Source organism: Ranitomeya variabilis, chromosome 6 (genome assembly GCF_051348905.1).
Source record: "Ranitomeya variabilis isolate aRanVar5 chromosome 6, aRanVar5.hap1, whole genome shotgun sequence".
NCBI lineage: Eukaryota > Metazoa > Chordata > Amphibia > Anura > Dendrobatidae > Ranitomeya > Ranitomeya variabilis.
The window spans coordinates 15399732-15533360 of NC_135237.1; the positions used below are offsets into that span (position 1 = coordinate 15399732).

Below are 133629 nucleotides of genomic sequence, written 5' to 3' on the forward strand. Positions count from 1 at the left end.
CCATGACGGAGGCTGCGGGGCTACAGTTGTACTGAGCATGCCCAGTGTGTCAGAAAGCTGATGTGCACATGCTCAGTACTCCAAGGCATGCTGGGTAATATATATGGACCATGGACGGTCTAATCTGCGATCTGCCTACTTGGTCACGCCGGGACGGTAGCCCTGATGTTTGGGATCACATGTTCCCTTTTTTTCCTCGCTGGATCCTTCACGTGATCATCTGTTACCGCTCAGCCAACAGATAACACAAGTTTCAGAGAAAGTTTTATGTAAGAAAATTACAGAAGATTGAAAAAAAAAAATCTAAATTAAAAATATTCCAAGAACCTAAGAGTCTGTACAGCGACCACTCAGCAGCTCCGACCTACAGCAAAATAAATTATAACCTTTACCAAAAATATTCTCCCCTCTCCCCGGCCGCCCGTCTCTCCCGACACTAAACAGTCGATGCCGCGGCCCCAGTCACATGAGCAGAGCGCGCCGGGGCGGACATAATGGCTCTGCTCACTGTCACTTTACTGGATCTGAGTTTTTCTCGGGCCCAGAAGGGTCATCGCCATTTCCCAGTAAGGGCCCATTGGAAAGCTGGCAGCATTTATTAATGACGCCCTCCCCCACTCCTGTCTGACACCTTCACACTGGGGGGGGGGGGGGGAATATAGACCTTGTGGATACTGCAGCCCCCACAATCATCACTGTGCATAGTCACATACGAAGCCCAATACCGCGGCAGTGCTGAGTGGACCAGACTCGTCCTCACTGCTGCAGACTGTCGCTCCCGCTGCAGACTGTCGCTCCCGCTGCTGAACATTCCCCCACGTGCAGAGTGCAGGGCAATCTTTGGTTAACCCTCTGCATATATGATGAGTAGTGAGATCACCGGCCCACAGCCGCTCTCTGCGCGACAGTAATGTGAACGGTTTATTTCCAACCTCGCAGGCGTCCATTTATCGACCAGTGGTGGTCCGAGCACTGGGACCCCTCCACTGATCCAGAGAACAGCGCTCGGAAATGCCACGTGGATGTGAACGGCTCTGCAGCCCCCACATTTCACAATCCCATTCTTCAGACTTGGAGCAGTCGGACCACCATTCATGAGCGTATAGTCATGGACAGTACAGCAAGCTGATAATGGGTTACCACCGGCATTGCCAAGCACCGACCATGAAAATCACCAGCATCGGGGCATAAATATGTGGAGGCAGAAGGGATGGAGAACGTCACCATCTGCAGAGCACAGTGGTCCTGCGCTCGCCCCTACCCCACAGAATCCGCAGGGCTCGGAGCAGGGGACATTTTGGTAGTCGGTGGCCCTGAAACCTGCCCTATCACCAGAGCTTATGAAGCAGCCGAGGAGGCCGGAAGGTAGGACGCTCCCCGGCTCTGGTCCTGCGGATCTTTCTGTGCACCTCATGATACCACCATCCCCCGTTACAAGGGGCTACTGGCCTTCGTCTATGGTCAGGACGCGGTTCTGTCCTCCATTGCACCGGCAGCAGCGACGTGCGGCTCCTCGATACTCCGTATCATGGAGAGTGCAGCGTGTTCAGATCAGACTATTTACTGCTCCCAAGTTCTCGTGACAGCGTTCACATCATCGCCTGCCTGATCTGTCCTTGAGGGTCCTGAGAGACCCTCATCCCACAAGTACGAGGGGCACAACACCACAGCGGTGCTGGCGTTACTCATCCGTCACGTACGATCGCCAAGTGCTGCCGATTCATTCCGAATCTTCCCGGGGTCCGGCGTTTTCTGGGGCAGGTGAAGGCCGAACCCTGGAAACTGGGGAGCTGTAAATTGTACCATTCCCTTGGAAGTATAGTTAGAGAGGCGAGGATACGGATTTTTGTCTCCGCTCGTCTTTAGTGACGGGACGAGCCCTTCAGTCGAGCTTCTCCAGGACAGACGGGACATAGACCAGGCTGAGCTCGCTGCCAAAGTCACAGACAATGGCTGCGTTGTCCAGGACCAGGATCTGCCGCGCCGGCTGTGCTTCCTCACACTTTCCCAGGTAGACAGTCTGTAGGAGGTCTCCGTACCCAATGTCCCAGAAAGACACGCAGCCCTGGCCGCCCGTCACCAGCAGGTTGTCCGAGATGAGACCCAAACTGGAGCCACAACCTAAGTCCTGAGGAGAGAGAACATGGCGCCGTCAGCTAGGACACATCGGGGGAGAGATCAGGGGACTAATGGGGGCAGTCTGTAAGACCGCCGCAGTGTGAGGGGGTACCGAGGAATAACCCTTTGTATTGCAGGAAAGCTGATGAGGTGGTGCAGCTTTTCGGCATCAGTCCTGTGTAAAGTGACCCTGTGCATGTCTTCACCAGCAGTGCACGCAGATCCATCACCCCCATCATCACTCACTTGCTGGATGGAGCCCCCCCATCATCACTCACTTGCTGGATGGAGCCCCCCCCCCCCCATCATCACTCACTTGCTGGATAGAGCCCCCCATCATCACCACTCACTTGCTGGATGGAGACCCCATCATCAGTCACTTGCTGGATGGAGCCCCCCATCATCACTCACTTGCTGGATGGAGCCCCCCCATCATCACTTGCTGGATGGAGCCCCCCATCATCACTCACTTGCTGGATGGAGCCCCCCCATCATCACTTGCTGGATGGAGACCCACATCATCACTCACTTGCTGTATGGAGCCCCCTATCATCACTCACTTGCTGGATGGAGCCCCCCCATCATCACTCACTTGCTGGATGAAGACCCCCCATCATCACCCACTTGCTGGATGGAGACCCCCATCATCACTCACTTGCTGGATGGAGACCCCCATCATCACTCACTTGCTGGATGGAGACCCCCATCATCACTCACTTGCTGGATGGAGCCCCCCATCATCACTCACTTGCTGGATGGAGTACAGCTTTATCCCAGAGCTCCGGTCCCATATACTGATCACATCGTCCAGGCCGCTGCTGATGACATAGGACGCCGTGCACAACAACGAGGTGATGTCTCCCCGATGCCCGTGCATGTGAGCGACCCGACTTCCAGTGAGAACATCCCATAAGCAGATGGCTCCATCTTGTCCCCCACTGGCTAGGACCATGGTCTGCAGATAACGATTAGCAAGGATGGAGGCAGATTAGTAGATCTCGACTTCAGCAAAGCATTTCATAAAGTATCTCATACTACACTGAAAAAATGGGCAAGTAAGGGAGTGACAAGGCTACGGCTAGGGGGATCCAAAACTGGCTCAGTGATCGTACTCAGCGTGGTGATAAATGGCTGCACATCCAGCTGGAAGAGTGTTACAAGTGGGGACCACAAGGCTCTGTCCTGGCCCCAGTGTTACAAGTGGGGACCACAAGGCTCTGTCCTGGCCCCAGTGTTACAAGTGGGGACCACAAGGCTCTGTCCTGGCCCCAGTGTTACAAGTGGGGACCACAAGGCTCTGTCCCGGCCCCAGTGTTACAAGTGGGGACCACAAGGCTCTGTCCCGGCCCCAGTGTTACAAGTGGGGACCACAAGGCTCTGTCCTGGCCCCAGTGTTACAAGTGGGGACCACAAGGCTCTGTCCTGGCCCCAGTGTTACAAGTGGGGACCACAAGGCTCTGTCCCGGCCCCAGTGTTACAAGTGGGGGCCACAAGGCTCTGTCCCGGCCCCAGTGTTACAAGTGGGGACCACAAGACTCTGTCCTGGCCCCAGTGTTACAAGTGGGGACCACAAGGCTCTGTCCTGGCCCCAGTGTTACAAGTGGGGACCACAAGGCTCTGTCCCGGCCCCAGTGTTACAAGTGGGGGCCACAAGGCTCTGTCCCGGCCCCAGTGTTACAAGTGGGGACCACAAGGCTCTGTCCCAGCCCCAGTGTTACAAGTGGGGACCACAAGGCTCTGTCCTGTCCCCAGTGTTACAAGTGGGGACCACAAGGCTCTGTCCTGTCCCCAGTGTTACAAGTGGGGACCACAAGGCTCTGTCCTGTCCCCAGTGTTACAAGTGTGGACCACAAGGCTCTGTCCTGGCCCCAGTGTTACAAGTGGGGGAAATAAGTATTTGATCCCTTGCTGATTTTGTACGTTTGCCCACTGACAAAGACATGTACAGTCTATAATTTTAAGGGTAGGTTAATTTTAACATTGAGAGATAGAATATCAAAAATAAAATCCAGAAAATCACATTGTATAAATTATATAAATGTATTTGCATTTTGCAGTGAGAAATAAGTATTTGATCCCCTACCAACCATTAAGAGTTCTGGCTCCAACAGACCAGTTAAACTCCTAATCATCTCACTACCTGCATTATAGACAGCTTTCTTACATAGTCACCTATATAAAAGACTCCTGTCTGCAGACTTAATTATCAGTCAGACTCTAACCTCTACAACACGAGCAAGATCAAAGAGCTTTATAAGGATGTCAGGGACGAGATCGTAGACCTGCACAAAGCTGGAATGGGCTACAAAACCATAAGTATGACGCTGGGTGAGAAGGAGACAACTGTTGGTGCAATAGTAAGAAAATGGAAGAAATACAAAATGACTGTCAATCGACATCGATCTGGGGCACCATGCAAAATCTCACCTCGTGGGGCATCCTTGATCATGCAGAAGGTGAGAGATCAGCCTAAAACTACACGGGGAGGGGGACTTGTTAATGATCTCAAGGCAGCTGGGACCACAGACACCAAGAAAACCATTGGTAACACATTACACTGTAAAGGTTTAACATCCTGCAGTGTCCGCAAGGTCTCCCTGCTGAAGAAGGCACATGTGCAGGCCAGTCTGAATAAATAATAATAATTTTATTTATATAGTGCCGACATATTCCGCAGCGCTTTACATTATAGAGGGGACTTGTACAGACAATAGACATTACAGCATAACAGAAATCACAGTTCAAAACAGATACCAGGAGGAATGAGGGCCCTGCTGCTCGCAAGCTACAATCTATAGGAAAAGGGGAGACACGAGAGGTGGATGGTAACAATTGTTTTCGTTGTTCGGACCAGCCATAGTGTAAGGCTCGGGTGTTCATGTAAAGCTGCATGAACCAGTTATCAGCCTAAGTATGTAGCAGTACAGACACAGAGGCTATTAACTGCATAAAGTGTATGAGAACATGATGAGAGGAACCGGATTATGGTAAAAAATTTTAATAGGCCACACAGGGATAGTTAGGTTAATGCGTTGAGGCAGTAGGCCAGTCTGAACAAATGAGTTTTTAGGGCACACTTAAAACTGTGGGGATTGGGGATTAATCGTATTAACCTAGGTAGTGCATTCCAAAGAATCGGCGCAGCACGTGTAAAGTCTTGGAGACGGGAGTGGGAGGTTCTGATTATTGAGGATGCTAACCGGAGGTCATTAGCGGAGCGGAGGGCACGGGTAGGGTGGTAAACTGAGACCAGAGAGGAGATGTAGGGTGGTGCTGAGCCATGGAGAGCTTTGTGGATGAGGGTAGTAGTTTTGTACTGGATTCTGGAGTGGATGGGTAACCAGTGTAATGAGTGGCAAAGGTAAAGGCATCGGTGTAAAGTCTGAAATTTGCCAATGAACCTGGATGATTCTGTGAGTGATTGGGAGAAGGTGCTGTGGTCAGAGGAGACAAAAATTGAGCTCTTTGGCATTAACTCAACTCGCCGTGTTTGGAGGAAGAGAAATGCTTACTATGACCCAAAGAACACCGTCCCCACTGTCAAGCATGGAGGTGGAAACATTATGTTTTGGGGGTGTTTCTCTGCTAAGGGCACAGGACTACTTCACCGCATCAATGGGAGAATGGATGGAGCCATGTACCATAAAATCCTGAGTCACAACCTCCTTTCCTCCACCAGGACATTAAAAATGGGTCATGGCTGGGTCTGCCAACAAGACAATGACTCAAAACATACAGCCAAGGCAACAAAGGAATGGCTCAAAAAGAAGCACATTAAGGTCATGGAGTGGCCTAGCCAGTCTCCAGACCTTCATCCCATAGAAAACTTATGGAGGGAGTTGAAGCTCCGAGTTGCCAAGTGACAGCAACAAAATCTTAATGATTTAGATGATCTGCAAAGAGGAGAGGAGCAAAACTCCTCCTGACATGTGCGCAAACCTCATCATCAACTACAAAAGACGTCTGACTGCTGGGCTTGCCAACAAGGGTTTTACCACCAAGTATTAAGTCTTTTTTGCCAGAGGGATCAAATACTTATTTCTCACTGCAAAATGCAAAAACATTTATATCATTTATACAATGTGATTTTATTTTTGATATTCTATCTCTCAATGTTAAAATTAACCTACCCTTAAAATGATAGACTGTTCGTGTGTTTGTCAATCGGCAAACTTACAAAATCAGCAAAGGATCAAACACTAATTTCCCCCACCGTACAAGTGGGGACCACAAGGCTCTGTCCCGGCCCCAGGGTTGCTCAACATTAAAATAAATTATCTAGATAAGGGAAGGGTAGGTAAACTAATCAAATTAGCTGACTATGCAAAGCTAGGAGGGATAGCCATCACTAGAGAAGACAGAGAAAGGATTCAGAAGAATCTAGAAAGTCACTGCCCATTGTTCAAGCTTAATAGAAAGGTATTTAACAGGGAGAAATGCAAGATTCTACATCTCAACAAGAAAAACAAAAATTACATCTTGAATATTCGAGTTGGAAGGGACCTCCGGGGACAAAGTTCTCACCACAGTGGCATCTCATTTTTTATTGCATCATGCAGGCAGACATGCAGGGACTAGGATAGTTGGTCTAGAGTATATCAGAGGTTCGGGCAGAGGAGAATCACTGGAACGCAAGCTTTTGCAAGCGGAAGCCCGTTGGATTTTTTTGTTACACTCTACAGCTCCTCTGGGCATCAATGAGGATCTTCTTTTTACGGGCTTTTTGGGATGAACCAATTTGTGATCGTATGTTTTATATGTCCATTTTAGGTTGTTCTCAGCATGGGTCCTGTTATCTATATGTCCTCATTGGCTTCTGGACGATATAAGGAATTTTTTTTCACATATGGATTAAAGCAGGATCAAGTCTTCATATGTGTCTGTTAACGCTTATCGATGCAAGTTTGAAGAGAGGACCATTCGAGAAGAATAAATAAGGAGAATGGAACAAAGATGTCATACGTTTATGTGGATAACGGGACTCTAGCCGGATGATATATATATGCTTCATGTGGACATAAATCAGTAATGAGATATATACTACTCCACCCGGTGAACTGTGGGTCCACACGTGCCACAAGGATTATATAATTCTTCCCATAAATATTACAAGCCTATTATTGTACAAAAACCCCAATGCCCAGAATATAATCCGGGAAAAGAAGGTGTGGACTACTCGTAAATTTTAAAATACATCTTTAATAAATATAATAAAAATACACAAACTACAAAACAAAACAGAGGTAAAATACAATACATATGGTAGGGGACAGCGAGTAGGCTATATCGGGTAGTTTCTAAAAGTTTAACTGATAATATCACAGTACCCAAGAATAAATATTTACCATATAAAATGCCTATTCAAATGTACATATTGCTGGGCCATTATATAGCACAAAAAGTGCATAGTGCCTATTAGAATGGGGTAAAAACACCCTCAGTGCAGTGCTGCAAAATGCCTGTAACCAGCTATACTACAAAATATAATGAAGAGCTTCAAATAAGTGCATCGTGCCTTTTAGAATGGGGTAAAACACCCTCAGTGCAATATTGCATATACGTATAACACGCTATCCTGCAAGATTTCATGAAGAACTTCATAAAAAAAAGGCATAATGGATAAATAAATGTGAACTTACATGACAAGCTGACCCGATAGCACTGTCCCCTCCACCCCTTGACAGCGCCGTTTCGCCCAAAATGGCTTCTTCAGATATGGGGCATATGCCCCATTCTAAAAGGCACGATGCACTTATTTGAAGCTCTTCATTATATTTTGTAGTATAGCTGGTTACAGGCATTTTGCAGCACTGCACTGAGGGTGTTTTTACCCCATTCTAATAGGCACTATGCACTTTTTGTGCTATATAATGGCCCAGCAATATGTACATTTGAATAGGCATTTTATATGGTAAATATAGGGATTTTTGTGTGTACTCACCGTAAAATCCTTTTCTCCGAGCCACTCATTGGGGGACACAGGACCATGGGTTATGCTGCTGTCACTAGGAGGCTGACACTAAGCTGAGACAAAAAAAGGTTAGCTCCTCCCCTGCAGTATACACCCTCGTACTGGCTTCCAGACACCCAGTTCAGTGCAAAAGCAGTAGGATAGAAACAATGTAACCAGTAACATTAGAATATAACATGTCAAACAAACAGTCAAGAACAAAAAAACAAGATCACGAGCCGAAAAAGGCTACCAGGGTGGGTGCTGTGTCCCCCAATGAGTGGCTCGGAGAAAAGAATTTTACGGTGAGTACACACAAAAATCCCTATTTCTCCTTCGCCTCATTGGGGGACACAGGACCATGGGACGTCCCAAAGCAGTCCCTGGGAGGGAAACAATACAACCAAATACCTCCATGTACCAACTGACTACAGGTGCGCAACGGCCGCTTGCAGGATACGCCTGCCAAGGGCCGCGTCCGCAGAGGAGTGGATGTGGACATTGCAATGCTTTGTGAAGGTATGCAGGCTAGACCACGTTGCGGCCTTGCAAACCTGCTCCGCTGTTGCCTGGTGCCGGATGGCCCAGGAAGCACCCATCGACCGAGTGGAATGAGCTCTAATCCCCGCCGGGATAGGACTGCCTCTGACTCGATAGGATTCCTGGATAGCAGATCGAATCCATCTGGCTATCGTGGATTTAGACGCAGCCAAACCCTTTCTGTGACCCTCCGGGAGCACGAAAAGGGCGTCCGATTTTCTGAAGTGAGCCGTTCTGGAGATGTACCTCCTGAGGGCCCTAACCACGTCCAGAGTATGGAGAGCCTTCTCGACTCTATGTTTGGGCTGTGGGCAAAAGGAGGGAAGAATGATGTCCTCATTGAGGTGGAAAGAAGAGACCACCTTTGGAAGAAACGCCGGAGAAGGACGAAGGACTACCTTGTCCTGATGAAAGGCAAGGAAAGGAGCCCGGCAGGATAAAGCGGCGAGCTCTGAAACCCTTCTGATGGACGTCACCGCTACCAGGAAGGCAACCTTCCAAGAGAGGACCGAGAGCGGAACGTCTTGCAGGGGTTCGAACGGAGGTTCCTGAAGGACCCCTAGGACCAAGTTGAGATCCCAGGTCTCCAGCGGCATCCTGTAGGGAGGAACCACATGGGAGACTCCCTGGATGAAAGTCTTGACCTGAAGGTTGGTGGCGATCCTACGCTGGAAAAGCACGGATAACGCTGAGATCTGACCTTTGAGGGAACTCAGGGCCAAACCGGAGTCCAGACCAGCCTGAAGGAAATTCAAGATGCAAGGGATAGAGAAAACGAGAGGAGGGAGACCCCGGAGCCTACACCATGAGAAGAAGGATTTCCAGACGCGGTGGTAGATGGAGGCGGAAGACGCCTTGCGAGCACTTAACATGGTGGGGATGACCTGCTGAGAGAAACCGGCACGAGTTAGAACCCAGGTTTCAACAGCCACGCCGTTAAACGTAGGGCCCCTGAGCTCTGATGGTAAATCGGTCCCTGGCGAAGCAGGTCTGGGCGGTCTGGCAACCGCAAGGGAACGTCGGCTACGAGCTGAACGAGCTCCGCGTACCAAGCGCGACGAGGCCAGTCTGGGGCGACCAGAATGACTGGAACTCCCTCCATCTTGATCTTTCGGATCACCTTCGGCAGTAAGGGAAGGGGAGGGAACACGTATGGGAGCTGAAAATGATGCCATGGAGAAATCAGCGCGTCCACTCCTATGGCCTGGGGATCCCGAGATCGAGCAATGAAGTTGTGGACCTTGGCGTTCAATCTGGACGCCATCAGATCCACGTCCGGGGTCCCCCAGCGAAGACAGATCTGGAGAAAAACCTCTGGGTGGAGTTCCCACTCCCCCGAGGCAAGGCCCTGGCGGCTCAGGAAGTCCGCCGCCCAATTCTCGACTCCCGGAATGTACACCGCGGAGATGATGGAATGGTTGGTTTCGGCCCAACGAAGGATGAGGGAGACTTCCTGCATCGCGGCCCTGCTGCGGGTACCCCCCTGGTGGTTGATGTAAGCCACCGCCGTGACGTTGTCGGATTGGACTCGTACAGGGTGACCCGCGAGCAGGGGGTGAAAGCGACTCAGAGCAAGTCTGATAGCACGAATCTCCAGGATGTTGATGGGAAGTTTGGATTCCCGAACTGTCCAGAGGCCCTGGGCAGAGTGGTGGAGGAACACCGCCCCCCAGCCAAGAAGACTGGCGTCGGTAGTCACCACTAACCAGCGGATCGGGAGGAAGGACTTCCCCCGGAGGAGAGATGGGCCCAGGGTCCACCATACGAGAGATTGTCTGACCCGCGGGGACAGGGGACAAGGGCGGTCGAGAGAAGAGATGCTCCTGTCCCAGTTGTCTAGCAAAGCCTGTTGCAAGGGACGGAGATGGAGTTGAGCAAAAGGAACTGCTTCGATTGCTGCAACCATCTTTCCCAGGATCTTCATGGCGAACCGAATGGTTCGCGGGCGAGGATGACAGAGCGTTTGGGCTCCTTGCTGAAGTGCTTGGGCCTTGGACCGAGGAAGCAAGACCAGCCCCCTCGAAGTGTCCAGGATCATTTCCAGAAAGGAGATCCGACGGGCAGGAACGGGAGAGGACTTGCCCCAGTTGATCAACCAACCTAGGCGCGAAAGAGAATCCAGGGTAATGTGGACGCTTGACTCGCAGGCCTGAAAAGACGGGCCCTTTATGAGGAGATCGTCTAAGTAAGGTAACACGACGACTCCTCGAGAATGAAGGATGGCCATGACAGCCGCCATGACCTTGGTAAATACCCTGGGCGCCGTGGCGAGACCGAAGGGTAAGGCCGTGAACTGGAAGTGATCCTCCAGAATGGCAAAGCGGAGGAACCTCTGATGAGACGGGAAAATCGGGATGTGAAGATAGGCATCCTTGATGTCTATCGAGGCCAGAAATTCCCCTCTTTCCATCGAAGAGATGACCGATCTGAGCGATTCCATCCTGAAGTGCCGGACTCTTACGCACTTGTTCAGGAGCTTCAGATCCAGAATGGGCCGCACTTTTCCGTCTTTCTTTGGCACAACGAAGAGGTTTGAGTAGAAACCTTTGAACCTCTCGTGTTCCGGGACCGGGACAATGACCCCGCTCTGGCGGAGGATGTGAATGGCGCAAAGAAGGGCGCGAGTCTGAGTTGCCGAACTGGGGAGACGAGAGGGGAAAAACCGAGTTGGAGGAGGAGAGGAGAACTCTATCTTGTAGCCGGACGATACCAGATCCCTGACCCATTCGTCGTGCACGACGGAGAGCCAGGCTTGCTGAAAAAAGAGTAGGCGTCCGCCTATTCTGATGGTATCGACTGGCACCGTTCCCGAGTCATTGAGACGGGAATCTGGGAGGTCTGGAACCTCGGGTTCTGGGCTGCCTTGGTTTCCCGCGCCAGGAAGGATTCGGCCTGAAGGAGGGACGAGAGTCTCTGTCATTGCGAGAGGAACGGTCTGATCTGGAAAGCCCGGAGGGATTGGACCAGGCTGGGCTGGTACGAAAAGGCCGAAAACGAAAGAAGGGCTGGCGCTGGAAAGCCGCCTTGGGCCTCTGTTGGGGAAGGAACTTGCTCTTTCCCCCTGTGGCGTCGGAAATAAGCTGGTCAAGCTTTTCGCCGAAAAGACGCCCGCTTTGAAAAGGGAGGGAGATCAGAGATTTCTTAGAGGAGGCGTCTGCGCGCCACTCCCTGAGCCAAAGAGCCCTTCTGATAGCAATGGCGTTGGAAGCCGCCGATGCTGCGCAATTCGCCGCGTCGAGGGAAGCGAACATCACGTAATCGCTAGCCATGGCTAACTGCTTGGCTAGGTCTGCCATCTCAGACGGGAGGTCCTGTTCATTAATGGATTTCGCTAGAGCATCCGCCCAGGAAACCATAGCCTTGGTCACCCAAGCCGCGGCGAAGGAGGGGGCCAGGGAAGAGCCAGAGGCCTCATACACTGAACGAGCTAGAGAGTCTAGCTGGCGTTCAGTGGGACTCTTAATTGAAGCGCCCTCCGGAACTGAAAGAAGCGTTTTAGAAGCTAGGCGTGAGACCGGCGGATCTACTAAAGGGGGATCCGTCCAGTCCTTCACGAGATCCGCTGAAAAGGGATACTTAGATGCCAGGTCCTTCTTACCCGTGAAACGCTTATCTGGATGCTCCCTGTGACGCCTGACTATATCCAGAAAAGCTGGATGAGAGGCAAAAGATTTATGGGAACGTTTGGATCTGGTAAAAGAGACCGCGTGTTCCGGAGCGGAATTAACGTCATCATCCACCTTAAGAGTGTGATTGACAGCTACAATGAGGGAGTCAACCGTAGCTCTGAACTCCGGAGCCTCCGGGTCCAATGATACCTCGGACTCATGTTCAGAGTCGTGAACGCTGTGAGCCCCCAAAGAGGGTGAGCGAGAGGTGGAGCTGGCAGAGTCTGAGCGGCGAGGAGAGCGCTCAGGAGAGGTAGTGCGGATCCGTTTTCTGGATGACCGAGCCTCTCTAAGTGGAGAGCGGCCCCTGCTGGCCGACGATTCCCCTGCTGTGAAGGGATCTCTTAACGCCTGAAGCGGATTACCCTGAACCCCGGGAGGATTTTGAATGGATTTGATGGCGTTGGCTAAAAAATCCACGGACTGTGTGAGTGAAGCGACCCACGGGGGGGGACTAGGTACGCCAGAGTCGGTGGCGGTGGAGGGCTCCTGGGCACATGGGGCATCGCAGGCAGAGCAGAGGGGAGAACTTTGAGGCTTAGGAAGTGGGGCCTGGCAGGTGGTACATGCAGAAAAAAAGGTCGTATGTACTTTAGGTAGTTTTTTAGACCTTGACTGCGACATGATTCTAATGCAGAAAGAGGCCACAGGGACTATAAACTGGACTGGGAAGCAGAGGGAGACGCTGCAGGGGAGAAGCTGACGATGTCTCCTTACCCCGGTCCTGTGTCCCGCTGTCCTGGGAAGCTGAGAAGCCTGAGAGGAGACTGGCTGCACGTGGGCGCAGTGACACCGAGGTGCTTCCGAGCAGGAGCTGCGGCATGTGGAGTGAAGATGGCCGCCGAGATCAGGAAGGAGATCTCGACGGCTGTGAGAAGCGCCAGGAACCAGGGGCGGCGCCGCCGATGACGCGCAGGAGTGGGCGGAGCCTAACAGCAGCGACCAGCGGCTAGGCCGAAGCCGGGGGCTAAATTTGCGGCCTGGGCCCGGCGCGCGGCCGCAAAGTGCCGACGTTACAGAGCTACAGCCCCTAATGTGCCCTGCTTAAGAAGGAGCCCTCCGGACCGCCGGCGACCCCCCCCATCCCCCACGAGACACTTACCCGAGGAGGTGAGAGGAGCCTAAGGATGGCTGGGACGGTGCAGGGGATGGGAAGCCTCCATCCACCAGCCCCAGAGGGGAGTGGAGAGGAACCGTCCACCACCTGAGTAACACAGAGCATTGGTGATGCAGTGTGATCTGCACGGACGCCACGGGAATAGGGGGCCACTGTACAGCCGAGGGTAAAACCTGGTGGACAGGGCAAATGTCCGGCAATAAAAAGGCCTGGCTGCAGAGGAGGATACTGGAGGAAAACACCAGTGCTCCTCTGTACAACATGGGGAGATCGGCGTCCCTTTTAGGGAAAAAACCGTCGCCCAAAAATGGTCAGCTCAGGCAGTGGCTCCCACGTCGCAGGAGAGGATACGGAGAGGTGAAACTCCCGTGCTCGCCTGTTGTTGGTTCGGGGGAGATCGGACCACTAAAGAATCCGTCGCCCCCTTCGTCCGGAATGGATTAAAAAGAAAAAATCCGTGAAAATAAAAATCAGTGTGCCTCCTACGGACACTAAGCTTGAACTGGGTGTCTGGAAGCCAGTACGAGGGTGTATACTGCAGGGGAGGAGCTAACCTTTTTTTGTCTCAGCTTAGTGTCAGCCTCCTAGTGACAGCAGCATAACCCATGGTCCTGTGTCCCCCAATGAGGCGAAGGAGAAATTTATTCTTGGGTATTGTGATATTATCAGTTAAACTTTTAGAAACTACCCGATATAGCCTACTCGCTGTCCCCTACCATATGTATTGTATTTTACCTCTGTTTTGTTTTGTAGTTTGTGTATTTTTATTATATTTATTAAAGATGTATTTTAAAATTTACGAGTAGTCCACACCTTCTTTTCCCGGATTATATTCTGGGCATTGGGGTTTTTGTAACATGATTTTGAGGTGTGTCAATTATTTTGGGACCATTGATCAATTTAAAGCCTATTATTGTTTTGGCTTGGTTTAACGAATGTAGCTGGCATCTTGTAACAGCTATATTGTAACAGGGCAACTTTTTATCGCCTTAGGTCCTCGGATAAGTATCATACTGTTTAGTTCATTCTTGGCATGGTTCATATCACCCTTATAAAACATCTTTTGTGGCATTGATTACCATCTATAGCCACATTAGATAGGGTGGTACCTGTATGTTTCAGCTTTTGAATAACGGCCTTATTTGACTTACGTTGAATTAAGTATTGGGACTTATATCCCCTCATTGTATATTCCGTTGTCATATTCCATATGTCTATGGTCCAGTACAGGCCTGGTCTGATTACTTTGGGTCTATCTTTGGTGCCGCGGGCCATTCTGTTGTGAGACTACCATATGCACTAGTCTATCTTGCAGTGTTGTAGGATATTTTTGTGGGGTCTTGGGCTTGTATACCCTGATATTTTTTTATCAGGTTTATACTTACCATTCTTTTGCTCAAGAATATGGTTTGGTTTTTTTTATCATTCTTACACCTGGATTCATATTATATGGGATTTCTCTTCTAGATCCCTATATAGTACTGGGCTTTTTTTTTTCAATAAATAAATACATCATGCATTTATATTAGTGTGTCTTATTTAATTAGATTGTTCAAATAGCTTTTTTATTTCCAGGATTTACTCTATGGAATTGTTCCCTCCAATTGTTGGTCTATCGTACTCCCACCTGTACCCTCATGTGTATGTATGTGAGTGATTGTTGCCTCTTTGTCCCATTTATCGCGTCCGTTTTATATTTTTTGTCTGTGGGTGAGTTTTTCTTGGATATTGTCATGGACTTTGTTTGCCCGGCATCTCATGCACAATGAGCTGCGCTGGAGGATTCGGGCGCTTGCGCATTGTGCAGTATTGGCAGAGACGTCTGCCTATGCACATTTTTCCGCCCTGTTAGTGCGTCACTTCCGGTTCCGGCTTCCAGCGTGTCTCGCTCATTTTCGGATCTGACCATAAGGTATTTAAACTCATATTGACTGCTTGTTCAGCACTCTTCCCCTGACGAAGCCGTCCTTGTAACGGCGATACGCGTGGGGTCTTTTCCCCATACTTATCCCTGCCTCTTGTTACTCTGTCCTTCTGGCAGTATTGTTCTATTTGCCTTGTACCATCTTTATGGCTGGACCTGGGACCTTCACACACACTATTGGTGTACGGTATGTAGGACACCAAGCACATCCGCATATATTCTATATGTATTTGGGCTTTATGACACTGTTCCACACAAGCGGTCAGCCAGTTTTGCTGGCATACAGGTACCGACTGTACTTTATCATACTGGTCACCCAGCCTTTTTGGACAGGGCTTTCTTCTTACCCTGACTTCTATGGGCAATATATTTTTTCTCCTTACCCTGGAGGTTAGTGGGTAGCTAAGAGGCTAAACTATATAGGGCAATTTTGCATTGTATCCTGTCTCCTTATTATGATATTGGCTCTTCATTTTATGTGATCTATTATTTGTGTATTGTAAGGACACGTGCCCCTATTTTGGCTACTGTTACCTTTAGGGATTATTATGGGGATCCTTGTATTTCACTGGTTTTAAATGTTTTTATTGGTACATCAATAAAAGTTTGCCTTTTTATATGTTCAATTACATATTGTGGTGTGCAGTTTTTCAGAGTGGTTCTTTTTTTCTTTTCTGTTTTGGGAACTCCAGGGTCTTCTCAATGCAGGAGTCACTAGACCATCTCAGACATATGTCTGTCCAGCCTCTGTGTGAAGACTTCCATTGAAGGAGAACTCACCACCTCTCGTGGCCGCCTGTTCCACTCTTTGATCACCCTAACTATCAAAATGTCTAATCTGTATCTTCTCCCTTTCAGTTTCATTCCATTACTTCTCGAGTTCAGAATAATGATGATCCCTCTACACTGTGACGACTCTTCAGATATTTGTAGACGGCTATTAAGTCTCCTCTTAGCCTTCTTTTTTTTTCAAGCTAAACATTCCCAGTTGCTTTAACCATTCCTCTTACGACATACTTTGCAGTCCACTCACCATTCCTGGTTGCTTTCCTCTGAACTTGCTCCAGTTTTTCACATTTTTTATAATGTGGTGCCCAGAACTGGACACAGTTATTCCAGACGAGGCCTGACCAAGGAGTAGAGGGGAGTAATTACTTTACGTGACTTAGACTCTATACTTCTCTTAATTCATTCTAGAACTCATGTGCGGTCTGTGATCTATTAGTATACACAAGGTTTTTTTCACACGTGCTGTTGCTTAGTTCTATTCCTCCCATTCTGTAGATGGGAGCTCTGTACTGGGCCCGGTGTTGTTCAACATCTTTATCAATGATTTAGATAAAGGAACGTGTGAAAAAAACTTGGATATACTAATAAATCACAGACGGCACTGGAGTCAACAGTGTGATGAAGCAGCAAAAAAGGCAAACACAGTTATAGGATGTATTAAGAGAAGCATAGAGTCTAGATCAATGCAATGATCCCCCTCTTCTCCTCCTTGGTCAGGCCTCATCTGGAATACTGTGTCCAGTTCTGGGCACATTTTAAAAAAAGACATTGAAAAAGAAGGCTAAGGAGACTTAACAGCTGTCTACAGGATGTCACAGTGTAGAGGGATCATCATTATTCTCATTTTCATATAGAAACACAAGAAGTAATGGGATGAAACTGAAATGGAGAAGCTACAGATGTAATATTTTGACAGTGAAGGTGATCAGTGAGTGGAACAGCGGCCACGAGAGGTGGTGAGTTCTCCTTCAATTGAAGCCTTCACACAGAGACTGGACAGACATCTTTCTGAGATGGATTAGTAACTCCTGCATTTAGCGGGGGGTTGGACCAGATGACCCTGGAGGTCCCTTCCAACTCTTAACATTCTAGATGTAATTTTCCTTTTTCTTGCCCAGATGTAGAATCTTGCGTTCTTGCATTCTATTAGTCGCTGCCCATTGCTCAAGCTTCTCTAGATCCTTCTGAATTCTTTCTCTGTCTTCTCTAGTGATAGCTGTCCCTCCTAGCTTGGTGTCGTTTACCTTCAGTTCCCTGGGGATCCCTTCCAACTCTAACATTCTAGGATTCTATGAGGTCCCAAAGGGGCCAAGTGCAGGCACTCACCTGATCTACATAAATGGCCGTTATTCCTCCTGAGTGACCCTGCAGTGTGAACAAGCAGCAAGCGTCCTCCAGACGGTACACCTACAGACAGACGAGACCCCGTTACATATCACCGCACACCACAGTCCCGGAGGATGCTAGCAGGACCTACACAGCCCTGGGCAGGATTATCACGATGTTCATGCAGCCATCAGAGATCCTACTTTATGTAGAGACTTTCATTTTCCCAGTCACTGACGACAGAGATCTTGAAAACCGTAAAGAACTGGACTAGAAATCATTCACGTCACAGAATATTGGTGGCTCTGACTCACTCTCAGAGTGTGGTCCTGGCTGCCGGTCACGAGCCGCCCGGCCGCGGCCTTCAACACTGTGATTGGCTTCTGGTGGGCACATGACACAGTGTGAGTCAGGTGACAGCGGATGATGTCGTCGTTGGAGTAGAGTGGAGAGCTGGGGACGGTGCTGCGGGCGGCCGCTCCTGAGGAACGAGAACCTCGTCAGTACAAGATGGAGCCCCAGAATATTTACTCCAGGAGTGAACGGAGAGGAAATAGACTGATGAGTAAAGGAAAGCACGGACAGAAGCGTCGGGCCAAGACCGCAGGGTCGGACAGGAGGCCACTCACCTCTGAACTGTAACGGGCTGGACGACTTCCGCAAATCCAGACAGAAAAAATCCAAGGAGCCATTGAGCCGAGCGGCAACGATCCTGCAAGATGGAAACGCCCGTCATTATTACCGTCCGGTAATCTGCACGCGTGGTGCCGGGAGCAAGGACATACCTGTGATTCAGGAAAACCAGTGCCGTGATCCCACTCTGACCATCGCCGTTACTGCAGCGGAGGACCCCCTCGGTGGCGTCCCAGACCTACAGGGCGAAGAAACAATGGAGCTGATGTAAAGCATCCAGCACATGAATAATGGACGGAGAGACTCCGACGAGGGGCTACACGGGGCCACGGCGTCGACCACATCACACCAGATTTTTCCTTAGAGGGGTTATCTGGTGAAAGCAAGTTATTACCCATCTATGGGACCGGTGGCAAGTTGTCTGCACTGGACGAACGCTAGAAGAAGTGGACGTAGGAAGACTTATAGGCCGGGGTCTTCAGAGGCAGAGAACGGGGTCTGCAGTGCCACCAATCCTAGAAGTCAATATTAACCCTTTAAAGCAAGGCTACGCAAGCTGCGAGACCAGTGAGGTGCCCCAGTTACTGGTGAGATGCAGTTGGGTCGGTTTTGATAAAAGTGATGATATTCTAGGCGATACTTTCCATGAACACGGCGAGATAATTCACCCATTTCACATTTATTGCTAGAAAAGCTTGGTGAAGCCCCCGCTCCCACCCGCTCATCGTCTGGCGATTTTCCATTTTTTCACTTTCTTTCTCTCCCTCCCTTTCTTCTAGGAGCCACAGCTATTTCACTTGCCCGTCCCCACCGCCATGTGCGGCTTGTTCTTTATGGCAGAGGTGTCAAACTGCATTCCTCGAGGGCCGCCAACAGGTCGTGTTTTCAAGATTTCCTTAGCATTCCACAAGGTGCTGGAATCATTCTGTGCAGGTGATTAAATTATCACCTGTGCAATACAAGGAAATCCTGAAAACATGACCTGTTGGCGGCCCTCGAGGAATGCAGTTTGACACCTCTGCTTTATGGGACCAGTTGTGGAATGACAATGTTCATCTAACCATATAATGTGTGATATAACAGGGAAAACAACGCAGTTCCCAGTGATGCCGTATACAGTGTGTGAAGCTGCAGCCATGGGCGCCTTCAGTCGTGGCCTTTAAATCCCGTGGTCTGGGATTGATAGTGGCACTTAAATGGTTAAACAGCAGCGATTGGAGCAAGCTACAGCCGCAACTGCTTGGTCTGGAGCAGAGCTGGGATGAAAATTACGTCACAGGTCATTAAAGAGTCTCCCCCAAACAACTAGTCTCCTCCTTTGCACTGATGAGGCGCAAGAACCCAAAACAGCGGTCAGCCAATGTCGGTCCTCTCCTTTCTGAGAAGATTCTGGATTGGCTTTATGGTGTGTCATGAATGTGTTAATATCTAGGATTGGCACCTCCAGTATGGGGCGCTATAAATACTGTTCTTTTCCTTTGTGACGAAGCTATTTGTGCACCACAATGTCGATGCATGTGGTCTGCTGCTATTTGGATTTTTTTTAGTACCTTGTGCTTCACGGTTGCAGCAACACGACGATATTCCCAGCTTAAACTATGGTGCAATGTCGCGTGTAACTCAGTCTCCATACAGCCACAAACCTTCCTGGGCGCAGAGAGGGGCCTGCCAACCTCCGCCAGGCACAACCAGGAGCCAGTGAACCTCCTCCTGGGGGCCGCCAACCTCCGCCAGGCACATCCAGGGGGCCGCCAACCTCCTCCAGGGGGCCGCCAACCTTTGCTGGGCACAACCAGGGGGCCGCCAACCTCCTCCAGGGGGCCGCCAATCTCTGCTGGGCACAACCTGGGGGCCGACAACCTCCTCCAGGGGGCCGCCAACCTCTGCTGGGCACGGCGAGGGGCTCACCAACCTCTGCCAGGCACAACCAGGGGGGCAAATAAACCTCTGCTGGGCACAGTGAGGGGCTCGCCAACCTCTGCCAGACACAACCAGGGGGCAGTCAACCTCCACTGGGTGCAGTCAATCACCATAAACTGAGCTATAAACCATTCATTTCTGTATACCTCGAGCTTTCCGTTACTCCTCCCAGCAACAATGAGGTTTCCTTGTAGTCCCAAACTCCACACCGAACTGTCGAAATCTTCACCCCATCCGGAAACAGGTGAGGATGTGCCGTTACAGAGCGCCAGCTCTTCTGCAGAGCTCTTTCTCCTCACAGAAGCACAGCCGCCATCGGACCGGCTCCCGGGTGATCGGTTGCGCCCGCCTGGTGTCAGCTGGCACTGTCCATAGGGGGCCGGGGAGAAGACAGGAGGAAAACTGCAGGAGGCTCCGTGCTCCTCGTAGACCCGCTGCACCAGACTGCTGAAGTCGTACCCGCTGGATTGCAGCTTCACCAGTCCCGGGCTGCTCTCGGCCTCCTCCGGCTTCACCAGTCCCGGGCCGCTCTCGGCCTCCTCCGGCTTCACCAGTCCCGGGCCGCTCTCGGCCTCCTCCGGCTTCACCTGCTCGCAGAAGTTCGTATCGATCAGACTGGAAAGATCGGGTTGGTCGTAGAAGAGCGGAGGCAGGGAGGGCGGCTGTCTCCTCTTCAAGTAACCATTTTCCAAGGAGTCCACAGGGTATTTATATTCGGGGAATTGCTCCCACGTGTCCTGATACTCGAAGAGCCCACTGCTCTCCCTGCGCAGCCTGGACGGGAGGAAAGGCAGACACGGTCAACGGCCACATAACACCCAGACGGAAATGTGCCAATGCGCTGCCATAATGGCCGCATTACTTCTACATATAATCTCTAAAAAGTATTTCTTCATTTCTTATAAACCCGCCACCCAGTGTTGAATCCTGACAGTGTGTTAGGACGATCCGGCTAAACAATGATTATATAAAACACACAGACCAATACAATAAAGGGTCCCTGGTCTAACCCAAGCTGACCACCGCCTGGCTGTGGAGGTTGGCACCCTAAAGAAAACGATCGTTTGGCGCCCTGTCTCAATGGGGGCGCGCCCTGTCTCAATGGGGGCTATCCCTGCTTTTCGTTAGTAGCGCCTCTGCTAGGCAGGTGGGAGAACATATAGGTCTCAAGATAAGAGATAAATTATAGATATTAGTGCAAAGTTAGGGTTAATTTTCTATATTAAGGAAAATAGTATAATCCAGGAGGTATATTGTTAATGATAAAAAAAAAATTGCTAAAATCACATAATTAATTGCCTGTCCCTATGACAACTCCTACGGGCACAATGTCCTTGTGGAGTAAAAACTCCTTCCACAGGTGAATGATCCATCTTATTACAATTGATATAGGAACCCAAAACAGAGGACGTGTACACCCATTATTACAGAGGAGTTCAAAAAATGCTTCATCAGAGCAGCTTATATCTCTGGCTTAGCGAGTGTCCACCGGGGAACGCGACTTTGTACTCGTAATAATATGGAGTTTGAGGATTAAGGCTCCTTTGATGATGGAAGCACCTAAGTGTACAGTGAAGGAAATAAGTATTTGATCCCTTGCTGATTTTGTACGATTGCCCACTGACCAAGACATGAACAATCTATAATTTTAAGGGTAGGTTAATTTTAACATTGAGAGATAGAATATCAAAAATACAATCCAGAAAATCACATTGTATAAATGTATAAATGTTTTTGCATTTTGCAGTGAGAAATAAGTATTTGATCCCCTACCAACCATTAAGAGTTCTGGCTCCTACAGACGAGTTAGACTCCTAATCACCTGGTTACCTGCATTATAGACAGATGTCTTACATAGTCACCTATATAAAAGACTCCTGTCCACAGACTCCATTATCAGTCAGACTCTAACCTCTACAGCATGGGCAAGACCAAAGAGCTTTATAAGGATGTCAGGGACATAGATCATAGACCTGCACAAAGCTGGAATGGGCTACAAAACCATAAGTAAGATGCTGGGTGAGAAGGAGACAACTGTTGGTGCAATAGTTAGAAAATGGAAGAAATACAAAATGACTGTCAATCGACATCGATCTGGGGCACCATGCAAAATCTCACCTCGTGGGGCATCCTTGATCATGAGGAAGGTGAGAGATCAGCCTAAAAATACACGGGGGGAACATGTTAATGATCTCAAGGCAACTGGGACCACAGACACCAAGAAACCATTGGTAACACATTGCGCCGTAAAGGTTTAACGTCCTGCAGTGCCCGCAAGGTCCCCCTGCTCAAGAAGGCACATGTACAGGCCTGTCTGAAGTTTGCCAATGACCACCTGGATGATTCTGTGAGTGATCGGGAGAAGGTGCTGTGGTCAGATGAGACAAAAATTGAGGTCTTTGGCATCAACTCAACTCACCATGTTTGGAGGAAGAGAAATGCTGCCTATGACCCAAAGAACACCGTTCCCACTGTCAAGCATGGAGGTGGAAACATTATGATTTGGGGGTGTTTCTCTGCTAAGGGCACAGGACTACTTCACCGCATCAATGGGAGAATGGATGGAGCCATGTACCGTAAAATCCTGAGTGACAACCACCTTCCCTTCACCAGAACATTAAAAATGGGTCGTGGCTGGGTCTTCCAGCAACAAAATGACCCAAAACATACAGCAAAGGCAACAAAGGAGTGGCTCAAAAAGAAGCACATTAAAGTCATGGAGTGGCCTAGCCAGTCTCCAGACCTTCATCCCATAGAAAACTTATGGAGGGAGTTGAAGCTCCGAGTTGCCGAGTGGCAGCCTCAAAATCTAATGATTTAGAGATGATCTGCAAAGAGGAGTGGAGCAAAATTCCTCCCGACATGTGCACAAACCTCATCATCAACTACAAAAATGTCTGACTGCTGTGCTAGCCAACAAGGGTTTTACCACCAAATATTAAATCTCTCAATGTTAAAATTAACCTACCCTTAAAATTATAGACTGTTCATGTCTTTGTCAGTGGGCAAACTTACAAAATCAGCAAGGGATCCAATATTTATTTCCTTCACTGTATAAGCGGCAGCAGGTCCCCATCACCCCAATATTCCTGTGCCCCATCGAGGGCTCCATGTTTGTGGCGCACCTTTTGCCTCTACTCATATCATTCGTACAGTGCGATTCTCCTCTTACCCTTGCTTGGGAATCACGGTAAGGCAGTCTCCCGTCTGAGCGTCCCACACTCGGATCTGACCGGCCAGGCAGCAGCTCACTAACAGCATCCCATCACTGGCGAGACACTCGATGTCCTGCGAGACAGCGCGAGAGGATGAGGATGATAGCACAGCGAATACAGATACCTGATGAAGTTGGGCCACGAACCATGAGATGACCTCTCAGGACAAGCGGCACAATCTCGGTTTCGGGGGGCGAATACCCGTAGTCGTCACAGGGCAGGTCCCCTTTCTTCCGGCGGCTGTGAGACAGACCGTTCTGCCCGTAGTTTTTAGGGCACAGCAGTCGGTAAAGACAGAAGAGGAGCAAAACCAACAGAATGCCAGACGCTAAACCCAAAGCTCCGACTCTGAGGAGAGAAAAGACGGATTTACATCTGGGACGACGGGAAGAGTCAAGGAGGCGAGAAAGCAGGGCATGGAAGATGGTGGCATGGGACGAGAGCCGACCATCGGGGTAGGTAAGGAGGAATTGGGAGCAGGCCGCCATCTTTCTAGTCTTACTTGTACAGGGTGACGTCCACAGATCCCTGGGTTTTTGGCCCAGAAGGAGCCGCTTTGATTTCCTCCGAACGTTCATCCCTCTGCTGCTGAAATATCTGCGAGTGCTGGACCTCCTGAGGATGCCGCGCCTCAGACACCTCCACCGGGGTGAGATACAGGGTGATGGGGATCATGGGCAATATGCTGATGTACCTACGGCCGACACATTGCGACAAGGTCAAGCAGTGCGCACAAATCAAATGATAGGCACCCCCATGAGTACAGTGAGGAAAGGGTTAACATACTACCTAGCTTCCTACCTCTTTGCCAGGGTGAGGTTATAGTAGCTGAAGAGCGTTGGCCAGTGTCGGAAGGAGAGTTTTCGCCATGTTTCTTCATCTTCAGGGCCCCAAGTGACCTCAGTGTGGGCTCGGTCCTCCTTAAGGTCTGGTCCAACTTTGCTTTGGTCCTTCCGCTGCCTCTCTGCCCAGCTGCCTCTGGAATTTCCCTCTAAGGCCCCTCTGAGGGTCTCCATCACTCCATTGTGGTCTCGTTGAGACTGATTCTCCAGGAGCTGAGAGGAGCCAGTGGGGAGGATAGAGAGGGAGCTCTGCGGGTCAGAAGCTGGCATAACGGGCACAGGAATGGGCGGCACCACAGCGCCCCCCAGAGGGCTCTGCTCCGTCACCTGTACGGTGGTCAGGTAGGTATGGAGGCCGGCAGGGTCGGTGTACAGCAGGATCCCGATCCACACCACAGTCCCTGCCTGTAGAGACGAGACGTGTTATACAACGGCCATTTCTACAGCCGGGCAGCGGTCGTCAGCCGGCACTTACCATGATGATCCTCTGGGCCAGTCGTGTCCTGGCAAAAAAGTAGATCAGCCGCAGTCTTTTGGGCAGGCGCAGGTTTCGCAGGGGCTGCAGGGTGATGGTGTGAGGGGTGTTGGGGCGCAGGGCTTGCTGACGCTCGTATTTCGGAGCACGTGACAAAGGCTTGGATGGCGGCATGCAGGCCTCGGCTGGCATCCTCTTGTTCAGGTCCGCGAGCTGCAGGTAAAGGAGCGATTGTGAGACATCTTCCATCAGGTGGGCACCAGATGAGAGAGCTGCTACAAGTAGCACCTGACCCCAGCGTGCCCATTAATCACATGAACAGTACATGGATGGCAGAGACAATGTGCAATACCTAACTCTTCATGTGGTGGCGCTGCAGGAGAACTCAATACTCGTTGCTGGACTGATGGATGGAGGCCCCAGAAGGCCTTATGGATTATGGGGGGTATATGAAGGGGCAGGCACCAACATTGGGACATAAAGCTGAATAGCTTTACACAGACCAAACCTGAGCAGAATTGTGGACATTTTACAGCTTTTTTCTGGCTGCATTGTGCTTAGGTGGACGGACAGGGGCCGCCACGTCCTGACGGGTTTACTACAACTGCTTACATTATAGCAGACATCTCTAGCTCATGGCGGTCTCGAGTTTCCGCTTGTGGTGCGGCGGCGGCTGCATACAATGCGTCATGTTTAATAAAAGGCACCTATCTCTTCATAAATGTGGCACATCTTACGCCTGCACGCTTCTTATCTCTGTCCCCATGGGCTCACACTAAATCCACACATCCTGAAGTGATCACGGCCCTGCTTGGTTTCATCTCCCGCAGCAAGAATACAAGCACACGTGCATCCACACGCCGGGGAGGATCCTCAAGGTCTCCGCCTTATCTGGTTTGCTCTGATTAGGTCTGTGATGGCCCTGATGATTTCTGCTTCCAAGAAAATGCATAAGACGATCCCCGGAATGTACCAGGCAAGAGGCTCACTAGACATTCCTTGGGATCTACATATACGTTTGGGGAGATCTTTACAGCTACTAGAATTCCCACCATTGCTGCACACATTCTCCCTCACTTCAGGGCACACTGACGCCATCCATGGCTTCCTATTATTGTGCATGCAAATATGTCAGCAGGTTAATAGCAGTGCAAACAGCTACAGAGCCGGACCACAGCCACGGAGGGTCGGACCACAGCCGAGGGGGATGTCAGACAACAACCGCGGGGGATGTCGGACCACAACCGCGGGGGGATGTCGGACCACAATCGCGGGGGGGATGTCGGACCACAGCCGCGGAGGGTTGGACCGCAGACGAGGAGGGTCGGACCACAGCCGAGGGGGATGTCAGACAACAACCGCGGGGGATGTCGGACCACAACCGCGGGGGGATGTCGGACCACAATCGCGGGGGGATGTCGGACCACAGCCGCGGAGGGTTGGACCGCAGACGAGGAGGGTCGGACCACAGCCGAGGGGGATGTCAGACAACAACCGCGGGGGATGTCGGACCACAACCGCGGGGGGATGTCGGACCACAGCCGCGGAGGGTTGGACCGCAGACGAGGAGGGTCGGACCACAGCCGAGGGGGATGTCAGACAACAACCGCGGGGGATGTCGGACCACAACCGCGGGGGGATGTCGGACCCCAATCGCGGGGGGATGTCGGACCACAATCATGGGGGGATGCCGGACCACAACCGCGGGGGGATGCCGGACCACAACCGCGGGGGGATGCCGGACCACAACCGCGGGGGGATGTCGGACCACAGCCGCGGAGGGTTGGACCGCAGACGAGGAGGGTCGGACCACAGCCGAGGGGGATGTCAGACAACAACCGCGGGGGATGTCGGACCACAACCGCGGGGGGATGTCGGACCACAACCGCGGGGGGATGTCGGACCCCAATCGCGGGGGGATGTCGGACCACAATCATGGGGGGATGCCGGACCACAACCGCGGGGGGATGCCGGACCACAACCGCGGGGGGATGTCGGACCACAATCGCGGGGGGATGTCGGACCACAGCCGCGGAGGGTTGGACCGCAGACGAGGAGGGTCGGACCACAGCCGAGGGGGATGTCAGACAACAACCGCGGGGGATGTCGGACCACAACCGCGGGGGGATGTCGGACCCCAATCGCGGGGGGATGTCGGACCACAATCATGGGGGGATGCCGGACCACAACCGCGGGGGGATGCCGGACCACAACCGTGGGGGGATGCCGGACCACAACCGCGGGGGGATGCCGGACCACAACCGCGGGGGGATGCCGGACCACAACCGCGGGGGGATGCCGGACCACAACCGCGGGGGGATGCCGGACCACAACCGCGGGGGGATGCCGGACCACAACCGCGGGGGGATGTCGGACCACAACCGCGGGGGGGATGTCGGACCACAACCGAGGGGGGGATGTCGGACCACAACCGCGGGGGGGATGTCGGACCACAACCGCGGGGGGGATGTCGGACCACAACCGCGGGGGGGATGTCAGACCACAACCACGAGAGGGATGTCGGACCACAACCGCGGGGGGGATGTCGGACCACAACCACGGGGGGGATGTCGGATCACAACCGCAGGGGAAATGTCGGATCACAGCCGCGGATGGTCGGACCACAATCGCGGAGGGATGTCGGATCACAGCCGAGGATGGTCGGACCACAGCGGCGGAGGCAGGGAGTGTAACACGTCTTACAGGGAGTCACTGTGCTCATCTTCTTTCCTAAACCCCTGATGTACCTCCATTCTGCGGATGTCGATGGATAACACGGTGGTGAAGAAGAACATCTGCAGGAAGAAGTCTGATACCAACCCAACCACAGCAAAGAGGCAAAACTCCTGGGAGAGAAGAAATGAGAAGAACATGAGAAGAGGAACACCCAGCCAGAGCCGAGGACGTGCCCCGAGTGTAAAGAGAACATCCCCGTCCTCCACCTCCTAATCCTTCACTATATACAGAAGACCCTCGCGTTCACAGATCGGTGTCAGGGGCACAAACCTAGTGTCACCACTCATCCTACAGACGACCCCTATTTCCCAATGACTAGAAAGTCACCATTGGCCAATTGTGTCAAAACTGAGAACGTTGACCACTTTACGTGCGTATAAATCTGCAGAGCCAGGTCCAGCGGCCAGGTCAGTAGCCCATGGGTCCCAGCCAGGAGCCCTGTAAACCTCCTCCCATCATCCGCTCTTCAGGTGCAATGTTATTGTAGCAGAGCGACACAAGATGTAGCGCCACATCGGGTGATCAAAAGAGGTGCAGCGGATGTCAACAGGTAGGAGGTGATTTGCAGGGCTCTTATCCAGGAGCCATGGACTACTGACCCGGCCACTGGACCAGGGTCCTGCAAACAGATTCGCTCATCTCTGACCACTAATTATGTCTCTGGGGGTCACGCGGCCCCAGAGATCGGCCCATTCTTCCCAGAGCCCGGCATTCACAGTTCTAGAAACCATTTCCGTTTTTGTTTCCTGTTCACACCTTTTATTAAACTATAGCAGGCTGTGTAGCCCCGGCGGGCGCCGCTCACTATGGGATGTCCTGGACACGCCTGAAGGTTCACTGAGTGCAGAGATGTCCTTCATGGGTAGATCTGATAACAGAGCGCACAGACACGAGGGAATCCCCCCCACCGATCACTGATCACACCTCACCTGAATGGCAGGAACCAGAGTGAAGTATCCGATCAGGATGATCCCCAGCTCTGTGGCCATGTTCTTCATGATGGACCAGCTCTCGTTACTTAACCCTGAACGTGCCAGAGAAGCCAGTACATAGATCAGAGGGGAATCCGTACATGTCCCAGAACCACCAGGAACCGCAGGTCACTCACCTTGTGCTATGCGGAGTTTCACCTCAAGGTCAACCGGAGTGGACACAACAGATTTCGTCAGCACCAAAACATTCTCTAATCCGATGACCACAACCAGATAAGGGAAGATCTCCCTGAGGGAAGAGACAAAGAGATGACTACAGCTGACGAGATGTGGGGGTCCAGGACCCTGAACTAATGAAAGAAGGGTCCATGGTCCAGGATCCGCACACCGTCCTCTCATACACAGCTACATACCCGCCATTGAGGGTCGGCGTCAGCCCAAAGAGGGTGCACAGTCCCACAGACATCAGCAGCGAGCTCAGCACGGTCACCACCGCGGCCAGGGCCAAGCCCCACTTCGACTTCACCAGGTCGATCTTCCCTTTAAAAAGTAAAAACAAGTAAATAACATCATGTACATAATGACGATCAGAAGACCCTCGCTGCATTTTACTAATATTCTTAAGGTGGAGCAAATCCTGTGGATTAAAGGGCGATCCCATCCGCGCTCTTCAGCAGCTCCTCAGCCTCGCGGATTCCTTCTTGCCGATGCAGCAGAGCGCTGCTGGAGAATGAGAGCTCAGAGCAACGTCATGCTCCCGCTCGCACGCTGCACGTAGAGGAGCCTATGTCTCTGCAGCATTGGAAGCGCGCAACGCACCGACACTGGGATCCAGGATAGAGCTTGTGAGTGCATGCAGGTCGCCTAGGAAACCGCCTACCTCTGAAAGACTGCAGAGGTGGCTGACAACCTAGGCAACATGCTTTACACAGATGTGGAATGAGGATTTTTAACAACGGGTAAATTACAAAGTTACTCATTTTTATCAGCACTTTGTAAGTTTACTTACTTATCAAGTCTTAACAACCCCTTTATAATAGTGCAGCTGTTTTGTGTATGCAGCTCCTATGCAGACCTATGGATGATTCTACTAGCAGTCAATGAGGCCCCCTAGCCCGTCTCTGTGAGCGTGCACGTACTGGTGGAGAAGTAGATGTATGCGAACAGGATGAAGTAAGTGGTGACCAGAGGAATGAGCTCCGCGATCCCGATCTCCTCCTTGAAGTGGACGTGGACGATGTTCTGCCCCAGGGTGGTGCAGTTGGTGCTGGGGTGCAACTGTCTCAGACGGGTTCTCAGGCTGCTCAGGAACCTGCCGATATAACAGAGATGTGATCGGAGACGTCCATACACAGGGGCAGGTTCGTTACTCTGTGACACACGCTTATACCTTGCGTCGTATCTGCGCAGCGCCAGCGTGATGGTGTAAGACACGATCCGCTTCCGATTGTACAGGCTGACGCCGCTCTGCTTCCCTGGGACCCCGAACAGCAGATCTGCAGGAGAGAGAAGAGGACGGGGATGACCCACACAAATCACCATGGTGGCTCCGAGGAGGCCGCTCCTGCCGCTGCTCAGGGGTCTCCTACCGCGGAGGGTGGCCGATGTCTGCAGAGTTTTGGGCTCATGTTGTTGGATGGTCCGGATGAGGTCGGGATCCTGGTTAAATCGATCTCGGTTGTTCTGCCAGAAGTTGCCCGGAGACAGGAGGAGGCAGCCATGTTCTGGAAGTTTCTCTCGGAGCTTCTTCAGTCCCGGCAGGAGGTCGGTCACCTGCAGACAGACGTCTTCCAGACTTGTCTCAATATTCCTGGGGGAAAGAAAAAAAAAAACGAATAGTCCAGTAATGTGAATAGAGGAATAAAACTCCCCATCGTCAAGATCACCGCTTCCTGTCAGTGAAAAGGTGTATTCATGGCTAAAACCCTCCTGACCAAAAGGAGCAGCAAAAATCCTCATTTCCTGGACCTGATCTGCACCGACACACTGTAACAAGCTGACAGCTGTGTGACAGGACAAGATGTTGTTTGTGAGGTAGGTAGAAATGCTGTCACCCAAGACAATCAGCAGAATCCTAACTGCAGCATCCCCCGACCAAAATCTGCCCCAACCCCAGATACAGCTCTCAGACTTACCTCTCCCTGAGCACATGATTCCTGATCTCCTCCACCAACCCGAACACCCGGGACAGAGGAGAGCGGAAGACGTCCACCGCCAGGAAGGTCTTGTCCCACGGCGAAACCACCGCCTTCACCAGAACCTGCTGGATGTATGCAACAGGCCGTCCGAGATACTGCAGAGACCAGAACATACGTGTCATCAGCCCAGAAGCTACACATGGGACGTACTAGGATGTTCCACCATGTCAACGATCCAAAACACAAGGCCAAGTCAACCTGCCATCGGCTATAGCAGAACAAAGTGAAAGTTCTGGAGTGGCCATCTCAGTCTCCTGACCTCAATATCATTGAGCCACTCTGGGGAGATCTCAAGCGCGCAGTTCATGCTACACAGCCCAGAAATTTACAGGAACTGGAGGCTTTTTGCCAAGAAGAGTGGGCAGCTTTACCATCTGAGAAAATAAAGAACCTGATCCACAACTACCACAAAAGACTTCAAGCTGTCACTGATGTTAGACGGGGCGATACACGGTATTAAGAAATGGGGTATGTGAACTTTTCATCAGGGTAATTTGGATGTTTTGGGTTGTCATTATGGTTTACAAAGAGAAAACACAGAAGTCTGACAATAAATGGCTTCACCCAACCACTAACCATGAGAGGAGGAAAAGTTTTGGTGTCATCATTCATATTCTCTGAAAAAAGGCCAAGAAAGCAAAAATTCGGGAATGTAAAGTTTTGAGCACAACTGTATGTAGACAGTGACTGCACCAGCAGAATAGTGAGTGCAGCTCTGGGGTATAATACAGGAGGTAACTCAGGATCAGTAATGTATTGTATGTACACAGTGACTGCACCAGCAGATTAGTGAGTGCAGCTCTGGAGTATAATACAGGAGGTAACTCAGGATCAGTAATGTATTGTATGTACACAGTGACTGCACCAGCAGATTAGTGAGTGCAGCTCTGGGGTATAATACAGGATGTAACTCAGGATCAGTAATGTAATGTATATACACAGTGACTGCACCAGCAGAATAGTGAGTGCAGCTCTGGGGTATAATACAGGTGGTAACTCAGGATCAGTAATGTAATGTATGTACACAGTGACTGTACCAGCAGAACAGTGAGTGCAGCTCTGGGGTATAATACAGGATGTAATTCAGGATCAGTAATGTACTGTTTGTACACAGTGACTGTACCAGCAGAACAGTGAGTGCAGCTCTGGGGTATAATACAGGATGTAACTCAGGATCAGTAATGTAATGTATGTACACAGTGACTGCACCAGCAGAATAGTGAATGCAGCTCTGGTGTATAATACAAGATGTAACTCAGGATCAGTAATGTAATGTATGTACACAGTGACTGCATCAGCAGAATAGTGAGTGCAGCTATGGAGAATAATACAGGAGGTAACTCAGGATCAGTAATGTAATGTATGTACACAGTGACTGCACCAGCAGAATAGTGAGTGCAGCTCTGGGGTATAATACAGGATGTAACTCAGGATCAGTAATGTAATGTATGTACACAGTGACTGTACCAGCAGAATAGTGAGTGCAGCTCTGGAGTATAATACAGGATATAACTCAGGATCAGTAATGTAATGTATGTACACAATGACTGCACCAGCAGAATAGTGAGTGCAGCTCTGGGGTATAATACAGGATGTAACTCAGGATCAGTAATGTAATGTATGTACACAGTGACTGCACCAGCAGAATAGTGAGTGCAGCTCTGGAGTATAATACAGGATGTAACTCAGGATCAGTAATGTAATGTATGTACACAGTGACTGCACCAGCAGAATAGTGAGTGCAGCTCTGGGGTATAATACAGATCAGTAATGTAATGTAATGTATGTACATCATGACGGCACTTCTCAGATACTACTCCAGCAGTGAGGTATATATACATACATTACACACATACTATATATTGTGCACGGCAGGTTTCCTAATGATTCGGTGCCACACTGCATTTTGGGGGATGTCGCAGGCTCATCCTTATCCTGGTACTAAGGTCAGAGATCAGATCCTTCTGGTGCAGATAACACCACACGTGGTCAGATAACAGGAAGGAGGACAAGGTCGCTCCCTGTTGTGATCTGCTCGGGCACAGGGTGGTAGATTTGACTTGGCCGCAGCCCTACTGCGACTCATTGGCACGTCTGGGGTTAATATAAGGGTCCTCATACTCTTCATTTCTTGCTCCTTGAAAGAAAACCAATATGGACCCGGCTCTGAACTTCGCCCAGATTTACTAGACGCTGAATGGCAAATTGATAATTGTACTGGTAGAAAGGTGAAGTCGCTGCTCACCCAGTCTGGGCGCTCGCTGCGGTCATCTGGGCTCTGTTCGGCTGGAGGTGGTGAGTACTCCTTCACGGGTGTGATGTACTCCACGGGGCCTGTGCCGGGTAATGGAAGCTTCAGGAGAGGAGAGCTGAGAGAAGGAAGAGTCAGTGACAGAGTTAATGAGATGAAGGCTCAGCATTCACTTCTGGTCACTGCGCCAAAGTTGAGCTGATGGGGCCCATACGGCGCAGCCCTCCCCTGCTGGACCCCGTGAACTACACTCATTAAATTCAAGAAGGGTCCAGTAACAAACATGAGTGATCACATCACAGTGGCCTATCGGAGGCTACATGGAGAGAAGTGAAGGAAGGAGGGAGAAAAGGTGTTTCATCTCACATCAGAGATATATTCACAGCTACACTGCTCAGTACTGCTGTGTAGTAGCCTCTGTATTGGAGTTTTCTAAGTGTTTGTTATCTCACCCCACTAGAGGATTCACAGCTACACTACTCATTACTGGCACATAATAGCATACATGTTATTGCTTAGAAGTGTTAAATCCCATCCAAAGCTGGATTCATAGCTACACTGCTCAGTACTGCTAGAATTTCATCTGTTTTACAGTTTTCTAGTGTCTGTATATACCGTGCATGGGAGGCATAATAGCAGCTACTCTTCTCCCACCAGCTCAGAGGCAACTGAAAATTATGGGAAAAGTCTGCACAGGGGAAAAGTGGTGAAAAAGCATATAATGGCCAAAATTAATGTTATCTCCAATTAAATCAGCTGCCCAGGCCTAGGACCAGGACTCTGCGTAATTTCAGTAGAAGAGAATGGTGCAGCAGTGACCACACAGGTCACATATACAGCAGCATCGCCCCACAGTGTTACAGAGGGTACCAGACAAAAATAATCAACACTAACCCTGTAAGAGAGCAAATAGGAGCCTGCGTCACACTGCTCCACAAAGCAATGCATCATCCCCTCCATAGTCCTGTCTGTACCTTAGAAACCGGCTCCCACAGAAGTGGTCCAGCCGGTAATGTCAGTAACTGAAGTAAAGGTGAAATCTCCACCTAAAGACGCCACCATAAACTATTGTGAGCCGAAACTGCGAGACAATATGTAATGGCACCATACGACCCATCACATGACAGAGGAGGAAGATAGCAAAAAACTAAATATATGCAGCATTACAGAAGAATGTACATAGGGGCAGTATTATAGAAGCATATATATACTCAGCACAGAGGACAATTCTATATAACTGACTTACATATTATAGTAGTTATATTCTTGTACATAGGGGGCAGTATTATTGTAGTTATATTCTTGTACATAGTGGCAGTATTATAGTAGTTATATTCTTGTACATAGGGGCAGTATTATAGTAGTTATATTCTTGTACATAGGAGCAGTATTATAGTAGTTATACTCTTGTACATAGGAGCAGTATTATGGTAGTTATATTCTTGTACATAGTGGGCAGTATTATAGTAGTTATATTCTTGTACATAGGGGGCAGTATTATAGTAGTTATATTCTTGTACATAGGAGCAGTATTATAGTAGTTATATTCTTGTACATAGGAGCAGTATTATAGTAGTTATATTCTTGTACATAGGAGCAGTATTATAGTAGTTATATTCTTGTACATAGGGGGCAGTATTATAGTAGTTATATTCTTGTACATAGGAGCAGTATTATAGTAGTTATATTCTTGTACATAGGAGCAGTATTATAGTAGTTATATTCTTGTACATAGGGGCAGTATTATAGTAGTTATATTCTTGTACATAGGAGCAGTATTATAGTAGTTATATTCTTATACATAGGGGCAGTATTATAGTAGTTATATACTTGTACATAGTGGCAGTATTATAGTAGTTATATTCTTGTACATAGGAGCAGTATTATAGTAGTTATATTCTTGTACATAGGAGCAGTATTATAGTAGTTATATTCTTGTACATAGGAGCAGTATTATAGTAGTTATATTCTTGTACATAGGAGCAGTATTATAGTAGTTATATTCTTGTACATAGGAGCAGTATTATAGTAGTTATATTCTTGTACATAGGAGCAGTATTATAGTAGTTATATACTTGTACATAGGGGCAGTATTATAGTAGTTATATTCTTGTACATAGGAGCAGTATTATAGTAGTTATATTCTTGTACATAGGGGCAGTATTATAGTAGTTATATACTTGTACATAGTGGGCAGTATTATAGTAGTTATATTCTTGTACATAGGAGCAGTATTATAGTAGTTATATTCTTGTACATAGGAGCAGTATTATAGTAGTTATATTCTTGTACATAGGAGCAGTATTATAGTAGTTATATTCTTATACATAGGGGCAGTATTATAGTAGTTATATACTTGTACATAGTGGCAGTATTATAGTAGTTATATTCTTGTACATAGGAGCAGTATTATAGTAGTTATATTCTTGTACATAGGAGCAGTATTATAGTAGTTATATTCTTGTACATAGGAGCAGTATTATAGTAGTTATATTCTTGTACATAGGAGCAGTATTATAGTAGTTATATTCTTGTACATAGGAGCAGTATTATAGTAGTTATATTCTTGTACATAGGAGCAGTATTATAGTAGTTATATACTTGTACATAGGGGCAGTATTATAGTAGTTATATTCTTGTACATAGGAGCAGTATTATAGTAGTTATATTCTTGTACATAGGGGCAGTATTATAGTAGTTATATACTTGTACATAGTGGGCAGTATTATAGTAGTTATATTCTTGTACATAGGAGCAGTATTATAGTAGTTATATTCTTGTACATAGGAGCAGTATTATAGTAGTTATATACTTGTACATAGGGGCAGTATTATAGTAGTTATATTCTTGTACATAGGAGCAGTATTATAGTAGTTATATTCTTGTACATAGGAGCAGTATTATAGTAGTTATATTCTTGTACATAGGGGCAGTATTATAGTAGTTATATTCTTGTACATAGGGGCAGTATTATAGTAGTTATATTCTTGTACATAGGAGCAGTATTATAGTAGTTATATTCTTGTACATAGGGGCCGTATTATAGTAGTTATATTCTTGTACATAGGGGCAGTATTATAGTAGTTATATTCTTGTACATAGGGGCCATATTATAGTAGTTATATTCTTGTACATAGGGGCAGTATTATAGTAGTTATATTCTTGTACATAGGAGCAGTATTATAGTAGTTATATTCTTGTACATAGGGGCAGTATTATAGTAGTTATATTCTTGTACATAGGGGGCAGTATTATAGTAGTTATATTCTTGTACATAGGAGCAGTATTATAGTAGTTATATTCTTGTACATAGGGGCCATATTATAGTAGTTATATTCTTGTACATAGGGGCAGTATTATAGTAGTTATATTCTTGTACATAGGGGCCGTATTATAGTAGTTATATTCTTGTACATAGGAGCAGTATTATAGTAGTTATATTCTTGTACATAGGAGCAGTATTATAGTAGTTATATTCTTCTACATAAGGGCAGTATTATAGTAGTTATATTCTTGTATATAGGGGCAGTATTATAGTAGTTATATTCTTGTATATAGGAGCAGTATTATAGTAGTTATATTCTTGTACATAGGAGGCAGTATTATAGTAGTTATATTCTTGTACATAGGGGCAGTATTATAGTAGTTATATTCTTGTACATAAGGGCAGTATTATAGTAGTTATATTCTTGTACATAGGAGCAGTATTATAGTAGTTATATTCTTCTACATAAGGGCAGTATTATAGTAGTTATATTCTTGTACATAGGAGCAGTATTATAGTAGTTATATTCTTGTACATAGGGGCAGTATTATAGTAGTTATATTCTTGTACATAGGAGCAGTATTATAGTAGTTATATTCTTGTACATAGGAGCAGTATTATAGTAGTTATATTCTTGTACATAGGGGCAGTATTATAGTAGTTATATTCTTGTACATAGGAGCAGTATTATAGTAGTTATATTCTTGTACATAGGAGCAGTATTATAGTAGTTATATTCTTGTACATAGGAGCAGTATTATAGTAGTTATATTCTTGTACATAGGAGCAGTATTATAGTAGTTATATTCTTGTACATAGGGGCCGTATTATAGTAGTTATATTCTTGTACATAGGGGCAGTATTATAGTAGTTATATTCTTGTACATAGGGGCCATATTATAGTAGTTATATTCTTGTACATAGGAGCAGTATTATAGTAGTTATATTCTTGTACATAGGGGCCGTATTATAGTAGTTATATTCTTGTACATAGGGGGCAGTATTATAGTAGTTATATTCTTGTACATAGGAGCAGTATTATAGTAGTTATATTCTTCTACATAAGGGCAGTATTATAGTAGTTATATTCTTGTATATAGGGGCAGTATTATAGTAGTTATATTCTTGTATATAGGAGCAGTATTATAGTAGTTATATTCTTGTACATAGGAGGCAGTATTATAGTAGTTATATTCTTGTACATAGGGGCAGTATTATAGTAGTTATATTCTTGTACATAAGGGCAGTATTATAGTAGTTATATTCTTGTACATAGGAGCAGTATTATAGTAGTTATATTCTTGTACATAAGGGCAGTATTATAGTAGTTATATTCTTGTACATAGGGGCAGTATTATAGTAGTTATATTCTTCTACATAAGGGCAGTATTATAGTAGTTATATTCTTGTATATAGGGGCAGTATTATAGTAGTTATATTCTTGTACATAGGGGCAGTATTATAGTAGTTATATTCTTGTACATAGGGGCCGTATTATAGTAGTTATATTCTTGTACATAGGAGCAGTATTATAGTAGTTATATTCTTGTACATAGGGGCAGTATTATAGTAGTTATATTCTTGTACATAGGAGCAGTATTATAGTAGTTATATTCTTGTACATAGGGGCAGTATTATAGTAGTTATATTCTTGTACATAGGAGCAGTATTATAGTAGTAATATTCTTGTACATAGGGGCAGTATTATAGTAGTTATATTCTTGTACATAGGGGCAGTATTATAGTAGTTATATTCTTGTACATAGGAGCAGTATTATAGTAGTTATATTCTTGTACATAGGAGCAGTATTATAGTAGTTATATTCTTGTACATAGGAGCAGTATTATAGTAGTAATATTCTTGTACATAGGGGCAGTATTATAGTAGTTATATTCTTGTACATAGGGGCCGTATTATAGTAGTTATATTCTTGTACATAGGAGCAGTATTATAGTAGTTATATTCTTGTACATAGGGGCAGTATTATAGTAGTTATATTCTTGTACATAGGAGCAGTATTATAGTAGTTATATTCTTGTACATGGGGCAGTATTATAGTAGTTATATTCTTGTACATAGGAGCAGTATTATAGTAGTAATATTCTTGTACATAGGGGCAGTATTATAGTAGTTATATTCTTGTACATAGGGGCAGTATTATAGTAGTTATATTCTTGTACATAGGAGCAGTATTATAGTAGTTATATTCTTGTACATAGAGGCAGTATTATAGTAGTTATATTCTTGTACATATGACGCCTTTTACAGTAATAGCAGCCGTTGTGTCTGGGGATCATTATTTTCGCACACTGGTGACGCGGTGGTGACAGCCATGTGCCCCTACAGACAGGTCACACATTATGGACCCCGCAGGCTGCTGCACTGTCTACACCTTGCGCCCTATAGTGGGGGCCGTGGCTTTCAGGAGCGTTCCTTAGGTTTGCCTTGATGTGGTGTAATACAGACGTAGCTCACAGTCCCATCCTCTATCTCTGAGCCGGGTCATTATATACTGACGGGAAGTCCTTCGATATTGCACCATACGCCTCTGTACACACAAAGCTGTAATAGAGATCAGCGGCGCCTCCAGTACATGGGGTCACCTGATCCTGGAAGACCACCACGTCCAGTGCGGAGGGGTGATGTGGCGGTACATGAGTGACATCACACGCGCCGCTGACCTCTATCATCATTATTTCCTATATAAATTCTTACGGATCGGATGTACGAGGCTCCTGCTTTGACGGCGTCTCGTCTTACAGTGTTGTTGCAGCCGCTCTGCAGCGTCATGCAGCAGCAGTATAAATTACAGCTCCCTGACAGCAGCGGCACGGGGGATCTGCCAGAAATGCAGGAGGTACACAAAGACCATGACAAGAAGTGTTGTCGTAGGGACACAATACATCCCTGTATATCCTGCACGTAACACCAGACTGGGGGTAACAGGACTCACCAACAGGCGACGATGCAGAGCGCAGTGAAGACGATGATGGGGATGGGGTAGGACGCGCACAGCAGACCGTGGCGGTAGAAGGCCTGTGATATCTTCTCACGCAGCTTGTCAGTGAAGGGCATCCTCAGATGCTGTCACCTGCGCCCCATCACGAAACGCTGCTGACAGGCAACTCCACAGGGGACGGGCGGCTTCCAAGAAACATGAGCGGCGACCTGGAGAGACGGGAGAGAAAACACAATCAGCAATGCACAGAAGTAGTACCAAAAGCATGCTCTGCAGGGCGCACTGACATCTGCTCCATTACCACTTCCAAAAAAACTATTGTGTTACGACTGGAAACAGTCAGCAAAGCAGGGTTATCAGCGAGCAGCAATGAGCCAGAGAAGGCCAACAAGCAGGACACCTAATGGAATAAAACTGCTGAAAAAAATAAGCCATCAGCTATCAGTAACAGACCTGCTTTCTGATGGTTTCCACGTATATATTTACACTGTGTTCCAAATTATTATGCAAATTGGATTCAAGTGTCATAAAGATTTAATTGTTTTGTTTTTCAGATAAACTCGTGGATGGATTTGTGTCTCAGGGCTCAATGCATCACTGAAATCAATCTTAAACACATGTGATAATTAGTTTTCCAGGTGATTCTAATTAAAGGAAAACTACTTAAAAATGATGTTCCACATTATTAAGCAGGTCACAGGTTTCAAGCAATATGGGAAATAAAAAGGATCTCTCTGCTGCTGAAAAGCATCAAAATAGTGCAATTCCTTGGTCAAGGGATGAAAACATTAGATATTTCCTGAAAACTTAAGGGTGATCATCATACTGTGAAGAGATTTGTGACTGAAACAGAGCACAGACAGAGTTCATGCAGATAAAGGCATAATGAGGAAGATTTCTGCCAGGCAAATTCATCGGATTAAGAGAGCAGCTGCCAAAATACCATTACAAAGCAGCAAACAGATATTTGAAGCTGCTGGTGCCTCTGGAGTCCTTCGATCCTCAAGGTGTAGGATCCTTCAAAGGCTTGCTGTGGTGCATAAACCTACTATTCGCCCACCCCTAAACAGTGTTCACAAGCAGAAACGGTTGCAGCGGGCCCAGACATACATGAAGACTAATTTCCAAACAGTCTTGTTTACTGATGAGTGTCGAGCAACCCTGGAAGGTCCAGATGGATGGAGTAGTGGATGGTTGGTGGATGGCCACCATGTCCCAACAAGGCTGTAACGTCAGCAAGGATGTGGAGGAGTCATGTTTTGGGCCGGAATCATGGGGAAACAGCTGGTAAGGCCCTTTAAGGTTCCTGAAGGTGTGAAAATGACCTCTGCAAAGTATATAGAGTTTCTGACTGACAACTTTCCTCCATGGTATAAAAAGCAGAAACGTGCCTTCAGGAGCAAAATCATCTTCATGCTGACAATGCCCCATCTCATGCTGCAAAGAAACCTCTGAGTCATTGGCTGCTATGGGCATAAAAGGAGATAAACTCATGGTGTGGCCACCATCTTCCCCTGACCTCAACCCTACAGAGAACCTTTGGAGGATCATCAAGCAAAAGATCTATGAGGGTGGGAGGCCGTTCACATCAAAACAGCAGCTCTGGGAGGGAAGAAATACAAGCAGAAACTCTCCAAAAACTCACAAGTTCAATGGATGCAAGAATTGTGAAGGTGACATCAAAGAAGGCTCCTATGTTACATGTAACTTGGCCTGTTAGGAGGTTCTGGCGTTAAATAGCTTTTTTGTTCAGTGAATGTGACCTCCTAATGCTGCAAATTCCACAAATGAGACTTTTCAGTTCTTTATATCAAATGTTTAGAAATTCTACTGTGCCTAATAATTTGGAGCAGTGCATTGTGGGGTTTTTATTCATTTTGGAGATTATACTGTTATCATTGGGAGGTTTCTTCAATAAAATTTGATGTATAATCTAACGGGTGATGACTTTTATTAGACTGACTGTCATTTGCACCGACCATTTAGGAAAAGCCGAGAAAAATGTCATTTGCATAATAATTTGGAACATGGTGTATTAGTGCAGTATAAAAAACAAAACAAGAGGTTATGAGGTCTCGTTTGGCGACTGCAGAGCAGTAATAATGCCGGCACTACTCACAGTATATATTCATGATTTGCTCCACGTTCTGCGGATACATAATCCAGAACTGAAAAATGTACAGAAAGTAAATGAGAGAGATGATATGTTGGATGGGCAGCCGACAGCTCCGGGGACGGGCAGCCGACAGCTCCGGGGACGGGCAGCCGACAGCTCCGGGGACGGGCAGCCGACAGCTCCGGGGACGGGCAGCCGACAGCTCCGGGGACGGGCAGCCGACAGCTCCGGGGACGGGCAGCCGACAGCTCCGGGGACGGGCAGCCGACAGCTCCGGGGACGGGCAGCCGACAGCTCCGGGGACGGGCAGCCGACAGCTCCGGGGACGGGCAGCCGACAGCTCCGGGGACGGGCAGCCGACAGCTCCGGGGACGGGCAGCCGACAGCTCCGGGGACGGGCAGCCGACAGCTCCGGGGACGGGCAGCCGACAGCTCCGGGGACGGGCAGCCGACAGCTCCGGGGACGGGCAGCCGACAGCTCCGGGGACGGGCAGCCGACAGCTCCGGGGACGGGCAGCCGACAGCTCCGGGGACGGGCAGCCGACAGCTCCGGGGACGGGCAGCCGACAGCTCCGGGGACGGGCAGCCGACAGCTCCGGGGACGGGCAGCCGACAGCTCCGGGGACGGGCAGCCGACAGCTCCGGGGACGGGCAGCCGACAGCTCCGGGGACGGGCAGCCGACAGCTCCGGGGACGGGCAGCCGACAGCTCCGGGGACGGGCAGCCGACAGCTCCGGGGACGGGCAGCCGACAGCTCCGGGGACGGGCAGCCGACAGCTCCGGGGACGGGCAGCCGACAGCTCCGGGGACGGGCAGCCGACAGCTCCGGGGACGGGCACCTATAGGCCCCTGCCTGTCCCTACCGTCCTCCGGGGCCATGTCCTCTGGGCCTGCAGTCACCCGGAAGGTGGTGATATAAATCACACGATATCCTAAGGCTATGACCCGCGATCAGGATATAGCAGCGGATTATCACTGCACCCAAAACACTGCGCTCCAATCACAAGGGAAATCCGAGTGTGTGCAGTGAAATGTTCGGATTTACAGCATCTAATGACATGATGACACGCTGCGGCTCGTAATCCCGCACCGCGGGGGAGTGTCTGCGTTACAAGGGGCAAAAGATGCACAGAAATCCACTGCGCTCATAACCTGGAACGCAGCATTCTGGACACCGCGCAGGTGAGCTGCACCCAAAACACTGCTACTCCGGATCATGGGTACGTACCCTAATGGTGGCACACCGAGGGTGCAGATACAGCAAGCAGGCTGACACACTGTAACACACCATCAGCGCTGCAACATGTAGTAACTCAGGATCAGTAATGTAATGTATGCACAGTGACTGCACCAGCAGAATAGTGAGTGCAGCTCTGGGGTATAATACAGGATGTAACTCAGGATCAGTAATGTAATGTATGTACACAGTGACTGCACCAGCAGAATAGTGAGTGCAGCTCTGGGGTATAATACAGGATGTAACTCAGGATCAGTAATGTAATGTATGTACACAGTGACTGCACCAGCAGAATAGTGAGTGCAGCTCTGGGGTATAATACAGGAGGTAACTCAGGATCAGTAATGTAATGTATGTACACAGTGACTGCACCAGCAGAATAGTGAGTGCAGCTCTGGGGTATAATACAAGATGTAACTCAGGATCAGTAATGTATGTACACAGTGACTGCACTAGCAGAATAGTGAGTGCAGCTCTGGAGTATAATACAGGATGTAACTCAGGATCAGTAATGTAATGTATGTACACAGTGACTGCACCAGCAGAATAGTGAGTGCAGCTCTGGAGTATAATACAGGATGTTAACTCAGGATCAGTAATGTAATGTATGTATACAGTGACTGCACCAGCAGAATAGTGAGTGCAGCGCTGGGGTATAATACAGGATGTAACTCAGGATCAGTAATGTGATGTATGTATACAGTGACTGCACCGGCAGAATAGTGAGTGCAGCTCTGGGGTATAATACAGGATGTAACTCAGGATCAGTAATGTAATGTATGTATACAGTGACTGCACCGGCAGAATAGTGAGTGCAGCTCTGGAGTATAATACAGGATGTAACTCAGGATCAGTAATGTAATGTATGTACACAGTGACTGCACCAGCAGAATAGTGAGTGCAGCTCTGGAGTATAATACAGGATGTAACTCAGGATCAGTAGTGTAATGTATGTACACAGTGACTGCACCAGCAGAATAGTGAGTGCAGCTCTGGAGTATAATACAGGATGTAACTCAGGATCAGTGATGTAATGTATGTACACAGTGACTGCACCGGCAGAATAGTGAGTGCAGCTCTGGGGTATAATACAGGATGTAACTCAGGATCAGTAATGTAATGTATGTATACAGTGACTGCACCGGCAGAATAGTGAGTGCAGCTCTGGAGTATAATACAGGATGTAACTCAGGATCAGTAATGTAATGTATGTACACAGTGACTGCACCAGCAGAATAGTGAGTGCAGCTCTGGAGTATAATACAGGATGTAACTCAGGATCAGTAGTGTAATGTATGTACACAGTGACTGCACCAGCAGAATAGTGAGTGCAGCTCTGGAGTATAATACAGGATGTAACTCAGGATCAGTGATGTAATGTATGTACACAGTGACTGCACCGGCAGAATAGTGAGTGCAGCTCTGGGGTATAATACAGGATGTAACTCAGGATCAGTAATGTAATGTATGTATACAGTGACTGCACCGGCAGAATAGTGAGTGCAGCTCTGGAGTATAATACAGGATGTAACTCAGGATCAGTAATGTAATGTATGTACACAGTGACTGCACCAGCAGAATAGTGAGTGCAGCTCTGGAGTATAATACAGGATGTAACTCAGGATCAGTAGTGTAATGTATGTACACAGTGACTGCACCAGCAGAATAGTGAGTGCAGCTCTGGAGTATAATACAGGATGTAACTCAGGATCAGTGATGTAATGTATGTACACAGTGACTGCACCAGCAGAATAGTGAGTGCAGCTCTGGGGTATAATACAGGATGTAACTCAGTATGTACACAGTGACTGCACCAGCAGAACAGTGAGCGCAGCTCTGGGGTATAATACAGGATCAGTAATGTAATGTATGTACACAGTGACTGCACAAGCAGAATAGTGAGCGCAGCTCTGGGGTATAATACAGGGTGTAACTCAGGATCAGTAATGTAATGAATGTACACAGTGACTGCACCAGCAGAATAGTGAGTGCAGCTCGGGAGTATAATACAGGATGTAACTCAGGATCAGTAATGTATGTACACAGTGACTGCACCAGCAGAATAGTGAGTGCAGCTCTGGAGTATAATACAGGATGTAACGCAGGATCAGTAATGTAATGTATGTACACAGTGACTGCACCAGTAGAATAGTGAGTGCAGCTCTTGGGTATAATACAGGATGTAACTCAGAATCAGTAATGTAATGTATGTACACAGTGACTGCACCAGCAGAATAGTGAGTGCAGCTCTGGAGTATAATACAGGCTGTAACTCAGGATCAGTAATGTAATGTATGTACATAGTGACTGCACCAGCAGAATAGTGAGTGCAGCTCTGGAGTATAATACAGGATGTAACTCAGGATCAGTAATGTAATGTATGTACACAGTGACTGCACCAGCAGAATAGTGAGTGCAGCTCTGGAGTATAATACAGGATGTAACTCAAGATCAGTAATGTAATGTATGTACACAGTGACTGCACCAGCAGAATAGTGAGTGCAGCTCTGGAGTATAATACAGGATGTAACTCAGGATCAGTAATGTAATTTATGTACACAGTGACTGCACCAGCAGAATAGTGAGTGCAGCTCTGGAGTATAATACAGGCTGTAACTCAGGATCAGTAATGTAATGTATGTACATAGTGACTGCACAAGCAGAATAGTGAGTGCAGCTCTGGGGTATAATACAGGATGTAACTCAGGATCAGTAATGTAATGTATGTATACAGTGACTGCACCGGCAGAATAGTGAGTGCAGCTCTGGAGTATAATACAGGATGTAACTCAGGATCAGTAATGTAATGTATGTACACAGTGACTGCACCAGCAGAATAGTGAGTGCAGCTCTGGAGTATAATACAGGATGTAACTCAGGATCAGTGATGTAATGTATGTACACAGTGACTGCACCAGCAGAATAGTGAGTGCAGCTCTGGGGTATAATACAGGATGTAACTCAGTATGTACACAGTGACTGCACCAGCAGAACAGTGAGCGCAGCTCTGGGGTATAATACAGGATCAGTAATGTAATGTATGTACACAGTGACTGCACAAGCAGAATAGTGAGCGCAGCTCTGGGGTATAATACAGGGTGTAACTCAGGATCAGTAATGTAATGAATGTACACAGTGACTGCACCAGCAGAATAGTGAGTGCAGCTCGGGAGTATAATACAGGATGTAACGCAGGATCAGTAATGTAATGTATGTACACAGTGACTGCACCAGTAGAATAGTGAGTGCAGCTCTTGGGTATAATACAGGATGTAACTCAGAATCAGTAATGTAATGTATGTACACAGTGACTGCACCAGCAGAATAGTGAGTGCAGCTCTGGAGTATAATACAGGCTGTAACTCAGGATCAGTAATGTAATGTATGTACATAGTGACTGCACCAGCAGAATAGTGAGTGCAGCTCTGGAGTATAATACAGGATGTAACTCAGGATCAGTAATGTAATGTATGTACACAGTGACTGCACCAGCAGAATAGTGAGTGCAGCTCTGGAGTATAATACAGGATGTAACTCAAGATCAGTAATGTAATGTATGTACACAGTGACTGCACCAGCAGAATAGTGAGTGCAGCTCTGGAGTATAATACAGGATGTAACTCAGGATCAGTAATGTAATTTATGTACACAGTGACTGCACCAGCAGAATAGTGAGTGCAGCTCTGGAGTATAATACAGGATGTAACTCAGGATCAGTAATGTAATGTATGTACACAGTGACTGCACCAGCAGAATAGTGAGTGCAGCTCTGGAGTATAATACAGGCTGTAACTCAGGATCAGTAATGTAATGTATGTACATAGTGACTGCACCAGCAGAATAGTGAGTTCAGCTCTGGAGTATAATACAGGATGTAACTCAGGATCAGTAATGTAATGTATGTACACAGTGACTGCATCAGCAGAACAGTGAGTGCAGCTCTGGGGTATAATACAGGATGTAACTTAGGATCAGTAATGTAATGTATGTACACAGTGACTGCACCAGCAGAATAGTGAGTGCAGCTCTGGGGTATAATACAGGAGGTAACTCAGGATCAGTAATGTAATGTATGTACACAGTGACTGCACCAGCAGAATAGTGAGTGCAGCTCTGGGGTATAATACAGGAGGTAACTCAGGATCAGTAATGTAATGTATGTACACAGTGACTGCACCAGCAGAATAGTGAGTGCAGCTCTGGGGTATAATACATGAGGGTAACTCAGGATCAGTAATGTATGTACACAGTGACTGCACCAGCAGAATAGTGAGTGCAGCTCTGGGGTATAATACAGGATGTAACTCAGGATCAGTAATGTAATGTATGTACACAGTGACTGCACCAGCAGACTAGTGAGTGCAGCTCTGGGGTATAATACAGGATGTAACTCAGGATCAGTAATGTAATGTATGTACACAGTGACTGCACCAGCAGACTAGTGAGTGCAGCTCTGGAGTATAATACAGGATGTAACTCAGGATCAGTAATGCAATGTATGTACACAGTGACTGCACCAGCAGACTAGTGAGTGCAGCTCTGGAGTATAATACAGGATGTAACTCAGGATCAGTAATGTAATGTATGTACACAGTGAGTACAGTTTCAAATATTAGATATTTTCCTCCACATCACAGAAGGGACATTTCAGCGTTGACCACATTCTAAGAATAGCAGAAATGAGAGTGCAGACAGTCGCTCTCTCCCTCCATGCGCTGGAGAAAAACCACAGGACGACTCATTCATGGCAATGATTAGTTTCCGGCATGGGATCTCGCTGCTCCTCTTTTACACCTTCCTGTGAATTTCTTGTCCTGTAACTCAGCACAGGGACGGTTTATAGAAAATGACATGATGGCAAGTAATCAGTGTCCAGCCCAGTGTGATTCGTTCCAAAAAGATAACGTTGATTCCACCATTAGATTACAACATTTAGATCTGCATCAATATAGTTTATAGAGAATGAGTCGTGTTGAGCTCTGCTACATACAATACACAGCAGCACATCGTTAGCAACATCGACCCATCAGTAAAATCCAGAACCTTCTACTGTTAATTAAGAAGCCCGGACAACACTATGATGAATGGTCTTGGTCCGTGTGCAGCATTACGGGCTATGTCTGCCCAGCAACCAGTAAATGGATCTGCACTTACCGCATAAATCGCTACAACTGCACTTTGCATGGGACTGCAGCATAACATGTAACAGGCAGTACGCCATCTAAAGAGTAGTACATAATCTGCGCTGCTCTCGTGCTCCGGTCCACACTACACCTCACTGTGAATCCACCAGAGAGGTGAGATTAAACACTTACTAGAAAGTATCAGCAGCATGGAGGACATTGCAGCACTGACCAGTTTGACTGTGAATGCATCATGGGATGATAAAACACTTCTTAAAAAGTGGCTGAGCAGTGTACCAGTGACTCCAGCACTGAGGCGAGATAAAACATTTACTAAGAGTAGCAGCACTGGAGGACATTATACAACAGGGCTGCGCTGTGCACTGCAGCTGTAAATTCACCAGTTGGATAGGAAACAAATAAAAGAAAGCATCAGCATGGAGGACATCATATAGTTTTAAGGTTGAAAGAGACAAGGGAAGGGGCTTCCCCGGCCACGCGAGGGAAGGGGCTTCCCCGGCCACGCGAGGGAAGGGGCTTCCCCGGCCACGCGAGGGAAGGGGCTGCGACGGCCACGCGAGGGAAGGGGCTGCGACGGCCACGCCAGGGAAGGGGCTGCGACGGCCACGCCAGGGAAGGGGCTGCGACGGCCACGCCAGGGAAGGGGCTGCGACGGCCACGCCAGGGAAGGGGCTGCGACGGCCACGCCAGGGAAGGGGCTGCGACGGCCACGCCAGGGAAGGGGCTGCGACGGCCACGCCAGGGAAGGGGCTGCGACGGCCACACGAGGGAAAGGGCTGCGACGGCCACGCCAGGGAAGGGGCTGCGACGGCCACGCCAGGGAAGGGGCTGCGACGGCCACACGAGGGAAAGGGCTGCGACGGCCACGCCAGGGAAGGGGCTGCGACGGCCACACGAGGGAAAGGGCTGCGACGGCCACGCCAGGGAAGGGGCTGCGACGGCCACACGAGGGAAAGGGCTGCGACGGCCACGCCAGGGAAGGGGCTGCGACGGCCACACGAGGGAAAGGGCTGCGACGGCCACGCCAGGGAAGGGGCTGCGACGGCCACGCGAGGGAAGGGGCTGCGACGGCCACGCGAGGGAAGGGGCTGCGACGGCCACGCGAGGGAAGGGGCTGCGACGGCCACCCAGGAGAAGGGACTGCGCCGGCCACCCAGGGGAAGGGACTGCGCCGGCCACCCAGGGGAAGGGGCTGCGCGGACCAGCCGCTTCACTATCACCATTTACTTAATGTCATTTACACCATTTTCCTAGTTATTCAGAAGACTTTAGAAAATGATTTACTGACCCCGGAACCACACAAATATGAAGAGCCGTGACCTGTAACACTCAGACATGATGACAAGCAGCGTTCCATGGTGATGGGATTGCGAGCGCTCCGGTGGAGCACAGGGGGTATTTTCTGTACATGAGCCCCCCGCACGCACCCCGCTCTCCATGTGTGGGACATACTGACACTCTGTGTTCTGTCTATTACAGGCCGGGATAGAAACACATGCTGCCTGTCCTAGGAAAATTGTGTGGAAAATCTCCAGTCACATGACCTGCAGGGATGGGGGAGGGGAACGTCTGGGACTAAGTGGCAGGGCTGCCTGTATCCCAGGACATGATGGCACCGCAGCTCCTGTGCCGAGAGATCAGCCGCGCTGCACTGCGGATCCTGCTCCAGAACACCACCCTCTGTATGACCGGGGGGTATGGAGACCCCCGTATACACTTCTCCCCGCCGAATACACCGAGCACCGCTTCTCCCCTCTGAATCCAGCACTTCCAGCGCTTATGAGTCGTTACACTGTATCAGTGCAGGCTAAGGCCATGTTCACACTTTGCGGCGTCCCTCTGCGGGTACTCCCGCAGCGGAATTGATAAATCTGCAGGGCAAAACCGCTGCGGTTATCCCTGCGGATTTATCGCGGTTTGTTCCGCGGTTTCCGCTGCGGGATTACTCCTATACTATTGATGCTGCATATGCAGCAATATGCAGCATCAATAGTAATGTTAAAAATAATAAAAAATGGTTTATACTCACCCTCTGACGTCCCGATCTCCTCGGCACTGCACGCGGCGGTCCGGTTCCAAAGATGCTGTGCCGAGAAGGACCTTCGTGACGTCACGGTCATGTGACCGCGGCGTCATCACCGTCATGTGACCGCGACGTCACCGCAGGTCCTGTTCGCACAGCAACTCTGACTGGACGGCCGCGTGCAGCGCTGAGAGGTGAGTATGACATGATTTTTTATTTTTATTCTTTTTTTTACCCCAAATATGGTTCCCCGGGCCTGGAGGAGAGTCTCCTCTCCTCCACCCCGGGTACCACCCGCACATTAACCGCTTACTTCCCGCAACGTGGGCACAGCCCCATGCGGGAAGTAAGCGGCTCAATGCATTCCTATGGGTGCAGAATCGCAGCGATTCTGCACAAAGAAGTGACATGCTGCGGGTTGTAAACTGCTGCGTTTCTGCGCGGTTTTTCCCGCAGCATGTGCACAGCGGTTTGCGGTTTCCATAGGGGTTACATGTAAATGGAAACGCTATGGAAACTGCTGCGGACCCGCAGCATCAAAATCGCCGCGGTTCCGCGGTAAAAACCGCAAAGTCTGAACATGGCCTAAAGCTCCCAGGAGTCCAGGATACAAGTCACAAACACTGTTACAAGCCCAGAGGAAGCAAACAGGGGCCCTGGTGAGGTAGGTGGTCTCTCCCTGCCATACTACCAGCTGAGACACAGGCAGAGACCCCACGGGAGAAGCGTCCACCACCCAAATTATTACATGTGGCGCATGAAATAAAGATTAGCCGATCAGTATCACAGGGAGAAACACCAATCAGCCACAACTCCATGGGATAGGGGATAACTTCACGATCATTGCGGGTCCATCTGCTGGGACCCCCACAGACCCCAAGAGCGGTGCTCTGAAGAGTCCTGTCTGAACGGGGTGCGAGTCGAGCATGAACACTGCCGCTCCCTTCATTCTCAATGGGACCACCGGAGATAGCAGAGCCCTGCAGTCGGCTGGTCTTCAGGACCCCTGAAAAACGAATGGAGCGGCAGTGCGCATGACTAGCCGCTGCTCCTCAGGATCAAAAGGGGTCACAGTGATAAGACTCCACGATCGGGAAGCTATCCATTATCTCACGGATCGGAGATGACTGCCATATTCACACTACTAACACTGACCTACAAAGCCATCCACAACATGCCTCCTCCATATATCTCTAAACTAATCTCCCGATATCTTCCCTCACAGAATCTCCAGTCCTCACAAGACCTCCTTCTCTCCTCCACACTTATTCGTTCCTCACCCAACCGCCTCCAAAGACTTCTCCCAAATATCCCCCATCCTCTGGAATTTCTTTGCCACAACACGTCCAACTATCAACCACATTCGGATGCTTCAGACGGAACCTGAAAACTCATCTCTTCAGGAAAGCCTACAGCCTGCACTGACCCCGCTGCCTCCTCACCACTACCGGAGCTACCGGCTCATCAACACCGGAGCTGCCGCCTCACCACCACGTGAGCTGCCGCCTCACCACCACCAGAGCTGCCGCCTCACCACCACCAGAGCTGCCGCCTCACCACCACCAGAGCTGCCGCCTCACCACCACCAGAGCTGCCGCCTCACCACCACCAGAGCTGCCGCCTCACCACCACCACCAGAGCTGCCGCCTCACCACCACCACCAGAGCTGCTGCCTCACCACCACCACCAGAGCTGCCGCACCCCCGACCTTCTGTCTCTTCCCCATTATCCCATAGAATGTAAGTCGGCAAGGACAGGGTCCTCTCCCCTCTGTACCATTGTAAATTTGTTTCCTGTAAACGATATCTATAACCCTGTATGTAACCCCTTTCTCATGTACATCACCATGGAATTAATGGTGCTATATAAATAAATAATAATATTTGAGAATAACCCCGAACAGCAGCCTCCTCCCCCATTACTGATGTGTCAGTCTCACTACAGACCTGGGGTTCTGTTCAATGAACCAGGAGGCTCAGGATGAACAGAGCTGTGCATGACGCGAAACAATCGCATGGGCTTCACTATAATCTTCTCCACAAGTGTCCCCCGAAGCCCCCGAAAGATAATTATACACTGGTAATCAGCTGGGGAGGCCACGGGGCAGCGCCGGGAGCGTAGGAGGCCGGTAATAACACCGTTATACGGCCAAATTCATTCAGACACGAAAACAGTTGAACCTAATTAATCTTGTGGTGCTGAAAACTAATCTGGTGCTTCCATCTGCTGATTGGCTCTAATATTTAGGGGGTTGTGATCACTTATGACACCTCCAATGATGTTACATCATCTCGTCTATTTATCCTTCCGCCTTCTATCATCTTAGGGCGACCGATCACAAACGCCAACTCCGCGGCGTCACCTACTTTTATCAATGCCGGCAGGTTTCTATCATTTCTTCAGATATGACTCGTTCTTGCCTTAAAGGGCACCTGTCACCCCGTTTTTTCCGTATGAGATAAAAATACTGTTAAATAGGGCCTGAGCTGTGCATTACAACAGTGTATTTTGTGGACCCCGATTCCCCACCTATGCTGCCGAAATACGTTACCAAAGTAGACGTTTTCGCCTGTCAATCAGGCTGGTCTGGTCAGATGGGCGTGGTGTCTTCCCCCAGATCTTGCTTAGTTTTCCGTTGGTGGCGTAGTGGCGTGCGCATGCCCAAGTCCAGAATCCACTGCACAGAGTTCGCATCTCTGCTTAAGGAAAATGGCCGCCGCGATCTCCATCTGCACATGCGCGGCATCTCGCGGCCATTTTCCTGAAGCCCCGGGCAGCAGAGCGCTCGATCTGCGCACGCGCGGCCACAGGAAGATGGCCGCCCCCACCGATCACCAGGGGAATAGCGCAGATCGCGCTCTTTTCCCTCCCCTTTGCAGTGGATTCTGGACTTGGGCATGCGCAAACCACTACACCACCAACGGAAAACTAAGCAAGATCTGGGGGAAGACACCACGCCCATCTGACCAGACCAGCCTGATTGACAGGCGAAAACGTCTACTTTGGTAACGTATTTCGGCAGCATAGGTGGGGAATCGGGGTCCACAAAATACACTGTTGTAATGCACAGCTCAGGCCCTATTTAACAGTATTTTTATCTCATACGGAAAAAACGGGGTGACAGGTTCCCTTTAACAAAGCGGATAGTTTTTGCTACATATGCGGAGACGTCACTTTTGCATCACAAAAGCAAAACTTGACTACCATGATAAGGAAAGTCTACAACCCGTATATTGGCTGCAGACTAGGAGATCAGGACAAGAGTTCGGCTCCACACATATGTAGCAATAGATGTGCCTATTAGGAAAGGAACTTCAAGGAAGAAGTGAACATTACAGTATCCAAACCTTCCATCTGCAATACACCCAGTACCACATACAGAAGAACTGCCAGCTCCAAAAGCGCCACAAACATTTACAGTCAAGTCAAATGAGGAAGAAGAGGGGAATGGGGACTCGAAGCGTCTTCCTCTCACGCTCCAGACTGTCAGCAACCTGAGCTGAACCACACCTTACAACAGAAAGTAAACTGAACCATCTTCTTAGAGATTTGGATCTGCCCAGCAGTAAGGCTGAGCTCTTAGGTTTCCGGCAAAAGCGGTAAGGCTGAGCGCTTAGGTTTCCGGCAAAAGCAGTTAGGCTGAGCTCTTAGGTTTCCGGCAGAAGCAGTAAGGCTGAGCTCTTGGGTTCCCAGCAAAAGCAGGAAGGCTGAGCTCTTAGGTTCCCGGCAAAAGCAGGAAGGCTGAGCTATTAGGCTCCCGGCAAAAGCAGTAAGGCTGAGCTCTTAGGTTCCTGATGAAAGCAGTAAGGCTGAGCTCTTAGGTTCTCGATGAAAGCATTAAGGCTGAGCTCTTAGGTTCTCGATGAAAGCAGTAAGGCTGAGGTCTTAGGTTCCCGATGAAAGCAGTAAGGCTGAGCTCTTAGGATCCCGATGAAAGCAGTAAGGCTGAGCTCTTAGGTTCCCGATGAAAGCAGTAAGGCTGAGCTCTTAGGTTCCCGATGAAAGCAGTAAGGCTGAGCTCTTAGGTTCCCGATGAAAGCAGTAAGGCTGAGCTTTTAGGTTCCCGATGAAAGCAGAAAGGCTGAGCTCTTAGGTTCCCGATGAAAGCAGTAAGGCTGAGCTCTTAGGTTCCCGATGAAAGCAGTAAGGCTGAGCTCTTAGGATCCCGATGAAAGCAGAAAGGCTGAGCTCTTAGGTTCCCAATGAAAGCAGTAAGGCTGAGCTCTTAGGATCCCGGTGAAAGCAGTAAGGCTGAGCTCTTAGGATCCCGGTGAAAGCAGTAAGGCTGAGCTCTTAGGTTCCTGGTGAAAGCAGTAAGGCTGAGCTCTTAGGTTCCTGGTGAAAGCAGTAAGACTGAGCTCTTAGGTTCCCGGTGAAAGCAGGAAGGCTGAGCTCTTAGGTTCCCGGTGAAAGCAGTAAGGCTGAGCTCTTAGGTTCCCGATGAAAGCAGTAAGGCTGAGCTCTTAGGTTCCCGGTGAAAGCAGTAAGGCTGAGCTCTTAGGATACCAGTGAAAGCAGTAAGGCTGGGCTCTTAGGTTCCTGGTGAAAGCAGTAAGGCTGAGCTCTTAGGATACCAGTGAAAGCAGTAAGGCTGAGCTGTTAGGTTCCCGATGAAAGCAGTAAGGCTGAGCTCTTAGGTTCCCGGTGAAAGCAGTAAGGCTGAGCTCTTAGGATACCAGTGAAAGCAGTAAGGCTGGGCTCTTAGGTTCCCGGTGAAAGCAGTAAGGCTGAGCTCTTAGGTTCCCGGTGAAAGCAGTAAGGCTGAGCTCTTAGGATCCCGGTGAAAGCAGTAAGGCTGAGCTCTTAGGATCCCGGTGAAAGCAGTAAGGCTGAGCTCTTAGGTTCCTGGTGAAAGCAGTAAGGCTGAGCTCTTAGGTTCCTGGTGAAAGCAGTAAGACTGAGCTCTTAGGTTCCCGGTGAAAGCAGGAAGGCTCAGCTCTTAGGTTCCCGGTGAAAGCAGTAAGGCTGAGCTCTTAGGTTCCCGATGAAAGCAGTAAGGCTGAGCTCTTAGGTTCCCGGTGAAAGCAGTAAGGCTGAGCTCTTAGGATACCAGTGAAAGCAGTAAGGCTGGGCTCTTAGGTTCCTGGTGAAAGCAGTAAGGCTGAGCTCTTAGGATACCAGTGAAAGCAGTAAGGCTGAGCTGTTAGGTTCCCGATGAAAGCAGTAAGGCTGAGCTCTTAGGTTCCCGGTGAAAGCAGTAAGGCTGAGCTCTTAGGATACCAGTGAAAGCAGTAAGGCTGGGCTCTTAGGTTCCCGGTGAAAGCAGTAAGGCTGAGCTCTTAGGTTCCCGGTGAAAGCAGTAAGGCTGAGCTCTTAGGTTCCCAGTGAAAGCAGTAAGGCTGAGCTCTTAGGATACCAGTGAAAGCAGTAAGGCTGGGCTCTTAGGTTCCCGGTGAAAGCAGTAAGGCTGAGCTCTTAGGTTCCCGGTGAAAGCAGTAAGGCTGAGCTCTTAGGTTCCCAGTGAAAGCAGTAAGGCTGAGCTCTTAGGATACCAGTGAAAGCAGTAAGGCTGGGCTCTTAGGTTCCTGGTGAAAGCAGTAAAGCTGAGCTCTTAGGTTCCCGGTGAAAGCAGTAAGGCTGAGCTCTTGGGTTCCCGGTGAAAGCAGTAAGGCTGAGCTCTTGGGTTCCCGGTGAAAGCAGTAAGGCTGAGCTCTTAGGTTCCCGGTGAAAGCAGTAAGGCTGAGCTCTTAGGTTCCCGGTGAAAGCAGTAAGGCTGAGCTCTTAGGTTCCCGGTGAAAGCGGTAAGGCTGAGCTCTTAGGTTCCCGGTGAAAGCAGTAAGGCTGAGCTCTTAGGTTCCCGGCAAAAGCAGGAAGGCTCAGCTCTTAGATTTCCGGTGATAGAAGGCTGAGATCTTAGGTTCCCGATGAAAGCAGTAAGGCTGAGCTCTTAGGTTCCCGATGAAAGCAGTATGGCTGAGCTCTTAGGATACCAGTGAAAGCAGTAAGGCTGAGCTGTTAGGTTCCCGATGAAAGCAGTAAGGCTGAGCTCTTAGGTTCCCGGTGAAAGCAGTAAGGCTGGGCTCTTAGGTTCCTGGTGAAAGCAGTAAGGCTGAGCTCTTAGGATACCAGTGAAAGCAGTAAGGCTGAGCTGTTAGGTTCCCGATGAAAGCAGTAAGGCTGAGCTCTTAGGTTCCCGGTGAAAGCAGTAAGGCTGAGCTCTTAGGATACCAGTGAAAGCAGTAAGGCTGAGCTCTTAGGTTCCTGGTGAAAGCAGTAAGGCTGAGCTCTTAGGTTCCCAGTGAAAGCAGTAAGGCTGGGCTCTTAGGTTCCTGGTGAAAGCAGTAAGGCTGAGCTCTTAGGTTCCCAGTGAAAACAGTAAGGCTGGGCTCTTAGGTTCCTGGTGAAAGCAGTAAAGCTGGGCTCTTAGGTTCCTGGTGAAAGCAGTAAGGCTGAGATCTCAGGTTCCCAGCGAAAGCAGTAAGGCTGAGCTCTTAGGTTCTCGATGAAAGCAGTAAGGCTGAGGTCTTAGGTTCCTGATGAAAGCAGTAAGGCTGAGCTCTTAGGTTCCCAGTGAAAGCAGTAAGGCTGGGCTCTTAGGTTCCTGGTGAAAGCAGTAAAGCTGGGCTCTTAGGTTCCTGGTGAAAGCAGTAAGGCTGAGCTCTCAGGTTCCCAGCGAAAGCAGCAAGGCTGAGCTCTCAGGTTCCCAGCGAAAGCAGTGGAATCTCCTAGTGGATGATGTCCATATTTCTTTGTTCCGCCACCGTGATAAAGCTCTTATCCAATACTTATTCATGGAGGGCGATATTATGGCACGCAACAACATCAACAGTTTAATGGAAGATCTGAAGGTAAGTTATAAACCAGGAGGACTGGAGGCTCTTCATCAATTCGTCTAAAAGAAGCCTGAAAGCCGCCTTCCTGCATAATGGCCATACGCTACTACCTTCAATTCACGCTGGATATGTCGTCCACATGAAAGCAACCAATAAAAATATGAACCAGCTGCTGAGGAGCCAGAACTACGACCATCTGTGGCCCCTCTGTGGTGACAGTGTCCAGGGTGGATGCACAAAGACCTGCTGCTTTCTGTGTGAGAGAATACAATAATAGAGACCGGCCTCTCCGACATTCACTTCAGCCAGGAAAGAGCACAAATGTCCGGCGTCCAGCACTCGTTCACCCACATTAGATCTTGTTACCACCAGTGAAGATCAGGTTAGGCCTAATAAAGAACGCGGTAAAGGCAGTGCATAAAAAAGCAAAGTCTTAGGCAGGCTTCACACTAGCGTTCGGCAGGGCTGCGGATGGCAGCCTTCTTCCTCCGTGAAGCCCCGCCCACTGCCACGCCTCTTCCTTCAGCTCCGCCTACGTCTGCATGCGTCCTGCGTACCCTATCTTTAACATTGGGTATGCAGGCCATGCGGATGTATATGGATGCCTCCACATGAGTCATCTTGACGCTGCACTGACCTGTGTCAAACGCAACATGTTGGGATTTTGTTGCGGTCGGCGCAGCTTCAAAACGCCACATGTGGAGGCATCCGCATATATCCGCATGGCCTGCGTACCCAATGTTAAAGATAGGGTACGCAGGACGCATGCAGATGTAGGCGGAGCTGAAGGAAGAGGTGCGGCAGTGGGCGGGGCTTCACCGAGGAAGAAGGCTGATGTCCGCAGCCCTGCCAAACGCTAGTGTGAAGCTAGCCTTAGTGAGGAGCAAACAGATTTGCATAAGGTGTTATTGGAGCAGGCGCGTGTTCTAACCGAATGTCTTTGGCGGGCTCAAAAAGTATGCCCGAGTCCCTGCGGCTGCATTTCTTGCGGCTATTCGACAGCAGCAACACATGCAGGGATTGGCTAACAACCAGGATGTTGAACAGCTGCGAGAAATCCAGCCACAGGGACTCGAGCAGCACATGAGCTCGCTGGGATCGCCCGCTGTCTGAGCACGCTGGGATCGCCCGCTGTCTGAGCACGCTGGGATCGCCCGCTGTCTGAGCACGCTGGGATCGCCCGCTGTCTGAGCACGCTGGGATCACCCGCTGTCTGAGCACGCTGGGATCACCCGCTGTCTGAGCACGCTGGGATCACCCGCTGTCTGAGCACGCTGGGATCACCCGCTGTCTGAGCACGCTGGGATCACCCGCTGTCTGAGCACGCTGGGATCACCCGCTGTCTGAGCACGCTGGGATCACCCGCTGTCTGAGCACGCTGGGATCACCCGCTGTCTGAGCACGCTGGGATCACCCGCTGTCTGAGCACGCTGGGATCACCCGCTGTCTGAGCACGCTGGGATCACCCGCTGTCTGAGCACGCTGGGATCACCCGCTGTCTGAGCACGCTGGGATCACCCGCTGTCTGAGCACGCTGGGATCACCCGCTGTCTGAGCACGCTGGGATCACCCGCTGTCTGAGCACGCTGGGATCACCCGCTGTCTGAGCACGCTGGGATCACCCGCTGTCTGAGCACGCTGGGATCACCCGCTGTCTGAGCACGCTGGGATCACCCGCTGTCTGAGCACGCTGGGATCACCCGCTGTCTGAGCACGCTGGGATCACCCGCTGTCTGAGCACGCTGGGATCACCCGCTGTCTGAGCACGCTGGGATCACCCGCTGTCTGAGCACGCTGGGATCACCCGCTATCTGAGCACGCTGGGATCACCCGCTATCTGAGCACGCTGGGATCACCCGCTATCTGAGCACGCTGGGATCACCCGCTATCTGTGCACGCTGGGATCACCCGCTATCTGAGCACGCTGGGATCACCCGCTATCTGAGCACGCTGGGATCACCCGCTATCTGAGCACGCTGGGATCACCCGCTATCTGAGCACGCTGGGATCACCCGCTATCTGTGCACGCTGGGATCACCCGCTATCTGAGCACGCTGGGATCACCCGCTATCTGAGCACGCTGGGATCACCCGCTATCTGAGCACGCTGGGATCACCCGCTATCTGAGCACGCTGGGATCACCCGCTATGCGAGCACGCTGGGATAACCCGCTATGCGAGCACGCTCGGATCACCCGCTATCTGAGCACGCTGGGATCACCCGCTATCTGAGCACGCTGGGATCACCCACTATGCGAGCACGCTGGGATAACCCGCTATGTGAGCACGCTGGGATCACCCGCTATCTGAGCACGCTGGGATCACCCGCTATCTGAGCACGCTGGGATCACCCGCTATCTGAGCACGCTGGGATCACCCGCTGTCTGAGCACGCTGGGATCACCTGCTATGTGAGCATGCTGGGATAACCCGCTGTCTGAGCACGCTGGGATCACCCGCTATCTGAGCATGCTCGCTCATCACTAAAAAGCATTCACGATCTCACTGATGCATTTCCAAGGTTGACTGGAGCAAAGATAAAGGAAGACGTCAATCGGAATTCACAATCACCTCTATTCACAATCACCTCTATATCCTCACTCCACGACACAGACACTGCCTCTGCTTTCTACAATGCCACTCTTGCATCAGCTATTGACACGGTCGCCCCTGTCATGCATAGCAGAGTGCAACGAACCAATAGACAACCCTGGCACAATAACATCACTAAAAAGCTTCGGTAAGTGTCCAGAATTGCAGAACGGCGTTGGAAGAAAACGCATTCACAAGATGATTTCACTGCACTCAAACAAGCAACACTGGCATTCAAATCAGCTCTCACCTCTGCTAAACAGGCGACTTCACAACCCTCCTATCTTCCTTATCCCACAACCCCAAACAGTCGTTCAACACTTAACTCCCTCCTCCGCCCACCACTGCCCCCTCCGAGTTCCCTAATCGTTGCCGAGGACTTTGCCACACACTTCAAAAATAAGATAGACCAAACAAGGCAAGTCTTTGCTGTCCAACCACCGCACCCCCTTTGTATGAGAGACCAACGCCCAAACCCCATAACTTCACTCTCCAAAATCTCTGAAGGGGAGCTTGCTCATCTTCTCTCCAAATCACACCTCACCACTTGTGCACTTGACCCCATCCCACCTCCTCCCCAACCTCACCACACTAATCCCATCCCTAAAGGTACCGTCACGCTCAGCGACGCTGCAGCGATATAGACAACGAGCCGATCGCCACAGCGTCGCTGTTTAGGTCGCTGGGGAGCTGTCACACAGACTGCTCTCTCCAGCGACCAACGATCAGGGGAACGACTTCGGCATCGTTGAAACTGTCTTCAACGATGCCGAAGTCCCCCTGCAGCACCCGGGTAACCAAGGTAAACATCGGGTTACTAAGTGCAGGGCCGCGCTTAGTAACCCGATATTTACCCTGGTTACCATTGTAAAAGTAAAAAAAAAAACACTACATACTCACCTTCTGATGTCTGTCACGTCCCCCGGCGTCCACAGGGTTAAACTGCTTTCGGCAGGAGCGCTGCTAAATGCACGCGCTGCTGCCGAGAGCTTCCCTGCACTGAATGTGTCAGCGCCGGCACCCGGCAGTAACAGCGGTGACGTCACCGCTGTGCTCTGCTTTACGGCCGGCACTGACAGTCAGTGCAGGGAAGCTCTCGGCAGCAGCGCGTGCATTTAGCAGCGCTCCTGCCGAAAGCAGTTTAACCCTGTGGACGCCGGGGGACGTGACAGACATCAGAAGGTGAGTATGTAGTGTTTTTTTTTTAACTTTTACAATGGTAACCAGGGTAAATATCGGGTTACTAAGCGTGGCCCTCCACTTAGTAACCCGATATTTACCCTGGTTACCATTGTAAAACATTGCAGGCATCGTTGCTTTTGCTGTCAAACACAACGATACACACCGATCTGACGACCAAATAAAGTTCTGGACTTCTAGCTCCGACCAGCGATATAACAGCGGGATCCAGATCGCTGCTGCATGTCAAACACATCGAGATCGCTATCCAAGACGCTGCAACGTCACGGATCGCTGTCGTTCTCGTTGTAAAGTCACTCAGTGTGAAGGTACCTTTACCCATCCCTTCAACCTTTCACTAACTTCTGGTACCTTCCCCACTGCCTTCAAACATGCCACAATCACACCTATCCTCAAAAAGCCTTCCCTTGACCCAAGCGCTATGTCCAGCTATCGCCCCATATCTTGGCTCCCATTTGCCTCCAAACTCCTTGAGCAGCACGTCCACGCTGAACTTTCCTCTCACTTTGCATCTAACTTTCTCTTCGACAACCTACAATCTGGCTTCCGTCCCCACCATTCTACTGAGACTGCCCTGACCAAAATTACTAACGACTTACTTACAGCCAAAGCTAACAGACAATACTCTATACTCCTCCTTCTAGACCTGTCCTCTGCCTTCGACACAGTTGACCACTGCCTCCTACTACAGATCCTCTCTTCCTTTGGGGTCAAAGACCTTGCCCTATCCTGGAGCTCCTCATACCTTGCCAACCGCACATTTAGCGTTTCCTACTCCCATACTACCTCTTCATCTCGCCCCCTCTCTGTTGGAGTCCCTCAAGGCTCTGTCCTAGGACCCTTACTCTTCTCAATCTATACAATCGGCCTGGGACAACTCATAAGGTCCTATGGCTTCCAGTACCACCTTTATGCTGATGACACTCCGATCTACCTCTCTGGCCCAGATGTCACCTCTCTGCTCTCCAGAATCCCAGAGTGTCTATCAGCCATATCCTCCTCCTTCTCCTCTAGCTTCCTCAAGCTCAATGTGGACAAATCTGAACTAATTATCTTTCCTCCATCACGCATATCTTCCCTACCTGATCTATCTATTAAAATAAATTAAATCACACTTTCACCTGTCCCCAAAATCCGCTGCCTCGGAGTAACCCTTGACTCTGCCCTGTCCTTCAAACCGCACATCCAAGCTCTCGCCACCTCTTTTCGCCTCCAGCTCAAAAATATTTCCAGAATCCGTCCTTTCCTCAACCCACACTCTACCAAAATGCTTGTGCATGCCCTAATCATCTCCCGCCTCGACTACTGCAACATACTCCTCTGTGGCCTCCCTTCTAACACTCTCGCACCCCTCCAGTCCATCCTTAACTCTGCTGCCTGACTAATTAATCTCTCTCCTCGCTACACTCCTGCTTCACCTCTTTGCAAATCCCTTTACTGGCTCCCAATTTCCCAGCGTATCCAGTTTAAATTACTAACACTGACCTACAAAGCCATCCATAACCTTTCTCCTCCGTATATTTCCACACTAACCTCTCAATATCTTCCCTCATGTAATCTCCGGTCCTCCCAAGACCTCCTACTCTCCTCCACGCTCACCCAATCGCCTCCAAGACTTCTCCCAATTATCACCCATCCTCTGGAATTCAGTGCCCCTACACATCCGGTTATCCACTTCTTTTGGATCCTTTAAAAGAAACCTGAAAACCCATCTCTTCAATGAAGCTTACAGCCTGTAAAGACCACACGGCCACCTCAACACCATTGGAGCTACTGCAACCCTTGACCTACTGTCTCCTTCCCCGTAACCCTGTAGAATGTGAGCCTGCAAGGGCAGGGTCCTCGCCCCTCTGTATCAGTCTGTCATTGTTAGTTTGTTTACTGTAAGTGATATCTGTAACTTGTATGTAAGGGTACCTTTACACAGTGCAATTTTGATCGCTACGACGGCACGATTTGTGACGTTCCAGCGATGCATTTACGATATCGTTGTGTCTGACACGCTACTGTGATCCGGATCCCCGCTGAGAATCGTACGTCGTAGCAGATCGTTTGAAACTTTCTTTCGTCGTCTAGTGTCCCGCTGTGGCGGCATGATTGCATCGTGTGACACAGGTTGTATACGATGTGCGCACAGTAACCAACGGCTTCTACATCGCAAATACGTCATGAAATTATCGCTCCAGCGCTGTGTATTGCAACGTGTGACCGCAGTCTACGACGCTGGAGCGATAATCATACGATGCTGCAACGTCACGAATCGTGCCGTCGTAGCGATCAAAATTGCACTGTGTAAAGGTACCCTAACCCCTTCTCATGTACAGCACTATGGAATTAATGGTGCTATATAAATCAATAATAATAATAATAATAATTATAAACTTCTTCAAGATGAGGAGATTCTCCGTTTGTTCCAGGGCAAAGAAAAGCTGCATGGGTCGTATTCACGTTAGTGGGAACTCAAGAGCGGATAACGATGAACAGCTGGTGGAAAATCTCCTGAAAACATATAAAGATCTTGGTGGTAACGAGTCCTTAAAGATTCATTTCTTACATTCGCATCTAGACTTTGTTCCACCAAACTGCGGAGCGGCGAGCGCGGAGAGAAACGTCACCAAGATACTGCGGCTACGGAGAAGACATCACGGAAAATGGAATCCATCAAAGCTGCGGACGATTGTGAAAGGAGACGAGCAGAAGAGGCGGCACTGAGCGCGGAGGAAGTGATAGAGCGACTTGTGGTACGGACTCCAACCGCAGCAGTGATTAGAGGTGCGCTACTTACATGGAATAAATGGAGCTATAATAATTATAATACTTACTACGATTGTTCCCAAGTTTCCCCTAAATATTAAAAATTGTCAGAAAATATTCTGCAGCTTTATATTGGTGGAAATAATAATGTTTCTAAGTCCTGGCCTTTTTCTGCATCTGTAGCAGGAAAAGGAAAAGTCTCTAACATAGAAACAAAACTGTTCACGGTCAAATTCCTGTTCAGGAGGTGAAAATTATTAAGAAAAGTCTCAACACATATGTGACGGTGACAAGGTCTGAAGATAAGAACAGCGATAATCGGGGGCCGAGCGGCGGCTTCTCCCCAAGGCTCTGATATAGGAGCAATGGCCGCGAAGGTCACAGGGACGGCGGATAGACCATCACCCTCACCAACCACAGGACACGAGGAGCAGAGTGGCATCATCCCATCACATCGGGGAAGGTCAACTGCCGGGAAGACCAGATGGCCGACGGCTTCACTAACAGGCAGAATTATGAACGCAGCTCTGGAATAGGAGGAAGGAGGAGGAGCTTAGGCCTCTTTCACACTTCTGTTTTTGCAATCTGCACAGGATCCGTCAAAATGTTGAAATGACGGATCCTGTGCAGATTGGAAAAAAGGGGTGCACTTGGCCCGTTATTCTGACGGACCCGTCGAGGCTATGTGGACCTGTTGTGTATGCGTCTTCGCAGCGGTATTCTGTTGCAAAAACGCACACACAGCACAACCCATGTTAAAAATAATTTTAAAAAAATCTCAATATTCTCACCTTCAGGCGTCCCGCGCAGCGTTACCGATGCTCGCGATGCTCCCGGCAGCTGCCGTTCCCAGTAATGCCTTGCGTTACAATGACCTCTGATGAAGCAGTGGTCTCGCAAGACCGCGACGTCATCGGGTCATTTTGCAATTAATTATTGGGAAAGCTAGCAGCCGGGAGCATCGCCGGGGCGCAGGAAGGTGAGAATATTGCGATATTTTTATTTTTCACATTATATCTTGTTACTATTGATGCTGCATAGGCAGCATCAATAGTAAGAGTAAGAGAGCAAGCGAGACAATCTCCCTGACTGGAAATTCTTCCACGCATGCTCAGTTTCAAAAGACGGAACCCGTCGCTGGATTCCTGCTTGTGACAGTCAGTGACGGATCCTGTGCCCATAGGCCTCCATTATAGCCAGTGACGGGCAGTGCAGGATCCGTCGCTGACCGATTATCCGAAGTGCACAAAAAACGTTCCTCTGAGGGATGTCTTCACCCGACGGACAGCAATTTTCAGACGGATCCAGAGCACGATGAATGAAACGAATGGCCATCCGCCACAATCCGTCGCTAAGGCTTCTTTCACACTTCAGTCGTTTGGCGTCAGTCACTTCCGAAAAAAAGTGACGGATCGACGGATCCGTCACAATTGTTGAAAAAACGGATGTAACGGATCCGTTTTTTTGACGGATCCGTTACTCGGGGATTGTATATACTTTTTGGAGCATGCGCAATTGAAAAAAATTGAAAAAACGGATTGGGGCGACGGATCCACCAAAAAACGGATCGCGACGGATCCGTCGCCCATAGGTGGCCATTCTATGAAATGACGGACACGACGGATCCGTCGCCCATAGGTGGCCATTCTATGAAATGACGGACACGACGGATCCGTCGCGATCCGCCATTTCAACGGAGACAAAAAACGTCTAGATGAACGTCAATGTCTAGATGACGTCCGCTAAATTTTGACGGATCCGTCGCATGACGGATGGAACGGACGACCATCCGTCACAATCCGTCGCTAATGCAAATCTATGGGGAAAAAACGGATCCGTCAGAAAAAAAAACGGATCCGTTTTTTTAGGAAAATGACGGTTTTAGACTGACGTCAAACAACTGAAGTGTGAAAGAGGCCTAATACAAGTCTATGGGAAAAACAGGATCCAGCAGAAACATTTGCTGGATCCTGTTATTTTCAAAAATCGACGGATTGCGACAGGAGGAAAAAGATGGAAGTGTGAAAGAGGCCGAAAGCCGATCACTGAAAATGATGCATTATGGGGGATAATAACAAATACTGATGGGGAGAGGGGAGAAATATTACAGAAACCCCCAGACCCCTCCTCATATAATGTATAATAGAGACCCCTAGACCCCTCCTCATATAATGTATAATAGAGACCCCTAGACCCCTCCTCATATAATGTATAATAGAGACCCCCAGACCCCTCCTCACATAATGTATAATAGAGACCCCCAGACCTCTCCTCATATAATGTATAAGAGACCCCCAGACCTCTCCTCATATAATGTATAAGAGACCCCCAGACCTCTCCTCATATAATGTATAAGAGACCCCCAGACCCCTCCTCATATAATGCATAATAGAGACCCCCAGACCCCTGCTCATATAATGTATAATAGACCCCCAGACCTCTCCTCATATAATGTATACTAAGGACCCCCAGACCCCTCCTCATATAATGTATAATAGACCCCCAGACCTCTCCTCACATAATGTATAATAGAGACCCCCAGACCTCTCCTCATATAATGTATAATAGAGACCCCCAGACCCCTCCTCATATAATGTATAATAGAGACCCCCAGACCCCTCCTCATATAATGTATATTAGAGACCCCCAGACCCCTCCTCATAAAATGTATAATAGAGACCACCAGACCTCTCCTCATATAATGTATAATAGACCCCCAGACCTCTCCTCATATAATGTATAATAGACCCCCAGACCCCTCCTCATATAATGTATAATAGAGACCACCAGACCCCTCCTCATATAATGTATAATAGAGAGCCCCAGACCCCTCCTCATATAATGTATAATAGAGACCCCCAGACCTCTCCTCATATAATGTATAAGAGACCCCCAGACCCCTCCTCATATAATGTATAATAGAGACCCCCCGACCTCTCCTCATATAATGTATAATAGACCCCCAGACCCCTCCTCATATAATGTATAATAGAGACCCCCAGACCCCTCCTCATATAATGTATAATAGAGACCCCCAGACCCCTCCTCATATAATGTATAATAGAGACCCCCAGACCTCTCCTCAGATAATGTATAATAGACCCCCAGACCCCTCCTCATATAATGTATAATAGAGACCCCCAGACCCCTCCTCATATAATGTATAATAGAGACCCCCAGACCCCTCCTCATATAATGTATAATAGAGACCCCCAGACCTCTCCTCATATAATGTATAATAGAGACCCCCAGACCCCTCCTCATATAATGTATAATAGAGAGCCCCAGACCCCTCCTCATATAATGTATAATAGAGACCCCCAGACCCCTCCTCACATAATGTATAATAGAGACCCCCAGACCTCTCCTCATATAATGTATAATAGAGACCCCCAGACCCCTCCTCATATAATGTATAATAGAGACCCCCAGACCCCTGCTCATATAATGTATAATAGACCCCCAGACCTCTCCTCATATAATGTATACTAAGGACCCCCAGACCCCTCCTCATATAATGTATAATAGACCCCCAGACCTCTCCTCACATAATGTATAATAGAGACCCCCAGACCTCTCCTCATATAATGTATAATAGAGACCCCCAGACCCCTCCTCATATAATGTATAATAGAGACCCCCAGACCCCTCCTCATATAATGTATATTAGAGACCCCCAGACCCCTCCTCATATAATGTATATTAGAGACCCCCAGACCCCTCCTCATATAATGTATAATAGAGAGCCCCAGACCCCTCCTCATATAATGTATAATAGAGACCCCCAGACCCCTCCTCACATAATGTATATTAGAGACCCCCAGACCCCTCCTCATATAATGCATAATAGAGACCCCCAGACCCCTGCTCATATAATGTATAATAGACCCCCAGACCTCTCCTCATATAATGTATACTAAGGACCCCCAGACCCCTCCTCATATAATGTATAATAGACCCCCAGACCTCTCCTCACATAATGTATAATAGAGACCCCCAGACCTCTCCTCATATAATGTATAATAGAGACCCCCAGACCCCTCCTCATATAATGTATAATAGAGACCCCCAGACCCCTCCTCATATAATGTATATTAGAGACCCCCAGACCCCTCCTCATATAATGTATAATAGAGACCACCAGACCTCTCCTCATATAATGTATAATAGACCCCCAGACCTCTCCTCATATAATGTATAATAGACCCCCAGACCCCTCCTCATATAATGTATAATAGAGACCACCAGACCCCTCCTCATATAATGTATAATAGAGACCCCCAGACCTCTCCTCATATAATGTATAAGAGACCCCCAGACCCCTCCTCATATAATGTATAATAGAGACCCCCCGACCTCTCCTCATATAATGTATAATAGACCCCCAGACCCCTCCTCATATAATGTATATTAGAGACCCCCAGACCCCTCCTCATATAATGTATATTAGAGACCCCCAGACCCCTCCTCATATAATGTATAATAGAGAGCCCCAGACCCCTCCTCATATAATGTATAATAGAGACCCCCAGACCCCTCCTCACATAATGTATATTAGAGACCCCCAGACCCCTCCTCATATAATGCATAATAGAGACCCCCAGACCCCTGCTCATATAATGTATAATAGACCCCCAGACCTCTCCTCATATAATGTATACTAAGGACCCCCAGACCCCTCCTCATATAATGTATAATAGACCCCCAGACCTCTCCTCACATAATGTATAATAGAGACCCCCAGACCTCTCCTCATATAATGTATAATAGAGACCCCCAGACCCCTCCTCATATAATGTATAATAGAGACCCCCAGACCCCTCCTCATATAATGTATATTAGAGACCCCCAGACCCCTCCTCATATAATGTATAATAGAGACCACCAGACCTCTCCTCATATAATGTATAATAGACCCCCAGACCTCTCCTCATATAATGTATAATAGACCCCCAGACCCCTCCTCATATAATGTATAATAGAGACCACCAGACCCCTCCTCATATAATGTATAATAGAGACCCCCAGACCTCTCCTCATATAATGTATAAGAGACCCCCAGACCCCTCCTCATATAATGTATAATAGAGACCCCCCGACCTCTCCTCATATAATGTATAATAGACCCCCAGACCCCTCCTCATATAATGTATAATAGAGACCCCCAGACCCCTCCTCATATAATGTATAATAGAGACCCCCAGACCCCTCCTCATATAATGTATAATAGAGACCCCCAGACCTCTCCTCATATAATGTATAATAGACCCCCAGACCCCTCCTCATATAATGTATAATAGAGACCCCCAGACCCCTCCTCATATAATGTATAATAGAGACCCCCAGACCCCTCCTCATATAATGTATAATAGAGACCCCCAGACCTCTACTCATATAATGTATAATAGAGACCCCCAGACCTCTCCTCATATAATGTATAATAGAGACCCCCAGACCTCTCCTCATATAATGTATAATAGAGACCCCCAGACCTCTCCTCACATAATGTATATTAGAGACCCCCAGACCCCTCCTCATATAATGTATATTAGAGACCCCCAGACCTCTCCTCATATAATGTATAATAGACCCCCAGACCCCTCCTCATATAATGTATAATAGAGACCCCCAGACCCCTCCTCATATAATGTATAATAGACCCCCAGACCTTTCCTCATATAATGTATAAGAGACCCCCAGACCTCTCCTCATATAATGTATATTAGAGACCCCCAGACCCCTCCTCATATAATGTATAATAGAGACCCCCAGACCTCTACTCATATAATGTATAATAGAGACCCCCAGACCTCTCCTCAAATAATGTATAATAGAGACCCCCAGACCCCTCCTCATATAATGTATAATAGGGACCCCAGACCCCTCCTCATATAATGTATAATAGGGACCCCCAGACCCCTCCTCATATAATGTATAATAGAGACCCCCAGACCCCTCCTCATATAATGTATAATAGAGACCCCCAGACCCCTCCTCATATAATGTATAATAGACCCCCAGACCTCTCCTCATATAATGTATAAGAGACCCCCAGACCCCTCCTCATATAATGTATAATAGGGACCCCAGACCCCTCCTCATATAATAATAGAGACCCCCAGACCCCTCCTCATATAATGTATAATAGAGACCCCCAGACCTCTCCTCATATAATGTATAATAGAGACCCCCAGACCCCTCCTCATATAATGTATATTAGAGACCCCCAGACCCCTCCTCATATAATGTATAATAGAGACCCCCAGACCCCTCCTCATATAATGTATAATAGACCCCCAGACCTCTCCTCATATAATGTATAAGAGACCCCCAGACCCCTCCTCATATAATGTATAATAGGGACCCCAGACCCCTCCTCAAATAATAATAGAGACCCCCAGACCCCTCCTCATATAATGTATAATAGAGACCCCCAGACCTCTCCTCATATAATGTATAATAGAGACCCCCAGACCCCTCCTCATATAATGTATATTAGAGACCCCAAGACCCCTCCTCACATAATGTATAATAGAGACCCCCAGACCTCTCCTCATATAATGTATAATAGAGAGCCCCAGACCCCTCCTCATATAATGTATAATAGAGACCCCCAGACCCCTCCTCACATAATGTATATTAGAGACCCCCAGACCCCTCCTCATATAATGCATAATAGAGACCCCCAGACCCCTCCTCATATAATGTATAATAGACCCCCAGACCTCTCCTCATATAATGTATACTAAGGACCCCCAGACCCCTCCTCATATAATGTATAATAGACCCCCAGACCTCTCCTCACATAATGTATAATAGAGACCCCCAGACCTCTCCTCATATAATGTATAATAGAGACCCCCAGACCCCTCCTCATATAATGTATAATAGAGACCCCCAGACCTCTCCTCATATAATGTATAATAGAGACCCCCAGACCTCTCCTCATATAATGTATAATAGAGACCCCCCAGACCCCTCCTCATATAATGTATAATAGAGACCCCCAGACCTCTCCTCACATAATGTATAATAGAGACCCCCAGACCCCTCCTCACATAATGTATAGAGACCCCCAGACCCCTCCTCATATAATGTATAATAGAGACCCCCAGACCCCTCCTCATATAATGTATAATAGAGACCCCCAGACCTCTCCTCATATAATGTATAATAGAGACCCCCAGACCCCTCCTCATATAATGTATAATAGAGACCCCCAGACCTCTCCTCACATAATGAATAATAGAGACCCCCAGACCCCTCCTCATATAATGTATAATAGAGACCCCCAGACCTCTCCTCACATAATGTATATTAGAGACCCCCAGACCTCTCCTCATATAATGTATAATAGAGACCCCCAGACCCCTCCTCATATAATGTATAATAGAGACCCCCAGACCTCTCCTCATATAATGTATAATAGACCCCCAGACCTCTCCTCATATAATGTATAATAGAGATCCCCAGACCCCTCCTCATATAATGTATAATAGAGACCCCCAGACCCCTCCTCATATAATGTATAATAGAGACCCCCAGACCCCTCCTCATATAATGTATAATAGAGACCCCCAGACCTCTCCTCATATAATGTATAATAGAGACCCCCAGACCTCTCCTCATATAATGTATAATAGACCCCCAGACCTCTCCTCATATAATGTATAATAGACCCCCAGACCTCTCCTCATATAATGTATAATAGAGACCCCCAGACCTCTCCTCATATAATGTATAATAGAGACCCCCAGACCCCTCCTCATATAATGTATAATAGAGACCCCAGACCCCTCCTCATATAATGTATAATAGAGACCCCAGACCCCTCCTCATATAATGTATAATAGAGACCCCCAGACCTCTCCTCATATAATGTATAATAGACCCCCAGACCCCTCCTCATATAATGTATAATAGAGAGCCCCAGACCTCTCCTCATATAATGTATAATAGAGACCCCCAGACCCCTCCTCATATAATGTATAAGACCCCCAGACCCCTCCTCATATAATGTATAATAGAGAGCCCCAGACCTCTCCTCATATAATGTATATTAGAGACCCCCAGACCCCTCCTCATATAATGTATAATAGAGACCCCCAGACCTCTCCTCACATAATGTATAAGACCCCCAGACCCCTCCTCATATAATGTATAATAGAGAGCCCCAGACCTCTCCTCATATAATGTATATTAGAGACCCCCAGACCCCTCCTCATATAATGTATAATAGAGACCCCCAGACCTCTCCTCATATAATGTATAATAGAGACCCCCAGACCCCTCCTCATATAATGTATAATAGAGACCCCCAGACCCCTCCTCATATAATGTATAATAGAGACCCCCAGACCCCTCCTCATATAATGTATAATAGAGACCCCCAGACCCCTCCTCATATAATGTATAATAGAGACCCCCAGACCTCTCCTCACATAATGTATAGAGACCCCCAGACCCCTCCTCATATAATGTATAATATAGACCCCCAGACCCCTCCTCACATGTCAGTCCCTGGTTTGTTATGACGTCACTAATCTCGTACATAACTGGGTATTGCGTCATGTGGCGTGGTGTGACGTCACATGGCGTGAGGCAATGGCGGGGGAGATATTACCTGGGAGCGAGGTTAGAGGCACCTGCGGCAGATCCTGCAGCGGAACCGAATCCACAGAGCGGGGACGGAGCGCCAGTATCCGGCACACACGGCTCCGTGCCGCCCCTCAACCCCCGACCCTTCCCCTCTCACCCGGCGACGCCCCCCAGGCCGGCTGTCACCGCCAGACCGGCTGAGCCACAGCGGCGCCCACAGGCCGGAGGGAAAAGCACACCTGACACCTGCTGCTACAGAAGGCGGGATAGCTCCAGCAGCGGCACCTAGCGGCCAAAGAGAGAACTGAGCGTAGATCACTAATCACCAAGTTCTAATGTACATAATATGTAACATAACTTACAGTCCTGACAGAGTCTGCGCGGCACAGATTGTATCGTCAGCGGTATTTACTGATTCTCCGCACTCCTGCCCCTTATTCCCCACACTCCTGCCCCTTATTCCCCACACTCCTGCCCCTTATTCCCCACACTCCTGCCCCTTATTCCCCACACTCCTGCCCCTTATTCCCCACACTCCTGCCCCTTATTCCCCACACTCCTGCCCCTTATTCCCCACACTCCTGCCCCTTATTCCCCACACTCCTGCCCCTTATTCTCCACACTCCTGCCCCTTATTCTCCGCGCTCCTGCCCCTTATTCTCCGCGCTCCTGCCCCTTATTCTCCGCGCTCCTGCCCCTTATTCTCCGCGCTCCTGCCCCTTATTCCCCACGCTCCTGCCCCTTATTCCCCACGCTCCTGCCCCTTATTCTCCACGCTCCGGCCCCTTATTCTCCACACTCCTGCCCCTTATTCTCCACACTCCTGCCCCTTATTCTCCACACTACCTAAATTGTATTGGATATTTTAAGAAATGTTTAATAGGTTAGAGTAGAGTAGGGCCCGGCCAAAAGAGCTTACCTTGTTGTGGTTGCTGCTTAAAAAAAAAATCATTTGACTGTGGACAACTCGAGGGGTGGAGCCTGGGCAGAGTGTCAAGGGGGCCCCAAACATTTTGCCAGTATTGGGCCCTGAAATTCCTAGTGGTAGCCCTGCCCAGACCTCTGCCCCTTGTTCTCCAGACTCCTGCCCATTGTTTCCCAGACTCATGCCTCTTATTTTGGTGAAGCTGTGCACCCATGTTTATTAGTTCCCTCTAGTGACACCTGCTGGTGAGGCCGTGCACACCTGTATTTATTAGTTATCTATAGTGACACCTGCTGGTGAGGCTGTGCACACCTGTATTTATTAGTTATCTATAGTGACACCTGCTGGTGAGGCTGTGCACACCTGTATTTATTAGTTCCCTATAGTGACACCTGCTGGTGAGGCTGTGCACACCTGTATTTATTAGTTATCTATAGTGACACCTGCTGGTGAGGCTGTGCACACCTGTATTTATTAGTTCCCTATAGTGACTCCTGCTGGTGAGGCTGTGCACACCTGTATTTATTAGTTCCCTATAGTGACTCCTGCTGGTGAGGCTGTGCACACCTGTATTTATTAGTTCCCTATAGTGACTCCTGCTGGTGAGGCTGTGCACACCTGTATTTATTAGTTCCCTCTAGTGACACCTGCTGGTGAGGCTGTGCACACCTGTATTTATTAGTTATCTATAGTGACACCTGCTGGTGAGGCCGTGCCACCTGTATTTATTAGTTATCTATAGTGACACCTGCTGGTGAGGCAGTGCACACCTGTATTTATTAGTTCCCTATAGTGACTCCTGCTGGTGAGGCTGTGCACCCATGTTTATTAGTTCCCTCTAGTGACACCTGCTGGTGAGGCCGTGCACACCTGTATTTATTAGTTATCTATAGTGACACCTGCTGGTGAGGCCGTGCACACCTGTATTTATTAGTTATCTATAGTGACACCTGCTGGTGAGGCAGTGCACACCTGTATTTATTAGTTCCCTATAGTGACTCCTGCTGGTGAGGCTGTGCACACCTGTATTTATTAGTTACCTATAGTGACACCTGCTGGTGAGGCTGTGCACACCTGTATTTATTAGTTATCTATAGTGACACCTGCTGGTGAGGCTGTGCACACCTGTATTTATTAGTTATCTATAGTGACACCTGCTGGTGAGGCCGTGCACACCTGTATTTATTAGTTCCCTCTAGTGACACCTGCTGGTGAGGCTGTGCACACCTGTATTTATTAGTTATCTATAGTGACACCTGCTGGTGAGGCCGTGCACACCTGTATTTATTAGTTACCTATAGTGACACCTGCTGGTGAGGCTGTGCACACCTGTATTTATTAGTTACCTATAGTGACACCTGCTGGTGAGGCTGTGCACACCTGTATTTATTAGTTACCTATAGTGACACCTACTGGTGAGGCTGTGCACACCTGTATTTATTAGTTATCTATAGTGACACCTGCTGGTGAGGCCGTGCACACCTGTATTTATTAGTTACCTATAGTGACACCTGCTGGTGAGGCTGTGCACACCTGTATTTATTAGTTACCTATAGTGACACCTGCTGGTGAGGCTGTGCACACCTGTATTTATTAGTTACCTATAGTGACACCTGCTGGTGAGGCTGTGCACACCTGTATTTATTAGTTATCTATAGTGACACCTGCTGGTGAGGCTGTGCACACCTGTATTTATTAGTTATCTATAGTGACACCTGCTGGTGAGGCTGTGCACACCTGTATTTATTAGTTCCCTCTAGTGACACCTACTGGTGAGGCTGTGCACACCTGTATTTATTAGTTATCTATAGTGACACCTGCTGGTGAGGCTGTGCACACCTGTATTTATTAGTTACCTATAGTGACACCTGCTGGTGAGGCTGTGCACACCTGTATTTATTAGTTCCCTCTAGTGACACCTACTGGTGAGGCTGTGCACACCTGTATTTATTAGTTATCTATAGTGACACCTGCTGGTGAGGCTGTGCACACCTGTATTTATTAGTTATCTATAGTGACACCTGCTGGTGAGGCTGTGCACACCTGTATTTATTAGTTCCCTCTAGTGACACCTACTGGTGAGGCTGTGCACACCTGTATTTATTAGTTCCCTATAGTGACTCCTACTGGTGAGGCTGTGCACACCTGTATTTATTAGTTCCCTCTAGTGACACCTGCTGGTGAGGCTGTGCACACCTGTATTTATTAGTTATCTATAGTGACACCTGCTGGTGAGGCCGTGCCACCTGTATTTATTAGTTATCTATAGTGACACCTGCTGGTGAGGCAGTGCACACCTGTATTTATTAGTTCCCTATAGTGACTCCTGCTGGTGAGGCCGTGCACACCTGTATATATTAGTTATCTATAGTGACACCTGCTGGTGAGGCCGTGCACACCTGTATTTATTAGTTATCTATAGTGACACCTGCTGGTGAGGCAGTGCACACCTGTATTTATTAGTTCCCTATAGTGACACCTGCTGGTGAGGCTGTGCACCCCTGTATTTATTAGTTATCTATAGTGACACCTGCTGGTGAGGCTGTGCACACCTGTATTTATTAGTTATCTATAGTGACACCTGCTGGTGAGGCTGTGCACACCTGTAGTTATTAGTTACCTATAGTGACACCTGCTGGTGAGGCTGTGCACCCATGTTTATTAGTTCCCTCTAGTGACACCTGCTGGTGAGGCCGTGCACACCTGTATTTATTAGTTATCTATAGTGACACCTGCTGGTGAGGCCGTGCACACCTGTATTTATTAGTTATCTATAGTGACACCTGCTGGTGAGGCAGTGCACACCTGTATTTATTAGTTCCCTATAGTGACTCCTGCTGGTGAGGCTGTGCACACCTGTATTTATTAGTTACCTATAGTGACACCTGCTGGTGAGGCTGTGCACACCTGTATTTATTAGTTACCTATAGTGACACCTGCTGGTGAGGCTGTGCACACCTGTATTTATTAGTTACCTATAGTGACACCTGCTGGTGAGGCTGTGCACACCTGTATTTATTAGTTACCTATAGTGACACCTGCTGGTGAGGCTGTGCACACCTGTATTTATTAGTTCCCTCTAGTGACACCTACTGGTGAGGCTGTGCACACCTGTATTTATTAGTTATCTATAGTGACACCTGCTGGTGAGGCTGTGCACACCTGTATTTATTAGTTTTCTATAGTGACACCTGCTGGTGAGGCTGTGCACACCTGTATTTATTAGTTCCCTCTAGTGACACCTACTGGTGAGGCTGTGCACACCTGTATTTATTAGTTCCCTATAGTGACTCCTGCTGGTGAGGCTGTGCACACCTGTATTTATTAGTTCCCTCTAGTGACACCTGCTGGTGAGGCTGTGCACACCTGTATTTATTAGTTATCTATAGTGACACCTGCTGGTGAGGCCGTGCCACCTGTATTTATTAGTTATCTATAGTGACACCTGCTGGTGAGGCAGTGCACACCTGTATTTATTAGTTCCCTATAGTGACTCCTGCTGGTGAGGCTGTGCACCCATGTTTATTAGTTCCCTCTAGTGACACCTGCTGGTGAGGCCGTGCACACCTGTATTTATTAGTTATCTATAGTGACACCTGCTGGTGAGGCTGTGCACACCTGTATTTATTAGTTATCTATAGTGACACCTGCTGGTGAGGCTGTGTACACCTGTATTTATTAGTTATCTATAGTGACACCTGCTGGTGAGGCTGTGTACACCTGTATTTATTAGTTATCTATAGTGACACCTGCTGGTGAGGCTGTGCACACCTGTATTTATTAGTTATCTATAGTGACACCTGCTGGTGAGGCCATGCACACCTGTATTTATTAGTTATCTATAGTGACACCTGCTGGTGAGGCCGTGCACACCTGTATTTATTAGTTCCCTATAGTGACTCCTGCTGGTGAGGCTGTGCACACCTGTATTTATTAGTTACCTATAGTGACACCTGCTGGTGAGGCTGTGCACACCTGTATTTATTAGTTACCTATAGTGACACCTGCTGGTGAGGCTGTGCACACCTGTATTTATTAGTTATCTATAGTGACACCTGCTGGTGAGGCTGTGCACACCTGTATTTATTAGTTATCTATAGTGACACCTGCTGGTGAGGCTGTGCACACCTGTATTTATTAGTTACCTATAGTGACACCTGCTGGTGAGGCTGTGCACACCTGTATTTATTAGTTACCTATAGTGACACCTGCTGGTGAGGCTGTGCACACCTGTATTTATTAGTTACCTATAGTGACACCTGCTGGTGAGGCCGTGCACACCTGTATTTATTAGTTCCCTATAGTGACACCTGCTGGTGAGGCCGTGCACACCTGTATTTATTAGTTACCTATAGTGACACCTGCTGGTGAGGCTGTGCACACCTGTATTTATTAGTTACCTATAGTGACACCTGCTGGTGAGGCCGTGCACACCTGTATTTATTAGTTCCCTATAGTGACACCTGCTGGTGAGGCCGTGCACACCTGTATTTATTAGTTCCCTATAGTGACACCTGCTGGTGAGGCTGTGCACACCTGTATTTATTAGTTACCTATAGTGACACCTGCTGGTGAGGCTGTGCACACCTGTATTTATTAGTTACCTATAGTGACACCTGCTGGTGAGGCTGTGCACACCTGTATTTATTAGTTACCTATAGTGACACCTGCTGGTGAGGCTGTGCACACCTGTATTTATTAGTTACCTATAGTGACACCTGCTGGTGAGGCCGTGCACCCCTGTATTTATTAGTTATCTATAGTGACACCTGCTGGTGAGGCTGTGCACACCTGTATTTATTAGTTATCTATAGTGACACCTACTGGTGAGGCTGTGCACACCTGTATTTATTAGTTCCCTCTAGTGACACCTACTGGTGAGGCTGTGCACACCTGTATTTTTTAGTTATCTATAGTGACACCTGCTGGTGAGGCTGTGCACACCTGTATTTATTAGTTATCTATAGTGACACCTGCTGGTGAGGCTGTGCACACCTGTATTTATTAGTTCCCTCTAGTGACACCTACTGGTGAGGCTGTGCACACCTGTATTTATTAGTTCCCTCTAGTGACACCTACTGGTGAGGCTGTGCACACCTGTATTTATTAGTTATCTATAGTGACACCTACTGGTGAGGCTGTGCACACCTGTATTTATTAGTTCCCTCTAGTGACACCTACTGGTGAGGCTGTGCACATCTGTATTTATTAGTTATCTATAGTGACACCTGCTGGTGAGGCTGTGCACACCTGTATTTATTAGTTACCTATAGTGACACCTGCTGGTGAGGCCGTGCACACCTGTATTTATTAGTTCCCTATAGTGACACCTGCTGGTGAGGCCGTGCACTCCTGTATTTATTAGTTACCTATAGTGACACCTGCTGGTGAGGCTGTGCACACCTGTATTTATTAGTTATCTATAGTGACACCTGCTGGTGAGGCTGTGCACACCTGTATTTATTAGTTATCTATAGTGACACCTGCTGGTGAGGCTGTGCACACCTGTATTTATTAGTTCCCTCTAGTGACACCTACTGGTGAGGCTGTGCACACCTGTATTTATTAGTTATCTATAGTGACACCTGCTGGTGAGGCTGTGCACACCTGTATTTATTAGTTACCTATAGTGACACCTGCTGGTGAGGCCGTGCACCCCTGTATTTATTAGTTATCTATAGTGACACCTGCTGGTGAGGCTGTGCACACCTGTATTTATTAGTTATCTATAGTGACACCTACTGGTGAGGCTGTGCACACCTGTATTTATTAGTTATCTATAGTGACACCTGCTGGTGAGGCTGTGCACACCTGTATTTATTAGTTATCTATAGTGACACCTGCTGGTGAGGCTGTGCACACCTGTATTTATTAGTTCCCTCTAGTGACACCTACTGGTGAGGCTGTGCACACCTGTATTTATTAGTTCCCTCTAGTGACACCTACTGGTGAGGCTGTGCACACCTGTATTTATTAGTTATCTATAGTGACACCTGCTGGTGAGGCTGTGCACACCTGTATTTATTAGTTATCTATAGTGACACCTGCTGGTGAGGCTGTGCACACCTGTATTTATTAGTTCCCTCTAGTGACACCTACTGGTGAGGCTGTGCACACCTGTATTTATTAGTTATCTATAGTGACACCTGCTGGTGAGGCTGTGCACACCTGTATTTATTAGTTACCTATAGTGACACCTGCTGGTGAGGCTGTGCACACCTGTATTTATTAGTTCCCTCTAGTGACACCTACTGGTGAGGCTGTGCACACCTGTATTTATTAGTTATCTATAGTGACACCTGCTGGTGAGGCTGTGCACACCTGTATTTATTAGTTATCTATAGTGACACCTGCTGGTGAGGCTGTGCACACCTGTATTTATTAGTTCCCTCTAGTGACACCTACTGGTGAGGCTGTGCACACCTGTATTTATTAGTTCCCTATAGTGACTCCTACTGGTGAGGCTGTGCACACCTGTATTTATTAGTTCCCTCTAGTGACACCTGCTGGTGAGGCTGTGCACACCTGTATTTATTAGTTATCTATAGTGACACCTGCTGGTGAGGCCGTGCCACCTGTATTTATTAGTTATCTATAGTGACACCTGCTGGTGAGGCAGTGCACACCTGTATTTATTAGTTCCCTATAGTGACTCCTGCTGGTGAGGCTGTGCACCCATGTTTATTAGTTCCCTCTAGTGACACCTGCTGGTGAGGCCGTGCACACCTGTATTTATTAGTTATCTATAGTGACACCTGCTGGTGAGGCCGTGCACACCTGTATTTATTAGTTATCTATAGTGACACCTGCTGGTGAGGCAGTGCACACCTGTATTTATTAGTTCCCTATAGTGACTCCTGCTGGTGAGGCTGTGCACACCTGTATTTATTAGTTACCTATAGTGACACCTGCTGGTGAGGCTGTGCACACCTGTATTTATTAGTTACCTATAGTGACACCTGCTGGTGAGGCTGTGCACACCTGTATTTATTAGTTACCTATAGTGACACCTGCTGGTGAGGCTGTGCACACCTGTATTTATTAGTTACCTATAGTGACACCTGCTGGTGAGGCTGTGCACACCTGTATTTATTAGTTCCCTCTAGTGACACCTACTGGTGAGGCTGTGCACACCTGTATTTATTAGTTATCTATAGTGACACCTGCTGGTGAGGCTGTGCACACCTGTATTTATTAGTTTTCTATAGTGACACCTGCTGGTGAGGCTGTGCACACCTGTATTTATTAGTTCCCTATAGTGACACCTGCTGGTGAGGCCGTGCACACCTGTATTTATTAGTTCCCTCTAGTGACACCTACTGGTGAGGCTGTGCACACCTGTATTTATTAGTTCCCTATAGTGACTCCTGCTGGTGAGGCTGTGCACACCTGTATTTATTAGTTCCCTCTAGTGACACCTGCTGGTGAGGCTGTGCACACCTGTATTTATTAGTTATCTATAGTGACACCTGCTGGTGAGGCCGTGCCACCTGTATTTATTAGTTATCTATAGTGACACCTGCTGGTGAGGCAGTGCACACCTGTATTTATTAGTTCCCTATAGTGACTCCTGCTGGTGAGGCCGTGCACACCTGTATTTATTAGTTATCTATAGTGACACCTGCTGGTGAGGCCGTGCACACCTGTATTTATTAGTTACCTATAGTGACACCTGCTGGTGAGGCTGTGCACATCTGTATTTATTAGTTATCTATAGTGACACCTGCTGGTGAGGCTGTGCACACCTGTATTTATTAGTTACCTATAGTGACACCTGCTGGTGAGGCCGTGCACCCCTGTATTTATTAGTTATCTATAGTGACACCTGCTGGTGAGGCTGTGCACACCTGTATTTATTAGTTATCTATAGTGACACCTACTGGTGAGGCTGTGCACACCTGTATTTATTAGTTATCTATAGTGACACCTGCTGGTGAGGCTGTGCACACCTGTATTTATTAGTTATCTATAGTGACACCTGCTGGTGAGGCTGTGCACACCTGTATTTATTAGTTATCTATAGTGACACCTGCTGGTGAGGCTGTGCACACCTGTATTTATTAGTTATCTATAGTGACACCTGCTGGTGAGGCTGTGCACACCTGTATTTATTAGTTACCTATAGTGACACCTGCTGGTGAGGCTGTGCACACCTGTATTTATTAGTTACCTATAGTGACTCCTGCTGGTGAGGCTGTGCACACCTGTATTTATTAGTTACCTATAGTGACACCTGCTGGTGAGGCTGTGCACACCTGTATTTATTAGTTACCTATAGTGACACCTGCTGGTGAGGCCGTGCACACCTGTATTTATTAGTTACCTATAGTGACACCTGCTGGTGAGGCTGTGCACACCTGTATTTATTAGTTATCTATAGTGACACCTGCTGGTGAGGCTGTGCACACCTGTATTTATTAGTTATCTATAGTGACACCTGCTGGTGAGGCTGTGCACACCTGTATTTATTAGTTACCTATAGTGACACCTGCTGGTGAGGCTGTGCACACCTGTATTTATTAGTTACCTATAGTGACACCTGCTGGTGAGGCTGTGCACACCTGTATTTATTAGTTACCTATAGTGACACCTGCTGGTGAGGCCGTGCACACCTGTATTTATTAGTTCCCTATAGTGACACCTGCTGGTGAGGCCGTGCACACCTGTATTTATTAGTTACCTATAGTGACACCTGCTGGTGAGGCCGTGCACACCTGTATTTATTAGTTACCTATAGTGACACCTGCTGGTGAGGCTGTGCACACCTGTATTTATTAGTTACCTATAGTGACACCTGCTGGTGAGGCTGTGCACACCTGTATTTATTAGTTACCTATAGTGACACCTGCTGGTGAGGCTGTGCACACCTGTATTTATTAGTTACCTATAGTGACACCTGCTGGTGAGGCCGTGCACCCCTGTATTTATTAGTTATCTATAGTGACACCTGCTGGTGAGGCTGTGCACACCTGTATTTATTAGTTATCTATAGTGACACCTACTGGTGAGGCTGTGCACACCTGTATTTATTAGTTCCCTCTAGTGACACCTGCTGGTGAGGCTGTGCAAACCTGTATTTATTAGTTATCTATAGTGACACCTGCTGGTGAGGCTGTGCACACCTGTATTTATTAGTTATCTATAGTGACACCTGCTGGTGAGGCTGTGCACACCTGTATTTATTAGTTCCCTCTAGTGACACCTACTGGTGAGGCTGTGCACACCTGTATTTATTAGTTCCCTCTAGTGACACCTACTGGTGAGGCTGTGCACACCTGTATTTATTAGTTATCTATAGTGACACCTGCTGGTGAGGCTGTGCACACCTGTATTTATTAGTTACCTATAGTGACACCTGCTGGTGAGGCCGTGCACACCTGTATTTATTAGTTACCTATAGTGACACCTGCTGGTGAGGCTGTGCACACCTGTATTTATTAGTTACCTATAGTGACACCTGCTGGTGAGGCTGTGCACACCTGTATTTATTAGTTATCTATAGTGACACCTGCTGGTGAGGCTGTGCACACCTGTATTTATTAGTTATCTATAGTGACACCTGCTGGTGAGGCTGTGCACACCTGTATTTATTAGTTATCTATAGTGACACCTGCTGGTGAGGCTGTGCACACCTGTATTTATTAGTTATCTATAGTGACACCTGCTGGTGAGGCCGTGCACACCTGTATTTATTAGTTATCTATAGTGACACCTGCTGGTGAGGCTGTGCACACCTGTATTTATTAGTTACCTATAGTGACACCTACTGGTGAGGCTGTGCACACCTGTATTTATTAGTTCCCTCTAGTGACACCTACTGGTGAGGCTGTGCACACCTGTATTTATTAGTTATCTATAGTGACACCTGCTGGTGAGGCTGTGCACACCTGTATTTATTAGTTATCTATAGTGACACCTGCTGGTGAGGCTGTGCACACCTGTATTTATTAGTTACCTATAGTGACACCTGCTGGTGAGGCTGTGCAAACCTGTATTTATTAGTTCCCTCTAGTGACACCTACTGGTGAGGCTGTGCACACCTGTATTTATTAGTTATCTATAGTGACACCTGCTGGTGAGGCTGTGCACACCTGTATTTATTAGTTATCTATAGTGACACCTGCTGGTGAGGCTGTGCACACCTGTATTTATTAGTTATCTATAGTGACACCTGCTGGTGAGGCTGTGCACACCTGTATTTATTAGTTACCTATAGTGACACCTGCTGGTGAGGCTGTGCAAACCTGTATTTATTAGTTCCCTCTAGTGACACCTACTGGTGAGGCTGTGCACACCTGTATTTATTAGTTCCCTCTAGTGACACCTGCTGGTGAGGCTGTGCACACCTGTATTTATTAGTTCCCTATAGTGACACCTGCTGGTGAGGCCGTGCACACCTGTATTTATTAGTTCCCTCTAGTGACACCTACTGGTGAGGCTGTGCACACCTGTATTTATTAGTTCCCTATAGTGACACCTGCTGGTGAAGTCTTGCACTGCAGGCCTGTGAAATAAAGTATTTATTTTACATTCTGGAGATAGGTCCTACGTAGTAAACCTCATGACGTCTTCTTGGAGAACATTAATATATGATATAAGACAACATTTTCCTTTTTTAAGCATTTATTTCATAATTTAAAATAGGATTATTGATACTGTACATCGGCCAATCATACGGATATAAAATACACATTGGAGATTACAGATTACGTTATTCACAGAGTTTTATGCGCTGAACTGACATCAAGTCATTGATCGTGTGATTTTCTGGGATTTGTAGATGAATCCATCAGAAAATCAGATTTTAAAAGCAGCGCTGCCAGTTTAAGTATAGGTCATCAACTGTATAATCCTGGCTGCATGTATCTGCCACTCACAGGGCACGGAAATGTGCGACTGCAGACAAGAAACTGGATGAAGCCGGACCCCAGAGACCCCAAGCTTGCAAAAAGCCCAAACCTTTGGAATGTAACACCGGGGCGTGATCTGCCACATGCACGGCCAAGCAAATCCCTGGCAGCCAGGACGGGGTTAATCAAAGTGCTGTCAGCATCGTACAATGCCAGGTTCTGCTCCGTCCTCAGACGGTGATCCGGCTTCTCGCCATCTCAGTGACCTACAGACCCTGACCACAGTGTGACAGACCCTCAGCTGTGCAAGGCTTCCAGCTGCTGATGTTCACAGATTCCCTGACAGCAAGCAGAGATGTTGAAATCAGTGAAAACATGAGACGTTAGAAAGAACATTGTAAGATGGAACGAGAAGAGCGGCCATGCGCAAAGATCAGCGGCTACTGCGAAAGTCCGCTCTGGGATAAAAAAAACAAATGTTATCCGACCCAAGCGATGAGTCCAGAGCAGAAGGGAAGACCCCAGACACCGGGCCGAGGGAAGACCCCAGACACCGGGCCGAGGGAAGACCCCAGACACCGGGCCGAGGGAAGACCCCAGACACCGGGCCGAGGGAAGACCCCAAACACCGGGCCGAGGGATTCACACTCCTCACAGTGGAGGATCCAGCAACGGCCGGGATCCGTCATCAGCTCATCTCCAGGCTGGAGCAGCAAGGGGCCGACTGCGCCACACGCTGATACTTCCCCCTCGTTAATGGTTGCAGAAGTTTCCAGGAGAAAACCGCATCATCGTGACTGCAATATACAAACACGCGATGCTGCGGACACCGTAGGGACCCCTGTGAGTGGGGTGATGGGGACGGCCATAGATCTGATCGCAGCGGCTCCTCCCCAGATGTCATTAAGTCACATCCATGGGCCGGAAAGTGAACATTTAAAGATGGGTCTATACACGGCGGCCCGCTCCTCCAGTATATGGCCCACGCCTCCAGGAGACGCTGCCCCTGCTTTGATTCAGTTATAAGAGCGCCAGGTTCAGCGGAGGCTCCGTGTTTCCCACCATAGTCTCACCTCCTACAGTCAGAGGGTCCAGGACTCTGCATCGAGCCGGGAATCAAGACCACGTCTGAAGTCCTGGAGGGCACCATGGCCGGTGTCGAGTTTACAGTATGGGGTCCGGTTCTTTATAGTGATGACATCTCAGGTTAGTGTCACATTAAGGCTGCAGACGTCATTATCGGGGTCCGGGGAGTGTAAGAAATCTATAGGGTGATATTGGTGGTCTCGCACGCCATCGGGTCACGGTCTCCAGGACGGTGGCCGTTATCCTCGAAGCGCTCAGACCCGTCACTGGATAAATCAGATTGGATCTCTGGATTCTAAAGTCTTAGGTTTTATTCAGAGTCCACAGCGGGTCCAACATATTGAGAGGATCGTCTTGGGATTTGCCGCCTCGTGCCAGGCCGCTGCCATTCTGGGGCTGGAGGAAGTTCTGCTTGTTCATCTTCTGCTTCCCTCGCTGAGAGCCGTCCAGACTGAAGGTCTCGGGGGTCAAAGATGCCAGCAGGGTGAGCGATGAGGAGGACGGTGTGGTGCCGGCAGCGGAGGGCTCAGGACTTGGTGCTGGGTCATGACTGTTGGCCACTTCTGCAGGGGACTCGCTGGTTCCATTGCTGGTGGTCGGGATCGGAGGCGTCTGTGACTCGGGGATTACTGAAGCTGTAAGGTCTGGATGTGAGGAGCTCGGGGGGACCACCGCCTGTATAATGTCATGTGGAGGCAGCTCGGGGTCCGGCAGCAGAGGCAGCTGATAATGGTTGGTGCCCTCAGGGCTGCCGGAGCAGGGCTTAATGCTCAGTTTTGCAATGGTTGCTTGGATGGAGCTGATGGGCATATCCCCTCCAAGTACGATGTCCTGGGGGTCCTGCAGACTGTAGACCTGGGAAAGCAAAAGGAAGATGTGACGGGGGTTTGACAGGTCCGCAGGGCTCAATCAGCTTGCAAAATTGTCACGGAGCTTCCCACAAGACAGAAGAGCTAAGCTGGAGTCAGTAATTATAGCTGCATGGAGCAGATCTGCAGTGTAAAGCATGGGGCAGGGGCAGAGCAGCAGCCCGGGCTCTATAGGAGACAGCTCAGACTTCACAGCGCCTCAATCTCCCATATATAATGGGGTCATTAATCACAGCAGGGACTGGCTGGAGCAGAGCTGCAGTGTAAAGCATGGGGCAGGGGCAGAGCAGCAGCCCGGGCTCTATAGGAGGCAGCTCAGACTTCACAGCGCCTCAATCTCCCATATATAATGGGGTCATTAATCACAGCAGGGACTGGCTGGAGCAGAGCTGCAGTGTAAAGCATGGGGCAGGGGCAGAGCAGCAGCCCGGGCTCTATAGGAGGCAGCTCAGACTTCACAGCGCCTCAATCTCCCATATATAATGGGGTCATTAATCACAGCAGGGACTGGCTGGAGCAGAGCTGCAGTGTAAAGCATGGGGCAGGGGCAGAGCAGCAGCCCGGGCTCTATAGGAGGCAGCTCAGACTTCACAGCGCCTCAATCTCCCATATATAATGGGGTCATTAATCACAGCAGGGACTGGCTGGAGCAGAGCTGCAGTGTAAAGCATGGGGCAGGGGCAGAGCAGCAGCCCGGGCTCTATAGGAGGCAGCTCAGACTTCACAGCGCCTCAATCTCCCATATATAATGGGGTCATTAATCACAGCAGGGACTGGCTGGAGCAGAGCTGCAGTGTAAAGCATGGGGCAGGGGCAGAGCAGCAGCCCGGGCTCTATAGGAGGCAGCTCAGACTTCACAGCGCCTCAATCTCCCATATATAATGGGGTCATTAATCACAGCAGGGACTGGCTGGAGCAGAGCTGCAGTGTAAAGCATGCACAGAGCATTTTCGGAGACCATAGACAGATGTCCGATCCCATGTGGTTGGTGATGGACAGTAACACGTCCGGCCCCCATGGACAACGCACCTTTTGTGAGGCGCTGGGCTGGGGCTTGCTGGTAGATGGGGTGTAAAAGCCGTGTCTCTGCAGAAGCTGCTCCGCGTGCTTCAGAACCGCCTCGTAGCAGAACTTCAGATGGATCTGTATGAACGGAGGAGAGAATTACAGAGGGACGACACTGCAGCTCTGTACATGAGGCTGGCGGGGCTCCTACCTTCTCATGGAGCATGTGCTTCCTCTGCTGCCTCATCTTCTTCACGAGCTCCGCCAGCTCCGGGATCCCATTACCGGCTTCCACTTCCTGCACAGCAGCATAGAGAAGGCAGAAGGCGCCCGTCCTGCCCACGCCGGAACTGCAGGAGATCACAGAGGGTTAAATCCGCAAAACCTCAGAATACAGATCGCAGCCGTCCGCCCTGCGCTGGGATCCAGACGTTAACCCTTTCCCGACAGAATTCTGCTGTCAGTCACCGTCCCCTAGCTGCCCCCCGAAAGTGACCCCTCAGACCTCCATGAAGCCGAGAGCTGCGAGGACGACACTACATACAGACGAGGACGGCGCTTGTTCTATGTCATTCTCTTTCTTGTTCCAGGTAATATTTTCTTTTTGCCTCATTCGTAAAAATCTGTTTTCTGAAAATATAAATTCACCCATATGGTGAACACCGCCAGATTTCATTGCCACAACTCCCTAAAGAAATCCCACCAGAGCAACCAAAGGCCGTACGTGGCCCAAAATGGCGGCGGTAAAGTGAGCACAAGAGACCACTGTAGGGGCCGTAAACTGACGGGGGGTGTGGGGGGCTTATAGAGCTAATCCAATCTGACAACTAATCACTTTTTTATAAAGACGCATTGAACGTTACATTTAATGGCGTCTTTCAAAACTACAAACACATCTGCAAAATGGCTTGAACATTTCTGGATCGTGGAAGAATAAAAGTTAACTGCAAAAATAAAAAATGATCTGCTGTGAGAAAAGGTTACAGACCCCCTGGACTGTGCCCCCCGAGGAATCACAACGCAACAGATCACTATGGGAGAAGTCAGGATCACTGTGGATCATCCACCCCGCCGGGATCTATGCTACTTACCTGCAGTGCACGACGATGGGCATGTGCAGGGGGCGCTGGTGCAAGTAGTGACTATGGACGTCCTGGATGAACCGCAGCAAGTTCCCTTTACTGTCAGGAAGACCCCTGCAATACATGAATCCTCGTGATGTATACAGCTCCTGATGGCCCCCAGCACTGCAGTAATGCGCCCATGCATCTGCCCCCAGCGCTGCAGTAATGTGCCCATGCATCTGCCCCCCAACGCTGCAGTAATGCACCCAAGCATCTGCCCCCCAACGCTGCAGTAATGCGCCCATGCATCTGCCCCCCAACGCTGCAGTAATGCACCCAAGCATCTGCCCCCCAACGCTGCAGTAATGCACCCAAGCATCTGCCCCCCAACGCTGCAGTAATGCGCCCATGCATCTACCCCCAGCGCTGCAGTAATGCGCCCATGCATCTGCCCCCCAGCGCTGCAGTAATGCGCCCATGCATCTACCCCCAGCGCTTCAGTAATGCGCCCATGCATCTGCCCCCCAGCGCTGCAGTAATGCGCCCATGCATCTGCCCCAGCTCCTTACTAGCACACAGTGTCAGGCTGCAGATGCTGCATGATGGGAGTTTAGTCTCCACACTTACAGCTCAGGCCAGGATGTAAACTGCAGGTGGATGATGGAGCGCTTCAGGCTTTGGTCCTTGTACTGGAGGGACATCACCCTTTCAACGTGCGTGTCGGCGACCTTGTGGCTGGTCAGCGTCAGTGTGATGTGCCCGTTTAACACCGGCTGCCCGCGCTCCGTAGGGAAATATCGCAATACTTTTTGCTGAAGGGACAATACGATAAGACAAACCTAGATCAGCACAAACACGGTCACCAGCCCACCTGGGCACAAACACCGCCACCCCCTTGGCACAAACGCCATCACCATCCCCCCGAGCACAAACACCGTCACTGGTCCCCCTTGGCACAACAAACACCGTCACCGCCCCCCACCCCGGGCACTCACCTTCTCAATCTCCAGGTCCGACACCAGCATGACTATCAGCGACACCTTCTGCTCGTAAATCATCAGCCAGAAATCGGAGGCCGTGCCCACCAGTGGGGCCTGAGTGGCAATGATGGTCGGGCAGTACGGGGACAGGTCTTCAATCTTACTGGCATTGATGTAATCGTCCTTCCCGGACTGTAAGACGATGCGGTTCTTGTCGTAGGGCATGATGTCCTGGTGCCGGTTCTTCATGGTGTAACAGCGGGCGATGGCGATAGACAGGTTCCTGGCTTCTTTCTCTTGGGCATCTTGGAACTCCTTCCACATGGCATCCAGCTGGGTCGCGGCACCAGGCACTGGTTTGTCGAGAGCTGAAACAACGAGTCTGAAGCGATCGAGCTCAGACAAAAGCTGCATGACGTGCTCCGGCTTCTCGTACGGATCGTTCTCGATGAGTTGGATGCCCTTCGGTTTGAGGCCATCTTTAGAGTCCGCCTTGGTGGGCTGCAGAAGCGGCTGTCCCACCGATGTTTTGGAGCCACCATGTTGGCTCTCAGGACTAGATGACAGGAGATCATCTGTGGTGGAGCTCTGCCGGTGAAAGACCGGGTCCGTAGACGCTTGGTTTAGAGGAGTCGTTCCTGGCGTCAGTGAAGGCGGAGGCCTCTGAGGCATGGCGGCGGAGGTAGATGCTGCTGGAGGCTTCACAACCAGGGATGGCTGTGGAGAAGGTGCTGGAGAAGGAATGACTGGAGCCGCAGGGACAATGGATCCACCTGGAAGCTGGCCAAGTGCTGGGCTGCCCGGAGGCTGTACATGGTGGACAAGGGCTGGGGCAGGAGGCGCACCCAACGGTATTGGAGGCCCAGGGGGCATCGAATTCATGCCATTGGAAGGAGGAATGGGGTGTCTGGCAGGAGGTCCATAAGGCATGGCTGATGGCACCTGGGAGGCAGAGCCAGCGGGAACGCTCGGCATTCCAGGGACCACCGGATGAGGGAGAACCTGAGAAGATGGCGGCTGACTCATGGGTAGTGTTACAGTGTGAACAGGCTGAGGGGCCGCTCTGGGCACGACCCCAGGAAACGTAGGATGGAGGGGCTGCTGAGCTGGGTTATCCTGGTGAGGAAGTGGATACCGCTGTGGCATTAGGTGAGGAAGCGGCTGCACGGCCTGATGCGGCATGGCTTGATGCGGCTGCACGGCCTGATGCGGCTGCGGCGGCATGGCCTGATGCGGCAGCGGCACGGCAAACTGCTGATATTGCTGTGGAGGCAGCACTGGGTTTACAAGGGGCATACGTGCCGGCTGTCCCTGTGGGTAAACACCGGGCTGCTGTGGGTGATAGGGGGCTCTCATCTGGGGGGTGAACTGATGTGGTACAGGGGTTGTAAATGGCAGCTGTCCAGGAAGAGGCTGGCCCGACGCCTCCATTCTAGGCTGGTGGAGCCCTTGTATATGGAACATTTGGTTACTGTGACCTTGGGGTAAATGTGTAGGTGGCTGAACATAATTCGGTAGCCCACCTTGAGAATATGGGAAGGGATGACTCGGACCCATAGCTGGAAGCCCGGGGGCCGGCATATAGCCTCGCTGGGGCTGGCTGCTAACTGGGGGCACCGCTGGCATCCTGGGTGCAGCATAGCTTGAGATGGGCCCTTGAATACTGTCCACTGTGGTGGTGGCTGGCCGGATGCCCGGTGCACCTTGAGGGCGCATGCTGCTTGCCGGTGACGGATTTGGGGCCCTAGGGTTCAGCGGGCCGGACACAACTGATGCAGATGACGCTTGTCCGGTGCCAAAACCAACAACAGAATTTGGCTTAAAATGAGGTAAAGGAGGCAATCCCGGTGCAGACATGGGCAGGTGCTGGGGCGACGTTCTCTGTGGAGGCAGGGCAGCGCCCATGTAGCCTGGTGCCACCGGGGCAGACGCCGGATTGGGTCGCACCGTTTGTCCACCTGCTGAATACACATTAGGATTCTGTGATGGAGAATTAGACGGAACCTGACTGACAGATTGATGCATCAACTGTGGCGGGAAGGCTGTGCCAGAGCTGACGGCAGGAAGGCCGCTGTAGGGGACTGGAGGGAATCCCGGACCAGGAACAGAACCCACAGACATTGGTGGCATTTGCCCAGGTATGGCATTAAATGGAGCCTGGTTGAAAGGCATGGCTAGCGGTTCTGGCATTGGTGCAGTCGCCGTTCTTCCCGCTCCGTAACTACCTGCGCCGGGCATTCTTGTTCCACCATAGGCAGCTGCTAGATCCATGGGAAAGGCCCCTACGGCTTCGGCAGTCAAGCGATCAAAATGTGCCAGCAGGGCGTCCGGGGGTAAACTCTTCAGCTCCTCCGGGAGATCAGACATAAGAGAGGAGAAGTGCTGCAGGTCCGCAGCGGGGATCTTCTCAAGGTCCACGTCAGATACCTTCTTCTCCAGCGCCGGCTTGGGGGCCGTTGGTCGAGGAGGCGGCTTCTTCTTCATTTCCCTATTACACAGATGGCACAGGAATATTCAGGGCACATCCAGGGGCACCGCCGTCATCACGCCAGCAGCACAAGACTCGCACACTTACCGCTCCAGGATCTGGAGCCGGATGGCCTGGGAAGCCTCGCATGCCGTCCGCGCTTTCTCTAGAAGCTTGCCCACTTTGCTTTCCAAGTCTGCGTAGAAGTCTTTACCCTCCTGGCACTTCTTCATTAGGTCCTCGTAGGCCTCGTAGGAAGATATCAGGGTCTGCACAGTGTGGTTCCACCTGAAACGTAAGCAGCAAGGATATAAGAAATGGCGGCTAAAAATAAAATAATTTGATAGTGGATGCAGCCTGCACTGTAAAGCATGGAGGTTTAGATTTAGATTTCTTGACCTGGACATACATGACAACCAGAATTAAACCCTCTATTTTAGACACTGCAGTCTTCCCCAGAGGGGCTTACTTCTGCTCGGACTCCGCCAGCACCTTCCTGATTGGCGCGTACTTCACGTTGGCCTCGGTCAGTGCCTTCAGGATGTTCTCCTGAGCGGACAAGTTCTGGTCGATGTAAACCTTCAGCTGGTCGTACTTCTTCAGCTGTTCAGCAAAGAGTTTCTGGGGGATAACAGCGGCTGGATCAGAGATATCGCCACCAGATCGCACAGAACTAGAGACGCTGAAGAACAAGGAGGCTCAGGATGAATCCTGCCATCCTCACCTTCATCTCTGAGCGGTCAGTGGTGACCAAGGAGGTGGTGATATCGTCCTTCTGTATCATGTCCCGCAGCTGCTGCTCCAGAGAAAGACGCTGCTCCTTCATTTCCTGCACCTTCCCCAAGATCCTCTTCAGGTTCTGCAGCACAGACTTGTCATCTGTAAGAAAGAAAAGCGTGAGCCCCAGCAGAATAGTGAGTGCAGCTCTGGGCTATAACGCACGATCAGTAATGTATGTGCACAGTGACTGCACCAGCAGAATAGTGAGTGCAGCTCTGGGGTATAATACAGGATGTAACACCGGATCAGTAATGTAATGTATGTACACAGTGACTGCACCAGCAGAATAGTGAGTGCAGCTCTGGGGTATAATACAGGATGTAACTCAGGATCAGTAATGTAATGTATGTATACAGTGACTGCACCAGCAGAATAGTGAGTGCAGCTCTGGGGTATAATACAGGATGTAACTCAGGATCAGTAATGTAATGTGTGTACACAGTGACAGCACCAGCAGAATAGTGAGTGCAGCTCTGGGGTATAATACAGGAGGTAACTCAGGATCAGTAATGTAATGTATGTACACAGTGACTGCACCGGCAGAATAGTGAGTGCAGCTCTGGAGTATAATACAGGATGTAACTCAGGATCAGTAATGTAATGTATGTACACTGACTGCACCAGTAGAATAGTGAGTGCAGCTCTGGGGTATAATACAGGATGTAACTCAGGATCAGTAATGTGTGTACACAGTGACTGCACCAGCAGAATAGTGAGTGCAGCTCTGGGGTATAATACAGGAGGTAACTCAGGATCAGTAATGTAATGTGTGTACACAGTGACTGCACCAGCAGAATAGTGAGTGCAGCTCTGGGGTATAATACAGGATGTAACTCAGGATCACTAATGTATGTACACAGTTACTGCACCAGCAGAATAGTGAGTGCAGCTCTGGAGTATAATACAGGATGTAACTCAGGATCAGTAATGTAATGTATGTACACAGTGACTGCACCGGCAGAATAGTGAGTGCAGCTCTGGAGTATAATACAGGATGTAACTCAGGATCAGTAATGTAATGTATGTACACAGTGACTGCACCGGCAGAATAGTGAGTGCAGCTCTGGAGTATAATACAGGATGTAACTCAGGATCAGTAATGTAATGTGTGTACACAGTGACTGCACCAGCAGAATAGTGAGTGCAGCTCTGGGGTATAATACAGGAGGTAACTCAGGATCAGTAATGTAATGTATGTACACTGACTGCACCAGCAGAATAGTGAGTGCAGCTCTGGGGTATAATACAGGATGTAACTCAGGATCAGTAATGTGTGTACACAGTGACTGCACCAGCAGAATAGTGAGTGCAGTTCTGGGGTATAATACAGGAGGTAACTCAGGATAAGTAATGTAATGTGTGTACACAGTGACTGCACCAGCAGAATAGTGAGTGCAGCTCTGGGGTATAATACAGGATGTAACTCAGGATCACTAATGTATGTACACAGTTACTGTACCAGCACAATATTGAGTGCAGCTCTGGAGTATAACACAGGATCAGAGCGTTGTCTGCTCACCCTCAGTTAGTGTTGGCGCTGGCAGCGCTTGCTGGAGCTGTTCTAGGGGTCCGCTCAGGAGCCGCAGGTTGCTGATGTGCAGGTTCATAGCTTTGTGCAGCTCGGTGTTGGTGAAGCTCGCCTTCTCGTGCACCTCCATGTACTTTGTCCACTCTTTGCTCACTTCGGCCATCGCAGGTGATGCGGTCGGAGGTACATTTGCCTTCCCCACCTCATCTTGCAGTTTTTTCTCCTCTTTTTCTTCTCCATCCAGAATATCCTTAATGTCTTTAAGAGACGCCTCCACGTCGGTGAAGACTCCGGAGAGTGCTGGAACAGAACAAGTGAGGGATGATTGACAGGAGGCCATGACTTAGTGACAGCAGCGGCTGGAGCATAGTTCATGCAGAGAAGGTGCAGGGAGCAGCGGTGTACTCCCCAGAGGAATATCACACTCACCCTGCATGGACTGCACCAGGCTGCGGACTGTGTCCGGCCGCACGCTCAGCGCTGCACATTTCTCCATCAGTGACGGTGGGATGTGACTGTACAAGTCCAGATTATCCACGGTGTCCGAATCCAGCTGCAGGGAGTCTGTGAACTGACTGGGACATACAAAAGAGTCGTACATCACCGAAGAGAAAACCATGGAGTGTTCGGGGCTCAAACTCACAAAAGTTACTGATCTATTGGTTATTATGGAAACTGTCAGTATGTTTGTGGATATACACCCCTCTAAAAGCCGATCAGTGTAAAGGGACACCTCTATGAAAGAAAGCCCTGTGCAAACACTGAACAAGCAGGTAAAGCTGCAGAATAGTGAGTGCAGCTCTGGGCTATAACAGGATGTAACTCAGGATCAGTAATGTATGTACACAGTGACTGCACCAGCAGAATAGTGAGTGCAGCTCTGGGGTATAATACAGGAGGTAACTCAGGGTCAGTAATGTAATGTATGTACACAGTGACTGCACCAGCAGAATAGTGAGTGCAGCTCTGGAGTATAATACAGGATGTAACTCAGGATCAGTAATGTAATGTATGTACACAGTGATTACACCAGCAGAATAGTGAGTGCAGCTCTGGGGTATAATGCAGGAGGTAACTCAGGATCAGTAATGTAATGTATGTACACAGTGATTACACCAGCAGAATAGTGAGTGCAGCTCTGGGGTATAATGCAGGAGGTAACTCAGGATCAGTAATGTAATGTATGTAAACAGCGACTGCAATAGCAGAATAGTGAGTGCAGCTCTGGGGTATAATATAGGATGTAACTAAGGATCAGTAATGTAATGAAAGCATATAGTGACTTCAGAGCTGCATTCATAGATCTGCTAGTGAAGTGAAATACAGGATGTAACTTGGAATTAGTAATATGGCGATAAGGTGAACTTACTCGAGGATTTCATTCTTTGCCTCTATTTTGGAGATTATTTCACGTAGAAGTTTTGCCTTTTCCTCACTAGAGAAATAAAAATGATCCTTGGTTAAGATGTGATAAATTATGATACAGGAGGATACGCAGCATACCCGGCGGTTCAGGTGATCAGTAAATGCGGCTTTAATCAGTGCAGCACACACAGGAATGGAATCAGTGTCTGATGGATCAGCAGAAAATATTCAGAACCCTGGACTATACAGTGATGAATGTCTCGTATCGCTGGAGGCATTGGGAACAACCGGACGAGTAGTTAAATCAGTTTAAAGGGGTCATCTGACCATCCCCATCCGGCAGAGACCTCCCAGTCCTCTGTTCACCTCCGGGGAGACATCATAGTACTCTGCTGATTACATGAAGGAATATGGCGCAGATGCAATAAAATGGTCGAAGCTGTGAGTCTGCAGAGCACGATGGAGGAGCAGAGCGAGTGCGGACGAAGCCCTGACACACGAGAAGTCACAAAATGCTGCTCTAGATAGAAGTGAAAATCAGTGGAATACCCCTGTGGTGGCATCTCCTAAGAAGAGACCGGAGACGCAGCAGTTACCGGAATGTAAGGAATTTACAAGGTGCCTTTTATCCGAGTAACATGAAGTGACCTGCAACCTTTCCACACCATCAATTCCATTGGGGGCTACACCAGACAATGCATCAGGAGAGCCACAAATTACTCATTTGTCCATTAAGAGTTAATTGTGAAACAATCCCGGATATTACCAGGGATAAATATTCTGATAATCTGCTATTGTTTTAGTAATAAAAAATGGGTATTATACCTACCGATAATTCGGTTTCCAGGAGTCCATCCTGACAGCACGCTGGAGGACGTCCTCCTCCTCCTTGCTGGGACAGGAAACAACACGAGAGGTTAAAAGGTCCCACTCCGCCCCCTTTCCTTTAGTGTTTTGACAAGTACCACACCATGGATAGATACCAATTGAATTTTATTAACCAAATCATATTTACAGCATATGACATAGTATACATAAGGGGGCGAAGTAACGGTGCTGTCAGGATGGACTCCTGGAAACCGAATTATCGGTAGGTATAATACCCATTTTCCAGGACGTCCCCCTGACAGCACGCTGGAGAATACCAAAGAAACTCCTTTAGGGTGGGACAACTGCCTGGAGAACCTTTCTCCCAAAAGACATTTGTTGGTTTGCTAACACATCCAATTTGTAGTGTTTACAGAATGTGTTCACACTGGCCCAAGTCGCAGCTTTACAAATTTGTTCTAATGATGCCCCTGCCCGTTCGGCCCATGACGCTGAAATGGCCCGAGTTGAATGGGCTTTTATTCCCACAGGACAATCTACCCCTTCTGACACATAGGCTTTTGAAATTACTGTAGTGATCCATCTAGCTATAGATGTTTTGGATGCTTTTTTACCCTTATTTTTACCCCCAAACAGGACAAAAAGATTGGGATCCTTTCTCCAAGTACTAGTGGCCTCTAAATAATCTAGTACTGCCTGTCTGACATCAAGAGAATGTAAAGATTGTTCTTTTGTATTAGAGGGTTTATTGCAAAAGGAGGGTAGAATTATGTCCTGATTTCTGTTTTGTACTGAAGCTACTTTGGGAATAAATGATGGGTCTAGTTTTAGGATTATATGATCCTCACGAACCTGGAGGTACGGGTCCCTAATTGACAGAGCTTGTATTTCCCCTACTCTTTTGGCTGTCGTAATAGCTACCAAAAAGGCTGTTTTCCAAGTTCTTATTGCAATGGGCATGTCATCTTTCTGGGTAAACGGATCTTTACATAGGGCTCGGAGTACTAAATTTAAATCCCAAGGGGGAGTTAATTGCCTAACTGTGGGACGTAATCTCTGGACAGCTTTTATGAATCTCATTATCCACGGATGAGAGGCTAATGGATAATCCAGAAATGTGCTAAGTGCTGAAATTTGTACTTTAAGGGTACTAGGTCTCAGCCCCATATTGAATCCCGATTGGAGAAAATCCAGAACTCTGGGCACATCCGGGTTTTCTGACATTCCGGCCGACCTGCCACCTGTCATACAGAACTTCTTCCAAATTTTGTAATAAATTGATGAAGTTACTGATTTACGACTAGCTTGGATCGTTGAGATGACTTCATCAGATAACCCTCGCGATTTCAGGATGTCCCTCTCAGGATCCATGCTGAAAGGTGCAATCGTTCCGGGTTTTGATGTAACACTGGCCCTTGATGAATGATGTCCTTCCATAGAGGAAGACTGACTGGACTGTCCATCGCCATGGCTCCTAACAACGGAAACCAGCTCCTTCTTGGCCAGAATGGTACTATCATCAGAACTGTTGCTTGGTCTTCCTGAATCTTCCTGAGGACCCTCGGAATGAGTGCTATTGGGGGAAAAGCATAGGATAGTGGTTCGACCCATGTTTGACTCAAGGCGTCGACTGCTTCTGGTATGTCCGTAGGGTTGAGGGAATAGAATCTGGCCACCTTTGAATTTTTTCTTGTAGCGAATAGATCTATCCTGGGAGTCCCCCAGCGATGACATAATTGGTGAAAGATTTCTTGGTTTAATTCCCATTCTGTGGGACAGACTTCTTTCCTGCTCAAATAATCGGCCAGGACGTTTTGAGATCCTTCTAAGTGGACTGCTGTGATTGACAGGACTGTGTTTTCTGCCCAAAAAAATATTTTCCGTGCCAATTCCTGAAGTGGTTTGTATCTGGGACCTCCTTGGTGTCTTATGAAGGATACTGCTGTCATGTTGTCCGTTAAGATTTTTACATGTTGGTTTTTTAAGCGGGAGTGATTCCTTCTTAGAGCTTCCCAAATAGCATAAAGCTCTCTGTAGTTTGAAGATCTTCGACTGATATCCTTTGGCCATCTGCCCTGGACGAATGATCCTTCTAGATGGGCTCCCCAACCCCACTGGCTGGCATCTGTAGTGATCACCACGCAAGGGGTCAAGGTCCCTGGAACCCCCAGTCTTAGGTTGCTGTATTGTGTCCACCAGTGCAATGACTTTTTTACTGCCTTTGATAGGTGGATTACTCTGTCCAGTGATGACTGACGTCGATCCCATGCCGAGAGAACCTGATCCTGTAGCAATCTTGAGTGAGCCTGTGCCCACCTTACGCAAGTGATACAGGCTGTCATCTTCCCTAAGACCTTCATGGCTGATCTTATAGTGACCTGGTGCTTTATGAATTCCATGATTAATGCGCTTATTGACACCTGTTTTTCTTTTGGCAAAAAGGATTGTCTTGTGGTGGCATCTAGAAGAACTCCCAAAAATACCTTCCGAGATTCGGGTTTCATGTGAGATTTTTCTTGATTCACGACCCAACCTAGATATTTTAGGACTGCAATGGCTCGATCTCTGTGTAGGATTAAGATGTTTCTTGTTCTGGCTACCAGCAGAAAATCGTCCAGATAAGGAATTATTGTAATTCCTTCGTTTCTTAAGTATGCCACCACTTCCGCCACCAATTTTGTAAATATCCTCGGTGCTGACGCCAGACCGAACGGGAGACCTTGAAATTGAAGGTGGCAGGTTTGGTCCGGAAACTTTACAGAAAACCTCAGAAGCTCCTGAGATGTTGCATGGATTGGAACCTGATGATACGCGCTTTTTAGGTCGAGCGTACACATTACCGCATCTTTGTCTATGAGATGGACCGTTGTTTTTATTGATTCCATTCTGAATCTTTTGTATTTTACATAGACGTTCAATGGTTTTAAGTTTATTATTGTGCGTGTTTCCCCTGATGGCTTTGGGATTGAGAATAGTGAAGAGTAGTGACCTCTGGCTATTTCTGTTGTGGGGACCCGCACTATAACTTGAGAACTGAACAACTTCAGAATGTCTATGAACATTGGTGAATCTTTTGCCACCTTGGTAGGTGGGATACACCTCTGTGGTGCCGGGGATATGAGCTCTATCCTGTAACCCTCTGAAATGATTTTTAGGACATAGGCATTTTTTGTGACTTCTTTCCAGTTGTCCAGAAAGAGACTGAGCCTGCCCCCTATACCTATGGCGTCATTGTCTCCTAGATCTAGGGCTTGACCCAAACAGGGAGTTTCTTCCCCTTCGGTTCTGAGAATAGGCACCTCTATAGGAACCTCTGCTGGGTCTCCACTGTTCTCTATAATCCGGCTGCTTGAATTTATAGGAACTTCGAGGTGGAGGTCTCTTCCGAAATGGCTGGAATTTTTTCGGTTTTTCCTCAGGAAAACCTTTTTTATTATCTGATGCGGATTCCAGAATATCGTCTAATGCTTGTCCAAATACCTTGGACCCTGAAAAGGGAATAGCACATAATTTGTTTTTTGATGCATTATCCCCTGACCAAGATTTGAGCCATATAGCTCTACGAGTCGCATTGGATAACGAACTATTTCTGGCCGCAAATCTAACAGATTCTGCTGATGTGTCCGCCATAAAGGCTGTGGCAGATTTTATGATGGGTAGGGAGGAAATTAAAATCGGCCCGTGGGGTTTTATTCACCAAATGTTCCTCTAACTGCCCCATCCACAAATACATTGATCTAGCTACTGATGTGGCTGCAATGTTAGCTTTTATCAGTGCTGCCGACGTCTCCCATGAACGGCGCAACAGAATATCTGCTTTGCGGTCCATAGCGTCTCTAAGACTAGAAGAGTCCTCGAATGGAATAGCCGTTTTTTTAGTAACTTTGGCTATAGGCACGTCGATCTTCGGAATTTCCTCCCATGCCTTGATGTCTTCTGGATCAAATGGTAGACGACTTTTAAATTCTCGCGATACTATCAGTCTACGTTCAGCATCTTTCCATTCTTGTAATATCATCTGTTTGAGGTGATCACTCACAGGGAATACCGTCTGTCTTTGTGATGTCAGTCCTCCAAACATCAAATCTTGTCTGGATTTCGGCCGCGGTTCTTCTTTCATCTGCATTGTATTTCTCACCGCCTGCACTAGATCTTCCGTCTCTTCCACATGGAATAGAAATTTTCTTCCTTGATCCTGTTCCTCTAATGGTAGCTCTCCTTCTTCTTGATCCGAACTTCTACCATCAGATTCTTCTTTAGAAAGCACTTCATCATCATCTTGGTCCAGATCCAACCGTGGCCTTTTACGGCTCCGACCTGGGCTGGAGGGGTACCGCTGTGTCATGGAAGCCAATGAATTTTGTACCTCTTCACGGATTAAAGACCTCATTTCAGATAGTAATGATGGTTGTTCTTCTCTTACAACTCTGGAAATGCAGGACTCGCATAATTCCTTTTTATGTGCCTCTGGTAATTTAGCATTACATATGGAACATCGTCTGGACTTTGTCAGTGCTTTGCCTGACTTTTTTGCCACTGACAGGGATGTCTGTTGAGTCTCCTTATCCTAAGTATAAGAATGAGCACATCTTAGTGACTTAGGAATAAGTGAGAAAGGTAATATGCGCTATGCGCACTTACCCCAGTCTCCTCACTCCTGGGATCCACATCCTCTGTTTAAATATAAATATATATATCATATAAATAGAACATCTCCTGGTAGATATATGTATATAGGGATTTTGCAGCACTGCTGCACTTACCCCTTGTCTCTGGCATTGCAGACCTCCTCTCCGGCTGTTTCACTTGCATGCACCTGCGTCCTGGTTAATGTGAAGCTCACTTCAACTTGTAGAACGCCGGCGCCTATTTTTAAATCTGGCGCCTTTTTATATACGCTTTAGCGTTCCACCCTGTGGAACGCATACCTTGCCGCCGAATGTACCCGCTCTGCTGCCGCTGACGTCACAGGAAGCGCTATATTACTTACTTCCGCGTTCCACGCAGTGGAACGCACGCTGAAGCCGGGAGGTTTCTGCTGCCCCTGCCTGCTCGTATAAGAGCATGCGGACCTCTGCGCCCATCCTGGCGCCGGCGCCTCTTGTCCTTCCTGGCGCCTGAGCCGAGAGCCTCCCCCTGGGAGGAAGCGGCTCACCCAGGAGCGCGTCCGCTCGACTGGTCTCTGGACGCAGGGACTCCCACCCGGGGAGTATGTGCCCTGGGCTACCGACGAGGGGGAAGGATTTTGGACCAGCCGCACGATCCCCCTGAGCCCTCCGGTAAGCTTGATCTCTCGTGTGTCCCTCCATGCAGGGACAGGAAAAAACACTAAAGGAAAGGGGGCGGAGTGGGACCTTTTAACCTCTCGTGTTGTTTCCTGTCCCAGCAAGGAGGAGGAGGACGTCCTCCAGCGTGCTGTCAGGGGGACGTCCTGGAAATAGGGATTTTTGTGTGTACTCACCGTAAAATCCTTTTCTACGAGCCACTCATTGGGGGACGTCCTGTGTCCCCCAATGTGGCGAAGGAGAAAACAACGTGTGTGTCCCAATTTTCTAAAACCCGCACCTTTTTCATTTTATAACACTTAGCTGACTTTTTATTGATACCATTTTGGGGTATATATATAAAAAAAAATTATTGCATTATTTGGAGGAAGTGTGAACCGAAATTCTGCCGTTCAGTTGTATTCGGAATTTAACGTGCATTTTAAATAATTGCCTATTTTGAAAGAATGTACTTTTCTCCACACAAAGATAAAAAAAATATTTTTTTATTAATGGGGAAAGGGTGGGGGAGATAAAAGTATTAAACAATTTTTATTTCGGTCAAACATTAAACAAAAGGTTGGATTTTTTTCTCTATTTACTATGTATAGTAATCACGCAGGATACAGTAAAATCCATTGTCTCTTATGAAGCCCAGCTCGTGGCTAAGTTTCACAAGACGACAAACATGGTGGTAACTGCGGCCTTTGACAAGTCCCCAGGTCACCATATTGGCGTCATTTTAATGCCGCTGTCAGATTGAGAGCGGCATGTAAATGGTTAAGCTGCAGCAGTTAGAGTTTAGCTCCGGGTGCAGCAATTGTAGGCAGATGTTGGCTGTGCAACAGTCATCATCTCCCGGTAAGAGGCAGGATCAGCTCCTCAGCCGGCTTCATACTTTATGTAGCATCCTAAAATGCAAATGGATGTCTGACCTGTAGAGAGATGAAGCCTCGTGTGCCGCCATTGGTACCAGCTTAGAAAAAATATCAGGTCCGGTCACGGCAGGATCAGTGGGATTAACGGGAAGAGCCTTCACTAATGGGGCCCCTAAAAGGCAAAGTGGAAAAATGATGAAGCAATACATGGCTCCCTGCATCCTCCATGATATGAGGGTCCGTGTGCACAGGGCAGGGGGGTCACAATCACCTTTCACAGCCTGCAGGGTGTCCAGTGCGGGCACAGACTCGTGGTAGATGAAATCATTGTCCTTCTTGGAAGAATTAAATCTGTAAAAACAAAATTCCAATTACTTTGAGCACAAAACTAAAACAGTAAAACACAGCACTGACAGCAATCAGGGGTCCTGAAACCGGTACACAAAATAGGAGAACTTGAAAAGCTCTCAGAGCCAATTTTAGTTTTTCTGATTTCAGGTCATTTTTCGCCATAAAAAAAAAAAAAAGTTATCATTTCCTCGTATACATCGACATATGAGGCCTCGCTTTTGTGGTTTTTTTTAGCAGGACAGTAGTTTTTGTAGTTTTCAGAGCCGTAGCTCATTTTACCATGTAGTGCACTGAAAAAAAAAAAAAATAATCCAAGTGATAAGAAATGGTGAACAAAAAATAAAAATGCAATTCCACCAACGTGTTTTTACGGTGATCAATGTGCACTGAAAAAAGGAAAAAAAAAATGTATTATTAATATGTTTTTGGATTCTTTAGTGTCTTTTTTGAGACTTGTAACATTTTTTATAGAATTTTTTGTGTGGCGGGCTGACTATTTAGTCAATACTATTATTGAGGCGCAGGCGACCTTCTGATCTCTTATTTCTATTTTTTGGGGTTGGGCTGAGGGAACGATATATTTACAGCGTTGGTTAATGTTATTTCACAGATAAGACTTTCAGATAAAACAACAGAACAAACCTTAGACATCAGCAGGGCTGTGGACTCGGTAAGCCAAACCTCCGACACCGACTCCTCAATTTCCCGGACTCCCCGGTCCGGCACCGGTCACTGAGCATGTGCAGAAAGTGCGGCACAGATTCATCTCAGCTAGTGATGGGGGAGCAGCTCAGATAATGTGTTCTCCAAGTATCTCAGGCGTGCTCGAATAATCTATGCCAGTCCCCGCGGCTCACAGACAGCAGCAACACATGGGGGACTGCCTGCACGTTAGGCCTGTTTTTAAGGCAATTCCCGCAGATTATTCGAGTACGCGTTATCCGTGCATGCTCGTTCATCACTAATATCAACTAAAATCCTAAATCCGGAACAGAACACTTCATAACCTTCCCAAATCCTTATGAAAAAAAATGTACAGCATAACCTGCATTGAAGTACTGCACCAAGTTTACCAACGTATTCTTCATTTTAGGAGTCGACCCCATTTTATGTCCTGGACATCACCCTAGCTGCGGCCCGACACTGCAGGGTCCCTCCAGGCGTTCAGAGATGAGGCCTTTTAATTCCTGATCCTCTCTGCGGCGCCATCAAGGTGTAGGGAATAATAATGTTTTATATTTTTAAGAATTTCATTATTTTTTTTACTCAACCCTCAGGGACTTGATCCTGCTTGTGCTATGTACAGCATCTACATAGTGCGGCTGTGGGAGCAGTAGGCAATGGGCACCAGAACCACCGGGTCCAGCAATCATGCCACTTAAATGCTGCTCTCAGAGACTGTCAGCAGCAAATGAGATAACACCAGTAGGGAACATTTGACCGCTGCTGACACAGGGAGATAGCAGCTGTGTAACACAGCCGGCACCTGTCATGTGAGGCCGGGATCAGCTCCACAGCCCACTCCGAACGCCTGCATCCAACCTGTGATGTCTGTATGGCAGTAAGTACATCTGACTTTTATACAGAAAAAAAAAAAAAAAAAAAGCACAGGTTTTTCCTTTTTGCCACTTACTTGCCACCAATCACATCCATAGTGAAACGCAGGGCTTCCTGCACAGTGGATGGTTGACCCTAGAAGAAAACAACACGACTGTCTACATAACACTTCTAGACAAGGACATACTGGGCAGCTCCCGGATGACGCGGGCATCCACAGGGTGAGCCAATCTTACCTTCGACTGCTTTATCGCCTCGTTAAGTTTGTCTAGAGCGCTCTGTAAATAGGCGACCTGTAAAGATGGAAGCCGTGGTGAGAGCCGACAGACGGATGACCGCAGTCAGACCGAGTCACTTACAGTATATACACGGCTGCGCCTACCTGCTCCCCATATTTCTGCTGTTCTTCCGCCTGTTTCCCCATGTGCAGCTGCGAAGAGACAAAAAGAATATAAATTACTATATTATATGACATGTAACCACTGCAAAACCAGGAGGACAAGGAATAAAGAGAATCTGCTTAAAAGATGTATAGAAATATTTTATCATAGTTCCATCATAACACAATAAATGACCAGAAGAGTAGAAGACCCATAAAGACAGAAGAATTTAGAATGAAGGACTCGGAGTTGGTCTGGGGCCAACACAATAAGATGTGAGGATCAGGGATTCACATTCCTCAGTTAAAGAAAAGAGAGTTAAATCCCAGGGGTTAAAGATGTAACAATCCCTACTGATTATAAACAAGCAGCATATAATTATGTTTTATGGATAAATGTTATTCAACTACCCAAGTATAGACAGGGGTAAACCGCTAATGAATGTGACTCAGCAGAGTGCAGCAGGAATGCTCCTTACCCATGTAAATCCTTGTGTGACCTCAGACCTCACAGCTCCGACGCGCGTTTCGCCTGGGCTTCCTCAGGGAGCCGTGACGGTGTGTGTATCCACCATCTTTTATATGCACCCATCAGCTGTGTATTAATTATGACCTAGTCAGCGGCGCATGCGCATATGGTGCGAGCGCCGGAAGTTGCATCACCCACCCAGCTTCCCATGTGACGCGGGGAGTCAGGAAGTTACCGCTATGGCATCCGTAACTCGCACACGTCACATCTTGGGCGCTGGAAGCGATGCTCTGGGATGCAGGCGTCCATGTAATCACTGTAGGGGCTGAGCGGCAATACCACACACAGTCTGTGGTACAGCGGTGGTGCTGTTTAAGATAAAGCCGCCATTCTATTCTAATCCTGTAGAACCATAATCTCTGCTTGCTATAAATGCCGACATCTGGAGACAAAAAACCTGCCTTAACCCTTTTATGATTGGCCGATCCCATCATCCCCAGTGTCCATTTCTATTCTGAGCTGATGCTTTCATCATCAGTATTTATGGACAGACGGCTTTGATTTGCTATGAAGTTTTCTGGCGGAAAGGGATGGAGGAGAGTTGAAGAAATTGTTTAAAAAAAAACAAAACAAAACAGAACAGAGCTTTTGGCCGAGCGTTCCTGAATGTGGGGGAGTCAGGACGGCCGCAGATGGGCGGCCATTCAGCTAGCAGCATCTATGTGTATGGGAGGCTTTAGGGGCAGGCGCCATCTAAATAACACATCCAGCTCCGAAGACGTACCAGTCACATGTTGGGAAAGGGTTAAAACACAGAAAGCTGAGGGGTCGTCACAATTGTACCAGGTCTAGCCTGTCCTTGACATTTTTCCTGTGCTGATACATTGGAACAAACTGTCAGGACAGGAGAGAGGCTTCTGTGCGAACATGTAATTACACATTGGAGCAGCCCATCAGCTGTGAGAAGCATCGGGTCAGGACACGCTTTCAGTCTCTGGAGGTTTCTATTCACTGACAGTGGTGAGAGATCGATGCAAGGATTTATATGAAGTTTTATTTCGGCTATGCCTGGGCACCGCGGGACCTCAGAACTCACATGAGCGATGGATGCAAAGTAGTAAATCTTCATCTGCACCAACTTCTTCCAGTCCTTCTGGATCTTACCAAGAAGTGAGGCCGTCTCAGAGTTCTCCAGGGCTCGGCACGCTTCCTTGTAATAATCCACCACCTGGCGAGAGGAACACAGGAGATGAGGAGAAAGCCGGCGGGGCACCGGGATCGGGCACACGGCCTCACTAGCATCTCACCTGAGCGCTGATCCGAGCCACCAGGAAACTCTTCCTGTTATCCAGCATGGACTTCTCCAGCAGACACTCCTGGGCCTGACCCTGGGGAGAGAACGACACAATGCGGTAAGATGGACGGGCCCAAGGTACCATCCAAACGTACATCCACCACGGCGTCCCTGATGCTTCTCTAGGATGCCCAATAATTAAGAAATGCTCACCAGCATGAGGTTTATGTTGAGGTTCAGGATCTGGTGACTCATGTCCACACTGTAAGAATGAGGGAAGTGATCCCGCAGGTAGGAGAAGGCTCCGGCAGCACACTGGAAGTGAGTGCACGAGATCTTCATCCCCTGCAAAAAAGGTGGAGCGATGACTGACAGGCGGAACAAATGAGGAGTAATGATCATCACGGACAGGAAGCACTGACCTCTTCAGAGACCCTCTTGTCCATAGCGCCCAGCATGGAGTGCAACGCGCCTGACAAGACAGAAGACATTCAGTCCCAAAACAGCACTCGTATCACATTGCCATATACCGCCCCAATATCCCAGCGCACCACCATATACCGCCCCGGCATCCCAGCGCACCACCATATACCGCCCCGGCATCCCAGCGCTCCACCATATACCGCCCTGGCATCCCAGCGCACCACCATATACCGCCCCGGCATCCCAGCGCACCACCATATACCGCCCCGGCATCCCAGCGCACCACCATATACCGCCCCGGCATCCCAGCGCACCACCATATACCGCCCTGGCATCCCAGCGCACCACCATATACCGCCCCGGCATCCCAGCGCAACACCATATACCGCCCCGGCATCCCAGCGCAACACCATATACCGCCCCAATATCCCAGCGCACCACCATATACCGCCCCAATATCTAAGCGCACCACCATATACCGCCCCAATATCCCAGCGCACCACCATATACCGCCCCAATATCCCAGCGCACCACCATATACCGCCCCAATATCCCAGCGCACCACCATATACCGCCCCAATATCCCAGCGCACCACCATATACCGCCCCGGCATCCCAGCGCACCACCATATACTGCCCCGGCATCCCAGCGCACCACAATATACCGCCCCAATATCCCAGCGCACCACCATATACCGCCCCGACATCCCAGCGCACCACAATATACCCCCCGGCATCCCAGCACACCATCATATACCGCCCCGACATCCCAGCGCACCACCATATACCAGCATCCCAGCGCACCACTATATACCATCCCAGTGCACCACCATATACCGCTCCAGCATCCCAGCACCACCATATACCCTGGCATCCCAGTCCAGCTCCATATAGCGCTCCAATATCCCAGTACAGATCCATATAGCACCCCAATATCCCACTACAGCTCCATATAGCTCCCCAATATCCCACTACAGCTCCATATAGCGCCCCAATATCCCAGTCCAGCTCCATTTAGCGCCCCAATATCCCTGTAGAGCTCCATATAGCACCTAATATCCCTGTCAAGTGTCTGGGGAGCTGAGATGAGGAGCCATTTTCATCAGTACTGGACCACTCTTGTCTATTCACTATAGGTGGCTTTTAAGAAATGTTATGGTAAAAGCAATGAGGGAGAGTCGGGACCCCTGTATTAGTTGAGGAGTGCAGCTTGTTATGGACCTGTCAGACTCCCGATGGGTGTAGAGGGCCAGTACACAACCCCGATGATGGACGAACCATAAGAAGGCATCGTCTGAACTCTACAATCCGGCATCCACCAGCCAGGGTCTAATAGAAAACATCTGCGGCCCCTATAACATTTCCGGGAGCCCCCCATTACCTACCCAGATTGTACAGGACACAGGCCTGCTCGTACTTGATATCAGCATGCGTCACTGACTTCCCTGAGAAAATTTCCGTCCTGAGGAGGAAAGCGACATGTTACCTACAGATTACATAAGTCAGCAGCAGAGCTGATATCTTCCGTCCACAGTGCCCGCCACCTCCGGCTGCCACCGAGAGGACAAGGACGCAGCGATGGATCATGGATTACACACAGGCCTGGGGTTTACTGACGCCAATCTAAGGCACATGACACTTCATCATCGTTATCTCCACTTGCCGTCAGTGAATGGGAACTACTCTCGACTTATCAAAGCTGAGGATTTGTTACACTGTATCAGCAGCACACACCTCTCTCCTCCATTCTGCACAACATGATACAATACAAGTACAGCTGCGCCATCAAAACCAGAAGGTTCTGGTCTCTGAATTTAAGTAGCAAAAGTTCTCGTTCAATGACAGAAAGCAGAGATAGTGAAACAAAAAACTGTACTGCACGGTATATAAAAATGGAGACCCCTTCCCACCAGCCGCAGCCCCTCGCTACCTGTAATGACAGGTGTCTGCGGGTCACTCACCACGTGATGGGCACAGCCGCCTCCTGCTCGACACCCATGGGTATGCGACTCTGCAGGTAATGGAGTTGGCCAAAGTACTTGCGTAACACGCTGCATCCTTCGAAGTCTCGGGGGACATTCACAGAGCTCTGAGGGGAGAGGGGGAGATGATCAACGACAGACAGGGGGCAGCGCGGTGCTGCAGGGGGTCCGCGTGAGGTGTACGGACACTGCACAGCCATTCTCCGTCCTCACCTGTCTCAGCTGCTCCAGCTTCTTCAGCTCCTCATTGTAATTTTCTGGATTTTCACCGTAATTCTTCAGAACAAACTAAAAAAAATAAATAAATAAATTACAGATATCAGCAGCCCCTCCGGCCTCCGATGAAAACACACGTGCCCCGAGGGGCTGGATGCCGGCCTGTACTATTACTTCTCACAGCTGAGTGTTTGCTACAGCAGCGGGCACAGGATTGTGGATGAGCACCGCTCCTTTAAGAGACAAATGCCCGGGTGCTGTATGCAAATGCCCCCGATGGCATCAGGGCGGGCCGCAGCCAGGCAGCAGTTATTACTGGGATCACACGGGAGCGGCCGCAGTTTCCTGCAATTACTATTCCGCTCCTCTGCTGCCGGGACTCTATGGCCACTTCTAGAAGGATCCGCCAGCAGGAAACCTTCTCCCTCATCTGCACCAGATCTCTGCTGACAGTGAATGGGACGTTCTACATTACACGCAATGACTGAAACAGCTGAAGGTTTGTTACAATTGTATCCAGGAAGCACAATCCTCCGACTCCTGACTGATAAACTGTGACCTGCCAGCAAGCACAGAACTACAACTCCCAGTCTGTGGCTGTCTGGGCATGCTGGGACATGTAGTTTTACAATACTGGAAGGATAATAGGGACTGCAGACAAGAACGGAGAAGAAATGTAAAGAAGCGCTAAAAAGATGGCGTCCAGAGCAATCACCGAATACAGCGACCCCGAGCCCTCCAAATAATGCACCCGAGACTCCTCACACAGCGCCCACCCTACAAAACACTATCCTCCATATTTTTCACTTCAGCCTAAAGATCATCTGAGGCGTCATAAGGTGAGCGGAGGGGTCAGAAGGGATCCCCCCCCAGGAGTTCCTCCGGCCTGCCACGCATCCCGCTCACCCCCCTCCATCACACCCCTGTGAGTCCCTCTGATCCCACAATCTCGCTTCCCCGGGGGCCCCTCTAACCCCCCTCCCCGGGGGCTCCTCTCACCCCCCTCCCACCCTCGGGGGCCCCTCTCACCCCCCTCCCTCTCCCGGGGCCCCTCTCACCCCCCTCCCTCACTCCCCCGGGGGCCCCTCCCTCTCACTCCCTCTCCCGGGAACCCGGGGCCCCTCTCTCTCCCCCCTCCCTCACTCCCTCTCCCGGGGGCCCCTCTCTCTCCCCCCTCCCGGGAACCCGGGGCCCCTCTCTCTCCCCCCTCCCTCACTCCCTCTCCCGGGGGCCCCTCTCTCTCCCCCCTCCCGGGAACCCGGGGCCCCTCTCTCTCCCCCCTCCCTCACCCGGGGGCCTCTCTCTCTCCCCCCTCCCTCTCCCGGGGGCCCCTCTCACCCCCTCCCCGGGGGGCCCCTTTCACCCCCCCTCCCTCTCCCAGGGGCCCCTCTCACCCCCTCCCTCTCTTCCCCGGGGGGCCCCTTTCACGCCCCCTCCCTCACTCCCCCGGGGGCCCCTCTCTCCCCCCTCCCTCTCCCGGGGGCCCCTCTCTCCCCCCTCCCTCCCTCTCCCGGGGGCCCCTCTCTCCCCCCTCCCTCTCCCGGGGGCCCCTCTCACCCCCCTCCCTCTCCCGGGGGCCCCTCTCTCCCTCTCCCGGAGGCCCCTCTCTCCCCCCTCCCTCTCCCGGGGGCCCCTCTCACCCCCCTCCCTCTCCCGGGGGCCCCTCTCTCCCCCCTCCCTCTCCCGGGGGCCCCTCTCTCCCCCCTCCCTCGCACCCCCTCACTCCCCATTTCTCCGGCCCCCTGCTCCCCTCATTGTCCGCTGCTACTCCTCGGGCCTCACTTGTTTCACCGCCTGGTTGAAGCCGAACTCCCCGGCCTCCTTCAGGTCCAGCCATATCATGGGCATCCGGGGCACGGCCTCCATGCTGCGGCTCCGGGGCTGCGTCACCCGCAGGGACACACGGCCGACACCGCGATCAGTAACTCCCTGTCACACGACGCGCAAGGCCTGCCGGGAAGTGTAGTCCTCCGGGGTGACGTCATACGGCCGCTCCCGGCTGTCAGCTGCTGATCACGTGTGCCGCACGTCCTGCTGGGAGGTGTAGTTCTCCACCCCGCAGGCTCTGGAATAGAGTTGTGCAAATAACTGTAAATCTCCGGGAGAAATGTGACCCTCCGAGAACTAAACGGCACCAGACCTCATATTAAAGCAGAAAACCCCGTACTAGTGTTCAGGCACTACTATATGTAGTGCGCATGCGCGAACACCGTGCGGCTGGATGGTGGTCCTGCTCTGGGGGACTCAGGGCGCAAGAGGCTGAAACCGAGTCCACTCCATTAACAACAACGTGTGACTGAACCTCTATTTCCACATAGTGGGATTGTGTGTCCTCAGAACGCTGGAGCCACGGGGACACAATGCAGAGCACTGGGGGGCTTCCAGTGCCCCCTCCCATCATTACTTGGTCCAGGGCAGTAAAGCGCCCCTCAAAGGACCCCAGACTGTGATGAGGACTGTAATCTGGAGTCTGCACTGTAGACGCAAACGTCCAGAGGACAAGGCCTCAGATTATGGTAAAAGACCAACACAACTGAAAGGGAAAGGCCCACGATTAGGGTATGAAACCTGCCCGACCTTAAAAAAAGACCATCCAGTGCCAGAGGAAAAGACCGCTGAGTCCCATAGGAAAAGACCGCCCAGTCCCAGAGGAAAAGACCGTCCAATCCCAGAGGAAAAGACCGTCCAATCCCAGAGGAAAAGACTATCCAGTCCCAGAGGAAAAGACCGCTGAGGCCCAGAGCTAAAGACTGCCCAGTCCCAGAGGAAAAGTCCACCGAATCCCAGAGGAAAAGACCGTCCAGTCCCAGAAGAAAAGTCTGCCGAATCCCAGAGGAAAAGACTGTCCAGTCCCAGAGAAAAAGACCGCTCAGTCCCAGAGGAAAAGTCCACCGAATCCCAGAGGAAAAGACCATCCAGTCCCAGAGCAAAAGACCATCCATTCCCAGAGCAAAAGACCATTGAGTCCCAGAGGAAAAGACCGCTGAGTTCCAAAGGAAAAGACCGCCCAGTCCCATAGGAAAAGATCGCCCAGTTCCCTAGGAAAATACCACTCAGTCCCACAGGAAAAGCCTGCCTGGTCCCAGAGGAAAAGTCTGCCCAGTTCCATAAGAAATGACCACCCAGTCCCATAGAAAAAGACCACCCAGGCTCAGGAAAAGACCGCCCAGTCCCAAAGGAAAAGACCGCACAGTCCCATAGGAAAAGACCTCCCAGTCCCAGAGGAAAAGTCCGCCGAATCTCAGAGGAAAAAGCCATCCAGTCCTAAAGCAAAAGACCGTCCAGTCCCAGGTCAAAAGACCGTCCTGTCCCAGAGGAAAAAATCGCCGAGTCCCAGAGGAAGAGACCAGCCAGTCCCATAGGAAAAGACCATCCAGTCCCATAGAAAAAGATCTCCCACTCCCATAGCAAAAGATCATCCAGTCCCAGAGCAAAAGACTGCTCAGTCCCATAGGAAAAGACTATCCAGTGACATAGGAAAAGACCACGCAGGCTCAGAGGAAAAGACCACCCAATCCCAAAGGAAATAACCACCCAGTCCCATAGGAAAAGACCGCCCAGACTCAGAGGAAAAGACCACCCAGTACCAGAGGAAAAAACGCAGAGTCCCAGAGGAAAAGCCTGCCCATACTGAGAGAAAAAGACCGCCCAGTCCCAGAGGAAAAAAATCGCCCTGAGTAAAAGATCACCGAGACCCAGAGGAAAAGATCGCCCAGTCCCAGAGGAAAAGATCGTCCTGTCCCAGAGAAAAAAAAATGCTGAATCCTAGAAGAAAAGACCAACCAGTCCATAGGAACAGACCTTCAAGACTGAGAGAAAAAGACCGCCCAGTCCCAGAGGAAAAACTTGCCCAGTCTCACAGGAAAAAAGCCGAGTACCAGAGGAAAAGACCGCCCAGTCTCATAGAAAAAGACCTCCCAGCCCCAGAGGAAAAGACCGCCCAGTCCCAGAGGAAAAGACCGTCCAGTTCCAAAGGAAAAAACCGCCCAGTCGATAGGAAAAAATGTTCAGGCTGAGAGGAAAAGACCTCCCAGTGCCAGAGGAAAAAACTGCCCAGTCCCAGAGGAAAATACCTTTCAGTCCCAGAGGAAAAGACTTCCCAGTCCCGTAGGAAAAATGTCATGATCTCAATGGCAAGAGAACATAGCATAAGCATATATAGGAACTAGCTCTTGGAAGATGGGAACTGAGCTGACCATGAACTAAACCTAACGCACAACTAGCAGTGACCGGGTAGCATGCCTACGTTGATTCTAGATGCCCAGCCCAGCCGGAGGACTAAATAAAGCTAGCAGAGGAAAATATTAGTCCTAGCTCACCTCTAGAGAAATACCCCGAAAGGAGACAGAGGCCCCCCACATGTATTGGCGGTGAGTTGAGATGAAATAACAAACGTAGTATGAAAATAGGTTTAGCAAATTTGAGGTCCACTTACTACATAGCAGAAGACAGAAAGGACACTTTCATGGTCAGCTGAAAACCCTATCAAAAACACCATCCAGAAATTACTTTAAAACTCTGGCATTAACTCATAACACCAGAGTGGCAATTCCCGTTCACAAGAGCTTTCCAGACACAGTAACGAAACTACAGCTGTGAACTGGAACAAAATGCAAAAACAAACATGGACAAGAGTCCAACTTATCTAGTAGTTGTCTAGGAGCAGGAACAAGCACAGAGAGGCTTCTGATAACATTGTTGACCGGCAAGCAACTAACAGAGCAGCAAGGTTATATAGCGACTCCCACATCTTGATGGGAACAGGTGAACAGAGAAGATGAAGACACCAGTTCAATTCCACCAGTAGCCACCGGGGGAGCCCAGAATCCAAATTCACAACAGTACCCCCCCCTCAAGGAGGGGGCACCGAACCCTCACCAGAACCACCAGGGCGATCAGGATGGGCCCTATGAAAGGCACGAACCAGATCGGAGGCACGAACATCAGATGCATTCACCCAAGAATTATCCTCCTGGCCGTATCCCTTCCACTTGACCAGATACTGGAGTCTCCGTCTGGAAACACGAGAGTCCAAGATTTTCTCCACAACGTACTCCAACTCACCCTCAACCAACACCGGAGCAGGAGGCTCAACGGAAGGCACAACCGGTACCTCATACCTGCGCAATAATGACCGATGAAAAACGTTATGAATAGAAAAGGATGCAGGGAGGTCCAAACGGAAGGAAACAGGGTTAAGAATCTCCAATATCTTATACGGGCCGATAAACCGAGGCTTAAACTTAGGAGAAGAGACCCTCATAGGGACAAAACGAGAAGACAACCACACCAAATCCCCAACAGAAAGCCGAGGACCAACACGACGGTGGCGGTTGGCAAAAAGCTGAGTCTTCTCCTGGGACAACCTCAAATTGTCCACCACCTGCCCCCAGATCTGATGCAATCTCTCCACCACAGCATCCACTCCAGGACAATCCGAAGATTCCACCTGACCAGAGGAAAATCGAGGATGAAACCCCGAATTACAGAAAGACGGGGACACCAAAGTGGCAGAGCTGGCCCGATTATTGAGAGCGAACTCCGCCAATGGCAAAAAAGCAACCCAATCATCCTGGTCAGCAGACACAAAACACCTCAGATATGTCTCCAGGGTCTGATTAATCCGCTCGGTCTGGCCATTCGTCTGAGGATGGAAAGCGGACGAAAAAGATAAATCTATGCCCATCCTAGCACAGAATGCCCGCCAAAATCTAGACACAAATTGGGTCCCTCTGTCAGAAACGATATTCTCAGGAATACCATGCAAACGAACAACATTTTGAAAAAACAGAGGAACCAACTCGGAAGAAGAAGGTAACTTGGGCAGAGGAACCAAATGGACCATCTTAGAAAAACGGTCACACACCACCCAGATGACAGACATCTTCTGAGAAACAGGCAGATCTGAAATAAAATCCATCGAGATGTGCGTCCAAGGCCTCTTAGGAATAGGCAAGGGCAACAATAATCCACTAGCCCGAGAACAACAAGGCTTGGCCCGAGCACAAACGTCACAAGACTGCACAAAGCCTCGCACATCTCGTGACAGGGAAGGCCACCAGAAGGACCTTGCCACCAAATCCCTGGTACCAAAAATGCCAGGATGACCTGCCAACGCAGAAGAATGAACCTCAGAGATGACTCTATTGGTCCAATCATCAGGAACAAACAGTTTATCAGGTGGGCAACGATCAGGTCTCTCCGCCTGAAACTCCTGCAAGGCCCGCCGCAGGTCTGGAGAAACGGCTGACAATACCACTCCATCCTTAAGGATACCTGTGGGCTCAGAGTTACCAGGCGAGTCAGGCTCAAAACTCCTAGAAAGGGCATCCGCCTTAACATTCTTAGAACCCGGTAGGTATGACACCACAAAATTAAACCGAGAGAAAAATAATGACCAGCGCGCCTGTCTAGGATTCAGGCGCCTGGCGGTCTCAAGATAAATCAAATTTTTGTGGTCAGTCAATACCACCACCTGATGTCTGGCCCCCTCAAGCCAATGGCGCCACTCCTCAAAAGCCCACTTCATGGCCAAAAGCTCCCGATTCCCAACATCATAATTCCGCTCAGCGGGCGAAAATTTACGGGAAAAGAAGGCACAAGGCCTCATCACGGAGCAGTCAGAACTTTTCTGCGACAACACTGCCCCAGCTCCGATCTCAGAAGCGTCGACCTCAACCTGAAAAGGTAGAGCAACATCAGGCTGACGCAACACAGGGGCAGAGGAAAAACGGCGCTTAAGCTCCCGAAAGGCCTCCACAGCATCAGGGGACCAATCAGCAACATCAGCACCCTTCTTAGTCAAATCGGTCAATGGCTTAGCAATATCCGAAAAACCAGCAATAAATCGACGATAAAAGTTAGCAAAGCCCAAAAATTTCTGAAGACTCTTAAGAGAAGAGGGCTGCGTCCAATCACAAATAGCTTGAACCTTGACAGGATCCATTTCAATAGAAGAGGGGGAAAAAATATATCCCAAAAAGGAAATCCTCTGTACCCCAAAAACACACTTCGAACCCTTCACACACAAAGAATTAGACCGCAAAACCTGAAAAACCCTCCTGACTTGCTGGACATGAGAGTCCCAGTCATCCGAAAAAATCAGAATATCATCCAGATACACAATCATAAATTTATCCAAATAATCGCGAAAAATATCATGCATAAAGGACTGGAAAACTGACGGAGCATTAGAAAGACCAAAAGGCATCACTAAATACTCAAAGTGGCCCTCGGGCGTATTAAATGCGGTTTTCCACTCATCCCCCTGCCTGATTCGCACCAAATTATATGCCCCACGAAGGTCAATCTTAGAGAACCACTTGGCCCCCTTTATGCGAGCAAACAAATCAGTCAGCAACGGCAATGGGTATTGATATTTAACAGTGATTTTATTCAAAAGCCGATAATCAATACATGGTCTCAAAGAGCCGTCTCTTTTTGACACAAAGAAAAAACCGGCTCCTAAGGGAGATGACGATGGACGAATATGTCCCTTTTCCAAGGACTCCTTTATATATTCTCGCATAGCAGCATGTTCAGGCACAGACAGATTAAATAAACGACCCTTTGGGTATTTACTACCCGGGATTAAATCTATGGCACAATCGCACTCTCGGTGCGGAGGTAACGAACCAAGCTTGGATTCTTCAAAGACGTCACGATAGTCAGACAGGAACTCAGGAATTTCAGAGGGAATGGATGATGAAATGGAAACCACAGGTACATCCCCATGAGCCCCCTTACATCCCCAGCTCAACACAGACATAGCTCTCCAGTCGAGGACTGGGTTGTGAGATTGCAGCCAAGGCAATCCTAGCACCAAATCATCATGTAGATTATACAGCACCAGAAAGCGAATAATCTCCTGGTGATCCGGATTAATACGCATAGTTACTTGTGTCCAGCATTGTGGTTTATTATTAGCCAATGGGGTGGAGTCAATCCCCTTCAGAGGAATAGGAGTCTCCAAAGGCTCTAAATCATACCCACAGCGTTTGGCAAAGGACCAATCCATAAGACTCAAAGCGGCGCCAGAGTCGACATAGGCGTCCGTGGTAATAGATGACAAAGAGCAAATCAGGGTCACAGATAGAATAAATTTAGACGGTAAGGTGCAAATGGAAACAGATTTACCAAGCTTTTTAGTGCGCTTAGAGCATGCTGATATAACATGAGTAGAATCACCACAATAGAAACACAACCCATTTTTCCGTCTAAAATTCTGCCGCTCGCTTCGGGACAGAATTCTATCACACTGCATACTCTCTGGCGACTTCTCAGTGGACACCGCCAGATGGTGCACTGGTTTGCGCTCCCGCAAACGCCTATCGATCTGAATAGCCATTGTCATGGACTCATTCAGACCCGTAGGCACAGGGAACCCCACCATAACATCCTTAATGGCATCAGAGAGACCCTCTCTGAAAGTCACCGCCAGGGCGCACTCATTCCACTGAGTAAGCACAGACCATTTACGGAATCTTTGGCAGTAAATTTCCGCTTCATCTTGCCCCTGAGATAGGGACATCAAAGTTTTTTCTGCCTGAAGCTCCAAATGAGGTTCGTCATAAAGCAACCCCAAGGCCAGAAAAAACGCATCCACATTGAGCAACGCAGGATCCCCTGGTGTCAATGAAAAAGCCCAGTCTTGAGGGTCGCCCCGGAGCAAGGAAATCACAATCCTGACCTGCTGTGCAGGGTCTCCGGCAGAGCGAGATTTCAGAGACAAAAATAATTTGCAATTATTTCGAAAATTCTGAAACCCGGATCTATTCCCCGAGAAAAATTCCGGCAAAGGAATTCTCGGCTCAGATACAGGTGCATGACAAACAAAATCTTGCAAATTTTGTACCTTCGTGGCGAGATTATTCAAACCTGCAGTTACACTCTGAAGATCCATTACAAACAGGTGGACACAGAGCCATTCAAGGGTTAAGAGGAGGTAAGAAGCAGCTAGACAGCAATTAAGGGCTAGGCAGCAAAACTCTGAGGGGAAAAAAAAAAAAATTTCCCTTCAACACTTCTTTTTCTCCTGCTTCAGCCCAAACAGTTAACACTTTGCGGGCCGGTCAAACTGTCATGATCTCAATGGCAAGAGAACATAGCATAAGCATATATAGGAACTAGCTCTTGGAAGATGGGAACTGAGCTGACCATGAACTAAACCTAACGCACAACTAGCAGTGGCCGGGTAGCATGCCTACGTTGATTCTAGATGCCCAGCCCAGCCGGAGGACTAAATAAAGCTAGCAGAGGAAAATATTAGTCCTAGCTCACCTCTAGAGAAATACCCCGAAAGGAGACAGAGGCCCCCCACATGTATTGGCGGTGAGTTGAGATGAAATAACAAACGTAGTATGAAAATAGGTTTAGCAAATTTGAGGTCCACTTACTACATAGCAGAAGACAGAAAGGACACTTTCATGGTCAGCTGAAAACCCTATCAAAAACACCATCCAGAAATTACTTTAAAACTCTGGCATTAACTCATAACACCAGAGTGGCAATTCCCGTTCACAAGAGCTTTCCAGACACAGTAACGAAACTACAGCTGTGAACTGGAACAAAATGCAAAAACAAACATGGACAAGAGTCCAACTTATCTAGTAGTTGTCTAGGAGCAGGAACAAGCACAGAGAGGCTTCTGATAACATTGTTGACCGGCAAGCAACTAACAGAGCAGCAAGGTTATATAGCGACTCCCACATCTTGATGGGAACAGGTGAACAGAGAAGATGAAGACACCAGTTCAATTCCACCAGTAGCCACCGGGGGAGCCCAGAATCCAAATTCACAACAGAAAAAACTGCCCAGTCCAAGAGGAAAAGATTGCCCAGTCCCATAGGAAAAGCCCTCCCAGTCTCAGGAAAAGACCATCCAGTCCCATAGGAAAGAACGCCTACACCCAGAGGAAAAGACCACCCAGTCCCAGAGGAAAAAAAAAAGCCTAGTTCCATAGAAAAAGACCACCCAGTCCCCTAGGAAAAGACTGCCCAGTCCCATAGGAAAAGACCATCCAGTCCCTGAGGAAAAAACGCCCAGTCCCAGAGGAAAAGACCGCCCAGTCCGAGCGGAAAAAATGCTGAGCCCCAGAAGAAAAGACTGACCAGTCCCTTAGGAAAATACTATCCATTACCAGAAGAAAAGACCACTCAGTCCCAGAGGAAAAGACCGTCCAGTCCTATAGTAAAAAACGTCCAGGCTGGCAGGAAATGACCGCCCAGTCCCAGAGAAAAAGATCACCCACGCTCAGAGGAAAAGACCGCCCAGTCCCATAGCAAAAGACCACCCAGTACCAGAGGAAAAGACCGACCAGTCTCATAGGAAAAGACCGCCCAGCCCCAGAGGAAAAGACTGCCTAGTCCCAGAGGAAAAGACCGCCCAGTCCCAAAGGAAAAGACCGCCCAGTCCGATAGGAAAAAACATTCAGGCTGAGAGGAAAAGACCTCCCAGTGCCAGAGGAAAAGACCTCACAGTCCAAGAGGAAACATTCCCAGAGGAAACAAATGCCGAGTCCCAGAGGAAAAGACCGACCAGTTCCATATGAAAAGCCTGTCCAGACTGAGAGGAAAAGACCTTCCAGTCCCAGAGGAAAAGACCTTCCAGTCCCAGAGGAAAAGACCATCCAGTCCCAGAGGAAAAGACCTCCCAGTCCCATAGGAAAAGGCCGCACAGTCCCAGAGTAAAAGATTGCCCAGTCACATAGGAAAAAAACGCCCAGTCCCAGAGGAAAAGATTGCCCAGTCCCAGAAGAAAAGACCTTCCAGTCCCAAAGGAAAAGCCCTCCCAGTCCCATAGGAAAATAACACCCAGTCCCATAGGAAAAGACTGCCCAGTCCCATAGGAATAGACCGTCCAGTCCCAGAGGAAAAACCGCCTAGTCCCAGAGGAAAAGATCACTCAGTCCCAGAGGAAAAAAACGCATAGTCCCAGAGGAAAAGACCGCCCAGTCCCAGAGGAAAAAAATGCTGAGTCTCAGAAGAAAAGACTGACCAGTCTCATAGGAAAATACTGGCCAGTACCAGAGGAGAAGACCTCCCAGTCCCAGAGGAAAGGATCGACCACGCTCAGAGGAAAAGACCGCTCAGTCCGATAGTAAAAGACCACCCAGTTCCATAGGAAAAGACTGCTCATTCCCATAGGAAAAGACTGCTCAGGCTCAGAGGAAAAGACCACCCAGTCTCAGAGGAAAAAAACTGTCAAAGCGCAGAGGGAAAGACCACCCAGTCCAAGCGGAAGAGACCTCCCAGTCCCAGAGGAAAAGACCGCCCAGTCCCAGAGGAAAAGACATGTAGTCCCAGATGAAAAGACCTCCCAGTCCCATAGGAAAAGACCGCACAGTCCCACAGGAAAAGATTGCCCAGTCACATAGTAAAAAAACGCCCAGTCCCAGAAGAAAAGATCTCCCAGTCCCATAGGAAAAGCCCGCCCAGTCCCATAAGAAAATGCCACCCAGTCCCATAGGAAAAGACTTCTTAGTCCCATAGGAAAAGACCATCCAGTCCCTGAGAAAAAGACCTCCCAGTCCCAGAAGAAAAATACTGACCAGTCCCATAGGAAAATACTGCCCAGTACCAGAGGAAAAGACCACTCAATCCGAGAGGAAAGATCGCCCAAGCTCAGAGGAAAAGACTGCCCAGTCACATAGTAAAAGACGCCCCACTCTCATAGGAAAAGATCGCTCAATCCCATAGGAAAAGACTGCTCAGAGGAAAAGACCATCAAGTCCCAGAGGAAAAAACTGCCAAAGCTTGAGGAAAAGACCACCCAGTCCCAGAGGAAAAGACCGCCCAGTCCCAGAAGAAAAGACATCTAGTCCCAGAGGAAAAGACCTCCCAGTCCCATAGGAAAAGACCGCACAGTCCCAGAGGAAAAGATTGCCCAGTCACATAGTAAAAAAACGCCCAGTCCCAGAAGAAAAGATCTCCCAGTCCCATAGGAAAAGCCCGCCCAGTCCCATAAGAAAATGCCACCCAGTCCCATAGGAAAAGACTTCTCAGTCCCATAGGAAAAGACCATCAAATCCCTGAGAAAAAGACCTCCCAGTCCCAGAAGAAAAATACTGACCAGTCCCATAGGAAAATACTGCCCAGTACCAGAGGAAAATATCGCCCACGCTCAGAGGAAAAGATCACCCACGCTCAGAGGAAAAGACTGCCCAGTCCCATAGTAAAAGACCACCCACTCTCATAGGAAAAGACCGCTCAATCCCATAGGAAAAGACTGCTCAGAGGAAAAGACCATCAAGTCCCAGAGGAAAAAACTGCCAAAGCTCGAGGAAAAGACCGCCCAGTCCCAGAGGAAAAGACATCTAGTCCCAGAGGAAAAGACCTCCCAGTCCCATAGGAAAAGACCGCACAGTCCCAGAGGAAAAAAAAGCCTAGTTCCATAGGAAAAGACCACCCAGTCCCCTAGGAAAAGACCTCCCAGTCCCAGAGGAAAAGACCATCCAGTCCCTGAGGAAAAAACGCCCAGTCCCAGAGGAAAAGACCGCCCAGTCCGAGCGGAAAAAATGCTGAGCCCCAGAAGAAAAGACTGACCAGTCCCTTAGGAAAATACTATCCATTACCATAGGAAAATAACACCCAGTCCCATAGGAAAAGACTGCCCAGTCCCATAGGAATAGACCGTCCAGTCCCATAGGAATAGACCATCCAGTCCCAGAGGAAAAACTGCCTAGTCCCAGAGGAAAAGATCACTCAGTCCCAGAGGAAAAAAACGCATAGTCCCAGAGGAAAAGACCGCCCAGTCCCAGAGGAAAAAAATGCTGAGTCTCATAAGAAAAGACTGACCAGTCTCATAGGAAAATACTGGCCAGTACCAGAGGAAAAGACCCCCCAGTCCCAGAGGAAAGGATCGCCCACGCTCAGAGGAAAAGACCGCTCAGTCCGATAGCAAAAGACCACCCAGTTCCATAGGAAAGACTGCTCATTCCCATAGGAAAAGACTGCTCAGGCTCAGAGGAAAAGACCACCCAGTCTCAAAGGAAAAAAACTGCCAAAGCACAGAGGGAAAGACCGCCCAGTCCCAGAGGAAAAGACCTCCCAGTCCCAGAGGAAAAGACATCTAGTCCCAGAGGAAAAGACCTCCCAGTCCCATAGGAAAAGACCGCACAGTCCCAGGGGAAAAGATTGCCCAGTCACATAGTAAAAAAACACCCAGTCCCAGAAGAAAAGATCTCCCAGTCCCATAGGAAAAGCCTGCCCAGTCCCATAAGAAAATGCCACCCAGTCCCATAGGAAAAGACTTCCCAGTCCCATAGGAAAAGACCATCCAGTCCCTGAGAAAAAGACCTCCCAGTCCCAGAAGAAAAATACTGCCCAGTACCAGAGGAAAAGACCACTCAATCCGAGAGGAAAGATCACCCACGCTCAGAGGAAAAGACTGCCCAGTCCCATAATAAAAGACCACCCACTCTCATAGGAAAAGACCGCTCAATCCCAGAGGAAAAGACCATCAAGTCCCAGAGGAAAAACTGCCAAAGCTCGAGGAAAAGACCGCCCAGTCCCAGAGGAAAAGACATGTAGTCCCAGAGGAAAAGACCGCCCAGTCCCAGAGGAAAAGACATGTAGTCCCAGAGGAAAAGACCTCCCAGTCCCATAGGAAAAGACCGCCCAGTCCCAGAGGAAAAGACATGTAGTCCCAGATGAAAAGACCTCCCAGTCCCATAGGAAAAGACCGCACAGTCCCAGAGGAAAAGACCGCCCAGTCCCAGAGGAAAAGACATGTAGTCCCAGATGAAAAGACCTCCCAGTCCCATAGGAAAAGACCGCACAGTCCCACAGGAAAAGATTGCCCAGTCACATAGTAAAAAAACGCCCAGTCCCAGAAGAAAAGATCTCCCAGTCCCATAGGAAAAGCCCGCCCAGTCCCATAAGAAAATGCCACCCAGTCCCATAGGAAAAGACTTCTTAGTCCCATAGGAAAAGACCATCCAGTCCCTGAGAAAAAGACCTCCCAGTCCCAGAAGAAAAATACTGCCCAGTACCAGAGGAAAAGACCACTCAATCCGAGAGGAAAGATCACCCACGCTCAGAGGAAAAGACTGCCCAGTCCCATAATAAAAGACCACCCACTCTCATAGGAAAAGACCGCTCAATCCCAGAGGAAAAGACCTCCCAGTCCCATAGGAAAAGATTGCCCAGTCCCAGAGGAAAAGACCGCCCAGTCCCAGAGGAAAAGACCGCCCAGTCCCAGAGGAAAAGACATGTAGTCCCAGATGAAAAGACCTCCCAGTCCCATAGGAAAAGACCGCACAGTCCCACAGGAAAAGATTGCCCAGTCACATAGTAAAAAACGCCCAGTCCCAGAAGAAAAGATCTCCCAGTCCCATAGGAAAAGCCCGCCCAGTCCCATAAGAAAATGCCACCCAGTCCCATAGGAAAAGACTTCTTAGTCCCATAGGAAAAGACCATCCAGTCCCTGAGAAAAAGACCTCCCAGTCCCAGAAGAAAAATACTGACCAGTCCCATAGGAAAATACTGCCCAGTACCAGAGGAAAAGACCACTCAATCCGAGAGGAAAGATCGCCCAAGCTCAGAGGAAAAGACTGCCCAGTCACATAGTAAAAGATGCCCCACTCTCATAGGAAAAGATCGCTCAATCCCATAGGAAAAGACTGCTCAGAGGAAAAGACCATCAAGTCCCAGAGGAAAAAACTGCCAAAGCTTGAGGAAAAGACCACCCAGTCCCAGAGGAAAAGACCGCCCAGTCCCAGAAGAAAAGACATCTAGTCCCAGAGGAAAAGACCTCCCAGTCCCATAGGAAAAGACCGCACAGTCCCAGAGGAAAAGATTGCCCAGTCACATAGTAAAAAAACGCCCAGTCCCAGAAGAAAAGATCTCCCAGTCCCATAGGAAAAGCCCGCCCAGTCCCATAAGAAAATGCCACCCAGTCCCATAGGAAAAGACTTCCCAGTCCCATAGGAAAAGACCATCAAATCCCTGAGAAAAAGACCTCCCAGTCCCAGAAGAAAAATATTGACCAGTCCCATAGGAAAATACTGCCCAGTACCAGAGGAAAATATCGCCCACGCTCAGAGGAAAAGATCACCCACGCTCAGAGGAAAAGACTGCCCAGTCCCATAGTAAAAGTCCACCCACTCTCATAGGAAATGACCGCTCAATCCCATAGGAAAAGACTGCTCAGAGGAAAAGACCATCAAGTCCCAGAGGAAAAAACTGCCAAAGCTTGAGGAAAAGACCACCCAGTCCCAGAGGAAAAGACCGCCCAGTCCCAGAAGAAAAGACATCTAGTCCCAGAGGAAAAGACCTCCCAGTCCCATAGGAAAAGACCGCACAGTCCCAGAGGAAAAAAAAGCCTAGTTCCATAGGAAAAGACCACCCAGTCCCCTAGGAAAAGACCTCCCAGTCCCAGAGGAAAAGACCATCCAGTCCCTGAGGAAAAAATGCCCAGTCCCAGAGGAAAAGACCGCCCAGTCCGAGCGGAAAAAATGCTGAGCCCCAGAAGAAAAGACTGACCAGTCCCTTAGGAAAATACTATCCATTACCATAGGAAAATAACACCCAGTCCCATAGGAAAAGACTGCCCAGTCCCATAGGAATAGACCGTCCAGTCCCATAGGAATAGACCGTCCAGTCCCAGAGGAAAAAACGCCTAGTCCCAGAGGAAAAGATCACTCAGTCCCAGAGGAAAAAAACGCATAGTCCCAGAGGAAAAGACCGCCCAGTCCCAGAGGAAAAAAATGCTGAGTCTCATAAGAAAAGACTGGCCAGTACCAGAGGAAAAGACCCCCCAGTCCCAGAGGAAAGGATCGCCCACGCTCAGAGGAAAAGACCGCTCAGTCCGATAGCAAAAGACCACCCAGTTCCATAGGAAAAGACTGCTCATTCCCATAGGAAAAGACTGCTCAGGCTCAGAGGAAAAGACCACCCAGTCTCAGAGGAAAAAAACTGTCAAAGCACAGAGGGAAAGACCGCCCAGTCCCAGAGGAAAAGACCTCCCAGTCCCAGAGGAAAAGACCTCCCAGTCCCATAGGAAAAGACCGCACAGTCCCAGAGAAAAAGATTGCCCAGTCACATAGTAAAAAAACACCCAGTCCCAGAAGAAAAGATCTCCCAGTCCCATAGGAAAAGCCTGCCCAGTCCCATAAGAAAATGCCACCCAGTCCCATAGGAAAAGACTTCCCAGTCCCATAGGAAAAGACTTCCCAGTCCCATAGGAAAAGACCATCCAGTCCCTGAGAAAAAGACCTCCCAGTCCCAGAAGAAAAATACTGCCCAGTACCAGAGGAAAAGACCACTCAATACGAGAGGAAAGATCACCCACGCTCAGAGGAAAAGACTGCCCAGTCCCATAGTAAAAGACCACCCACTCTCATAGGAAAAGACCGCTCAATCCCATAGGAAAAGACTGCTCAGAGGAAAAGACCATCAAGTCCCAGAGGAAAAACTGCCAAAGCTCAAGGAAAAGACTGCCCAGTCCCAGAGGAAAAGACATGTAGTCCCAGAGGAAAAGACCGCACAGTCCCAGAGGAAAAGATTGCCCAGTCCCAGAAGAAAAGATCTCCCAGTCCCATAGGAAAAGCCCGCCCATTCCCATAAGAAAATGCCACCCAGTCCCATAGGAAAAGACTTCCCAGTCCCATAGGAAAAGACCATCCAGTCCCTGAGAAAAATACTGACCAGTCCCATAGGAAAATACTGCCCAGTACCAGAGGAAAAGACCACTCAATCTGAGAGGAAAAGATCGCCCACGCTCAGAGGAAAAGACTGCCCAGTCCCATAGTAAAAGACCACCCACTCTCATAGGAAAAGACCGCTCAATCCCATAGGAAAAGACTGCTCAGAGGAAAAGACCATCAAGTCCCAGAGGAAAAAACTGCCAAAGCTCGAGGAAAAGACCACCCAGTCCCAGAGGAAAAGACCACCCAGTCCAAGCGGAAGAGACTGCCCAGTCCCAGAGGAAAAGACATCTAGTCCAGTCATAGAGGAAAAAAACACCCAGTTCCAGAGGAAAAAAACACCCATTCCAAGATTAAAAGACCTCCCAGTCCCATAGAAAAAGACCATCTTGTCCTAGAGGAAAAAACCTGCCAAAGCTCAGAGAAAAAAAAAACAAGGCTCAGTGGAAAAGACGCTCTGGAAAAAAAAACTCTTGTCAGATTTAGAAGAAAAGACCACCCAGGCTCACACAAGAGATCGCCCAGGCTCACACAAGAGATCGCCCAGGCTTAAATGAAAATTCCCAGGTTTAAGGGAAAATACCTGCACACGATTAGAAAATTACAACCTATACTCTAGAGCAAAAGAAGCTGTAAACTTTGTATGGATCATGAACAGACAAAATCAGAGAGAAGGCTTTAATCCCGGAAGACAACAAGGGTAAAAATGTATGTGGTGAATAATGGTGCAGCCAAGAAGCTGTGGAACTTGTCACTGGCCCAGATCTGAGTATGGAGAGGTATGAAGCATGTCACCGTCCTAAGAGTATGTGAGTACTAATGGATGACGTGGTCAGGTTCTGAGGAAAAAAGGTGTTATGTTAGTAAAAGCTTTACTCAAAAGTGATGATTTTGGGGGGCATGACTGAGAACCTGTTGCTGTCATCCGCGAAATTGCATTCCAGAGAACTCGTTCAGCATGAGGAAAGTGTTCCAGAAGTGGGAAGTTCTGGCCATGGAGGATGTTGGGGCTTCTTACCTTGAATGATTGTCAGTAGCGTCTCATTGTCATCAGTGTCCATCTGTAACTGACGTTATCTCCATCACCTCCAGACATAAAAGCCATGGACCTGATACTGATGTACAGCCTCACAAGTTACAGGTGTACGGCCTCACAAGTTACAGGTGTACGGCCTCACAAGTTACAGGTGTACGGCCTCACAAGTTACAGGTGTACGGCCTCACAAGTTACAGGTGTACGGCCTCACAAGTTACAGGTGTACGTCCTCACAAGTTACAGGTGTCCGTCCTCACAAGTTACAGGTGTACGGCCTCACAAGTTACAGGTGTACGGCCTCACAAGTTACAGGTGTACGTCCTCACAAGTTACAGGTGTACGGCCTCACAAGTTACAGGTGTCCGTCCTCACAAGTTACAGGTGTCCGTCCTCACAAGTTACAGGTGTGCGGCCTCACAAGTTACAGGTGTACGTCCTCACAAGTTACAGGTGTACGTCCTCACAAGTTACAGGTGTACGGCCTCACAAGTTACAGGTGTGCGGCCTCACAAGTTACAGGTGTACGTCCTCACAAGTTACAGGTGTACGGCCTCACAAGTTACAGGTGTACGTCCTCACAAGTTACAGGTGTACGTCCTCACAAGTTACAGGTGTACGTCCTCACAAGTTACAGGTGTACGTCCTCACAAGTTACAGGTGTACGTCCTCACAAGTTACAGGTGTACGTCCTCACAAGTTACAGGTGTACGTCCTCACAAGTTACAGGTGTCCGTCCTCACAAGTTACAGGTGTACGTCCTCACAAGTTACAGGTGTCCGTCCTCACAAGTTACAGGTGTACGTCCTCACAAGTTACAGGTGTACGTCCTCACAAGTTACAGGTGTACGTCCTCACAAGTTACAGGTGTACGGCCTCACAAGTTACAGGTGTACGTCCTCACAAGTTACAGGTGTACGTCCTCACAAGTTACAGGTGTACGTCCTCACAAGTTACAGGTGTACGTCCTCACAAGTTACAGGTGTACGTCCTCACAAGTTACAGGTGTACGTCCTCACAAGTTACAGGTGTACGGCCTCACAAGTTACAGGTGTGCGGCCTCACAAGTTACAGGTGTACGTCCTCACAAGTTACAGGTGTACGTCCTCACAAGTTACAGGTGTACGTCCTCACAAGTTACAGGTGTACGTCCTCACAAGTTACAGGTGTACGTCCTCACAAGTTACAGGTGTCCGTCCTCACAAGTTACAGGTGTCCGTCCTCACAAGTTACAGGTGTACGTCCTCACAAGTTACAGGTGTACGGCCTCACAAGTTACAGGTGTGCGGCCTCACAAGTTACAGGTGTACGTCCTCACAAGTTACAGGTGTACGGCCTCACAAGTTACAGGTGTACGGCCTCACAAGTTACAGGTGTACGTCCTCACAAGTTACAGGTGTACGTCCTCACAAGTTACAGGTGTACGTCCTCACAAGTTACAGGTGTACGTCCTCACAAGTTACAGGTGTACGTCCTCACAAGTTACAGGTGTACGTCCTCACAAGTTACAGGTGTACGTCCTCACAAGTTACAGGTGTACGGCCTCACAAGTTACAGTTGTACGTCCTCACAAGTTACAGGTGTACGGCCTCACAAGTTACAGGTGTACGTCCTCACAAGTTACAGGTGTACGTCCTCACAAGTTACAGGTGTACGTCCTCACAAGTTACAGGTGTACGGCCTCACAAGTTACAGGTGTACGTCCTCACAAGTTACAGGTGTCCGTCCTCACAAGTTACAGGTGTACGTCCTCACAAGTTACAGGTGTACGTCCTCACAAGTTACAGGTGTACATCCTCACAAGTTACAGGTGTACGTCCTCACAAGTTACAGGTGTACGTCCTCACAAGTTACAGGTGTACGGCCTCACAAGTTACAGGTGTACGTCCTCACAAGTTACAGGTGTACGGCCTCACAAGTTACAGGTGTACGTCCTCACAAGTTACAGGTGTACGTCCTCACAAGTTACAGGTGTACGGCCTCACAAGTTACAGGTGTACGGCCTCACAAGTTACAGGTGTACGGCCTCACAAGTTACAGGTGTCCGTCCTCACAAGTTACAGGTGTCCGTCCTCACAAGTTACAGGTGTACGTCCTCACAAGTTACAGGTGTACGTCCTCACAAGTTACAGGTGTACGGCCTCACAAGTTACAGGTGTACGGCCTCACAAGTTACAGGTGTACGGCCTCACAAGTTACAGGTGTACGTCCTCACAAGTTACAGGTGTCCGTCCTCACAAGTTACAGGTGTCCGTCCTCACAAGTTACAGGTGTACATCCTCACAAGTTACAGGTGTACGGCCTCACAAGTTACAGGTGTACGGCCTCACAAGTTACAGGTGTACGTCCTCACAAGTTACAGGTGTACGGCCTCACAAGTTACAGGTGTACGGTCTCACAAGTTACAGGTGTACGTCCTCACAAGTTACAGGTGTACGTCCTCACAAGTTACAGGTGTACGGCCTCACAAGTTACAGGTGTCCGTCCTCACAAGTTACAGGTGTCCGTCCTCACAAGTTACAGGTGTACGTCCTCACAAGTTACAGGTGTACGTCCTCACAAGTTACAGGTGTACGTCCTCACAAGTTACAGGTGTACGGCCTCACAAGTTACAGGTGTACGTCCTCACAAGTTACAGGTGTACGTCCTCACAAGTTACAGGTGTACGTCCTCACAAGTTACAGGTGTACGTCCTCACAAGTTACAGGTGTACGTCCTCACAAGTTACAGGTGTACGGCCTCACAAGTTACAGGTGTACGTCCTCACAAGTTACAGGTGTACGTCCTCACAAGTTACAGGTGTACGGCCTCACAAGTTACAGGTGTACGTCCTCACAAGTTACAGGTGTACGTCCTCACAAGTTACAGGTGTACGGCCTCACAAGTTACAGGTGTACGGCCTCACAAGTTACAGGTGTACGTCCTCACAAGTTACAGGTGTACGTCCTCACAAGTTACAGGTGTCCGTCCTCACAAGTTACAGGTGTCCGTCCTCACAAGTTACAGGTGTCCGTCCTCACAAGTTACAGGTGTACGGCCTCACAAGTTACAGGTGTACGGCCTCACAAGTTACAGGTGTACGTCCTCACAAGTTACAGGTGTACGTCCTCACAAGTTACAGGTGTACGGCCTCACAAGTTACAGGTGTACGTCCTCACAAGTTACAGGTGTACGGCCTCACAAGTTACAGGTGTACGTCCTCACAAGTTACAGGTGTACGGCCTCACAAGTTACAGGTGTGCGGCCTCACAAGTTACAGGTGTACGTCCTCACAAGTTACAGGTGTACGTCCTCACAAGTTACAGGTGTACGTCCTCACAAGTTACAGGTGTACGTCCTCACAAGTTACAGGTGTACGTCCTCACAAGTTACAGGTGTACGTCCTCACAAGTTACAGGTGTACGTCCTCACAAGTTACAGGTGTACGTCCTCACAAGTTACAGGTGTACGTCCTCACAAGTTACAGGTGTACGTCCTCACAAGTTACAGGTGTACGTCCTCACAAGTTACAGGTGTACGGCCTCACAAGTTACAGGTGTACGGCCTCACAAGTTACAGGTGTACGTCCTCACAAGTTACAGGTGTACGTCCTCACAAGTTACAGGTGTACGTCCTCACAAGTTACAGGTGTACGGCCTCACAAGTTACAGGTGTACGTCCTCACAAGTTACAGGTGTACGTCCTCACAAGTTACAGGTGTACGGCCTCACAAGTTACAGGTGTCCGTCCTCACAAGTTACAGGTGTACGTCCTCACAAGTTACAGGTGTACGGCCTCACAAGTTACAGGTGTACGTCCTCACAAGTTACAGGTGTACGTCCTCACAAGTTACAGGTGTACGGCCTCACAAGTTACAGGTGTACGGCCTCACAAGTTACAGGTGTCCGTCCTCACAAGTTACAGGTGTCCGTCCTCACAAGTTACAGGTGTACGTCCTCACAAGTTACAGGTGTACGGCCTCACAAGTTACAGGTGTACGTCCTCACAAGTTACAGGTGTACGGCCTCACAAGTTACAGGTGTACGTCCTCACAAGTTACAGGTGTCCGTCCTCACAAGTTACAGGTGTACGGCCTCACAAGTTACAGGTGTACGTCCTCACAAGTTACAGGTGTACGGCCTCACAAGTTACAGGTGTACGTCCTCACAAGTTACAGGTGTACGTCCTCACAAGTTACAGGTGTACGTCCTCACAAGTTACAGGTGTACGTCCTCACAAGTTACAGGTGTACGGCCTCACAAGTTACAGGTGTACGTCCTCACAAGTTACAGGTGTACGTCCTCACAAGTTACAGGTGTACGTCCTCACAAGTTACAGGTGTACGTCCTCACAAGTTACAGGTGTACGGCCTCACAAGTTACAGGTGTACGTCCTCACAAGTTACAGGTGTACGTCCTCACAAGTTACAGGTGTACGGCCTCACAAGTTACAGGTGTACGGCCTCACAAGTTACAGGTGTACGGCATCTGGGTGTAAAGCATTTTAGAAATGTAAAGAACTTTGTTCTTGAGCAATAATTAAGTTACATTTACATAAACCTTGACAGCGGCCCTTTCCATCATCATGTGCCCTGTTGCAGTTTCCAGGTGGGGTGAGTGCTGGCATGTCCCCGGGTATGTTGGGCCACACACGTCCTAATACAGCCAGGCAGTGAGTAGAGAACAATGGAGCAGGCTCACAGCTGTCCCTGGAACAAAGAGATGCAGGAGATTCCTATATGTCCTGCAGGAGGCGCTGCAACCTCTGCTACAGCACATGAATGTGCAGCCATAGATTGGGGGGGGGGGGTGCAGAGAACAAATCATAATGCCTGAGCTTCATTCCCCCTGGAAGAGCAGAGCTGGTTGGATCAGCCGCACAGAGATGCCTGTGAGCTCTGGAGCAGGATCAGCCCTCTCCTCTCAGTACCTCCTGTCCCTCATCAGATGCTGAACGCTGCAGACCCCCTGACCAATGCAGCACGACTGGGGGGCTCATCCAGACACTGACAGCACTGGAGGGCATCTTCCCAGGGACAAGAAGTGATCTACATCTCACCCTCCACTGGAAAATCTTCCCCGAACCTCAAAGAAAAAGCATCAGGCGCAGAGGACAGGAGTCATCCTCCCCATCCTCCCCTTCCCATCTGACAAAGCCGGTGGGTTAACCATTTCTGCACAATCGCAATCTCTGCACCGCCTGCATGGTCTGACGGAGACTCCTCATCCGCCTTTGTCTAGGTGGGCTCTTGACCATCACCTCCATCATCGTCATTCAACAAAATTACGGATAAACAAGGACGGATCAATAGCAGGTGTAATTGACGGTGGGCGAGAGCCAATCTGCAGCCTCGTCCCTCCATATCCCTGGTAACATCTGACCCCCTCCTATCTGCAGTGCACATCTCAGAAAAAAAAAGAAGACCACGAGCCGGATGGAGGGAGCAGCATCTGAATGAAGAATTCATCCTCAGAGACCCTTCCTCCTCCTCTGCCTCATCTCAGCAGACTGAAGACCCTGCAGATGAAGACCTCCCATTTGCATTGAATGGACCTCTGAGGGCCGCGGCAAGAACAGACTGCAGAGCCCAGAACAATCCATTGGGCAGAGACTGACCTCCCTTTATTTACCGGTAACTACCCCCCCATTGGCGCACATTGTTTATGGGGTAACGCCACCCGTGTCCTGCAATGCAGGCAACAAAGAACTGTCAATCTCAGTCCTCAGCTTAATGCAATTCATCAGCGCTTAGCAGATTGGAAATTATTGCTTTTCACAGGCTCCTTGGCCTTCTCTCCATCGTTGTTCTGCTTGTGAAGATCTCTGCCAGCATGGGCACTGTCTTGTCCTTGTCCCCAGGCTCTCGGAAAGCCAGCCTGTACGATGACGGCTCAGGATCTCTGGCACATTACACAAGTGTCAGCAAAAGCAGTGGACAGAAGCCCGACAAGGCGCTGAAACGACACTCCATGTTCATCCCTGCTCTCACCTGGAAGAGACTGGTGGCCTCCACCAAGAAGAAGACATCAAGGAAGGGCACCGCTAACAACAATTACCAAAAGGATGTCGCCCATTTAAACCACGAGAATGTGAAAAAATCATTGTCTTGTGCCAATCTCTCCAGCTATGACAGTCAACCCCTGGCACCGCTGAGCTCCAAGCAGATATCCTCCATCAAGAAGGTCTCAAACACCACCGGTGGTGGTTCTCCGAAGAGAGTCATAGTGCAAGCTTCCACTGGTGAACTACTGAAATGCCTTGGAGAATTCCTTTGCAGAAGATGCTACCGACTGAAACACTTATCCCCCACAGACCCTATTCTATGGCTCCGTAGTGTGGACCGCTCCTTGCTTCTCCAAGGATGGCAAGATCAGGCCTTCGTCACCCCGGCCAACGTGGTTTTTGTCTACTTGCTCTGCAGGGATGTCATTGATGGGGACTCTGTGGCCACCGAGCATGACTTGCAAGCCACTCTCTTGACTTGCCTATACCTATCCTACTCTTACATGGGTAATGAGATCTCCTACCCTCTAAAACCATTTTTGGTAGAAGCAGGCAAAGATGCCTTCTGGGACCGATGTCTTTGCATCATTGATGCCATGAGTGCCAAGATGTTGAGAATTAACGCTGACCCACACTATTTCACCCAGGTGTTTGCTGACCTAAAAAATGAGGGTAACCGTGATGAATTCTCCAGAGTACTTGATCGGTGACTGTTCTTGAGAGAGTAGACCAAGCTCCGTCACAGGTCAGGACTGAAATCCCTGGCTGACAACAACGATCCAGTAGCCAAAAAAAAATCTAAAAGGACAAAATGGGACCACATTAAACCTTTTGTGCATTGTCTACATTGAGAGGTGGTGGAGAATTTGAGGCAGCGTAACCTCCAACCAATGTGCATATTTGTTTTTGGGCCAGCAAGTGCCTCGCGCTCACATCACCACCTGTCCCTTTCCTTATGAAGACTGATACTTTACTTTTTCTCAATGTCATCCCAAAGCGAACACCGGACTCTTGCCTCTTTTACAAATACATACAATCCAGGGAGAGGAACGTAAATGGGAACGAGATACTCAATGGATTCCATGTTCTCTCCACCACCCGCTGACAGGGTGGGCCCGGATGTATATTTGCACTGATATAAGTAGCCCCAGCCTCGCTTGGCTGCTGGGTCCAGGTTTTAGAGATAGGTAATGGTGGACGATGCCGTCCTCTTCCGAGTCCCTCCAGAAATGTGACATTTGTGATGGGTCTGATGTTGCTTTCCTTCTGATGTCTGCAGGTTGTGTGGATGTTTCCTCTTGCTTCCCTCAAAGTGTTTCCAAAATCATCACTGTCAGAATCAATATCTGTTGCAGTTACTCCAATGATTTTAACTTATGTCGACTCCTGATGGTGTCTTGTAGGTTTGGTCCCAGCTTCAGACAATATGTCCCTCATAGCCTGTGCTCCGGTCCAGGTCACTATCTCACTCATAGTCTGGTCCCAGTCACTATGTCACCCGGTTCTGGTCACTATGTCCCTCATAGCCTGGGCTCTGGTCCAGGTCACTGTATAACTCATAGTCTGGTCCGAAATCCCCGTCACTATGTCACCCGGCTCTGGTCACTTTGTCACTCATAGTCTTGGCCTTGGTCACTATGTCACTCATAGTCTTGGACTCGGCCCTGGTAACTATGTCACTCATAGTCTGGGCTGTGGCCCTGGTCGCTAAGTCACTTGTTTTCTGGGCCCTGAGCCCCAGTCGCTATGTCAGTCATAGTCTTGGCCCAGGGGTCATTATGTCACCATAGTTTTGGCTGTGGCCCTGGTCACTGTGCACTTGTGTCCTGGGCTCCAGATCTCAGTCACTATGTCTCTCATAGTCTTGGTCCAGGGGACACTTTGTCACTCATAGTCTTGGCCGTGGCCCTGGTCACTATGTCACTTGTGTCCTGGGCCCCAGCTCCCAGCCACTATATCACTTATAGTCTTGGCCCAGAGGGCATTATGTCACTCATTGTCTTGACCCAGGGGGCACTTTGTCACTCATAGTCTTGGCCCAGGGGGCACTCTGTCACTCATAGTCTTGGCCCAGGGGGCACTTTGTCACTCATAGTCTTGGCCCAGGGGGCACTC

At 49.0% G+C, this 133629-nt stretch overlaps 3 protein-coding genes across 3 annotated transcripts in view; 1 reads left to right on the forward strand and 2 right to left on the reverse strand.

The window, feature by feature from the left end:
• Positions 1 to 247: 247 nt before the first annotated feature.
• On the reverse strand, positions 248 to 71472 carry SCAP (SREBF chaperone). The gene is made up of 23 exons (XM_077267890.1): positions 71320 to 71472; positions 38854 to 39068; positions 32629 to 32752; positions 30321 to 30478; positions 29775 to 29995; positions 29576 to 29681; positions 29325 to 29497; positions 28599 to 28725; positions 28362 to 28474; positions 28183 to 28277; positions 27265 to 27363; positions 24518 to 24730; positions 24002 to 24447; positions 23703 to 23894; positions 23347 to 23548; positions 23158 to 23273; positions 20132 to 20759; positions 18218 to 18303; positions 18062 to 18144; positions 17747 to 17913; positions 17433 to 17513; positions 2867 to 3073; positions 248 to 2128 (listed from the first exon to the last, which is right to left on the reverse strand). The coding sequence occupies exons 2-23, from the start codon at positions 38973 to 38975 to the stop codon at positions 1883 to 1885; spliced, it is 4005 nt and encodes a 1334-aa protein (XP_077124005.1). The 5' UTR covers positions 38976 to 39068; positions 71320 to 71472; the 3' UTR covers positions 248 to 1882.
• Positions 71473 to 82824: 11352 nt separating this feature from the next.
• Positions 82825 to 109828, reverse strand: PTPN23 (protein tyrosine phosphatase non-receptor type 23). The gene is made up of 25 exons (XM_077267891.1): positions 109637 to 109828; positions 107852 to 107926; positions 107618 to 107745; positions 107042 to 107118; positions 105656 to 105705; positions 105447 to 105578; positions 105247 to 105327; positions 105036 to 105167; positions 103474 to 103521; positions 103328 to 103384; positions 103168 to 103226; positions 101455 to 101534; positions 101241 to 101355; positions 94218 to 94283; positions 93278 to 93423; positions 92840 to 93148; positions 91265 to 91419; positions 91010 to 91161; positions 90649 to 90828; positions 88089 to 90561; positions 87721 to 87905; positions 87121 to 87225; positions 86241 to 86379; positions 86054 to 86167; positions 82825 to 85010 (listed from the first exon to the last, which is right to left on the reverse strand). The coding sequence occupies exons 1-25, from the start codon at positions 109718 to 109720 to the stop codon at positions 84459 to 84461; spliced, it is 5694 nt and encodes a 1897-aa protein (XP_077124006.1). The 5' UTR covers positions 109721 to 109828; the 3' UTR covers positions 82825 to 84458.
• A 20549-nt stretch (positions 109829 to 130377) lies between these two features.
• Positions 130378 to 133629, forward strand: part of LOC143781338 (cyclin-dependent kinase 5 activator 1-like) — an 8718-nt gene continuing 5466 nt past the window's right edge. The window contains exon 1 of the mRNA XM_077267892.1: positions 130378 to 133629. This exon is cut by the window's right edge and continues 5466 nt beyond it. Within this exon, the coding sequence (XP_077124007.1) occupies positions 131343 to 132224 (882 nt within the window). The 5' untranslated portion in view covers positions 130378 to 131342 and the 3' untranslated portion in view covers positions 132225 to 133629.

What these genes read in the sequence shown, in the direction of transcription:
- SCAP (XM_077267890.1), bottom strand. Translation starts at nt 38,975, where the DNA reads ATGCCCTTCACTGACAAGCTGCGTGAGAAGATATCACAGGCCTTCTAC. An exon ending in GACATCGGCCACCCTCCGCG is followed by an intron (nt 29,682 to 29,774) that starts GTAGGAGACCCC and finishes TCTCTCCTGCAG; the next exon opens with ATCTGCTGTTCGGGGTCCCA. An exon ending in TCCTGAGAGGTCATCTCATG is followed by an intron (nt 23,274 to 23,346) that starts GTTCGTGGCCCA and finishes GCTGTCTCGCAG; the next exon opens with GACATCGAGTGTCTCGCCAG.
- PTPN23 (XM_077267891.1), bottom strand. Translation starts at nt 109,720, where the DNA reads ATGGAGGCCGTGCCCCGGATGCCCATGATATGGCTGGACCTGAAGGAG. An exon ending in TGGCTCGGATCAGCGCTCAG is followed by an intron (nt 105,168 to 105,246) that starts GTGAGATGCTAG and finishes TCCTCTCGCCAG; the next exon opens with GTGGTGGATTATTACAAGGA. An exon ending in ATGGATGTGATTGGTGGCAA is followed by an intron (nt 101,535 to 103,167) that starts GTAAGTGGCAAA and finishes TTGTTTTTACAG; the next exon opens with ATTTAATTCTTCCAAGAAGG.